This window comes from Eumetopias jubatus, unplaced genomic scaffold (assembly GCF_037043125.1).
Source record: "Eumetopias jubatus isolate StellerSeaLion01/CBP00866 unplaced genomic scaffold, mEumJub1_p1.0 scaffold_10, whole genome shotgun sequence".
NCBI classification, from domain to species: domain Eukaryota; kingdom Metazoa; phylum Chordata; class Mammalia; order Carnivora; family Otariidae; genus Eumetopias; species Eumetopias jubatus.
Window position 1 is genome coordinate 69,071,554 of NW_028274816.1, and position 121,359 is coordinate 69,192,912.

The following is a 121,359-nucleotide window of genomic DNA, read 5'->3' on the forward strand; positions in this document are numbered from 1 at the left end:
TCAAGAATTCAAAGTGCTAAAACAAACAAAATACGTCAACCAAGAATTTTATATTTGACAAACTGTCCTTCAAAAGTGAGGGAGAAATTGAGACTATCCTGGGTAAACAAACACTGACGGAGTTCATTACCACTAAACCTGCTCTGCAAGAAATGCTCAGAGGAGTGCTCCAAGGTGAAATGAAGGAACACTAGATAGTAACTTGAAGCTGTATGAAAAAACTATAAAGATCTCAATAAAGGCAAATACACAAGTAATTATAAAAGTTACTATTTTTTTAGACTTTAAAAAAATATTTTAGTTATTTATTTGACAGAGACACAACGAGAGAGGGAACACAAGCAGGGGGAGGGGGAGAGGGAGAAGCAGGCTTCCTGCCGAGCAGGGAGCCCGATGTGGGGCTCGATCCCAGGACCCTGGGATCATGACCTGAGCCGAAGTCAGACGCTTAACGACTGAGCCACTCAGGCGCCCTAAAAGTTACTATTATTGTAACAATGGCTTCTAACTCTTTTCTACATAATTTAAGAGACAAATATATTTTACAAATTATTAGTCTAAAAGCTAGTATTATTATAACAGTGTGTAACTTTGTTTTTTGTTTTGTACATAACTGAAGAGGCTAATGCATTTAAAAGATTATGTTTTGTGGAACAAAATGAATAAAGATTTAATTTTATGCTAACAGCTGAAAAGGGGTGTAAACAAAGTTGTCAAAGAAGCAGAGTTTTTGTATGTTATTGAAATTAAGCTGGTATAAATTGAAATTAGAGTGTCATAGTCTTAGAATATTAAGTATAATCCCAATGGTAACCATGAAGAAAATAGCCATAGAATATATATCAAAGGAAATTGGAAATGAATTTCAATGTTTTACTACAAAAAAAATAAACTAAGCACAAAAGAAGGACATGAGGGACAGAAGAGCTATAAGGCATACAGAAAATCCATAGCAAAATGACAGAAGTCCTCCCTTTACATTAACTACTTTAAATGTAAATGAATTAAACTAATCAAGTAAAAGAGATTGGCAAACAAAACAAAAAACAAAAACAGAGATTGGCAGAATAGATAAAAATAACACAATCCAACTGTATGCTGTCTACAAAAGACTCACTTTAGATCCAAAGACACAAATAGATTGAAAGTGAAAGGACAGAAAAAGATATTCCATGCAAAGAGTAACCAAAAAAGAAAAATTGTAACTAAAGTAATATCGGACAAAATGGACTGAGACGAAAATTACTACAAAAGACAATGAAGGACATTATATATTAGTAAAAGGTTCAATACAGCAAGAAGACATAATAATAATAAATATTTACATGCCTAATAACAGACTATCAAAATAAATGAAGCAAAAATGTACACAATTAAAGGAAGAAATAGTTTTACAATAATAATTAGGTACTTCCATTCTCCACTTGTGGATATTAACCAACACACTCTTAAACAGCCAATTAATCACAAGGGAAGTGAGAAAATACTTAAAAATGAATAGAAATGAAAACACAACATACCAAAACTTAGGGATACAGTGAAATCAGTGCTAACAGGGAAATTTATAGCTATAAACTCTTACATGGAAAGGAAGGGAGGGAGAGAGGGAGGGAGGGAGGGAGGAAGGAAGGAGGGAACGGAGGGAGGGAGGAAGGGGGAAAGATCTCAAATCAACAACCTCACTTTACAACTTAAGGAACTAGAAAAAGAACAAACTAAACCCAAAGCTAGTGGAAGGATAGAAATAATAAAGATTAGAACAGAGATCAGCAAAATAGAAGATAGAAAAATAATAGAGAAAATCAATAAAACCAAAAGTTGGTTCTTTGAAAAGATCAAAATTGACAAACCTTCACCTAATAGACTAAGAGAAAAAGAGAGAAGCCTCGAATTATTGAAAACAGAAAAGGAAATGGGGACATTATTACTGATTTGAAGTAAATAAAAAGGATTATGAGAGTACTATGAGAAATTGCATACAAACTGGATGATTTCGATGAAACCGACAAATTCCTAGAAACACAACCTACCAAGACTAAATCACAAAGAAAGACAAAATCAGAATAGACCATACTAGTAGGAAAATTGAATCAGTTATTAAAAAAACTCCCAAAAGGGGTGCCTGGGTTGTTCAGTCATTAGGTGTCTGCCTTCTTCTCAGGTCATGATCCCAGGGTCCTGGGATCAAGCCCCGCATCAGGCTCCCTGCTTGACGGGGGGCCTGCTTCTCCTTCTCCCACTCCCCCTGCTTGTGTTCCCTCGCTCGCTGTGTCTCTCTCTGTCAAATAAATAAAACCTTTAAAAAATAAATAAATAAAAATAAAAAAAACTCCCAACAGAGAAAAGCCCAGGATCTGTTGGTTTCACTGGTGAATTCTCCCCAACATTCAAAGAAGTAACCCCAGTCTGAGGCACCTGGCCGGCTCAGCCGGTGGAGCATGCAACTTTTGATCTTGGGGTTGTCAGTTCAAGCCCCACGTTGGGCGTAGAGATTAGTCAAAAAATAAAATAATAAAAAAAGAAATAACACCAGTATTTTTCAAACTTTCCCCCAAAAACATAAGTGGAAAGAATAATTTCTAACTCATTCTATGAGGCAGACTTACCCTGATGACAAAGCCAGACAAAGACACTATAAGAAAACTATAGATCAATATCCCTTATGAATATTGATGCAAAAACATCAACAAAATACTAGAAAACTGGTTTTCAGCAGCATATTAAAAAGATTATAGACTTTAACCAAGTGAGATTTGTTCCTGGAATGCAAGATGGTTAGACATATGAAAACTGGTCCGTGTAAAACACCATATTAAGAGAATGAAGAAAAATAACCACATGATCATCTCATTGCAGAAAATGTGTTTGAAAAAATGGTAACTTTTTATGATAAAATCACTCAGAAAATTAGGACTATTAGAAAGAAATTACCACAACATTTTTTAAAAACCATGGATGAAAAATCCCCAGTGACCATCATACTCAATGGTGAAAGACAAAGCTTTTTTTTTTTTTTTAAAGATTTTATTTATTTGACAGAGAGAGTACAAGCAGAGAGAGAGAGAAGGAGAAGCAGGCTCCCTACTGAGCAAGGAGCCCAATGTGGGACTCGATTCCAGGACCCTGGGATCATGACCCGGGCCGAAGGCAGCCGCTTAACCGACTGAGCCACCCAGGCGACCCGACGAAACTTTTTTTCTAAGATTAATGACAAGGCAAGGATGCTCCTTGCACCGCTTCTATTCAATGTATTGCTGAAAGTTCTAACCAGAGCCAGCAAATGAATGAATGAATGGCATCCAAACTGAAAAGGAAGAAATAAAACTGTCTCTGTTTGCAGCTGATATGATTTTATATTTAGAAAACCCTGAAGATTACGCACGCATGCACACGCGTGCATGCGCGCACACGCAAACACACACACACACCATCTGTTAGAACTAAGAAATGAATTTAGGAAAATAGCAGGATACAAAGTCAACATGCAAAAATCAGTTGCATTTCTCAGCACTAACAATGGACAACCTGAAACGGAAATGATTCCATTTACAATAGCATCAAAAAGAATAAAATACTTAGGAAATAACTTAACCAAGGAGATGAAAGACTTGTACAATAAAATACTACAAGGGGCACCTGGGTGGCTCAGTTGGTTAAGCATTCAACTCTTGATTTCAGCTCAGGTCATAATCTCAGGGTTGTGAGATCGAGCCCCACATCCCGCTCTGCGCTCAGCACAACAAAGTGAAGTATGCCTGTACGTTTATCACTAATCCAAGTCCACTTTTAAATAAAAGTGGACTGTCACAAATAGTTTGATTACCTTATAATAAAATAATCCCACTTCTTCTTTCCCATCCTTATATCATTGCTGTTAATAATTTCATTTATACACAAGGTACACATACCAAATACATTGTTGCTATTATTATTTTGAACAAATTGTTATCTATTAGATCAATTAAAAAAAAGAAAAATAAGTTTTTATTTTACCTTCACTTATTCCTTTTTTATGCTCTTCCGTTTTTTATGGAGATCTGAGACCTATATTTTTTCCCTTCTCTCTAAAGAACGTCTTTAAACATTTCTTGCAAAGACCAATATATTGGCAACAAATCCCCTCAATTTTTGTTTGTCTCAAAAAGTCTTTATTTCTTCTTTTTTATTTTATTTTCTTTTTTCATAGCGTACAGAATTCTAAGTTGGTTGGTTTTTTTCTCTCACCACTTTAAAATGTCACTTCATTCTCTTCTTTATTTTTTTATTTTTATTTTTTTTAAGATTTTATTTATTTATTTGACAGAGCGAGACACCGAGAGAGGGAACACAAGCAGGGGCAGAGGGAGAGAGAGAAGCAGGCTTCCCGCCGAGCAGGGAGCCCGATGCGGGGCTCGATCCCAGGACCCTGGGATCATGACCTGAGCCGAAGGCAGACGCTTAACGACTGAGCCACCCAGGCGCCCCCATTCTCTTCTTTATTGTATGGTTTCCAAAGAGAAGCAGGATGTCATTATATTTGTTCATCTATAAGTATGATGGGTTCCCCCCCCCACCCGGCTTCTTTCAGGATTTTTTTTTCTTTATTTTTTATTTTCTGTAGTTTGAAAATGGTATGCCAAGGTGTAGCTTTTTTGGTATTTAGCATACTTAGTGTTTCTGACCTTTCTGGGTCTGTGATTTAGTGTCTGACATTAATTTGGGAGAAATTATTGTTATCATTTCAAATATTTCTTTTGTTCCCATCTCTAGTTCTCCTTCTGGTATTCCTACTACATGCATGTTATACCTTTTGTGGTTGCCCTTGGATATTCCATTTTTTTTCAATCTTTGTTATCTTTAGCTTTGGAGGTTTCCACTGATATAGCCTCAAATTTGGAGATTCTTTCCTCATTTGTGTTTAGTCTAGTAATCCATCAAAAGCATTTATTTCTGTTACAGTGTTTGTTTTTTTATCTCTAGCCTTTCTTTTTGGTTCTTTCTTAAGATTTCCATCTCTCGGGGGCCTGGGTGGCTCAGTTGGTTAAGCGACTGCCTTCGGCTCAGGTCATGATCCTGGAGTCCCGGGATCGAGTCCTGCATCGGGCTCCCTGCTCAGTAGTGAGTCTGCTTCTCCCTCGGACCCTCCCGCCTCTCATGCTCTATCTCATTCTCTCTCTCAAATAAATAAAATCTTTAAAAAAAAAAAGACTTCCATCTCTCTTCTTACATTGCCCATCAAGTCTTTCATGCTATTCACTTTATTCAACTAGCACCCTTAGCATATTAATTATAATTGCATTAAATTCTTGGTCGGATAATTCCAACATGCCTGCCATGTCTGTTTCTGATGCTGGCTCACTCTCTTCAAATTGCGGGGATTTTTTGTTTTCGTTTTTGCCTTCTAGTATGCCTTGCAATTTTTTCTTGATAGTTGGTCATGGGTAAAAGGAACTGCTATAAATAGGTCTTTAGTAATATGATGAGGCGTGGGAACAGGGGAAGCGTTCAATTGTCCTATAACTAGGACTCAGTCTTAGTGAGTATATGCCTTTAGACTCTGAACTTCACAAATGTGTCTCAGTCTTTTTTCTTTCACCAGGTCATTTAGGCTTTGATAATACCCCAGCAATTTAGGCTCTGGTTAACTAATTTCTCCTGAGGGCAGGCCTGTTAAGAACAGGATACTCTGGCATATTTCAAAATGATTCCTTTTCCCCCTCCCCTGCCAGAAGCACAAGGGGATTTTTCTCCGTTTACTGTGAGAATTTGGTCAAGCTCCTGGAGGTAAAATTCGCAAAAAAGGTGGAGACCACCTCGCCCTCTACCATGACAGGGTCCTCCTGAAATTTTTAACTCTCGGAGTTGTCCATTCGGAGCTCCCTGCAATTCACCAATTATTGTTCTGATTTTCCTACCCCAGCCCCACTTCTCACAGTGATTTCCATTCATGAGTCTGCTCCCACTCTGTGGGAGTCCCCAGAACTCACCTGTCTATCTCTCCAATCCTGAGGGCTGCAGTTTTTTCTCTGTCCTCATCTCTTAGAGATTCAAGAAGAGTTGTTGATTTTTCCGTCAATTCAGCTTTTTACTTGTTAGGACAGAGTGGCTCATTCCGAGCTCCTTACATGCAGTATTGGAAACTAGAAGTCCCCCATGAAGGTATTTTTTAGTTGTGATTAGCCTTTAAGCCAGTAGACCAAGTAAAGTAGATTATTCTCCATTATGTGTGTGGGTCTTAGGCAATCAATCGATGGCCTTAAGAGAAGGGACAAGTTCCTTGAGGACAAAATTCTGCTTCTAGAGGAATGAATTCTGCCTTTGAACTTGATCAGATAGAAAAAAAGAGTAGTTACGAACTAACAATATATTAACTTTTAGTATATGTGCTGTTGAGGGTGAGCACAATATTGACTTTATTTACTTATGTAGTTATCTTTAGCCTTCATGTGGACTTGGGTTATTTTATAGTGTGCTTTCATTTTAGCCTGAAGGACTCCCTTTAACGATCTTATGGGGCATATCTACTAGCAATAAACACCCTCAGCTTTAGTTTATCTGGGAATGTTTTAGTTTCTCCTTCATTTTTTAAGAATTGTTTTGCTGGATAACAGACTTAATGGTAGATGGCAGCTGCGAGGTGGGAGTTTCTTTCAGTATTTTGAATATATCATCCAACTACTTTGTGACCCTCAAGGTTTCTGATGGGAAATCAAATATTACTTACTATTACTGACAAATTGCTTCTCTCTTGCTGCTTCAGGATTCTCTCCTTGTCTTTGGACCGTTTGACTGTCATGTGTCTCATTGTGGATCTCTTAGTGTTTATTGTATTTGGGATTTGTTGAACTTCTTGGATGTGTACATTCATGTCTTTCTTCAAACTGGGTGGAGTTTTTAGCCAGTATTTATTTAAATATCTTTTCTGCCCCTTCCCTCTTTTTTTTCTGGGATTCCCATTAGGCAAACGTTGGTAAACTTGATGGTATTCTACTGGTCTCTTAAGCTATGTTCATATTCTTTTTGTTTCCATTTTTTATTATGGTAAAATACACATAAAATTTAATACCTTAGCCATTTTAAGTATCCAGTACAGTGAAATTAATACATTCATTATGTTGTGCACCATCACCACCATCCATGTCCATATTTCCTTTCATTTTGTGAAACTGAAACTCTATACTCATTAAACAATAACTCCCCCATTTTGCCCTCTCACCAGCCCCCAACACCCACTATTCTATTTTCAGTCTATGGTTTTGAGTAATCTAACTACATCGTTTATGTAGAATCATACAGTAGTTTTCTTTTGGAGAATGGCTTGTTTCACTTAGCATAAAGCCCTCAAGTTCATATATGTTATAGCATATGTCAGAATTACCTTCTTTTTAACGCTGAACAATACTGCATTGTAAGTATATGCAATACACATTTTTAAAAAAATCCATCAATGGACACTTGGAATTCTACCACATTCTAGCTATTGTGAATAATGTTGCTATGAACATAGTTATACAAGTATATGTTTGAGATGTCTTCAGTTCTTTTTGGGTATATACTCAAAAGTGGAACTGCTGGATTACACGGTAGTTCTATTTTTACTTTTTTAAGGAACTGCTATACTGTTTTCCACAACAGCTGTGCCACTTTATATTCCCACCAACAGTGCAAAAGTGTTACAATTTCTCCACATCCTTACCAACAGTTTATTTTCTGATATTTGAGGCTTTTTTACAGTAGCCATCCTAATGGGTGTGAAGTGGTATCTCATTGTAGTTTTGCCTTGCATTTACCTAATGATTAGTGACATTGAGCATCTTTTCATGTGCTTATTGGCCATTTGTAATGTATATTTGGACACATACAATATAATGGATATATACCCCCAAGAAATCATTGCCCAATACAATGGGCTTTTGCCCTGTTTTCTTCTTAAATTTTATAGTTTTAGGTCTCACATTCAGGTTTTTTATTGATTTTGAGTTAATTTTTGTATATGGTGTTAGGTAAGGGTCCACACTCATTCTTTTGTGTTTGGACATCCCGTTTTCCCAGCACCATTTGTTAAAAAGACTATCTTTCCCCCATTGAATGGTCTTGGCACGCTTGTCCAAGCCATTTGACCAGGGGCGCCTGGGTGGCTCAGTTGGTTAAGAATCTGCCTTCAGCTCAGGTCATGATCCCAGGGTCCTGGGATCGAGCCCCTAGTCAGACTCCCTGCTCAGCGGGGAGCCTGCTTCTCCCTCTCCCACTCCCCCTGCTTGTTCTTTCTCTCTCTCTGTCAAATAAATAAATAAAATCTTAAAAAAAAAAAGTCATTTGACCATATATGCAGGGGTCTATTTCTGGGCTCTATTCTATTCCATTGGTCCATGTGGGCCCTTATGCCAATACCACAGTGACTACAGTAGCTTTGTAGTAAGCTTTGAAATCAGGAAATAAGAGTCCGTAAACTGTTCTTTTTCAAGATTGTTTTGGCTATTCAGGGACCTTTGAGATTCCGTATGAATTTTAGAATGGGTTTTCCTGTTTCTGTAAAAAACATCATTGGGATTTTCACAGAGTTTACATTGAATCTGTAGTTTGCATTGGGTAATATTGACGTTTTAACACTAGTAATTTTTCCAATCCATTATTAGGGATGTGTTCCCATTTATTTATGTCTTTTCTAATTTCTCTCAGCAATGTTTTATAGTTTTTAAAAAAGATTTTATTTATTTATTTTAGAAAGAGTGAGAGAGTGGGGGAGGGGGAGAGGGAGAGAGAGAATCTCAAGCAGACTCCATGCTGAGTGTGGAGCTGACTTGGGACTCTATCTCATGACCCTGAGATCACAACCTGAGCCAAGACCAAGAGTCAGACGCCCAACCAACTGTGCCACCCAGGTGCTCCTTAATAAGGGATTCAAAGTATTTATAAAGACTGCCCTCTAAAAATTTCCTCAGGTTTTTGAACAGTAGTCTTGGTCCTGAATATACAGTGTTATCCTGTATGTTTGAAAGGGTGATCCAGACATTAGAAGCAACTAGTTGGTGCATGAGAAGGGCCTACTTGGCTATTTCATAGCTACCTACAATTGACCAATTTTTTTTTAGGCCAGGAATTATTATTTAGTTTCTCTTCTTCTAGTGCAAGAAACTGTAGTCTAGATCAGTAGTTCAACAGCTCAACAGCCATAAAATAGTCATTGTGCATGTTAAATTTTAATTATAAAAAAATTCAATTTGTATTTACTTATTCACTGTGACAGTATTATTAAATAGGTAAGGATGGGAATATTTTGCTGTACCATATATAGCAGATGTATTGTACTCTGTCTGTAAAAACTGTGCTTTAAATGATATTTTCATATGTTTTGTTGGGGCCAGAGCACATTAGGTTTGAAAGCAATGGAAGTTTGTTTTGAAACTGAAGGCAACTTAATGAATCACAATTCCTGCCAAGAAAAGGTGTTTGGGGTGCCTGGGTGGCTCACTTGGTTAAGTGTCCGACTTGATTTCAGTTCAGGTCACGATCTTAGGGTCTTGAGATTGAGCCCTGAGTCAGGCTCCATGCTTGGTGTAGAGCCTGCTTGGGATTCTCTCTTCCTCTCCCTCTGCCCCTCCCCCTCTGCTCTCTCTCTCTCAAAAGAAAAGAAAAGAAAAGCTGCTTATAAATGTAAATGAAATCATATTTAAAACAAACTGTCTCTGACACAAAATAAAAAATAATAAAGAAAGAAAGATCTAAAAATATACTACTGTTAACTTAAAAATGCTCTATAACATAAAGTCTTAAAAAAAAAACCCACAACAACATTTAGACTGGTTTGACCAAAAACTGGGTACCTAGCCAAGTCGACTCATAAAATAACCATGACATTAGGATATTAATTGTAATCCCCAGGGCAACCACTAAGAAAATAGGTAAAAATACATAACAAAAGGAGGAAGGGGATCAAAATGGTAGACTAGAATATATCTATCTGACACAAAAGAAGGGAGTAGTGAAGAAATTGTGGTTCAAAAAAGATATGACATAGAAAAAAAATAGCACATTGGCAGAAGTGCTTCCTTATCAGTAATTATGGATTAAACTCTGCAATCAAAATACAGAGAGATTTGGAGACTGGATTTAAAAAAACATGATCCAATTATATGCTGTCTACAAAAGAATTACTTTATTTCCAAAGACACAAATAGGTTGGAAGCGAAAGGATGGAAAAAGATATTTGATACAAAGAGTAGCCAAAATAATTGGATGGTTTATACAAATATCAGACAAAATAGACTCTAAGATAAAAATTGCTGCAAGACAAAGACGGACATTACATGATTATAAAAGGGTCAATCCATTAAGAAGATATAATAATTGTAAATATATCTGTACCTGACAAAATAGCCTCAATATATTGAAGGAGAAACTGACAGAATTGAAGGGAGAAATAGACAATTCAACAGTAATAGTTGGAGATTTCAGCACCCACTTTAATAATGGATAGAACAACTAGATAAAAGATCAGTAAGGAAATAGAGGATTTGAACAACACTATAAACCAATTAGACTTAATGAATATATACAAGACACACCACCCAACAGCAGTGGAATATACATCCTTTTCAAGTGCACATAGAACATTGTCCAAGACAGACCATATGAGAGACCACAGAACAAGTCTCTAAATTTAAAGTGATTGAAATCATACAAATATCTTCTCTGACCATAATGTAATAAAATAGAAATCAGTAACAGAAGGAAATCCAGAAAATTCATAAATACATGGAAATTTTAAAAACATTTTAAAGAGGACCACTGGGCCAATGAAGAAATGAGAAGGTGAATTAGAAAAAACTTTGAGATGAATAAAAATGAAAACACAATAGCAAAGGTTATATGATATAGTGAAAACACTTCAGAAAGACATTTATAGCTATAAATGGCTATATTAAAAAAGAAGAAAGAGCTCATATAAATAACTTCATTGAACACTTTAAGACACTAGAAAAAGAAGAACAAACTAAATTGAAAGCTAGCAGGATGGAAATAATCAAGCTTAGATTAGAGATAAGCAAAAGAGAAAAGAGAAAAACAATGGAGAAAATAAATGAAACCAAAGTTGGCTCTTTGAAAATGTCAACACAACTGACAAATTTCTAGCTGGATTGATTAAGAAAAAAACAGCAAAGACTAAAATTACTGAAATCAGAAATTAAAGTGGGAACATTACTACTGACTTTACAAAAGCAAGAAGGATTGATTATAAGAGGGCACTCAGAGTACACCAACAAATTGGATAACCTATATGAAATGGACAGTTCCTAGAAACACACAGACTACAAAACTGACTCAAGAAGAAATAGAAAATTTGAATAGACCTATAACAACTAAGGAGATTGAATCAATATCCAAAAAACTCCAACAAAGAGAAGCCCAGTACCAAATGGCTTCCCTGGTGAATTCTATGAAACATTTAAAGGAGAATTAACACCAATTCTTCCCAAACTCTTCCAAAAAATTAAAGAGGAGTGGTATGGATTGAATATTTGAGTCCTCCCGAAATTCATGTATTGAAGCCACAACCCCCACATATGACTGTATTTGGAGATAAGGCCTTGTGGAGGTAATTAAGGTTGAATGAGGTCATATGTTGGGGTCCTGATCCAGTAAATTAGTGTCCTTATAAGAAGAGACAGAATCTCTCTCTCTCTCCCTCTTTTTCTCTCTCTCCCTTCCGTGTGAGGACATAGTAAGAAGGTGGCCATCCGCAAGTCAGAAAGAGAGCTCTTGCCAGGGACAGAAACAGCTGAACATTTTGATCTGGGACTTCTAGCCTCCAGCACTGTGAGAAAATAAATTTCTGTTGTTTAAGCTACCCACTCTATGATATTTTGTCAGGGCAGCCTGAACTAACTAAGACAAGGAGGGGACACTTCTTAACTCATTCTATGAGGCCAGCATTACCCTGATACTACAGCCAGACAAAGATTTCACACAAAAAGGAAACTATAGACTAATATATTTTATTGAATATTAATGGAAAAATTCTCAACAGAAAACTAGCAAACCAAATCCAGTACTATATTGAAAGGATTATACGCATGATCAAATGGGATTTATTCCAGGAATGCAAGGGTAGATCAACATACAAAACTCAATCAATGTCATATACCATGGTGATAGAATAAAGGGGAAAACGCCACACATGATCATCTCAATGGGTGCAGGAAACATTTGAAAAAATCCAACACCCTTTCATGATAAAAATATTCAACAAACTAGGAATAGTAAGGAAGTTTCTCAACCTGAAAAAGGGTATATATGAAAAGCCCACAGCTAAGGTACTTAATGGTGAAAGACTGGAGTTTTACCCTAAAATCAAGACCAAGATAAGATATCCTCTTTCACCACTCCTATTCAACATTGTACTGAAAGTTCTAGGAAGAGAAATTAGGCAAGAAATAAAATAAAAGTCATACAACTAGGAAAGGAAGGCGTAAAACTAACTCCATTTGCAGATGACCTAATATCATATATAGAAAATCCTAAAGAATCCCAATTAAGGCTAATAAACAAGTTCATCAAAGCTGCAGGATGTAAGACCAACAACAAAAAAATCAGTTGTGTTTCTATACACTGGAAGTAGTCCTTGTAATCAAGAGTCTCTTCTGCCTCCCAGCTCCTATATGCCTTCTACACCCCTTAAATAAGGCCCCTGTGGGGCTTACCAAAACCCTACCATTTATTTGTATCTTCTTCAGTTTCTTTCACCAATGTTTTAATTTTCAGAGTAGAGCCCTTTCACCTCCTTGGCTAAGTTTATTCCTAAGTATTTTATTGTATTTGATGTTATTGTGAATGGATCGTTTTTTAAAATTTCTTTTTCAGATAATTTATTGTTAACATATGGAAATTCTACTGATTTTTGTATGTTAATTTTGTATCCTGCAACTTTACTGAATTTGTTGATTAGATCTAACCATTTTTTGATGGAGTCTTTAGGATTTTCTATATATAAAATCATGTCATCTGCAAAAACAGACAATTTTACTTCTTCCTTTCCAATGCTGATGATTTTTATTTCTTTTTCTTGCCTGACTGCTCTGGCAAGGATTTCTAGTACTATGGTGAATAAGATTGGTGAGAGTGGGCACCGTTGTCTTGTTCCTGATCTTAGAGGAAAGGCTTTCAAACTTTCATCATTGTATCTAATGTTAACTGTAGGCTTATCATATATGGCCTTTATTATGTTGAGGAAGTTCATTATGTCTCTAATTTGTTAAGAGTTTTTATCATAAATGGATGTTGAATTTTGTCAAATATTTTTTCTGTATCTACTAAAATGGTCATAGGATTTTTTTCTTTTGTTCTATTAATGTGATGTATCACATTGATTGATTTGCCTATGTTGAACCATCCTTGCATTCCATGTGTAAATCCCACTTGATCATGGTGAATGATCCTTTTAATTGCTCCTAAATTCTGTTTGCTAATATTTTATTGAGAATTTTTCTGACTATATTCATCAGTGATATTGGTCTGTAGTTTTCTTTTCTGGTAGTGTCTTTTTTGGGCTTTGAAATCAGAATGTTGGCCTAATAAAATGAGTTTGGGAGTATTTCCTCCTCCTTTTTTGGAAGGGTTTGAGAAGGATTGGTGCTAATTCTTTAAAAGTTTGGTAAAATTCATCAGTAAAGCCATCTGGTCCTGGGTTTTTCTTCATTTGGAGCTTTTCAATTACTGATTCGATCTCCTCACCAGTGATTGGTTTATTCAGACTTTCTATGTCTTCCTGATTCAGTCATGGTAGTTTGTATATTTCTAAGAATATCTTTTTCATTTTCTTCTAGGTTGTCCAGTTTGTTGGTGTATAATTTTTCATAGTAGCCTCTTATGATCCTTTGTATTTCTGTGGCATCAATTGGTTGTACTGTCTCATTTTTCATTTATTATTTTGTTGGTTTGGGTCTCCTCTATTATTTTCCCTAGTTAGTCTAGTTAAAGTTTCATCAGTTTTGTTTATATTTTCATAACCAACTCTTAGTTTAATCTTTTCTGTTGTTTTTCTGTTTTCTATTTCATTTATTTCTCCTCTAACCTTTATAATTTCATTCCTCCTGCTAAATTTGGGGTCAATTTGTTCTTCCTTTTCTAGTTCCTTGAGACATAGTGTTAGGTTGTTTATTTGGGAATCTTTCTCACCTTTTTTTTTTTTTTAAGATTATTTATTTATTTATTTGAGATAGAGAGAGCACGAGCAGGGGAGAGGGACAGAGGGAGAGGAAGAAGCAGACTCCCCGCTGAGCAGCAAGCCCAATGTGGGGCTCAATCCCAAGACCCTGAGATCATAACCTGAACCGAAGGCAGACACTTAACTGACTGAACCACCCAGGCACCCCCTTACTTCTTTTTTAAAAGTTTATATTTTAATTCCAGTTAGTTAACATACAGTGTTATATTAGTTTCAGGCGTACAATATAGTGACTCAACAATTCCTTATATCATCTGGTGCTCATCATTTTTTTTTTAAGATTTTATTTATTTATTTTGACAGAGGGAGAGAGACAGAGAGAGAGGTAACACAAGCAGGGGGAGTGGAAGAGGGAGAAGCAGACTCCCTGCTGAGCAGGGAACCTGACGTGGGGCTGGATCCCAGGACCCTGGGATCATGACCTGAGCCGAAGGCAGATGCTTAACAACTGAGCCACCCAGGCGCCCCCATTCTTACTTCTTAATGTAGGCATTTGTTGCTATGAAGTTCCCTCTTAAAACTGCTTTTACTGTTTTGGTATGTTGTGTTTCCATTTTCATTTGTTTCAAGATACCTTTTTATTTCCCCTTTAATTTCTTCTTTGATCCATTGTTGTTCAGGAAAGTGTTGTTTAATTTCCATGTATTCATGAATTTTTCGGTATTCATCTCATTACTGATTTCTAGTTTCATACCATTGTGGTCAGAGAATATACTTGGTATGAATTCAATTTTCTTGAATGTGCTAAGACTTGTTTTGTCTAACATATGTTTGGCTTAACATATGATCTATCCTAGAAAATGTTCCATGTGCCCTTGAGAAGAATATGTATTCTATTGTTGTTGAATATAATGTTCTGTGTATGTTAGGTCCATTTGGTCTATAGTATTGTTCAAATCTGCTGTTTCCTTATGGATTCTCTGTCTGGATGATCTATCCATTGTTGGGAGTTGGGCATTAAAGTCCCAACTATTATTGTATTGCTGTTTATTTAAAGAGGAACTTCTAAATGGATACAGGATTTTACCTTGGCTCAGCACATCTATACATACTATCAAGACCTCTAAAGCCTTTTAAATCCCAGAAATCTATTTTTATCAAGGTAAGATGTACATAACATAAAGTTCACCATTTTAAACATTTTAAAGTATACAATTCAGTGGCCCTTAGAGAGCTTCCGGATGGGAACTGGACACCAGAAAGACCAAGGCATGATGAGAGGGTTGGAACTTTTAGCCTTGAGTTAATCATCAGTGGCCAGTGATTTAATCCATCCTTCCTAGGTGATGAAATCTATGTAAAAACCCCTACATGATGAATAGCATTCAGAGAGCTTCCAGGTTGGTGAATATGCCCATGTCCTGGGACCCTTTTGGACCTCACTCTATGTACTTCTCCATCTGGCGGTTCACCTGTATCCTTTATAATAATCTGTATCATCTACTGATAACGACCAGTTTCCCTGAGTTCTGTGAGCCATCTAGCAAATGATGAAATCTGAGAAGGGGATCATGGGAACTTCCAACAATTATAGATGGTCAGTCAGAAGTACAGGAGGCCTGATTTGCACCTGAAGGGGGGCAGTTTGGTCAGACTAAGCGCTTAAACTGTGGGGTCTGTGCTCAGGTCATTAATGACAGAACTGAGTCAAATTTTAGGACACCCAGTTGGCATCCAGAGAGATGGAGAATTCACTGGTGTGGGGGAAAAAGCCCCCACACATCTGGCATCAGCAGTGGTGTTGGAAAACACGACATAGGGGCTTCCCCTTGGGACGGATGCAGCTTGCAGTGTGTGGTATGGCTGGCTTCTTGGCTGGACAGGTCTTGTCATTCCTGTCCTGGGTGTGTTGGGCCAGAAGAGTTTGATCCGAGTGTGGGTCATGTTGGATATGGAATGGGGATAACTATGGATAGGGAATATGGAATGTGATTGGGCTTAAGTGTGGAATTTCTCACGTCCTTCACAGCCACACTCTCCCTATACCACCCATCCGCTCCTCGTGACTTCTTTTCCCCAGAATTTATATCAGAAGGAAGGGTTTTTTTTTTTTTTCCCTGATGGTTTATTTTCTCCTGAGAGGCAGACTGAGGCAAGGGGACCCAATACTGTTTTCCAACCACTTTATCCTTAGGAGACTGGTTTAATAAATCCGGATGGTCTCCAGTTGGGTCGTTCCGACTGGTATAAGACCATCTTTTGATTCACTATATGCTTCTAGCAATGGCTTGGAAAGTGACCACCATCAGCGAGGCTAAGTGGCTGAAGGTGAGGGTAGTTGGGGAGGGGGCAATCTGAGCCTGCCTGAATTGACTAGAAACAGTGACTTAATTGTTCTTCTCCTTCTAGTTTTGCATGTAATCTTTAAACAGCCTACCTCGGGTTACCGAGTAACAAGCACGGTTGCTTTTTGCAGGTCAGTGTGTTCCCAGGGGTGGCAGCTCACTCATTAACACTTCTGTAAAAGCTGCGTGTCCCGGTTAAACTCCAAGTGCTTTGCAAAGCCACAGGCCTTGTTGGAGACATCCACCAGGCTGTGCGTAATGATTTCGTTAGCGAGGACGCATCTAAGACCCTATGGGCTCCAATGGAAACAGAACCATTACTGTCACCAGTGGGGAGCGTCTGGGGTCAGATCTGGAGCGGAATCCCAGCTCTGCCCCTTACAGGGCCAGACAACAGATGGCTCAGCCTCCTGGCCTCCATTCCTTGACTGTGATACAATATCACCTACTCTGAGTGAGCGCAAAATGGGACAGCGTGCAGAAAGGCTAAACATTGTCCTCAGCTCCTGGCGGGCACCTACTAGATGTGTCCCTCCGTGGATGTCCTGAGGAGACCACGGGGACCCGAACAGATGGTCAAACGAGGGGCTTGGGATTGTTTCAACTGGTTTAGAAAAAGAAAGCAGAACATTTGGCAACAGACCTTATGGTCCAATACTGGGATGTTCTGGGGCTGGGACAGTCGTGGCTGGAAGTGAGCCACGTGAGGCAAGAGCCACTGTCCCAAGTCCCTCTCGGTCCACTCATGGCTCGATGGCCACAAGACATGGTTGCTCGCCACAGTGGTGTCCCCAGAAGTGAGGCATCTGTCCCCAACCCTCCATGCTTCTTATACAAATTAAATATAGGTCGAGCCACACATCAGGTAACTGAGCCCTTTCTGGGACTATTCTGGTTGTCTTTGGACGCATGCAACTCCTTTTATTTATGATATTATTGGTTTATTTAAAGTAGGCTCCACACCCAACGTGGGGCTCAAACTCGCAACCCTGAGATCAAGAGTTGCATGTTCTACCGACTGAGCCAGCCAGGCGCCCCCTAAACTCCTTTTATTTTTCCCAAACCTCCTCTGAGTTTAGGGAGGTTGCCCTCCTCCAAGCCCCTTCCAGCTCTGCCCCCATCCTCACGGTCAGGATTTGCTTCCCCCTGGGGGGGTGGGGGACACCCGAGCTGCCCTTGGAAGCCGTTGCCCTGCACGCGGCCACCTTGTGGGCTGGAGATGCCACCATCGCGCTCGGTTTAATGATCAATTTATGGTCTGCCAGGAAGCCCTTTCCGACCTGGTTCGGCCCTCAGTTCCTCTTGCTCAGAGCCGGTGCCTGCTGCAGGATGGTGGCGGACAACTCCACCGGCGACCCCCACGCTCCCGGGCCGCAGCTGAGCGTGACCGACATCATCATCATCACTGTGTATTTCGCCCTGAACGTGGCCGTGGGCATATGGGTGAGAGGCCCGCGGTGGGTGGCCAGCCGGGATGGGCACTGGGGTGTGGGAACCGGGCTGCCCTGTTTCGTCTCCCCTGGAGGGAGGCCCGATGTCCGCTGGGGTCCTCCTCCCAGCCCTGGGGTGGATTTGTCCGAGACCTTGACCAAGCCCCTTTGTCTTTGGGCAGTAGCTGCTCAGGCTACAAAGGAGGAAGAGGAAGACCTCTCTAATGGGCAGGCCTGGGGGGAAGCTCACTGGGCTTTTGCGCGGCCGACAAGCTGGGGGCCCAGCGCGGCTCATCTTCTTCCTGGCCTCTGTCTCCTCCGTGTCAGATGGGCTCGTGGGGTGAACGTCTGCCCAGCTGCCCCCAACACCTGCTGGGTCAGAATCCGGAGAAGAGGGGTGCACACAGAGCCCGGGGATCTTTATTTTGCAAAGCTCCTTGTCCGCCCGCCTCTGCCTAGTTCCTAAGCCAGTTTCTCTCACTTTGGATAAGAAAAAGACGCGATTTAGGCTGTCAACAGACTCCAGCGGCAGTGAGGTCCCTCCTAGGCAGGCCCTGTGCTCATCACCTGGCCCCCATAGCCACAGGGCAGAGGCCAGCCCCGTTTACGGATGAACCCCAGTGCTCTGCGGGCTGGGACTTCTGCAGTGAACCCTGGGTCCCTGCCCACAGGGGAGGCGTTCCTCCCGTCTACTCATAATGCTAACCTCGGAGGCCTTCCTGGTAGGGAGGTGAGCAGAAAAGCCAGCTTTGGGTTTGCAGAGGTCAGGCTCCTCCGCCTTGTCCCCAGAGGTCCCCGGAACAGCATCCCTGAGACGTGATACATAGAGGGCTCCATCTACTGGGGGAGAATGAGTATCCTGATTTAAGCCCCCAGGGCCAGAGGCAGGAGACTGGTCACATTCCCAGCTCTGGCATTCTAGGAAGTCGCTCAGCATTCTAGGCCTTGGGGCTCTCGATCTATAAGGCAGACACACCACCTACTTCATCCCAAGCCCCGAGTGCCTGAGTCAGAGGCGTTCTCCTCCCTGAGGTGCCCACACGGGGCACGGACCCTGCCGCTGCTCTTGGTTCCATAGCAGGAATGGGTCGAGTGGTCCTGGTGTTGGTGGGGGTGCTGGGGGGTTGCTGATGCTGGTGGGAGTGGGGGGTGCTGGGGTTGCTGGGGGTGCGGGTGGCAGCAACAACAGTAATTGGAATTGATTCTTCGGTGATGGAATCGTAAACCACAAGCCGTTCAGAGCTGGTCCCCACTCTGTGGACTTGGAGTAAGTCACTTAACCTCTCTGGGCATGGCTCCTCAAACACACAACGCGGATCTGGGCAGCCCACTGCTCCTGGCGGTTCCAAGGAGCACAGGAGGCCCGTGGGTGTGAAAATCTGTTGCCAACCGTAGCACGTTTCTGGGAGAGTTGCTGGCTGGGAAGTCAGAGGAGGGGACACCCGCAATGGAGGCTTTCTGGGTGAGGTGAGGTGAGAGCCAGAGGCTGGAGGTCAGCAAGATCTGAAGAGGGAAGAGGAGCAGGTGGGGGATTTCGTTGGAAGCGCGCATCTAAGAAACTGTTTTGGCCACCCGAGGCCAGGCCACCCGGTGACTGGGGCCCGTTAGCCTCGCTGCCCGGCACTCACCTCTCCCAGCTTACCCTTTCCTTGCAGGCTGGTGCCGCGGGCAGGGGGTTTGTGGGAGTTCTGGCCTGGCCCTCCAAGCAGGCCATGCTGGCCCAGCACGATGCTGATGGCCGGATGGCTGTGAGTGTAGGCAGCAAAGAACAGAGCCAGACGAGGAGTGTGCTGGAGCTGGATCGCACAGGGATCAGATTCAGCTGTTCATCCCCCAAATGCAGACGGGACAAGCTGGGTTGGACAGGTGCACCTGCAAAGGTGTTCTGACGGTGGGGTTAGGAGAACCCAGGGGAGGGCCTTTAAGGAGGTGTTCCTGGACGAAGGACCTTGAGCTGAGCCTTTGCATCTATTAGGGTATCTGTTAACAAGTGACAGAAAACCTAGATCAGATGAGCTCGAACAATGAAGGAAATGTAATGACGTCCGTCCTGAACGGTCCAACAATAGAGGAGGCTTCAGGTACAGTTGGATCCAGGGGTTCACAGTGTCATCAAGGCTATCGGTGCGAATTTACTTTGGCTTTCTCAGCCTCCACCCCTGTGTGGCATTGTCCTGAGCCCAGTTTCCCACATGAAGGTGAGATGCCCTGATTAGTCTGGGTTCAAATCCTGACTCCATCACTTACTAGCCACTTTCATCTCTGGAAGCCTTGGTTTCCTCATTGGTAATATGAGGATGATCATAGTACCTACTTCATGGGGCTAAACACTTCATACAGGTAAAGCACTTGGAACCAACTCTGCTGCCGAGCGGCCCTCAGTAAATATTAACTAGGTGCACATGGCTGCCAGTGTCCCGAGAACCCTGGCTTCCTCCTCACCTCCTGGGAGGCCAGGAGTGATCCCAGCCTAAGGCCACGACTGCCCTGAACCAGGTGTGACAGCTAAAGAATGTGATAGCCTCCGTGGCTTAGGTGGGTCAGGACTCCTGGAGCGGGAGACCCCATCGGGACCACTCAAGCCACTTGCTAGGAAAGATGAGACCCCTTGAGGAAGGGAAAGGGCAAGAAGGAGGCAATTGGCAATGCCTACCATATCCTCAAAAGATGAGAAGACATGTTAGGAAAAACCACAGGGTAAGAACAGAGCTGCTCTGGAAGTTGCACAGTGCACAGCCTACACAGCTGGATGTGGCCATCCTGGCCAAGACCATGAGAGCTTTCAGACAGTACTGCATTCAATGTTGGCTGGATCACAGCTCACAGAAAGGGTTGGGAACTCAGGCAGGAGAGGCAAGCAGGACTCATATCAAAAGCTTTGGGTGGCAGATCCAGACATTTTCAGGTGAATCATCTTGAATATGATGGTGTGTGTGTGTGTGTGTGTGTGTGTGTGTGTGTGTGTGTGTGTGTGAAATTAAAGTCAGGTAGAAAGAGGCCTATGTATTGATTGAGATCGTGTGATCCAGCCTTATGTTAGGATGTGTATGTTGCGAAAAAAGAATACAAAATATATATCTGAATACACCTGCTGTGTCCTTCTTTTCAAATTTCTCCTGCTCTCAAGGTCACGTCTTTTCATTTTCTCCTGTCCAGACAGCACTAAGTGAGGTCTTGAAAAATCCATATAATCAAAAAAAAATCCATATAATCATTGACCCTTATCAGACACGTACTAGGTACCAGGCACTTTGTCAGAGTGTTATGCGTATTAACTCATTAAACTTCACAGAAGCCTATGAGGGACTTTTCTTAGGCCCACATCATAGATGAGGAAACCAAGGGTACATTGGCGAAGTAACTTGCCCAAGGTCACATGGCTAGGAAACAGAGGAGCCAGGATTTGCCCCCAGGCATTTTGATTTCAGATTTTTAAAATTATATTACAGAGCACAAAATTCCATGCTCCCCCCAAAACAAAACGTATGCAGGAATACTTGAGTGATAGTTCTTGGAAATGTATCAGAGATTAAAATATTCAAAGTAAGAGGGGCACCTGGGTGGCTCAGTTGGCTAAGCCTCTGGCTCTTGATTTTGGCTCAAGTCATGATCTCAGCGTCGTGGGATCGAGCCCCGGGTCGGGCTCTATGCTCAGCGGGGAGTTTGCTTGGGATTCTCTCTCTCACTCTGCCTCTGCCCCTCCCCACCTCAAATAAATAAATAAAATCTTTAAAATATGAGAAGAAATCAAAGGTCAAAGCGTTCTCAGAATCCTTGGCTCAAAGTCCTCACCAAGAGGCAAAAATCTCCGCTTAGGGGCGCCTGGCTGGCTCAGTCAGTAGAACCTGCGACTCTTGATCTCAGGGTCGTGAGTTCAAGCCCCACGTTGGACAGGGAGCCTACTTAAGCCATGTTAAAGTGTATAATTCAGTGGTATTTAGTACATTCACAGTGTCGTGCAACCATTACCTTTATCTGGTTCCAAAACCTTTCATCATCCCAAAAGGAACCCCATACCTATTAATAGTCCTTCCTCCTACCCCCCTCTCCCCAGCCCCTAGAAACCACTACTGTACTTTCTGCCTCTATGGATTCACCTGTTCTGGACATTTCATATCCATGGACTCATACAATATGTGGCCTTTTGTGTCTGACTCCTTTCACTTAGCAGAATGTTCCCCAGAGCCACCCGTGTCATAGCAAGTGTCAGAACCTCATTCCATCCTGTGGTTGGGTAATCCTCCGTTGTGTGGATAGACCCCATTTTGTCCATTTGTCCGGTGCTGGGTATCTGGGCTGTTTCCACCACTGGGCTGCTGGGAACAGTGTTGCTCTTAGCTTCCAGGGACAAGCCTTGTTTTGAACACCTGTTTCCAGTTCTCCGGGAGGTTGGAGTGGAATGCTGGGTCATCGCGTAGGGGACTGAACGTTGAACGTGGAAGTCTTCGAGGGGCCCGAAGACTGTTTTCCACCGTGGGGGAGGGGGGCACCATTTTACGTTCCCTGCAGTGTGTGCGAGGTTCCAATTTCTGCCTCTGCTCTTGCAGTCCTCATGCCGGGCGAGCAGGAACACGGTGAGAGGCTACTTCCTGGCGGGCCGGGACATGACCTGGTGGCCGGTGAGTGCTGACACCCCCGGCTCCTCCTTCTGTGGGTGGTGGGGGGGGAGCTGCGTCTGACCCCCGGCGCAGGTGCCGGCTCGGGGCTCATCCCTGAGGATGAGGGATGCCCCAGGCAGGCAGTGAGGCGGCAGGGTGAAGCTGGAAGGGCGTCCCCAAGTTGGGACTGTCGGGACGGGGTGCTGGGAATTGCGTGAAGGGTGGGGGCTTTGGAGTCTGGCAGGGGGAGCCTGCCGCTGATCCCTTTTCCTCTCTGTCCTCCAGATTGGAGCCTCTCTCTTCGCCAGCAGCGAGGGCTCGGGCCTCTTTATTGGACTGGCGGGCTCGGGTGCAGCCGGGGGCCTGGCCGTAGCGGGCTTCGAGTGGAATGTGAGCTGCCGGCGGGCAGGGGCGGGTGAGGCTGCGGGAGGGTGCAGCAGGCCTTACAGGAGCTGGGTGGGCCTCCACTGGAGTCTGCCCTCGGCCCAAGGGGCAGCTCTCAGCAACTCTGGGCGGCCAGTGTCTAGATGGGTGGTATTCCTGGGAAAGGTTGGTCTCCAGAATGCCAAAGCGCTGGATAGGCCAGCAGGAGGAGAACTGTTAGCCTTGGCCAGGGGCCATCAGTGTACAGACGCGCAGAGAGGGCATGAGGCCACTTCAGCTTCTCCTGGCAAGCTGGGCCTCCAGACCGCTGGTCCCGGCTATGTCTCTAGGGCGGGGTTGGGGGGAGCTGCACCTGCTGTCCTCACTCAGCCTCTGTCCCCCTCAGGCTACGTATGTGCTGCTGGCCCTGGCTTGGGTGTTCGTGCCCATCTACATCTCCTCGGAGGTGAGTCCACTCCCGGGGCCCCAGGGTGGCCTCACCTGGGCCAGGGCCTTGGTCCGGCTTGGTGGTGCTGATGAGCGGGAACCCCGCCTTTGCTCACAAGTTGGTGAGCGAACCCACCACTCTCTGGGCTGGGTTATTCGTCCGACTAGTGTGCCTATAACTCATGAAGACAGGTCCCCAGGGACCTCGGCCTGGGGGCTTTGCTGGTCTCTACTGCCCCTGCCTGCTGCATCTGGGGGATGATGCTCCGTCTACTCAGGCACATGGGCGGCACACCTGGGCGATGCTGTCCCCGACTCTGCCCACTCCCTCGGGCCCAGCTGGGCAGTCACGACCCCCCAGTGACTCCCACTTGCTGGATCTCTCTCCGACCATCTCGGCCACCTTCCCCATTCAGCTGTGTCAATGGCTCATCCAAACTTGTCCCTCTCTCCCTAGTCACAGCCCTAGGTTCTGGGACGGTAATAAGTGGGCGTGGCCTTGTCCTTGAGCAGCTCCGGGTGCCCCCGTGTCTCCCCCAGATTGTCACCATGCCTGAATACATTCAGAAGCGCTACGGAGGCCAGCGGATTCGCACGTACCTGTCTGTCCTGTCCCTGATGCTGTCTGTCTTCACCAAGATATCGGTGAGTTGCGCGCCCCCCCGCCCCACTCCCAGCGTCCAGCCAGCACAGCCTGGAATCATCCCTGCTCTGGGGGCCCCTCACACAGACCTGTTATCCTGTCGTCTGTCTCTTGTTCAACAGCTGGGGAAACTGAGGCCCAGAGAGGGACAATCATTGCTCACACGGTGAACCTGGGGTAGCTGGACCAGGGCTTCCAGAATGTCGGTTTGGCAGCTGGCATCGTTGGGGCCTAGATATGAGGGTGTTAGGGGTTCTCGCTATGAGAGGTCACCGGTGGGGGTGGGGGTCAGCCTGGCTGTCTTTCTGGGCCAGCGCGGAGGTGAGCCACGAATGCCCACTAGGGGGCGCTGAGAACATGCACGGTCACTGGTGGTTCAGAAGCCACTGGGAGCCCATCCTGTGGCTGGTCAGCTCCTTCGCAAAGCTGACCCCTGGCGGCACCCTCCTGTTATTGGGGTGCCGACCTCGTGGGCGCTCCAGGCCTCTTTCCCTTGGGGGCCTGGGCTTGGTCCCCCTGGGAGGGTAAGAGCAGAAAGCACCCCTCGAATGTCAGTCAAGCCTCTCTTAGGGCTCATCTTGTCAGAGCCCCTGATTTCACAGGGAAACTGAGGCCCAGGGCGGGGAAGTAACTTGTCCCAAGCTTCCTGGTGACTTCTTGGCAATACCAGGTCTTCTGGCTCTCACTCCTGAGCCCATGGGCACCCTGCCCTTGACCCCCGAGGCCATCCAGCCCACTTCAGCCCCAGCTTCTGGAGGGACTCGGGAGGTGGGGACCAGGGCCCGAGTCCTACATCGGCCTGCTTCTGGCTGGGTGCACCCCGACAAGACCCGGAGCCTCCGTTTCCTTGTTCGTAAAGAGGGCAGGTCATCTGTGAGGGGGCGGTGAGGCTGTGGAAGCGCTCTTGGGCTGCTAGTTTCCCACTCCTGGCCTCGAGGGCTGCAGTGGGGGATGAGGCTGCCGGGTTCTGATCATAAGGGGCCGAAGGACCCAAGGGACCCTAGGGGCTCGAAGCAGGGGACTGACACAGATAGCTCTGCGTTTGTACCTCTGGCACCTCTCAGTGGGTGGACTGGAGGGGAGAGAAGCAGAGTGGGGAGTGCCCGGTGGGGCCCCACGGGGCCAACCTGTGTGCACGGGGGTGGGGTTCTCCTACCCGCCCCCCCCAGCTTCATGCTGCTATATGTCTGCAGTAGAGTCGCATCTCACTCAGGGGTGGGGTGGGTAGGACTCCAGAAGGACTGAGCCTTAGGAGGCGACGTCCTAACAGAGATCTCATCCTGCAAGCCCAGTTTACAGATGAGACAATCGAGACCTAGAGAGCGACCTTGACTTGCTCAGGTGGAGAGCACGGTTAGAACCCAGGCCTCTGCCTCCCCGCCCGGGGCCGCAACCTCGGCTCTGTTGCACTGAAACAGCCGGGACTTGACATTGCAAACTCCTCACTGTGATAGAGGATGACTCGACTGACCCTCCTATAAAATGGAAACCAGCCCACTGACATCACGGCTGGGGCTCCGGAGCCAAGACCGGGTCGCCGGAGGAAGCCAAGAGGAACGCTAATTGCTTGGCTTGGTTTGGGCAGGACTGGGGCCGCCCTGGCTGATGGCTTTGGGCTGGGACTCTTTGAAGTGCGTGAGCCCAGCTGGCCCCCAGAGGCCCTGACCGCACCGGGCCGAGCACTGGGAATGCCCCGGCTGTCTGCACATTCAGCACCCGTCCCAGTTGCAGTCTGTCCGGACAGAGACCACTGGGCTCACCTGCTCCCATCCCTCAGGCGGGGACACTGGTGTGCCGAGAGAACATTCGATGGCAGGGTGCAGACGCTACCGCCCTGACCCTCAGATGGGGACAGGGGCCACTGAGCCTCATTACTACGTGGCTCTGGGCTAGTCATTTAACCTCTGGAAAATAGGGAAACGTGGCACAATACCCTAGGTCACGTGGAACGAAGGCCAACTGTGGCCTACAAGATCCTCCAAGATGTGGCCCCTACCACCTTGCCAACCTCTCCCGTACCTCTCCTCTTGTCACACACATCATTCCAGCCACACTGGCCCCCTTGCACATCCATGAACATACCAGGCGTGATCCTGCCCCAGGGCCTTTGCACTTGCTCTGTTCTCTTCCTGGAACTTTTTCCCCCAGATATTCACATGGTTCACATCCTCATCTCTGTCAAGTCTTTCAGATTTCACCTTCTCAGTGAGGCCTGCCCCTCCCTGCTTTCCCTCTTTTTCATACTTGCACTATCTTCCGGTATGCTGAATAATTTACTTAGAATGTCTGTTGTCTCTCTCCCCCATTTCTTCTCTCTCCTCATTGATGTGTCTACGGCACTCCTATGTGCCTGGCATACCTCATGGGACTGAAGGAAAAAACATGCCAGGGGCCAGCTAATTCCTTCCGGGAAGGGCCAGAAAGTCAGTATTTGGGGCTTTGCAGGAGACATAGCCGTTACTCGACTTTGCTGCTGGAGTGAGAAACACAATACCAATGCGTGTGACTGGATTTGGTCTGTGGGCTCTGCTGTGCCAAGCCCTGGTATACTTATGTAAACGTAGCTATTTGAGCACCTACTGTGTGCCAGGCCCTGGGCGAGCCCTGGGTGATAAACACATTCCTCACTTGCAGGGAGTGTAATGTTCCAGACAGAGAAGTACACAGGCCAATAAAGTCATAGTAGCAAAGTGTGGTGAAAGAGGCAAAGGCGGGGCTGAATTCTGGAATGATGACAGCAAGAGCAGAGATCAGCCTCCCTTCGGAGAGAGTGGTCTGCGTTGAAAATGCCAGGTTTGCAGCAGCAGAAGGAAGGGGTGAGGCTAGAGTGCAGGGAGCTGCATAGCTCGGAGAGGGGTGAGTGTGGAAGGGGATGGGAGGGGGCTGCCTGCCGGGTGGCACAGGGCCTGTGGACCTGGCTCGCTGGATCTTATTCTGTGTGCTGTGGAAATGCAGAGAACTTGATTTTCCTCTGGACAAGCCGGGTGCAGGAGGGGCCAGTGAGGGGCTTCCAAAGGGATGGGGCAGGGGGTGGGGACAGCGGACGTGGGAGTATTTTGGAGACAGCCCTGGCCAGTGGGTCAGGTGCAGCGAGTGTGGCAAAGGTGAGAAGTTTCTGGAGCCCTGAAGGGACAGTGATGGCCTCGATGGAGATGGGCAAGGTTTGGGGGCAGGACAGGCTCCCTTGGAGGTCCTGCCCGCCCTTCCCCCCAACCTCCCCGAGGGCAGGGGGATGGAGGAGGCTGGGCCTGCAACCGTGCCCTGTCTCTCCGCACCCACTTCCCCATTTTCCAGATGAGGGCCACTGAGGCTCAGGAGGTGAGGTGACCTGCTCAAAGCCACGTGGCCAGGACACAGCCGAACAGGGACACAGACCCGGCCCGTGTGGCTCTGGGTTTAGGGCTCTTAGCTTGTACCAGGCCGCAGCTCTCCTGAGCCCACAGAAGCTAGGGCTCCGGCTGTAGGAGAGGTCAGACTGGGTGCCGTCGCAAGTTCCTCGCTGGGACTCCCCGGGAGCCTGCAGGCAACCTCATCTTCGCTGCAGCGGCAAATCTTTCCTGCACGCTCCGCAAGGTTCCGGAGGGAAGAGTGCAGCCCAAGTTCCACGTCCACACCTTTGCCTGTGCTGCTCCTGACACCGGTCTAAGTCCTCGTCCCTCCTTGGGGCCCACTGCCATGGAAGGAAGTCCCCGAGGAGGAGAGGTTAGGGGAGCAGTATCCGGGAAGACATTTCTGGAAGATGGGGAGTGCAGACAGGGCAGCTCCAGGGCACGGGGACCTGGCCAGCCAAGGCCCGGAGGCAGCGAAGTGCGGGGTGTGCAAAGGAGACCAGGCTGGTGTGACCAGAGTCACCTGGGCGGGGAGAGATGGGTGGCCGGGGCCTGAAGGCCAGCCACGCAGATCAGGGCTGAGCTCTGAGGGCAGCCTCGGTCCAGGGAGGGGTCCTGAGTGCCGGCTGGAGGAGGAGCGGGCCGGGGGAGGGGCTGCTTCCTTCCAGAGACTTCCTGTTCCTCTTCTCCTGGCAGCTCCAATCTCTGATACCCGTGGAGGCCTGGCCTCAGGGAAGTCCCTCGCCTCCCCGGGCCTCAGTTTCTCCTCTGGTCTGATGGGGCAGGGGGCTTGAAGAGTCCTTCCTGCTCTGACGTTCAGAACCCTGGGCTTCTCTCCTTGGGCCGGAGGTAGACACACTCTCCCCAACACACTCACGTGCATACGCGTGCGTGCACACACACACACACAGACACACACACTCTCACACACACTCATACCACCAAAGCCAACAGCTAGAGTGAGGGGCCGCTGTTCTCCTGAAGGCACCTTGTCAGAGTCCACACTGGCTGATCTCTCCAAGAGAGGGTAAAGGGGGAGCCTGGAGGGAGAGGTACAGGGAATGCAGGCTTTGGAATCAGGGGGTTCACAAGCCGACTGAGCAGTGCTGCTCGGCTCTATGGTGGGCCAGGCGCTGTAGCTTGAAGGGGCCTGTGCCCCCTGGGCCTTGTGCTGAGCGGTCCCCCATATACACAGGCTCGGCTGACCCACTGGCCTTGCCCAGCCTTGTCAGGAGCCCATCAGCCCCAAAGGCTGTATTTCATTCAGGTCATCTCCCGTCCACTGAGCAGGCCCAGAAAGGCAGATCGGGAAACTCAGCAGGGTGGAGCCCCTTGCCCGGCCCCTAGGTCCCACAGGACAGAGTCCTGCCCTCCTTCCCTGGGCTCCCACAATACAGGTGGGGGTGGTGTTAGAATTAGGGTTGTTAAGGCTCACCCCAGGACGAGGACTCCAGCCCCATATGCCGCCCCGGGGTCTGGGATGACAGCTGCTGGATCCAGTCCAGCCCCTGGGGACCAGCCTGGGCCTGAGACATGGTCCTGGCTTCGGGTGCAGCCCCACCGGAGGGCAGTAAGCAAGACTGCCTGTCTGTTCCCCAGCCTGCCCCCCCACCCAGAACACATCTGGTCTCTTTTCAGGGCCCCCTGTCTAATGGGGAGCAGAGAATAGGGGGCACACCCAGACGGATACTGGACTGCAGACCTGTTTCCTGAGGCCCATTGGTCTTCTTGAGCCTCCCTCAGGAAGCCCTCCTGGACCCCTCCTTTCCCATCCCTCCCCCCACCCCCCCAGCAGGGGCCAGACTCAATGACAACACTGCTCCTCGGTGGACATGGGCCACTTAGGACTTTATTAACATTAGCAACATCCCCTGCACACCGCTTGTCCACATCCAGGACCTCCTCCCACCCTCACGACAGTGCCGGCGGCGGTGGGGGGGGCGGGGGCGTCTCTCCCGCCTTGTCCACGGGGCACCGAGGCCACACAGCGCGCGAGCGGTGCCCTGGCTCCTGCGGTTCCCCTCGAGCCTCCGCACAAGTTCCTCTCCCATTGCCCAGATCGACCTGTATGCGGGGGCACTCTTCGTGCACATTTGCCTGGGCTGGAACTTCTACCTCTCCACCATCCTCATGCTCGTCATCACAGCCCTGTACACCATCGCAGGTACGGCGCCCCGGGGGACCCCGCACACAGGGGACCTGACCGCCAGCCGGCCCGGCCATCCCTGCGGCGGGGCAGATGCGTGGGGGGCTGGGGGGGGGCGTGAGCGGGAGGCGGGGGCCCCCTCCCCCCACAGCCTGGCCAGTGGAGCCGTGGAGCTGGCGCTGCCGACCCAGCCGATTGGCCCCACAGCTGACGCACCTGAGAGGGCAGGGGGACACGTGTCGTGGAGCTGCTGCCCCTCCCCGCTCGAGCTCCGTGGTTTCTACCCGCAGGGGGTCTGGCTGCTGTGATCTACACGGACGCCCTGCAAACGCTCATCATGGTGGTGGGGGCTGTCATCCTGACCATCAAAGGTGAGCGGGGGGGTGGGGGGGGCTGCACTGCCAGGACCCAGGTGCCAGCACTGGGTGGGGGTGGGCTCACGAGGTCAAGCCACTCGGCAGTCGGCACCCCCCGCGGCGGCAGCCTCCCGTCGGCGGCCCAGCTGAGCGTGTCGCCCACCCCGGGCCGGCTCGGGGCTTGATGGAGAGTGGGCGCACCATCAGCGGACCACAGAGCCGCCCGGGCCTCTGGCCCAATTGTTCAAAATCCCTTGCATAATGGCAGAAGCGCCGCAACAGCCCGCTGGCTGGGGCTGGGGAGGAGGGGAGAGGGTTGAGACGGGTCAGTGATCCTGGCCTGGGAACCTGGACGAGGCTCCGAGGGCGGCCCCATTGGGGGCTATCAGAGCCAGCAGGATCCCACAGGGGTAAACCGAGGCTCAGACTGGAGGATCCCGTGGCCCGGCAATTTCCAGCCTTTGAATAGCGTTCGCACACCTGCTCGGAGTACTCGGCCCGGCCTGGGCTCGGGGCGGCAGCGAGGCTGGGGCCAGAGTCCCGGCGGCAGGCTCCCAGCCTGGCAAAGGCAGAGGAGAGGGGCGAGGAGCAGGCAGATGAGACAGCGTCCCCCGTATTCACACTTCTGTGTGTCTGCCTCCTTTCAGACAGGGGCCCACGTCCCTGGAACCCACTGCAGGGGAGGGAGCCAGGCAGCCAGGCCCAGGCTGGATGGGGGGCAGTGACTGCGGACACAGCAGAAGCCACAGATGGGCCGGGGCTTGGCCACGCAGGGCCCTGACCCTGAGGTAGACGGGAACAGTGAGGGAGCGAAAGGAGGGAAATGACTGCTGGCCCGAGCCCCAGCCGGCTGGCCACATGGCCTCGGTCACTCCCGTGCCCCCTCTGGGACTCGTTCTGTTCTCAGTGCTACATGACTGCCGGGCATCCTCAGCTCTGCTGAAGTCACATCCTTCAGAAGCCCCAGGACAGGGCTTTAACACTTTAGACTCCTCGGGAAGGTTCTCGAATGCCAAGAAAAAGTACTTTTGCTCCCTTGAGTCGACAGTCTGACGCCTGGCAGAGAACCCCTCGCCTGAGGCCAACAGGCATCCAGGAGCGAAGAGGACACTGTGGTGTCCACGTGCAAAATGCTCATTTAATAGTCTTATTTTAAATACAAATAAAACAGTCATTTGAATCTCCCACCCCCTTGCTTTTTAAACCCTCTACCCTCCATACCTTTCCAGACACCGGGAAAGGTGAATGGGAAAAAGTCAAGTTGGATGCATTGGGAAGTGGGGGCCCCGAGTCAGGGCCACCAGCCAGCAACCCGTCCCTGCCCCGCCCTCTCCAGCTTTCGACCAGATCGGTGGGTATGAGCAACTGGCGGCTGCCTATGCCCAGGCCATCCCACGCCGGACCATCGCCAACACGACCTGCCACCTGCCGCGGGCAGACGCTATGCACATGTTTCGAGACCCCTATACAGGGGACCTCCCGTGGACCGGGATGACCTTTGGTCTGACCATCATGGCCACCTGGTACTGGTGCACTGACCAGGTGAGTGTCAGTGTCGCCGGCCACCCCACCTTCCTGCCTTCCGGGCTGGGCTCTGGACGGTCCGGGCGGCCCGTCTGCCAGTCCCTGGCACAGCCCCATGGACACCTGCTTGGTGAGTCTGGGCTGGGGCGGAGACCACGGACCGCACGGCTCCAGGCCCGGGGATGGGGTGCTAGGGGTCCTTGCGGTCCCGGGGGGCCTGAGCCCTCCGTTTAGAATCAGAGGAGGCCCACTGGCCACTGCCCGTCCTGGCCTTCAGGTGCTTCGACTGGGACAGTTTGGAGTACGGGATTCCGAAAGGACTTGGCTGCGCTTCAGGGCGCCTGCCATCGGCCTGGGGGCTGGTGTTTCGGGCCGGCCTTGGGGTCGCGGGATCGGCCAGAGTGCGGGGCCCGGGGCCCTCCTTGACCTGCCAGGGGTATGGGCCTGCCACGGCCGGGCCCGCTTTCCTGGCAGAGCTCTGGGTGCCATCAGCAGCAGGGCGGTACCGTGGGGGTCCCGAGGTCCTCATCGGCCGCAGGAAGGCATCTTTCTCCCTGGTCCCTGAGGCAGGGACCCTATAGTGGGGTTTGGGCTGGCCCTAGAAGAGAAAGAGCAGAGACAGTGAACCCCCCAAGGGCTGGGGGCAGGCCACAGCTAGCACACCTGGGTTTGCCTCCTGGCCTGGCCACTCACCCGCTGGTGGTCCTAGACAAGTCTGTTTCACTACTTTGTGCCTCAGTTTCCCCGAGTCCTATGGGAATAATCCTGCCTTTTGTGGTTATGATAAGGCAAGTTCCTGCTGTGCCCGCCCCAGCCTCCTCCATCCGTAAAGAGGGCTGGATGGGTTTGTTGGAGGGAGCACCTCGATGCGGGCCGGGAAAGTTCTGATGAGGGCAGGGGCTGGGTCTTCTTCTGGAGTCTGACTCTCGCTCTCCCTGGGCTGTGAACACACCAGGGGACTGTGGGCAGCTCCAGGCGGCCGCCTGGTGGCAGAAGGTCTTGTGAAGCAAGAGACGACCATCTTGCCTCTGCACCTGGCTCCTCAAGGGCCCCACCATGGGGCTGAGGCAGCGAGGCCCACGAGCCACCCCAGCCAGCCACTAGCGGATGAGTGAGGAGAGCCTTCCCTGCAAGAGAGGCCTGGCCAACCCCAGTCCCAGGCCACAGCCCCGAGGCCTAGAAGGTAGACCTGGGATCCGCACCCAGAATAGAGTGACCTCCCCTGTGGCCATAGCTCCCGCCCATGAGGGGAGTGTTCAGCGGGCTCAGCCTTGGCTCTCCCTCTCCCAGGCAGCAGGAGCTCAGTGTGTGTTCGCTTAAGGACCATCTCTGGGCTGTGTCAATGGGAAGTAATCCAGGATAGGAGGCTTCAGGAACCTTGGGAGGCTGGGCCTCCGTTTCCCCAGCTGTAACGATTCTGGCCTCACACGCGGGCCTCTGGGGCACACACTGAGCTGACAACGGGTGTCTGCCCAGCATCCCGGGAGAGTGGAGGGCCCACCCATGCCCCTTCACCCCAGGACACCTGTCATTTCCTCCCTGGCACGACACTGGCATTTCTGGGCGGGGTATCAGTCAGATTTTCCCATGAAGGCCAAGTGAGTCAGCCCCCTGCCAGGCCACAAGGTCAGGGCTGGATGCACCTTCCTGCCTGGATACCGAGGCAGTACGCTGCTGACCCCAAGGTGTTCCCGGGCACCACTGACATTGGAGCCTCACGGCCTGGCCTGACTTCCCTGTCATACTTTGGCTCAGGCTGGGTCTGCCCAGGGGTACGGCTAGGCCTTGGCCCAGAACCTCACAATACAGGTGCCTTTGCACTGAACCCCACGTGGCTGGCCCTACTCCGCCATGACTCTCAGCAGCGAGCAGGGGCTTTGCAGGGTGCCAACCGGCCACCGGGCCAGGGCAGCCCTCCGAGACGCCCGGTCTGGTCAGCACCAGGAGGCGGCTCTGTGCGCTGCGACCCTGGGGCTTTTCACTGGCTTTGGACTTTTCACTACCTCCTGGCTTGTCCGTAATGTGTAGCTGACGCTCTCAAACTCAGGAACAAGCAAACCCAGGCCCAGGAGGCAAAAGGCCCCAGGGGCAGCGAGCTCGGCCACGCCCCTCCCTGACCTCGGTGGCCCTGTCTGAGCACCATTTTTTTTTTTTAAAGATTTTATTTATTTATTTGAGAGAGAGAGAATGAGAGATAGAGAGCACGAGAGGGAGGAGGGTCAGAGGGAGAAGCAGACTCCCTGCCGAGCAGGGAGCCCGATGCGGGACTCGATCCCGGGACTCCAGGATCATGACCTGAGCTGAAGGCGACTAGTCGCTCAACCAACTGAGCCACCCAGGAGCCCCTGAGCACCATTTTTTGACAACCAGGCCGGCTCAGGACCTGCCCAGAGAGCGGCAGCAGGGTCCCTACGCTTGCCGGCCAGCCCCGCACCGTGGCTGACCCTGAAGATGCCCCCCAAGGAAGTCTGAACTCAGGGAACCTGTGAGCAGCCAGGCACAGGTTCGGTCCTCTACACAGTGCCTCACTCAGTCCTGCTGGCAACGCTGTGGGTCAGTGGTAGTACCCCATCTTGCAGACGAGGTCCCATAGCCTCGGGGAGCTTCAGTGGCTGGGCCTGGGGAGTGAGTGTCGGCTTGGGGCCGAGCCCGTGCTGAGACGTACTGGGGAGGCGGGTGCCCACTGAGCCCGCAGGGAAGGTCCCGGCCTTGCTGCCCGATGCTCGCTCTGCTGGGGGGGGGCGGTGAGCCTCAGCTTCTCCAGCTGCAGAATGGGGGGACGGCAGCTGCCCCCCCGCCTCCCAGGGCTGGCCACCGTGAGCACAGAATAAAATGATGAGAGTTGATGTGCGGGGTTTTAGGGAAATGCTTTCTCTCTCCCACGAGGAGTGCAGCCCCGGGCTCTGGCAACCACAGGACATCAGAGGGGAAGGATCTACGGAGAACTGCGTCTAACCCCCTCCTTGTCCAGACAGGGAAACTGAGGCCCAAAGTGAGGCAAGGACTTGTCCCCAGTCAGAGGCAGCTGTTGGAGAAGCAGGATGGAAGTCAGCCTGTCCTGCACACTCGGGGTCACCACTCCGGCACCCTATAATGATTGTTCTACCAAGAGCCATGTCTTAGAGGGAAATGCGGGGAGCTCTGCATGCAGCTTGCATGTTTGGAAAATAAGTTAAAACCACAGATTCTTACTTCTGAACTGCAGCTGGTGATTTCAACTGCAGAACACCAAACACAAACTACTTAAAAGTTGCAGATTGTCTAACCCTGTGAATGTACTAAAAACCACTGAATTGTACCATTTGTGTGGCTGAACTACACATGAATTCTATCTCCGTGAAGCTCTTTAAAGTTACACTTAAAAAAAAAAAAGAAACAAACAAACAAAAGGAAATCATGTCAGAGCTGGGAGGAATCTCAGATGCCATTGGTTCCAACAGAAGCTTCCGGTTGGAATGCTGTCAGGAATCAGGCTCAGTTCTCTCAAGCAGCTCAAGGGCTAGAGGGATGGCACCCTATCTCCTGCCGCTCCCTGAGGCACAGCAAGGAGAAAGCCCCCCACAGGCGCCCCTGAGGGGGCCTGGGACTCACCCCCTCCTTGTGCCCCTAGGTCATTGTGCAGCGGTCGCTGTCGGCCCGGGACCTGAACCACGCCAAGGCAGGCTCCATCCTGGCCAGCTACCTCAAGATGCTGCCCATGGGCCTGATGATCATGCCAGGCATGATCAGCCGCGTGCTGTTCCCAGGTAGGACAGGCACAGGGGGCTGGGCCGGGGCTGCGGCGGGCCCGAGCTTCTAGGTCCTGGACCTGCAGCGGTCACCAGGAGGAGAGGCAATGATGAATGTGAGCTAGGGGAGAGGGGAGGAGAGTGGTCCCCGGGGCCCTCATCAAAGGGACTGACATAGAGGTGGCTTGACATGAGGTCCAGACAGGGACCACTTACTACTGGGTGACCTTGGGGGGTATAAAGGACATATCTGTGCTGTCAGCAAATAAGGGAGTGGACCACCCACACGGCAGGGCAGAGTCAACTCCTTGTAACTCCAGTGCCTGAAATCTCTGGGTACTTTGAGCACGTTTCCTTTCAGCTCCCAGTAGCTGGCTTCGGTTGTCTTTATGGGGCATAGGAGCTATGGGTCCCCAGCATCAGTAGGGACCAGCCACATGTGTGGCCCAGCATTGTTGCTACCTGCCCCCTGCCTCCATTCTTCAGTTTCCCCATCTGTAGCAGGCAAAGCCATCTGATCTGGGGAGCCGGTACCCCAGCAGACGACCACTCCGGCTGCTCAGGCCTGGGGGAGGGACCCCTCACGGGCAGGGACCCCGACTCACCTGTGTCTCCTTGTCCGTGGAATTCGGAGCCTGCGTTCTCCTCGGAGTACCCGTCTCTTCTCTCTCCCAACCCGGGGCCCACGGTGAGCCACCCGGGGGTCCACCAAAGGTCCCGTGGGTCACGTGGGGGGCACTCAGCTGTCGGTGGGGGGGCTGGGCCAGCCCGTTGGCTACCTGCTCTGAGTGGCGCCTCTGGAGAGGGGCTGAGCGCCCCCTCACCTCAAAATACTCGTCTGACACAGAAGACGAGGCCGCCGAGGGCCGCCGGGGGCCAGGGCCATGGCCAGAGCTGCCTGAGAGGCTGTCCTGGTCACTGAGGGTCACGTAGTCATCATCATCTTCTTCCTCCTCCGCATCTAGCCCATTGGGGACCACTGCTCCCTGGCCGTCAGGGTCATCCTGGGTCACAGACAGCTGCCGCTGGAGCGGGGCGTGGCCTGCGCCCAGTGTCCTGGGCGGTGCTCCCTCTGTCCCATTCTGGGGCGTCTCCTCTTCTGGGGTCTCCAGGGCCCAGTCAATACCGCCGCTGTCCCGGGCGAGCAGCTCTGCCACAGGGACTGTCCGGGGCTTGGGCACAGGGGGCTGAGGCTCGGGGTCCCCCTGCGGAAGGCCGTTCTCTGCTGGGCCCCCATCCTGGGGGGCACTGGGCCCGGGGCTGGGAATGCAGTCCTGGCTCTGCCTCCACAGTTGGGTGCTAGCTTGGGACGTGTCTCGGATCTTGATGCGGTTCATCTGGCTGGGCTGGGGGTTCCAGATGTTGGGGTCGATGATATTGATGTAGCCCAGGATGTCACTGCCAGGCTCTGGGTCCGGCTCCACCCACGTGGGCAGGTACTCGAACATGTTGGCCCGCTCCAGGTTGAGCAGGCCGGGGTGGACAGGCGGGGGCGCCTCCGGGGCGTCTCCGGGCCGCTCGGCCAGGGTGGCGCCCCGCAGTCCGGGGGGTTTCTTGACCTCCTGCTTCTCCGAGGACGTCTTGGCAATTTCGTCGGCGCTCTTGGCCTTGACCAGCGCGTACTTGGGGTTGACAAGCTTCTTGGCTACGGTGCCTGAGGGCACCAGTGGTACCACGGAGGGCAGCACGATGGGCTCGGGCTCGGGCTCCTTCTCCATGGGGATGCCCTTGAGGCTGACGCCGTGGGACATGAGGTACAGCTCCTGGAACTGCCGGTCGAACATCTCCACCACCTGGCCCGACAGCACGGAGATCATGTTCCGGTCCGTCCTTGCGGCTGACCACGTGAAGCTGCAGCACAGGGAGACAGGGCAGCCCAGTCAGGCACAGGGAGGCCTGCCTCCTCCCTCCAGCCTCGGGTCCCCAGTCTAGAGAGTCCCCAGCCACACCAGCGGGCGTCTGAGCAAGGCCCCGAGCACCCAGAGGCTGGCGCTCATCAGACTGGCTACGGGGGCCTGGATGGACTCGAGAAGTGAGCACAAGCCTCAGGGTCAGGCCTGAGTCTGGGACAGGTCACTTGCACCGGGGCTGCTCCCACCTGTGTAAAATAGCACAGTGTGGTGCTCCTGCAGGCTGTTAGAGGGCCCCGTAGGCCGCTCATGGGATGCACAGTACAGCACTGTCCAGCACACAGGGGCTGGCTTGGCTGCGTGGACGGGCGTGGGGTTTGCAGACCTGGGCCACGGCCGTCCCCGTCCTGGCCCATCCTTGAAGTTGGCTCTCTGAGTGACCGCCCCATGTGCTTGGCCCACCCCCACCCCCAGGCCGGTGACACCTCTAGGTTGGCACAACAGTCTTGAGGACAGGAGCCCTCCCCTGACTGTTTCCGGAGACAGGCGGGCGGCGTGCAGGCGTGCCCCAGCCCCGCTCACACCTCAGCAGTTTTGGGACCCATGAACCGGAATAACCAGGGTGTCATAAGGCAGGATTAAGGGCAGAAGCCAGCTGGGAACAGGAGCCACCTCTGTCCCCGGCCCCCAGAGAGCTGGAGAGTCACCTGTAGGAGCCACAGATGGCCCGGTCTCCATCCACGAACATGAACTTCTGGGCCAGGGCACCCTTGAACTTGGTGGCCGACCGTGTGAAGAACTCCGTTCCCCCGCTGCTCCGCACCCTGAGATTCTGTGTTGGGGGAGAGGACGCAGAGTTACAGGACCACAGCCCTGACCACACTGGCGGGGGTGGGGGTGGGTGGCAACCTCTGCCCAGGCCTCAGGCAGGGCTTCGGGGAGGGGACGCGGGGCAGTCTGGAGGCACGGGGTGGTGTGTGTGAGGACCACGGGGTGCCGGCCAAGGCGGAAAGCGGTGGGAAGACAGAAAGGAGGGTGGGGCTCGTGACAAAGGGCGCGGCGCAGGATGGCCTGGGCGTGGCCTGAAGGCTGTCCACGGAGCCGACGTGGGCAGGACCAGACCCGCGAGGCCAGGCCAGCATGGGACAAGCTGTCGCAGGTGGTGGGAGGCCGTTGCAGGGTCTTGGGCAGGAGGGGCGTGCAGACACGTTTTAGAAAAGTCCCACAGGGGCTGTGCAGCTGGGGAGGAGCGAGGCCGGCCTTCGGGGATCGGGCTATTGCTGCCGGGCAAGCGTGTGGCCTTCCCAGGGCGAGTGGCCGGCCGGGCCTCTCTCCCTGCCTTCCCTGCACACAGCTGCCTCACTGTCCCCGCTGAGCCCTGCTCACTGAGGACCAGGCTCACAGCACACTCTCCTACTTTCTCACGGGCCAGGTCGCTGCCTGCCACCCAGCAGTGGTTCAGTAAATGGTCAAACCCCACTCCTCACTGGGCTGGTCGTGTGGCTCAGGGCAAGCCAGAAAGGGTCCCTGCGCAGGTGTGAAAAGCCAGGGTTAGGGCACGGCAGGCCCTGGGAAGGGGAAAGAGACCCAGGAGTGGAGGGGACCCCAAGGTAGAGCCTCAAGATAGGAAAGACACTTGGGCTCATTGGTGCAAGTATTGCCCCGGCAGTGTGTTAGAAACCCAGGCTCCCGGGCCCCTCCCCGCCTCCCCCGGAGACGTGCCTCTGGAGGACTGGCGGCAGGCTGCGAGTTTCAGGTTTACGGCAAGCCCCAGTGAATCTGACACCTGCCCAGGGCAGAAACTCCCTCGGCAGCATCCTGCCGGTCCGTCTGCAGGTCCGTGATGGGAGTCACTCCCTCCAGAGGGGATCTGTGCCGACTTCACTCACTCCTCGACCCCTGCCCAGGCCCCCAGCTGCAGACCGAAGGGATGGTGACGAAGACCCTGCCCTGGAGGTGGGGGAGGAGGCAGAGTAGTAAGAACCCCAGCTCTGGGGGAGGGGCTGGGGAGGCTCCCAGGTAGGCTGACGTCTGGAAGGCAGGGATGAGTGGGTCGGTGGGAAAAGGGCGCAGCATTCCAAATGTGGGAGCACAAAGGCTTGGCAACAGGAGCAGCATCTAAGACCTGCGAGGACTGCCTTGGCGGGAGGACGGTGGGCGATGGAGCCTGCAGAGCGGGCTCAGCCACATGCCGATGAAAGACCCTACCCCTGCTCAAGGGCTGGCTCTACCCCGGGGGCAGTAGGGAGCCATGGAAGGATTCAGAGTAGGGAGTGATGGAGTTGGAGCTGCCCCTCCAGCATAGCGCCAGTCCTGGCATCCAGCGGGAGGGTGAATGAAGTGAACAGGGGGTGCTGGGGGGGGCAGGAGGTGGACAGGGAGGGGGTTTCTGTGAGTGACGGGGTGCACGGCCTGAGTCAGGGCAGGGGCGATAGGGAGGAGGGAATGGGTCTGAGACAGCCGGAGCCCGCCCTCCACTCGGGCCCCAAGCCCAAGGGTGCTCCTGTGTCTGTTCCTTCTGTGACAGGTCCCAGACCCCTCTCTGCTGGGCAGCCCCAGGGCGGTAACCAGATGTTACCCAGCCGGCATGGAGGCCCACCTGGCCGTGGGGTGAATAATCGTCTGTTGTTGGGCCCAGCCCAGTAGGTAGATAAGCCTCTACTCCCAGGGCCGGCTCCCCTGCCCCCCAGGCTGCCTGTCGGTGCACAGCCAGCTCAGCAGGAAGCTGGCCATAACCCAGGACAATTAGTGCCCGTGCCTTTGTACCCAACACAGAGCACGCTCGGGGACCAGAAGCTGGAACAAAGATCCTGGAGGCGGTTTGAGGCCTTCCCCTGTCACCTGTGCCCGACCACAGCCCAGCTCTGTGGCTTCTGTGGCTCCCGGCCCAGAGCTCTGCCTGCTGGGGCCTCAGGCCTCTCCTTGGCCTTGAAGAGCAGCCACAAGCCTCAGTACCCCTCTCACCAGTGTCTGCCCCCACCCACCCCAAAGCCTGTCCCCGTGAAGGGCTCAGAAGGTCACCACCTACATCTCAAAGACTCAACTCCAAGTGAGAGGCCTTGGCTCCCCAGATTTGTTGTGTGACGCTGAGCAGGTCTCTGGGCCTTCATTTCCCTGTCTGCGCGCTACACAGATGGCCTCGGACTCTAAAGCCCATCTGATCCGGGGGCCAGCAGCAGCAGGTGGGGGCTTGCACCCCCCCGTTCCCATCATGGCAGCTCCCCTGCCTGTTTGTTCCTAGGTGGGCCCCGCCCCATGGGGCCTGGCCCAGATGAGGTCACGTCTCAGGACTCAGGGCTTGGGTGCGCAGAGGTAGGGGATCCCACAAAGCCGCATTGTCTCTGAGCCCTGGGGCACCCCCAGCAGAGCATGTAGCAGGCAGGGTGGAGGACACCCAGGCTGGCTCCCGTGGGGCGCCTGGGGCAAGGCCCTGGACTCTGGCATCTCAGCTTCCTCAGGCACAAAAGAGAGGCAGAGATCAGTCCCTGCGAGGACCTCAGGGGAGGTCAGCTGGGCAGTGCTCTGTCCGCTCCAAGAGTGGCTTTTGCCGCAACCATTGTGTGGCACAATGGGGTGGGCACTAGGCCGGGGCAGACCTGCAGGTGCCCTGGCTGCGCCCCCCACTGGGCCTCCTATGCTCACACAGAGGCCACCTGACCCCGTACCAAGCTGCCCAGCGCCCCACGTGGGCCGGTGGTAGGCGAAGGGGACAAGCCCAGCCCCCCGCTGGAGCAGGGTGGGTCACTCGGGCTCTGGTCAAACATGGCTCCAGTCCCAGCTGGGCCTCCCTGTGCCTCAGCTTTCTCACCTGTGAAGTGGGCCCACCGAGCCTTCTGCTTCAGGGCTGCTGTGAAGCCGGACTAGAGCCACAATGCAGGGGGGTGAGAACCAGCAAGGTGCCCGGCGCTCGACGGGTGCTCCACGAATGGGAGGTGACAAAGGATGTGACAGCTCGTGTTGCGCGACAGGAATGTGACCCCTTCTGCTTGTGGGGGGAAAGAGGGGACCGACATGGAGGAGCAGAAAATACCTAGAATGTCGTGGGTCAGGCCCAGGGAGGCCAGGACCGCCAGCCATATGTGATGGTCGTCGGGGGCTCAGTGAGGGGGAGGGACCGGCCCACAGTCTCCCAGTCGGCGGGCTCCAGCCCCCCAGCTGTCCCGTGGGGGCTCTCTGCAGGGCCCTGCTGGCGTCTCCTGGGCCCAATGAGGAGTCGGGAGGCCCAGAGGCCCTGACCAAGCCTGGCTGGTGACAGCGAGATCAGGCCAGCTGTGCGGGCTGCAGGGGACAGAGAGCCCATGTCCCCGTGTCCTGGGCAGCCAGCCAGCGTCCGCGCGCCTCTAAAGGGCCTGTTTCACTCTCTGTGATGGGGGACTGGGAGCCACACTCTCCCTGGCCTCCCCGTGCCATCATGAAGCTGGGATGAGGAGGGGACGGGGCAGCGCTGAGCCTGCCCAGCTCCAGGGCCTTGACGTCTGAGGGGCTCCTGGCTCCTCCCCCAGGCTGGGTTGCTCAGCCCCAGCACAGCTGATATTCTGGGCCAGGTGATGCCCTGTTGTGGGGGCTGTGCACTGCACATGGCACGTTTAACGGTGTCTCTGGCTTCTACCCACCAGACACCAATAGTCCCCTCCCAGTCGCAAACCATCAAAAATCCTCGGAACGTTGCCAAGTGGCCCAAGCCAGGCAAACCCCGCTTGGTCGAGAAGCACTGGCCCATTACAGAGCCAGGCCAGGATCAGAGACGGCAGGACAGCAGTGGGAGAAGCCCCAGGCACCGGGACGGGGCCAAGGCATGGAACCTGCGCCACAGGCTGAATCCCTGCATCCTCACCAGGGTGGCTGGAGTTCCCTCGTTCATCAGACAGAGGTCCGGCCTTAGCCCAGTGGCTGCTGGTTTTTCCAGTTTGGCAGCACGAAGCCATCTTTTCAGACCAGTCAGGCATCTCACTGCTCCGGTCCTGTCTCAGCTATGAGGCTCGGTCCTGTGTCAGCTATGAGGCTCAAGGCCCGGCCTAGCTTCCCCTAGCTCCCCCTGCCTCTGGGGCATCCGTCAGCCCTCAGTCTCACCCCGAATGTGACCAGGTCACCTGGTGTGGCGCTGGGCCCCATGGGGACCAGAGGGCTGGGTCCTCTTCTCCGGGCCTATTCTCTGTAATACAGGGCGCTCATTCCCACACTCCCTGCCCGAAGGAGTCAGGGGCCAGCTAAGCCAGCAGGCTGGGGTACTTGGGGACGGCTGGGACCCTCACACCCGGGGAAGGTGCTGGTGCATGGCCTGCCACCTCCCCTAGGAAGCAGGAGTGGGCTTGACCCAAGCAATGCAGCAGCTGTTTGCAGAGCTCAGGGCTCAGGAGGCACGAGGCTGGGGTGGGGGTGGCAGGCTGCCTGGAGGTGAGCGCGTGAGGGTGGCCCCCAGACAGAACACAGCTGGAAGGAGGAGGGAAGCTCTTAGACCAGAGCTGGGGTCTCATGAGGAGGGCTCAAGGACAGGTCAGGGAGAGAGTTCATTACTGAGTGCCCTGCCCCCACATGGCTTCCTTTACTCTTCAGAGCAGCCCTGCCTAATAAATGGGGCAAATTCCCATTTCTCAGACAAGGAAACTGAGGCCGACAAAGATTCAGAATCTTTGCCCAGGGTCACGGTGCAGGTGGCAGAGCTAGGGCTCAGGCCTGGCTCCCGGCACTGCCCAGACTGGTGCCTGACACCCCCATGGTCACAAGGATGACCCCACCAGGCACAGGCTACCCCGGGCCCGTAGGAGCTGAGGGCAGGTCACTGCAGAGCCGGGCAGGGGCAGCGGTGGCTGAGGGCGGGCCCGGGGATTACCGGCAAAGGAAGTGCTCCTGAGACAGGCCCGGGCCCAGCCGGCCCGCAGGCAGTCAGGTAGGCGGAACAGGCAGGCCCTCGACAAGGTGACACTTGGCCAGGGCCGGGCTCACAGGAGCTTCTGGCCACCTGCCCAGGCTGTGGAGGGGATGGGCTCAACAGCAAGAATGAGGTCAGGGTCACCCATTCTTTCCCATGAAGGGGACCGACCCTCTGTGGCGTCCGGCTCCTGGGCACATCGCTGCAGGGAGGGGGTGAGCAGGGACCCCTGGTGCGAGCTGCCCTGCCCCTGCTTCGGGCTATGGCCTCATTTCAGCCTAAAGTGTGGGGGGAGGCCGCACACCGCACCCTCCCCTGCCTGGGGCCTGGGGTTTATAATTCCTTAGAGCCAGCAGCTGGGTAACTGCCCTTACTTAGCACGCGGAACGCTTTTATAACCATTGTCTCCTCTAATTTCATCCTCAAACAACCCTATGAGGCATCATTATGGCCACGAGGCGCTGGAGGCTCAGGCAGGTGGAGCCACGTGCCCCAGTCCCAAAGTGGGTCGGCACGGTGAGCCCCCGTGGGCAGCACTGGGGCCGCCCCAATGGCAGGTGCGGCCTCAGCCAGGGGCGTCAGGCACCGAGGATCGTGCCCTCCTGGTCCGTGCCAACCTCTCATTTCTGGCGGTCAGGCTCAGCCGCTGACTTGGCAGCATGCCTTTGGGCAAGCCACAGCCTCCCTGAGGCCTCAGTCTCCCCATCTGCCGCGTGGGAGCCTAGGCCGGGGGGGGGCCCTCAAGCCCAGCTTGGGCATTCCAGGCCCCTAGGAAGCTGCGGGGCTGCAGCAGATTCTGAGCCCCATCCCCCATCACATCAGGGAAGAGAGGGCAGGGTAGGTGGGCGGGCAGTGAGGGCCAGGAGCCAACCTCCCAGGGAGGGAGCCGAGCAGCCCCTGGGGCCACGTTCTCCGCCCTGTCCTGCCTGCCTCCCACTTCCCAGGAGCTCCGAAAGCTCAGAGCAGGCTTAACACTTGAGACTTCCCTACCGAGAAGACACACCGGACAGGGGTGAGGCCAGTCCCAGGTTCAGATCCCGCTCGGCATGGACAAGCCCACTCCCTGCGTCTTCATCCCACACAAGGCACGCGTGCGGGGGCTGAGCCACGTGACGTGTGTAAAGCACCCACTGGGCTCACGGCAGGATGCGGGGGTGGGGGGCATAGGTTCTCTGATCTGCTGCCCATGGGGCAGAGGCTTCTGCAAGTCACCTTTCAAAAGACGCCTTTTCTACACTCCGGACCTCTCCAGCATGAGCTGTCTGTCCCAGGAGTCCATTCTCCGTGCTAATTACACGGCGGGCAGCGTGCGGGGTGAGCGTGGGGCTTGGGGTCAACCCACCAGGGAGACCACATAAAAATGCCCCAACAGCCACAGACTCGCCGCCCGGAGAGCTCATACCCACTTGAAAGGGCTCAGCTGGGATGGGTGGGCATACCTGACGAATACCAACAAATTACAGGCGCAGGAGCCCAGCCCCTTGTTAACCAGCCTGGCGTCGCCCCTTCTCCCGCGATCGTGTTCAGATCACAGGCCGGAAGCCCAGGGAAATCTGACCCGTCACCCACTCCCCTTATGCCTAACTTACTGGCAGTGAGTGATACCTGGACAAATTACCCAGTCAAGTGCCCGGGATGGGGCTGACCCAAGCCAAATTCTGTGAAAGTATTCGCTCTTGTCGTGCATACTGCTTGGTACTCTCTGGGGACCGTGCTGCACACAGCAGGGGCCGAGCGACAGCTGGGTGGAAGGAGGGCTCTTCCTGCCCCCAAACACGGGATCAGATGCAGGCTGAGTGCACAGCCACAGTGGCCCATCCGCCCCTCTTCGGGACCAGAGAGATCCTGGAGCCCAGAGACAGGCGGTGATGAGCTCAAGGACACACAGCAAAGCGGTGCTAAGAACCCAGGTTCATCCTGATCCCTCCACCCGTGCTCCATGGTGTCCTTCCCTAGAAAGCCCTTTCTACCCTGATCTGCCTCCTCAAATTTATTTCAAGTCCATAGCCGTCAAGGCAGCCTTCCCTGACCTCAGCCCGAGGAAGCTGCCTCTGCCAGAGCCAGATCCTAAAATCGGCGGGTAGAACATCATACAGAGAAAGATTCTGGCTTAAGCCCAAGAGGTAACTTCCTGGGAGTCAGAGCTCTCCAGATAGGATGTGAGCCGCGGGAGCCTGCGTGGTGAGCACCCTGTCACTGGAGGTGTGGAAGCAAAGACAGGGAATCAACGTGGCCTGGGCTGCTCGGAAATCACTGGTGATACAGCACCTTGCATCGGCTCCAGCACAGGATTAGCCCTTAACCAGCGTTTATCTTATCTCTGACGGTCAGAGGTGGTGTCCTGGCCCTCTGGGCAGTCAGGCAGAGGTCAGGCGACCGCTTGGCAGGAGGCTCTAGGATGACTGAACTCTCTGTGCCCGGCATAGGGCTCCATCCCTAGGAGGCAGGTGCTGCAATTGTTTGTGGACCCACCGAATGACCGCTCAGTCATTCCGGACCAGCCAGCTCACCTTGAGGTGCCCCAGGTGCATGCGGGCCCGCTCACACATGTGCAGGAAGTACTTGACGTTACTCTCGTCCACGATGATGTACACGGCCACCTTCCTCTTAAAGCCGGCATCCAGCAGGTCCTTGAAGATGTCCACGTCGGTGAACATGTCCATGACCACGGCTATCACCTGCGAGTGGGAAGAGACCAGGGCTGTTGAGCGGCGTGGCAGCGGGGACTGGTGCTCGGCAGGACGCACAGCCTTCCCACACCCACTGCCCTCTCTGGGCGCCCCTGCTAGCCCTGTCCCACCCCCAGCCTCAGCACCGGGACTGGACAGCGATGGGCTGGGGGCCTCTCTGGTCCCGAAGTTCTAGGGCTCAACGCTTAGGGTACAAGATTCTCCATCGGTGGCCCAGACTGGACTTCCCGGAGCTGCGAGCCTGGAGAAGCACATTCGGCAGGCCCTCTATCTCTGTAGTACAAGACGGCAGAAAACAAAGCCTCGTATCCTGGCCAGTGAAGCCCGTGGAGGGAGGAGAGAATGCCTGGGAGCCAGGCAGGGTCTGCATCCTGAGGTTGGGAGCGTGCCGGGGCCAGCCCCCAGGGCAGCCTGCCTTCCTCGTGGGTATCAGAGCTCAGCACAGGGGCGCCCTGTTTTGGTCCCTTCCCGGCTTGCATTCCTGAGCCAGAGCAGCCCACACCTTCCCCTGCCACCGGCCACCCTGGGATGCCGAGGTGGACCAGATGTGTCAATAGCCAGGAGGGCAGCAGCTGGTACAGGTGTTCTTGAGGTCACGTGCGCGTCCCCGGGCTGGCGTGGACTTGGCCAGGCTTCCCGCTACCACCTCTCCTGTCTGTCTGAACGGAGCCCAAACCAGCAGGTGTGCTCTATTATGTGACAACAGCTGACCTCCAGCCTCCTGGACCTGGCGCAGGGTGGGGCCCCAGAGGTCAGAGTGCGTCCAGCCCAAGCCCTAGCCCCACGTGGGCAGTGACAGGCAGAGGAGAAGAACAGGGTGGTTGGGATGAGCTCACCTGCCTTGGAGGTAGTCAGCAGATGCCTGGGATGGCTGGGGCTCAGTGACCATCTCTGGCCCTCTCTCTCGTCCCCCGCTCCCCGTCCAACTGGGCAGCCAAGGGGAGCATCTGGGGGGGGCCTGGGCCCGAGGCTGACAACCAACACAGACATCCAGCCCCTCCAGCCCTTCAAGACCGGCGCCCCTGCCCTACCCAGGGCCTGAGAACCTTCTGGAGAAGACTTAAGAGGCCAGGGACTTGGCCTTACAATGAGCTGGGAGTGGTCAGGCTAGAACATACCCAGGCCCACTAGGGAGCCAAGTTCACCCCCCACCCCCACCGTGAGGGTGGCCCGACGGGCTCCCCTCACTGGGATCTGTAGGCACAGGGTGAAGGACAGGCAGCCTGGGGCCTGCTGGGGATGAGTCTGCACCGTCCGGTGAGCTCACCCAGCTGGCCTCTGCAGGCCCATGTGGGCTCCGCCCTGCCCTGCCCTGCCCTGGACACGATCTGTGTGACCCTGAGCAAGACACCTAGCTTCTCCGGGCCTAGCTCTCTCTGTGGTCCAGCGGGGGCAGGGGAGCTGCAGGACCAGCCGGGCTCCATCATGGCGGAGGCCCCGGATTCACTCCATTCTCGCTGGCTTTGGGTCCCTGAAGGGCTGTTTCAGGTGGGCAGAGGGCTCGGGTACAGGCTAGGCAGGGGCTTGGACAAGCAAGGGGAAGCCAACAGAGGCAGACGTTGGTGCCAGTTGAGGAGGCACTTTCTGACCCAAAGTGAGGCAGGGGTCTTGATAGGGAGTGAGCTCCCCATCCCAGGAGGTGTTTAAGGAAAGGCCAGAGATCGCTTAGCAAGGAGGTGGCTGAGGTGACAGATGAGAAACAAGGATGGCTGGGTGGGCTCACGATGGCCTTAGATTTCACCAGTTGAACGTGAGACCTTGAGGTGGCTGGGGTGGTAGCGGGGACTTCCTCACCTGGGGCCCCCCAGCCCCAGAGCCAGCCCTGGGAACCTGTTGGATAAGGCACTCCTGGAGGCAAACAGCTTCGCGAGCCACCCCGGGAAGGGCGCAGCCGACACGTCTCTCCTCGGAGGCAGACATCACCTCACCCCTTGCTCCTTTGTCACCGCCGTCCCCCACCAGATTGGTCGGGTCCGCTTCCAGGCCCCACCTGCCGCGGCAGATGGGGACTTGCCCTGGGCCTGGGCTGGGGGACGTGCCCCAGCAGGACCCACTCCTCCTGTGTCCTTCCCCATGTCTCCCTCCAGCAGGTAGCGGCCCAGATCCAGGGACCGTCTGCTGTTGGGCTGGATCTGTTGGGGCCTGCCCCCCATGGCGGGTCCCTTCCATGGGGTCCCGGGGCTGAGCGCCGGCTCTCCCGGGGCACTGGGTTCGGTGCCAGGGGGCGGTCAGAGGAGGGCTTGTAACAGGGGCCAACAGATGCTGGGAGCGGGGAGGGGTGCTTGGCGCTCCCTAGGCACTGGGATGACGCTGGGGGAGGGGGCCTGGTGCACCCCATGGAGGCCCCCGCAGCTTGTCCAGTCTGAGCCACAGAGGTTTCTTGGAAGCCCCCCATCATGCATGCTGTTCCCCGTTCTGTACAGGGGAGAGCTGGGGCTGGACGCACGAGGCTGGAACCCGGGTCCCGCGCTGCGGGATGGTGTAACGTTCAGTCCTCAAACACGTGGTGAGGCAGCGGTCGCTGTTCCCATTTCACAGATGAGGAAACTGAGGCGCGGAGGGATTCACTCCCTTGCCTAATTATCTTGGGTGGCCCAGCTGGCCCGTGACACTGTGACTTCATCCAGAGCAGAGCCCCCATTCACAGCCAGCATGGGGCCTGGTCTACAGGGGACCTTGGGGGGCTGCTGTCAGCTGAGAATGTGACCAAATGGTCTGAGTCACGGGAATGAGGGAGGCCTGGGACAAGCCACGGCCCCTCTCGGGCCCTCGGTTTCGGCATCTGCCCAATGGGGCTGTCAGCCTGGCTCACTGCTACGGTCTCTCCCGCCCACACATCGTGGCCGGAGCACAAAGCTGCCGGCCAGGGGGGTGCTACAGCAGCTGCCCCCTGCAGCCCCATCTCGCACAGACCCCGCAGGGGTCCCGGGAGAGGCCAGGGCCAAAGCCGTGCAGACGATGAAGGGGAGGCTGGAATCTGGAGACTACCTTTGCCCCGCCGTGTGTTAAGAGACTGCATTGGGCAAGAGGCAGGTGGCCTGGGTCCCCGCTTTGAAGCTCACACCTCATGACCACAGGAACCGGTGTGTCCGTGTGAGCAGCCGGACAAACTGCCCAGTTGCCAGGGGGTGGGGTCGGCAGGCACGTGCACATCCTGTATCCCCAGCCGGGTGCACTGGGGAACCGATGGGGCAGCGCCAGCCCAATACAGAACCGGCACAGAATGCACAGGCCAGCTCCCAAGGGAAGGTCGGTCTCCAGGGGTCCCCGTGTGTCTTACCGATGGGAAAGTCCTTGCTTGAAGAAAGGCACAGAACCAGGAGGGGCCAGACACCCATGACAACCATCCTGTTTCTCAGCCCCAAAGGGCAGCGCAGTGGGGTCTGGATGATACCTAGGGGGAGCCGGAGGATGGCTGTGCCCCAGAGGGGGGCCAGCTACACAGTATTGAAGTGGGTGAAGCTGCAGCAGAGGGGAACATGGCAGGATCAATATAGGCACTGGGCTTGAGCGCACTTTAGACCCAAATGACCCCTTGGTTCTCTGGGGGCGGGGGGCGGCGGCAGTATATGCAAGCTCCCAGAATACGTCCCTCCAGTGGTTCCCCACACCCCCTTTTCCCACACCCTCCCCATCCAATCTCTGGCACGGCCTCCCATGCCCCCAGCACGAGCACTTCCATTGTTCAGGTGGGTACTTGGGGGGACTTGTAAAAGGGGGGGGGCAGCGTCTGAGCCACACTCCCAGCTGCTCCCTGCCATTCAGGCATGCACCATGTCTGCATTTCTGGAAATGCCGCGGCAAACCGACCGAGTGGCACGTGTCTCCTGAAGGCCTGGACTCTCAGAGCCAGGTCAGGGTCCAGCAGGTTCCCACCTGGAGCTCCCTCTCTAACACCTTCCCCACCCTCCCTGGCCTCAGAGCTGCGTGGAGGAGGCTCAGAGGGAGGCAGCCCCGGTCTCTCCCTTCAAAGTGCTCCAGAGCAGACAGGGGAGACAGACAAGCCCCATCCACCCTGCAGCCCAGAAGCAGCCACGGAAACAGGGCACTGCAAGCACACAAGTCCCTGACCCTCCATGGGCCTCGTGTCACCACCTGCAAAGTGACGGAGGTGAAGAGAACCTCAGAGCTCTGGGTCTGTGCCACTAAGGCCCTGATGGACACCCCAGTGGTGGTGGCATGGGCTGCAGAGTGTCCTGGGAAGATGTGTGACCTCGGGCAAGACCCTTAGTCTCCTCAGGGGGCAGTAAAATGCCCACCTGCACAGATGAGATCAGCCCCAGGATTGCCTCAGCTACCTCCGAGTCCAGCAGTCTCCCTGAGTCGAGGAGACAGGGTGTGCTCAGAGCACAGCTGCCAGAATTTTCAGGACAGAATACTGGAGGAGAGGGGGCTGCAGGGAGTGAACACCAGACACCTACACAGGGTGTCCCCCTGAGCCTTCAGCTGGTGACTGAGCATCACATGCATGGAGGAGACCATGCAGGCTGGGACAAAACTGCTGGAAAAAGGCAGCTGGAACAGTCATCGGTGCTCACGCAGGATTTAGGAGTCATTTACAATCCCCCCACCCCCACCCCCGGCTAGAGTGCAGACCCCTCTAAAACTCAGGGCCTGCGGGAGAGTCCTCAGAAGGGTATTACCTGAGTAGTGGGCAAATAAGCCCTAGACCAGAGGCCAACAAACTTTCTGTAAAGGCCACGTGGTAAATACTTCAGGCTTTGCAGGCCACATGGCTCTGACACACTCAACTCTGCCGTGACAGCATGTGGTCCATGGTCCAACTCTGACCCTGGGCTAAACCTGCTCTGGTCCCACCTAATAAAGCTTCAAAAACACCAAACTGAACCTCAAGATGTGAAACTAGTCAACAATTAAGATGAAAAATACACCGGATGGGATGAGTACCAGATTAGACACCGTAGAAGAAAAGATGAGTGAACTGGAAGACACATCAGTAGAAATGATCCAACATGACCCATGGAAAGGGACTGACAAACCAGGACCGGCTCAGAGCATCAGTGAATGGGGGCGGGGGGGAGTCCACCTAGAGGATCTAGGATACACATAATTGGAGTCTCAAAAGGTGCCGAGGTGGAGAAGGGGTGGGGAAGACAGAAAAATGAAAAGAATAATGTCCATCATTTTTCCACATTTGAAGAAAACTATCCATCCACGGTCGGGGAAGTTCAGTGAGTTCCAGGCAGAAGAGACAGGAAGAAAACCTCACCGAGGGACATCAAAATCACATCTGAAAAGCAGCCAGAGAGAAAAAGACCTTCACGTAACGAGGAACAGAGATAAGTAGACTTCTCCGCAGAATCACTGCAAGCCGGGGAACACGGGAGCAACATCTTTAAGGCCCTAAATGCAAAAACAGTTACCCTAGAATTCTCTGCCCCAGGAAAATAGCTTTCCAAACCAAAAATGAAATAAGGACTTTTTCAGACCTACAGATGCTGAGAGAATGCATCCCTGGGCATTCCCCGTGCACAGAAGTGATTACCAGCCCCGCACAGACATGGAGGGACTGAGACTCCAGAGGACTACAGTTGTCTCCCTGGTGGAGGCACAGGCCCCCGTCCCTCACTGGAAGGGCAGAGTTACTCCCCTACCCGCCCCCACCACATACCCCCACACCCCTGCCTCCTGGCTGCAGTGTCCCTGTCTCCCATGTCCTTGACATGGCCCTGCACCCCTCCGTCCCCTGGTGCCAGCAGGGTTAAGGAGACGGCAAGGCCTAGAAGGTTCTCCAGGCACTGGGGAAGACACCTGGGAGCCCCTGGCCCCACCGTGGGGGGCACTGCTCCTGACTTCTGACACTCTCCAAACCAGTTTGCCCATCCTCTGGGTTCCAAAGGCCTGTCCCTGAGGGAACAGCCTGGTCCTGCCTCCCAGGGAGGGAGTCTGCGTAGGTCATTACACCTGCTGACCCAAGCCAGGGTCAGGATAACCAGGCCAGCTTTCTGACACTCATGCAGGTGTCCCTTTTCCAGGGACTAAGGATGGGCAGCAGTGACCACTCCCATTTTCCAGAGAGGGAGTCCCTGTCCCAGAGCCGCACGGTCAGCCAGTGGCAGAGGCCTCCTGCTTAGGGCTCTTCCCTTGGTAGGGGAATCCTGTGTACATCCTGGCTGACTCCACCCGCTGACCCCCAGAGCCCACCCCGGGTCCTGAAACAGACTCTTGATCATCAGCTCTGCCTGGAAGGTAAATGCCTCAGGGCCTCCTGGCTCTTCCACTCCTTCCCAGGGTGGCCCAGGGCACAGCCTCAGCTTCCCTTCTCGGTAACATGAGGGGGTGCAATGGATAACCCGAGTCTCTCCCCTCTGACATTCATCAACCCTGGCGCCTTCCCCACCCTCTGGACTATTAAAACAGAAGCCTCATTAAGGCCAATTAAAGGAGGCTCGGGCCTCCTGAGTGCCAAATGGCTGCAACAGGATGGGGTCAAGAGGCGCATACTGGTCACGCCCAGAGCCCTCTGTCCAGGGGCCCAGCCCAGGCCAGCCCAGCAGCGTGGGCCGGGCCCTGAGTCTCCAGCCTTCCCCAGATAGACATTGGCCCCCTCACCAAGGCTCAGCAAAGCTGCAAGGGAAAGGGGCCCTGCAGAGTGTAGGGGAGGGCTGTCAGGTGACCGGGGCTGTGCCCATGATGAGCCGGGAGGACAGGCCTAGCCCCCTTCCCCTGCGAACTTCCAGACCTGCAGGCATAAGGTCCAGCCAACCAGACCCCCCCAGAGTCATCAGTGAATGGCACCAGCTGAGGATTTTCACATCGGAAAATTCGAAAACCTGTAAAACCTCAGTTTCCCTAAGGTCCAGGAGGGACAGACACTGTGGTGTCATTGAGTAGCCTAATCCCCCAGGAGGACTGGCCTGGAAAGGGCTTGCCCAAGGTCACACAGCAAGCCAGAGAAGGCCTGATGCCCCTGGGCCACCTGATGCCCACTCGTCTCTACTGCATTCCAGCAAGCCCCTGCTTGAACTCCTCCAGGACAGGGAGCTCACCACTTTGCAACCCAGACTGTTCTCAAAGCGAGGCTGTCAGGAGAGAGGGGAGGGTGAAGGAAGAGAGGGGGGAACTCGCATTTACGAAACGCCGGCTCGGTGCCAGACACCACACTGCACTCTCTCCACAACTCTGAGGCGGGTATTGGCAACACCGTGGCAATGAGGAGGCAGGAACAGAGCGTGAGAGGGGCGAAGTGACTATCCTGGGGCAGCACGGCAAGGTAACAGCAGAGCTGAGGCTTGGCCACGGGTCTGCATGGTCTGGAAGTCCCTCTTCCCACTGCCCTGCACTGCCTTTAGCCTGGGAACACACCTAAGCCTGGAGAGCACCCAGAAGCCAAAAGGAGCCAGGCCAGAGCCTGCCAGGATGTAGGGCAGGGTCCTGGAGTGGAGGGGCGGCCCTGCCCCGCGCTCAGCATCCTCGGATCACTCGGGAGCTCGTGGGTGCTCACCACTGTTACTGTTGCAAGACAAGTGTCCAATCCCCATTTTGCAGACAAAGAAACTGGGGCCCAAGGCCATGCAGCAAGGGGGTGGCTGAGCCGGACAGGAGAACCAGGGGACTGTGAGAGGACCGGCCCCTTTCTGCTGGCCCAGCCGGGAGGACTCTCGGCCTCAGGATGAGCCTGCTGAACCCGGGAGACCAGGAGTGCCATGCAGGCCCGCCAGACCAGAGACCCTCAGGTGAAGCCTAGCAGGTCCTGCAGGTCTTAGTGCCCTAACCTCAGTATCCTCATCTGGGACATGAATACGACAGGGTCCCGGGAGGGAGGGTGGCTGCAGGAGGCTGGCAGCGTGCGCCAGGCCCCGAGGTGCCCGCCCTCCTTCCTGGCAGCTGCTCCTGGCTCTCCTCAAACTCTCAATTAGATGCAAACACCATTGGGTAGAAAGCCTTTGGAGAGGATGGAGCTGACACCTGGGATTATGTTATCAGATCGTTCCCCACCTGGCGGGTGAGGGCCCCGGGCCTGGGCTGGGAATTCCTGGAGCAGGCAGGATGCACCTCCGTCGCTTCGCGGCCTGAGCCTGGGCCCGGCCCCTGCTCCTTCCGGGCTCCAGCACGCGCCACATGCGCTTTGGGAACAGCTCAATGGGCCATCCCTGGGGCCTCTAGAGGACAGCCTTGGTGCCACCGAGCTCAGGGGAAATGAGAGCCCTCCCTCCTGCTCCAGAGGGACCTGCAGGGGTCTCAGCCTCCAGTCGCCCTGTTCTCCCTAGTCCCGGTGTGGTCATACCTCTACCGGCCACCCCACTGCCCTCCCCGCCCCGGTCGGGAGAGCCCAGTGTTTGGGAGCCTGATGGGGACAAGGAGCCTCATGAAAGGGCTTTTACTGTCCTGAGTCAAGCTGGGGGCAGCAACCAGGCGCCAATGCTCCCATTAGCGGCAGGGCCCCAGAGAGTAGAGCCAGGATGCTGCTTCCCCTGGGGACAGGAGGCTCAGAGCCTGCAGACCTCGGTTCTGGGCCCAGTTCCTCCAAGACGTCTGCCGGCTCTGAGCTCCACCAAGCCTCGGGCTCCTCATCTGCACTGAGGAGGCAACACCTCCTTTATGCAGTTGCTGGGAGGGTTCCAGTGTAGGTAAAGTGCCCGCTCAGCACCTGGCATATACCTGGCATTTAATGAGCACCTCATTAAGCTGCTTTTATTCTCCGGGAGCCAAGCCGTGAGCCAGGACGTCAGCGTGTGAAGGCAGGGGGCTGACAGGAAAGACTGTGAGGTTAATCAGGCATCAGGAAACCTGGTTCCAGTCTCTTCCTGCTGTGTAGCCCGAGGCAAGAAACTGAACCTCTCTGGGTCTCCGTTCCCAAGCCCGGACCCGGTAGGCACAAGAAGTGGGTTCTAGTCCAGCCTTGCACACTCACGCTCCCTCAGTGTCCTCACCTGTACACGATTCACCCCTGCCCCTGGGAGCTTCCCCGGACTGTCTGGGGTTGGCAAAGCGATACCACTAGGGTCCTGCTGGGGGCACTCCGCCCCCCCCAGCCCCCTCCAGGACCCAGCTCAGCCTCACCCCTCTCTCTCAGAGGCTGCAGTCAAGCAAGGCTGGGGCTCATCCCTCCTAGGCATGATGCTACAGGCCCGATCTCTGGTATGCAGTTGGAACCCCGAAGCAGGTTTTTCCCCAGGTAAATCACTGGTTCCGGGGAGGAGGGCGGGGGGGGGGGGGGGCTCTGTCTCAAACACTTAGAGCCCACTGGGGCTGGAAGACAGCTCACAGAACACAGGCTGCCTGCTCAGCGCCATACAGCCAGTACAGTTAGACCCAGGACCCAATCTTCGATGCCCGTACCCATTTTACAGATGAGATGACTGGGGCTCCAAGAAGAGCTGGGGCTCGTCCCGGGTCCCCCAGCAGTGGAGGAAGAGCAGGGACTCTGGGCTCCTCGTACTGTGGCCCACTAGTTTCGTTCTAGTGTTTTGGGAAAGGGGGGAGTTCAGCAGCCTCGCCGGGAACACAGCCGCTCCCTGGTGGCCACGCTGGGACGGGCTGTGTGCTGTGTCATTTCCCTGCCCCAGGGTCTGCCTGCCGTGCTGACGGGCCAGGCAGAGGAGGAGGAGGTGGTGGGCCGGGCCACCCTGAGTCAGCACCAGCAGCCCCAGCCCAGGTGCCCCGGTGGGAGAGGGGGTCAGTGTTCGGGCCAAGCAACCGGACAGCGGGCCCCCCATGCCAGGCCTGGGGAGGGGGGCGTGTTCTCACATTGCTGCTGGGGTGGCAGGGAGGAGAAGACACGGGGGCGAAGGGAAAGAAGTGATTCACGGGGAGACATAAGGCAGGGAGAGCTCCCGGGGGCGGCGGGCGGGCAGGCCAGGCAAAGCACCTCGTCAGCATCCGCCGTCAGCATCCGTCAGCGGCTCGGCCCAGCGCTGGAGCCTGGGAAGCCGCAGGAGCAGGGCAGATGGGAGGGTTGCAGGCTGTGTGGCTGAGCTGCCCCTCCCTGCCCTGCCTGTCACTGTGTTCTGTCAAGGCCAGGATGGGCAGGGGACCCGTCCTGGAGTCTAAGGACAACACAGGCCTGGTCCCCACCCCTCCACCCAAGAACTAGCTAGGTGACATCGGCAGGGACGAACCAGTCGGGCCTCAGTTTCTACATCTGGAAAACAGGCAGATCCCACTAGCTGAAATTATAAAGCGCCTCGCACTCAAAAACCAGTAGCTAGTGTCATTACACCCGCCCCCCCCCACACACACACACCACGCTGGCCTCTGGTCCCTAGATGATGTGACAGGGAAGCACAAAGGATGGAAAGCAGAGGTGTGGCTCACCATGGCGCTTGGGGTGTGAACAAGCTCCTGTTCTCCGTGCTCTCATCTGAAAGACCCCAGATCCTCCTGCTGGGCCCGAGGGTAGCGGGCAGTCTCAGCAGTGGGCCCCCATTCTCAGAGGGGTCAGACGGCAATGCCAGCTGGTCAGGGGGCCCCGCCGACGGTGGTACCACACAGACCGGGGTTCTAACCCGAGATGGACCTCACCCTGGCCATGTCACCTTAGACAGGCGACGCCAACAGCCTGGTGGGGCTTTTGTGGGGAGCAAATGATGTTACAAGAGGCCCATGGGACTGCATGGGGTGGCTGGGTCTCAGCCCTGGCCATAGACACGTGGGGAGGATGCCCTGCTGCCCAGCCTGGCCCCGGGTGCCCCTATCTGGCCCCATCACTGGGCCAGGCCATCAGTCTTCCTGTCTGGGGCAGATTAGACTTGCTGGCCGTTCCCATGCCGAGCAGGGATCTGGTGCCGGTCTCCTTCCTACTCCTGGTGGGGAGGAGAGGGGTGGAGGAGGCAGAACCCTGGCACAGCAGGTCAAGACCCACCCTGGGCCTCAGTTTCCCCATGTTTAAAAAAGGGGTCATGGGATCCCAACAGGCCCTCCCAGAGGACTGGGTTCCACGACCTCAAGTCAGACATGACGTCAGCCGTGCCTGCCTACCCCCTAGCAGGTGTGGGGCGGATTATTCAGCCCAAGAGCTATGAAGGCCCCTTCTTCCTCCCGCTTTCCCTCCTCTTCCTGCAACTCTTCCTCACTCTGGTCACCCGATTCCATCTTCACAACGGCCAAAGACACAGCTCCGTCCTCACCGCCGCTTTACACACCGGAAACCCAAGCCCCAAAGCTGCCTGGGATCAGGCCGAGAGGCAGGCTCCGAGACACAGGCTCTCCGACTCTGCCAGCCCTCTCAGAGGACAGGCACTCCATCTTTCTAGAAACCTAACCCATGGCCACCTTGTCAGCTCCTGACCCACTTCTGGTTTCTCAGCCTAAGAGTTTCCCCAGGCTCTGTCAGCCAGGATGGTCCCCAAAGCCAGCGTTCTGGGCTCGTGCGCTCTGCTGCCCCACTCTGGGCCTGGCAAAGGGTTAGACTCTGCTAGAAATACCTCCGCCAGCACAGACGTTGCTAATCACTCACCACCCTCTACTGAGCTCAGACCTGGCCTCGGAATCTTTCTCAACACAGCTCACTTGGGCAGGCTTTATCAATCAGGTCGGGATGTGCTCTGAAACCACGGGAAGGCACTTCCCCTCGGCAGGAAGATACACCAGCTCATGGCCTGGCTCAGCGAGGCAAGTGGTGAGCACCCCTTCTCAGGATGTGTGTCAGTGTGTCGCCTGAGAATGACTACCCACACCAGGGATGCCGCCCGTCGCGGCCGGGGTAGAGGAGAAGCAACCCTTGAGGTCCTTTCACCGGCAGAATTCAACCCAGGTGGGCAACCCTCAGCTGACTTCACTGCGCTTCCACCCAAGGACCATCCCCGCCCCCTACATCCCAGCCTGGAAAGATTCTGCATTACAAAGCTCACAAAGAGGCTCAGAGAGGGTGAGCAAGTCACTCTCCGTTGCCCAGCGCAGCCAGGAAATAGACATATTTGAACTTGGACCTCCAGGCCAGCCTCAGAGGGACCGAGGCTACTTTTTAGTCTCCGTGCCTCCTCCACCACTCCCGACTCTCTCCACCACCCAAGAAAAGCAACAACAGTGTTTCACGGTGTGCGTGAGAGCTTCCTGCCTCGCAGGAATGAATCAGAGTCGTGTGGAGGGGCAGTGAGAGAAAACCCCGAGATTCCTCCCTGCCCCACCCCATCACAGCACTTTCTTCTGGAGAAGCTGCTTGCCTGCCGGGTCTGGGGAAGTCAGAATGCATGCCCCTCCCCCCAACAACGCACAAGGGCCCTTTGAGATGGGGCAGCCCATGGTCACCCGCCAGAGGACCCAGGTACCCTATCCCTGTGCAAAGACACTGAGGAATCCCAAGAGGGCAGGGGAGGAGGCTGTGAGGCAGCACAGAGAAGCGCGGGGGGATGGTGTTGCGGTCTCCGTACTGGTGCTGTGAGTGAACGCGCACTGAATTGGCAGGGATGCTGGGGGCCGGCTTCCCCTCGGGGGACACCCCCCCCCCCCCCCCCCGGCAGCTGGCTCACCTTCTGGGCCTGGCTGATCATCTTTCGCACCACCTCTTTGATGTGGGCCTGCCCATCGATGGGGGGCTGCATGTAGACACTGGCCCGGGTCACACCTCGGTAGGCAATGGTGTCGGGCCAGCCCAGGTCCAGCTGGGGGATGGATCGGTCGGACTTCTGGGGCCAGTACTCCAGAGAGGGCAGTGGCTCGGCCTCAGTGGGGTCCCCACCGGCCCTGCTGGCCTCCTCGCTGTCGCCAACGCCATCGTCCTCAGGACCCCGGGGTCGGCCGGCACCCCTCGGATCCTCGGAGCCTGGGTCATACACCTCAATGGTCTCCAGGATGCGCTGGAGCTCCAGCTCCGACAGGAAGTCCCGAATGTTCTCCCGCTTCAGCACGTCGTAGAAAGCCTCCCTGCCGCGCGCCACCAGGGCCTCCAGGGCCAGCCGCTGCTCCTCGCTGTAGAAGAACTCGGGCTTGGACTCACTGGAGCGCCAGTTGACGTGGCTGTCGTCCAGACACTGCACCTGGGAGAAGGCCATGTTGCCACTGCCCCGACGCCTGTGCCGGGGTGGGCGGGCGACAGAGCACTCGGCAAGGTCAGGCTCCGAATTCCGGCCCGACGTCGGCAGGGCGCACTCTGGGGCTCCACCAGTGCCTCAGCAGCTCTGCCCATAAGGAGCCTGCGGGAGAGCCCAAGTGAACGCAGAGGTCAGGTCAGGGTGCGGGCGGGACCGGGGAGGGGCGACGGGGCGACAGGGCGGGGGTGGGGCGGCAGTGGGCGAGACGGCGGGGCGGGACCCACGCCTGGGCGCGGTGTGCCTCTATCAGTAGGGGCCGGGGTCGGGGGGGTACCCACATCCCAGAGGAACTGTGGGGCTGCCTAAAGTCCTAGGCAACTTCTGGGAGGAACCAGGGCAGGCAGGGAACTTCCCAGAAGTTTCCAAGAGTGGGGGAGGCAGGGCACAACTCGGATGGCCGCTGGCCCAGCTCGGCGGCGCCCCGCATTCCGACGGCTTCCGGGAAGGGCGCGGGGGTCTTAAAATCTGCGGGCGCCACGACCCCGCAACCCGAGAGGCCTGCCCGGAGGAGGCTCGGGGAAGCGCAGCTGGCGGGCCCGGGATCCGGGGGCCGCCACCCGGGACTCGCTTACCGGGCGGGCGCGGGTGCGGGGCACAGCCGGCAAGAAGAGCCGCGCGGGCGGAGCGGAGCGCACCCGCGGCGGCTACCGGCTGGTGACTAATGCCGCCCCGCCCACCCCGCCGCCGCCACCTGCGGTCACGTGCCGCCCGGGGGGCGGGACCGGAAGCTGATTCACCACCCCTCCCCCCAAACCCCCGAGGGACATCGGCGCGGGGTGCCTGTGCACCGCGTTTCCTCCGCTGCTTCCCGCGCCGGGTGGCGGAATTCTGGAAAGCCCAGGGACCAAAATCCAACAGCTGCTGGAACATTGCAGCCCAGAGAGGGACAGTGTTCTTACTGAGAACACACAGCAAGTCAACAACATTTGCACCGCCCCTCCCCCTGACCGCGGGGCCTGTTGGTAAACTTGGTCCAACCCTACCAGTATCCAGTTTCCGAGGTGGGACGGGGAGTCTGTGCAGGTACCCAGCTGTCGGGTTGTGGAAGTAGAGTTGGGGTACTGGACTCGGAGAGGCCCCACGGCAAGGATAGGGCACCGTCTGACCCATACTCAGGATGGAGCCTTTACAGAGCCTGGTGTGCAGAGAGCAGATAGATACCCAGTTCTTAGTCACTAGCCCTGCTCCCTGCTGGGAGGGGTAACCCCCCAGGACTGGTCCCACATGATGAGCAGCGCCCTCCTGAACCCTGGGATGGGGAGAGCCAGAGAGGGCTGCTGTGGGCTGGAGTAGGCCCAACTCTTGCGCACACACCTCCATCTTCCCCACCCCACTCAGCCACAGAGAAGAGGCAGGCGGTCCCAGGCGGCCAGCGCTGCTTTTGGGGTCCTGAAGCCTGATTTATATAGCCTCACTGCCAAGGATCCAGAACGAGAGTTTCCGGGCCTCAGCTTCTCCTTTTGCTCTTCTGACTGCACGTAGGCCCTGGGGCTCATGAAGGGAATCCTGGCTCTCAGGGCTGAAAGGCATGAAGCCCTCCAACCTTGCAGTTACGTGACCGAATTTACAGATGCACAGGAAGTTGTTAACACCACCACCACCACCACCACCACCACCACACCAACAGAGAGGTCGCAGGGATCCTTCTCCCAGTTTCTCCCTGTGGTATCATCTTGTAGAACTCTAGTACAATAATACAATAGCCAGAAAATTGACATCGGTGCAATCCAGAACTTGTTCAGATTTCACCAGTTTACAAGTGTTCGTGTGTGTGTGTGTGTGTGTGTAACTTTACCACATGTGTAGATTTGTGTGGCTGAAACCTCCCTCACTACCCACACCTCCATCCCTGACCCCTGTCAACGACAACATCTGTTCTCCATCTCTGCAATGTTGTTATTTCAAGATGTTATATAAATGGGAAGTACAGCATATAACCTTCAGGGATTAGCTTTTTCTCCCACTCGGCATAATTCTCTGGCAAGTCATCCAGGTCATTTGTGCATATCCGCAGCTTGTTTGTTTCTGTTGCTGGCTAGTATTCATGGCATGGGGGGACCAGAGTCTGTTCAACCATCTCTCCTGTTGAAGGACAATGGGTTGTTTCCAGTTTGGGGCTATTATGAATTTAGCTGCTATGAACGTTCATATGCATATTATACATATTCATTTGTATATATGTTGTGTTATGTATATTTTACATTCCTACCAATAACATACAAGCAATCCAGTTTCTCCACATCCTTGCCAACATTTTATGTTGTCACAATTTTTTTATTTTAGCCACACTGATAGGTGTGTAATAACCTCTTCCTATGGTGTTAATTTGCACTTTCCTAATGACTAATGATATAGAACATGTTTTCATGTGCTTATTTGCCAGCTGTCTGGCCTCTTCAGTGAAATGCGTGTTCATGTGTTTTGCCCATTTTCTAAGTGGATTGTTTGGTGTTTCCTGTTGAGTTTCGAGAGCTCTTTATACTTTTCAAAAAAATTTTTTTTATTGTTATGTTGATCACCATACATTACCTCATTAGTTTTGGATGTAGTGTTCCATGATTCATTGTTTGTGCATAACACCCAGTGCTCCACGCAGAACGTGCCCTCTTTAATACCCATCACCAGGTTAACCCATCCCCCCACCCCCCCTCCCCTCTAGAACCCTCAGTTTGTTTTTCAGAGTCCATCGTCTCTCATGGTTGGTCTCCCCCTCCGATTTCCCCCCCTTCATTCTTCCCCTCCTGCTATCTTCTTCTTTTTTTTTCTTAATATATATTGCATTATTTGTTTCAGAGGTAGAGATCTGCGATTCAACAGTCTTGCACAATTCACAGCACTCGCCATAGCACATACCCTCCCCAATGTCTATCACCCAGCCACCCCAACCCTCCCACCCCCCCACCACTCCAGCAACCCTCAGTTTGTTTCCTGAGATTAAGAATTCCTCATATCAGTGAGGTCATATGATACATGTCTCTCTCTGGTTGACTTATTTCACTCAGCATAACACCCTCCAGTTCCATCCACGTCGTTGCAAATGGCAAGATCTCATTCCTTTTGATGGCTGCATAATATTCCATTGTGTATATATACCACATCTTCTTTATCCATTCATCTGTCGATGGACATCTTAGCTCTTTCCACAGTTTGGCTATTGTGGACATTGCTGCTAGAAACATTGGGGTGCACGTACCCCTTCGGATCCCTACATTTGTATCTTTGGGGTAAACACCCAGTAGTGCAATTGCTGGATCGTAGGGTAGCTCTATTTTCAACTGTTTGAGGAACCTCCATACTGTTTTCCAGAGTGGCTGCACCAACTTGCATTCCCACCAACAGTGTAGGAGGGTTCCCCTTTCTCCGCATCCCCGCCAACATCTGTCGTTTCCTGACTTGTTAATTTTAGCCATTCTGACGGGTGTGAGGTGGTATCTCATTGAGGTTTTGATTTGGATTTCCCTGATGCCGTATACTTTTTTTTTTTTTTTAAGAGAGAAAGAGAGCGAGTGAGAGTGTGAGCGGGAGTGGGGAGGGGTGGGGGGGAGAAGCAGAGGAAGAGAGACAGAAAAATCTCAAGCAGGCTCCACACCCAGCACGGAGCCCAACATGGGGCTCTATCCCACGACCCCAAGATCATGACCCGAGCTAAAACCAAGAGTTGGAAGCCTAACCAACTGAGCCAGCAGGGTGTCCCTGCTCTTTATATATCCTAAATACAAGGTCTTTGTCAGGTCTATGGTCTGCACATATTTTCTGCTGATCTGTAACTTTTTTTTAAATATAAAATACAATATTATTAACTATAATCACTGTGCTGTACGTTAGATCTCCAGAATTTATTCATCTTATAATTGGAAGTTTGACCCTTTGACTAATATCACCCCTTTTCTTCCACCCCACAGCCCTATCATTCTACTCTCTTTTTCTGAGTTCAGCTTTTTTGGATTCCACTTATAAGTGAGATCATATAGTATTTGTCTTTCTCTCTCTGACTTACTTCACTTAGCATAATGCCCTCAAGGTCCACCAGTGGTGTCACAAATGCTAGGATTTTCTTCTTTCTCAGGGCTGAATAATATTTCTGTGTGTGTGTATGCCACATCTTTATCCATTCATCTGCTGATGGACCCTTGAGGTTATTTCCATGTCTTGGCTGCTGTGACTAATGCTTCAATGAACATGGACTACAGATATCTCTTCAAGGTAATGATTTCATTTCCTTAAGGTAGATACTCAGATGTGGCATTGCTGGATCAAATGGTAGTTCTATTTTTAGTTCTTTGAGAAATCTCCATACTGTTTTTCATAGTACCTGCACTGATATATGTTCCTATCAGTAGCACACCCACACACACAAAAGGATTCCCTTTTCTCTACATCTTTGCCAACACACGTGATCTCTTTTTGATGATAGCCATTCTAACAGGTGTGAGGTGATACTTCATTGTGGTTTTGGTTTGCATAGCCCCAATAACTAGTGATGTTGAGCACTTTTTCGTGTACCCGTTGGCCATTTGTATGTCTCCTTTGGAAAAATGTCTATTTAGATCTTCCGCCCACTTTTTAAATGGATTTTGGGGGTTTTTTTGGGGGAGGGGTTGCTATTGAGTTGTACGAGTTCTTTATATATTTTGGCTATTAACCCCTTATCAGATCTATGGCTTACAAATACTCTTCCCAATCCATAGGTTGCCTTCTCATTTTGTTGATGGTTTCCGTTGCTGTGCAGAAGCTTTTTAATCTGTTGTGGTCCCATTTGGGTTTTTTTCTTTCTTTTGGTGTCAAATAAAAAAAAAATCATTGCCAAGATCAATGTCAAGGAGCTTACCCCCTATGTTTTCTTCTAGAAGTTTTACATTCAAATCCTTAGTCCATTTTGAGTTGGTTTTTATGTATGGTTTGAGATAGTAGTCCAGTTTCATTCTTTTGCATGTAGCTGTCTCATTTTCCCCACACCATTTATTGAAGAGACTGTCCTTTCCCCATTGTGTATTCTTGACTCCTTTGTCATAAATTAATCGACTGGATATGTGTGGGTTTATTTCTGTGGTCTCTGTTGTGTTGTATTGATCTATATGTCTGTTTTTGTGCCAATACTGTATTGTTTTTGTTACCATAGCTTTGTAATACAGTTTGAAATCAGGGAGAGTGATGTCTCCAGTTTTTCTCTTCTTTCTTAAGATTGCTTTGGCTATTTGGGGTCTTTTGTTGTTCTATACAAATTTTTAGGATTTTTTTTTTATTTGTGTGAAAAATGCTATTGGAATTTTGATAGGGACTGCACTGAATCTGCAGATGGCCTTTGGTGGTATGGACATTTTAACATGAATTCTTCTAATCCATGAACATGGTATATCTTTCCATTTATTTGTGTCATCTTCAACTTTTTTCATCAGTGTCTTATAATTTTCATTGTACAGGTCTTTCACCTCCTTGGTTAAATTTATTCCTAGATATTTAGTTATTTTTGATGCCATCATGAATGGGATTGTTTTCTTAATTACTCTTTCTGATGGTTCATTGTTAGTGTATAGAAACACGACCGATCTTTGTATATTGATTGTGTATCCTGCAACTTTACTGATTTTGTTCTGTAACTTTTCTTTTCATCCTTTTTTACAGGTGTCTCACACTGAACTTTTCATTTTGATGAGGTCTGTTTTATCCATTTTCTCTTTTATGGGTAGTGCTTTTGTTGTCAAGTCTAAGAACTCTTTGCCTAGCCCTAGGTCCTGATCTACTATTTTCTCCCCAAAAGTTTGATAGTTTTTACATATTACATTTAAATCTGTGATCTATTTTGAATTAATTTTTGTGTCAAGTGTGACTTTTAGGTTGAGGTTGAGTTTTGGCCTCTGGATGTCCCCCAGAAGGACTTTACAGGGGGAAGAAACAGCCTCAGAGACCTTAAATAATCACCCAGGATCATACAGTAGGGCGTTGGGATAGTTGGACTTAAACTCAGGTCTGTGTGCTTTTTCTCCTGCTCCTTATTGCAACATCCACATCTGGACTGTCTCCCCAGGATGGGCCAGGCCTGGTTAGGGAGTGGGGAGCAACTTGATTAGCCATCATGGTCTTATGTCCAGTGGCCTCCTTGGGAAGGGGGTCACTCAGTCCATCAACAGACACTGGCAAAGGCTGTCACGGGTCACAGAGTTATTGGTGCCGTGAGGATATTGCCCAAAGCCTGCACAGACATCCATAGGTTGAGAGTATGAATCCATATGAATTCCCTGAGTTTCTGAAGGAGGGAAGGGTATTCTAGAGAGAGGGGACAGCAAACACAGAGGCCCAGAGGTGTGGCTAAGAGGGTAAGGGGCCATGAATGGCACATTTAGAGGCTTGTGATCCCTCCTGCAGGGGCTGGAGAGCCACAGAAGTGTGTGAGCAGGAAGGATGGTAGACAGAAATGGTGTTTTTTAGAAGTTCCTTCTGCTGCATGCAGGGAGGGTGGGTTAGAGGGGGCAAGGCGGTGCAGTAAGGAGATGGTGCAGTTCACCTGGTCACCAAGCCCAGTGGCTGGACTTGGTATCGGCCACAGGGAGGGAGGACGTGGGGGACGAGGAGAGGGGCAGCTCCCAGGCTTCTGGTGTGGGCCCTGGCTGGATGGAGGTGCCGATGCAAAAGTAGATCCCAGCTGGGGAGCTCCCAGGCCCACAGAAGCTGGTTCCCTGTCGAACTCAGAAGCCCCCCCCCCCCCCCCCGCTGCTCACCCCTGAGTGTGGCACATTCAAGGGACTTTAATGGCGCGCCTCTGCTGCTGTCATAAAGGAGAGGTTGTTCTTTCTTGCTGTTCAGCAGAAACTCAGGCAAGCGAGCCAGTGGTGCCCAGAGGCGGAGGCCCATGCCCAGAGCCTGGAATGGGCTGAATAAACTTGGCCAGAATCTCCTGACTCGGGCTTTCTGAGCCATTATGTGGCTGTGACTCCTCACCTGTCTCTCCCACGAGGGCTGGGTCCGGGCAACAGAGCCAGCCAGTCCAGGCCCAGAACCTGTCAGCAGGGGCCCAATCACCTGCCTTCTGTATGCTGGACCCCAGTGCCCTGCCACCCCGAAGTCCTGCCATGGGGCCTGGGGCTTTGTCCTGGGTCCAACTGTGTGTCCCGGGCCAGTCATGCCGTTTGTGGTCCCAAGTTCTCATCCGCGCACCGCTGGGCTGCAGCTGGATCAAACAGTGCCCGAATTTCATCATGACTGTTTTCTGGCATCCTTTCTCCTCCTCCTGTCCTCCTGTGCCTTGCCTCCTTCTTGACAACCATACACTCCATTACTCACTCATTCATTCACAAATGTTCCGCAGGATCTCTTTTCTGGGCCCAGCCCTGCACTGAGTGATACCGGGGACCTGGAGATGATTCAAACCCAGTGTCCGCCCTGGGGAAGCTCCCAGTCTGGTAGGGGAGGTAAAATGCGCATACAAACTATCATGATTCAATCCTCGGCCATAGGAGCCTTTGAGAGGAAGCTGCTTTGCCGGCTTGGGGTGTGTGTGGTGGGGGGGAGGGCAGAGGGAGTCAGAGAAAGCCTCAGAGGACCAGCCCTTTGCAATGGGCCAGGGAGCAGGATGTAAACAAGGGTAGGATGGAGTCCTGGGAGGAGGGGACCTCGTCTGTGAAGGCCCGGAGGCGGCAAACTGCTGGGTGTGTATGAGAAAACACCAGCAGGTCCAGGCGGTTGATGCATGCACACTGGATGGGAAGATCTGGGACCAGTTGACGAGGACCTGAAAGGTCACGGAAAGGATTCCACCCACCCCACCCCACCCCTGGAAGCTAGGGGCTCCAGCAGTGTGTATGTGTGTGTGTGTGTGTGGGGGGGGGGGTGTTCCTGAGAAGTAAGTAGTGTGAGCAGAGGTGTAATTTGGCAAGGATGGGGAGGATGGAAGGGAGGCGGGGAGGGGCTGGTGCCCAGGAGCAGGGCAGGGAGCCAAGTGAAGCAGGCAGGGGTGTGGCAGGAGAAGCCATGGGGCTGGGGGCTCTGGAGCTCCAGAGAGGGGCTGGGCTAGAGACCAGGGATGCCAGGTCATTGAGGTTGGGGGCATGCTGCCCCAGCTCTGCTAGCCTGGAGGAAGGGTTCTGACACCCAACTGCCATGGGTTGGGCATCCGTGGAGGGACTTTTCAGAAGGGGCATTTGGAGGGGACAGTGGTTAACTCAGGAGTGCCTGGTCTGCAAGGGGAGCACTGTGGCCGGGGAACGCCGATGCCTGCTGCCGGATCGAAACGTAAGCGCCCACACTGGCCTCCCTGCCCCCTGGAGCTCTGGTCCGCGGCATCCGTTTCTGAACTTCCTCCACCATCAGCTATGCACTCTGTGGGCCCCCTGCTGAAATTCCCAAGGGACACGGGCAGCCCATGGGGCATGGAGAGAGTATTTCATGGGAGGAGCCCGAGAACATGGGGTTCACCACTGTTCCCCACACTGTGTTGGGGAGCCCGGCTGCCGTGGGCAAGCTCTGGGAGTGAGGCACCGTGCTTCCTGCCCCCCCCAACAGGGTTCTGCTGGGGCAGCTTGCTAGGGAGGCCCAGATGTAGGGCTCAGTCCGTTCACTCCACAGATGAGCAGTGTGCACCCCTCCTGCTGTGGGGAGCCGCTTCTGAGCCAGTCCTCCTGGGAGGGCCTGGGCAGAGGGGCTGGTGGGGAAGGCCTCAGGTGACAGGGAGGCCCCTGTGGCTGGAGCAAGGTGGCGGGTCGGCAAGGAAAGGGACACGACTGGAGGAGCCCGGCGTCTCGATGACTGGAGGGTCTTGTGGACAGCAGAACTACTGGAGAGTTCTGACCAGGGTGTGATCTGGCTCCCCTGTATTTTAAGGGTCCTCCAGGAGCTGCTGGAGATGGCTCCAGGTGGGGGGTCGGGGAGACAGGACCCGGCCTAAAGCTCTGAGCCCAGGGGTGGGGGAAGGTGCCCCTCTAGCCTGCATTTGCCCCTCTGGGGAGAAGGGATGGGGGCAGGAGGGGGGTGAGGGAGACCAGCGCCCCAGATGGCTTCTAACAGCGGACTGCTCACGTGGGCAATGCCACACCGCAGGTGAGCCCCCTGGCCTGGTCTGGGAGAGGGAGAAGACATTATGACGGAGGACACCAGGCAGGAAAAAAGTCAAGGCTTTAGGGACCAGAATAGTTCTGAGGCCAGCGCCCTCCTTGTGACCCAGGACCACATAGCTCCTGGTCAGAGGAGGTGACAGAGCAGGGCTGGGCCGGGGTCCTGCCCACCCTCAGGTGCTCGCGGCTGTCCGAAGGGCGGGGTGGGGCAGCTGGGATATACTGGGCATCCCTCTGACGCAGATGACGTGGGCTGTGTGGTGCCGTCCGAGTGCCTTCGGGCCTGCGGGGCTGAGATCGGCTGCTCCAACATCGCCTACCCTAAGCTGGTCATGGAACTGATGCCCATCGGTGAGACTCTGGGTGGGGTCCCGGCAGGGTGAGGGGTGGAACCTCGGGTGGGACTGGTGAGGGCGAGGGGCACCGGGGGCTGTGGAGGCCACTTTGGGTCCAGTGTGACATCCGAGTGGGATGTTCACTCATCGGGAAAGAGAGGAAGGTAATAATACTGGAAAATACATGCCCCCCCCCCACCATGGGCCACGCAGGATTCCAAGGACTTTGCATGGGACTACCTTCCATCGTTCCAAGAACCCTAAGTGCTGCTATTATCATCCCCGTTTTAAAGATGGGGAAACTGAGGCCCAGAGAGGTTGAAGAGACCTGCCCAAGGTCACGTGGCCGATGAGCCCCAGAGCTGGGTTCTCAACCCGGATAATCGGCCTCCAGAGCTTCTCCTCTTCCCCTGTGCTGTGCCATCCCTTGAGAGAGGTCAAACTGCTTCCCGCTTCCGGCTATGAGGTAGTTGTTAGCTCCGTTTTACAGATAGGGAAACTGAGGCACAGAGCGGGGAAAGTGACTTCTCCATGGTGACAAGGGTGGCTGAGCCACAGACCCCGGTCTGTCTGGCTCCAAGCCCACTGCCGACTCCGCTGGGATCAGGAGCTCGGGCCCCCATGAGCCCCACACCTCCTGCCTCCCCCAACAGGTAGAACATGGGGGCAGGTTTTGGCCTTTCCCACATTTCTGGTCTCAGCTGAGCAAAAAGAGGAGCTAGCCTTCTGAGACCCTCTGCAGCCTGGATTCACCTCCAGATTCTCAGACCCTGAGTGTCTCCCTCCCTCCCCGTGGCTTCCCCTCTAGAAGCTTCCAGGCCCTGCCCTGCTTTCCCTCCCTCCTGGGGTGTGGAGGCCCAGGGGATGGATGTGAGGTCACAGACCTGGGATCAAATCTCAGCTCTGCCACTCGCTGGCTGAGATATTTGGGGCGTGTCATTTCCCTGCTTGGAGCCTCAGTGTCCTCATTTGTAGATTCGAGATAATGACGCCTACCCACCCCTCGGCGTGTTGTTGCTGGGATTAAACATAATAATGCTGGGACCCTGCCTGGCGCAAGACTTGGCCTCGCTGTGGGTTCCCACCTCTGGGCCTCACCTTCCCCTTCCGTTCTGGGGGGCGGGGGTAGCTCGCTAAGCCCCCGAGTGTTGACACCCAGCCATTGTTGGGCCATAACCACTCTCTGGGCCTTGAGCTCCCTGTCTGAAAAATGGGTGGAGAATAAGCCCCAAGTTAATCCACCTCCCTGAGCAAGAGAAACAGGATGGAGAAATGTTTGAGGGAAAACCGTGATCTAACTCACTTTTCTTTGGGCCCCAGCCCTGTCATCGTGATAACTGAACAGAGAGGGCCATGGGATGTCTGGAAGTCACACAGCGGGTCAGACACAGAACCAAGGGCCAGGCAAAAATAGCACCAGGGAGGCTGAGCCCTCAGGGGAGTGGGGGCGGGGGGGAGGGCGTCAGTCAGGTTTAAACTAGGGCAGGGAGTGGAGGACAGACAGACAATCGGCAGACATGGAGAGGAGGTGCTTAGACACTTGAAGAAAAAGTGTAAGAGGCCTTGGAGATAGAATCAGACCGAGGCCCAGAGAGGGGAGCCGACCAGCCTGACGCCACACAGCACTGAGTTGGAAATTGAGCATCCTTCCATCTCTCCGGGCTCCCCACCCTCAGCCCCTCTCAAGCCCACGACTCCCAGAAGACTCTGCAAAGCAGAGCCTCGTCCACTTCGATGGGGACCCCTCCCTTGTTCACAGCCAATGCCTGGGTAGATTTTTCTCTCTCCCCCCTTGGGAACCGCATCTCCTTTTCCACAGAGCCAACAAGAAAGGCCCCCCTCCCCCTCCCCCCCATGCCTCCTGGGGCCGGCCACACACAGGCCACCACGCCCTGCCCAGGTTGTGACCTCTAAGCAGAGGGTCCCGTCCCAGGCCTTCCTGTCCCCACCCCACCCCAGAGTTTTGCCGCTGGCCACCGTGAGTCCCTGGGCACCTCTCCTCCCGCTAGGAGCTCCTACTTCCTCCTCTGTCAAACGGGTTAATAATGCTTCCGTCAAATGAAGGCCTCGGTGTGAAAGTGCTTTGTCACCTGCACGGTTCTGTAGAAACAGGGTGCTCCTAACTGCACCCAGAACAACAGAAGCCGTCACGGTTGTGACGGTGGGGCCAGCAAGCCGCAAATCCAGAAGTACCCCCCTCCGCCCCGCCCCCTGCACTTGCCCTTGGCCTCCAGCCTCTCCCGTCTGGGCCTTTCTCCTGCAAACACCTCCAGCCTCCTTCCTCCTTCCTCCTGGGGCTCTGCGCTCGAGGGCTTGTGAGTGGCCGATGCTGACAGTGGGGCCTCAGACAGGGGGACGCAGGCAGGAGGGGCTCCCGGGCAAGGTCACAGCGGCCCTGTCCCCGCCCCCAGGTCTGCGGGGGCTGATGATCGCAGTGATGATGGCCGCGCTCATGTCGTCGCTGACGTCCATCTTCAATAGCAGTAGCACGCTTTTCACCATGGACATCTGGAGGCGGCTGAGGCCCCGCGCTGGCGAGCGGGAGCTGCTGCTGGTGGGCCGGTATGGCGGCTGGCGGGGGGGGGGGGGGGGGCTTGCCGGGGACAGGCTGGGACATGGGCTTCCCCAGCCGCACGATGGATGGCCCGGGAGGCCCCACCAGAGGGGGCCTTTGAGGGGTAAGTCTGAGTTTGCGGGTTGGAGAAAGGTCCATCTCACCTCCCATGTGGCTCTGCCCCCCGCCCCCCACGGTCACAACAGCCCTCAGCTTCGCTGTATCTCTTCTTCTGAGCTGCATCTCTGAGCGAATCTCTGCCAGGGACAGTCCCCCTTCCCCAACCGTCCCAGAGATCTCTCTGTTTTCCCCCAATTTGAGCCCTTAGCCCCCCTGATAGAGGGGGCCCAGAGCCAGTTCTCCGGGGGGCCACACTCAGGCCACAGCTGTCCCTGGCCCCCCTGAGCTTCTGCCGTTTCCTCCTAGCGCTGCCTGTGCCCCCCTTATCACCTCAGCGACTCACCCCACGATCTTTCTAGACTCTGCCCAAGTGTTCCCTCCTCCATGGAGCCCTCCCCGATACCCCCGACTAAGGAATGAGCCCCTCTCCCCTCTAAGCCTCCCACAGGGGATCATGGTCAGACTCCTCCCACAGCACATGTGTCTCCCTGATGCCCCCCTCTCCCCCCACTCCCACGAGGACGGGCAGGGGCTGTGTCTGGCCCAGCCCTCCATCCTGGGACTCGGCAGAGCACCTGGGAGTCCTTTGGGGTGAACTCTGCAATGGGTGACAAGAGGTTGGCGTGTGCCTGCCTGCTTGGGTCCTCTCCCGGGTCCTACCGGCCTGTGTCCCTCCAAGCCAGGCAGCCCCCCACTCCGCTGGTCTAGGGGCCCAACGGCCGGTGCCTAGCTTGACCAACAGCGCCGCCTCAGGTTCTGGGCCCATGGCACCCAACCTCAGGGCGGGGTCTCCCCTGGAGCTCCGAGCAGTTGTCCAAGTGATGCAAAACAGCCGAGCTTCTGTCAGAAGGTCCCTGTTGGGACACGCCACTCAGCAGGCGAGCGTGAGCTCATCTGCAGGCTCACCGCCTCCTCCAAAACAAGGAGCCTCTCCCTCCGGCCGTACGGGATGCTTCTGTGTCAGCGGGGCCTGGCCGGCCCCTTGACCTCCGCTGCCCGCCATGTGGTTCCCCGGCCTCTCCTCCGTGGCTGTGTGGCCCTGGAAGCCCATCCTCGTCTGACAGACTCCTCCAAAGCCCTTCCAGGCTCAGCATCTGGGGACCTGACGCCCCAGTGCCCCTGACTTCCCGCCCTCCTCAGAAGCAGGCTTCCCTCCTGCCTCCCACCTGAGACCAAAGTCCTAAACTGGCCTCCCCTCTCTCCCAACTCACCCCCAGCCAGGGGGCTCTTGACCCTCCTTCCCACCTCTCCTACCAAGTCAAGCCCCAGCCAACCCAGGCCCTGCCAGCCTGCCTGTGGGCACGCGGCTGTGTGTTGTGGGGCAGGTTGCTCACCCTCTCTGGGTCCCAATTCTCTCGGCTGCCAGTTTGATCAGGTTGGAAAGGATCCAAGGCTAGGTGTTGGGCCAGGGTTCAGCTCTAACGCGTCTCCCTCTTGAAACACCCGGACCCCTGCCAACACCTCCAACCTCCTACTGCCCTAAAACAACACTATTTAAGCTGTGTTTCCTGGATTGTGTGGGGTCTTGGGTCTCTGGAGCCTCCTTCCAAGGGGATATGGGACGTACAGAGAGAGGGGCAGCAGAGCATGTGGGAGGAGGAGGCCTGGGGAGGAGGCCGCTGTGGGGCAGGGACAGGCAGGGGCATGCCGATGACCCTGACAGTCTTATTAGGTGCGGGTGGGGCCAGAGAAGCCATCGCAGGCCTGGGGCAAGTGACAGTCCCACATCTGGGGCCCTGATCTTTGCTGGGCCCCACCGCCTGGTACTTTTCTGCTCCTTCATTTCCCTCCCCTGCTACCCCCGTCTGTCTACCATTCTACCTTCTGTCTGTTATTCGGTCCACAAATAGTGCCCGATGCCTCCCTGCATAGAGCTGAACAAGATGGGGGACCCAGAAAGATCTCAAAGCCCCCACCTCGAGCCCTTGAGGGGCTCCCCTGCAGCCACGATGACAGTCAGTCATCCTGATGGCAGTGTGTGTGTGCACGCGGGAAGGGATGGGGTTGGAAGGCTTCCTGGAGGAGGAGGGCCTTGAGCTGAGCCTTGGAGGAGGAAGGGGTCAGCCAGGGGAGGAGTTGGGGAAGGGTATTCTAGGCAGAAGGAACAGCCTCTGGGCTTTCGGTCCCTCTGGACGGGGAAACCTTAGAGGGCAGAGGGAAGGCAAGGGCCCCAGTCCAGGCCGCTCTGGAGACACCGGGCCCTGCACAGAGATGCTGAGTCCGGTGTTGGACACAGGAGCCTATGTGGGGAGGGCGGGGTGGGCCGGGTGTTAATGGAGCCCGCCTATGCCTTTGAAGAGGGCAGTACCCGCCCGCCCGCCTGCCAGGCTAAGGGTTAATTAGCCTTAATCAAGGTGGCACCTCCTCCCTCCACCCTCCCCCTCAGGCTTGGAAGGGACGAAAGGGAGGCAGGCGGGTAGGCAGACAGGAAGGACCCACCCCAGTGGCACACATGGCCTCGCTCGCCCTTGCTGTCCTGTGCAGGGTCTGGGAGGCCTCGCCCACCACCCACCTTGGGGGTGAGCGGTGTCCAAGTGAGCCGGGACACAGGGGCGAGGGGTACTCAGCCAAGGAGGAGCAGATGGGACGCCTCACCCCAGCTCTGTCTCCTTAGCTGGCCCCCACAGCTCTTCAAGACTGGAGGAGGTCCTCCTCTGCCTAGAAGCCTTCCTGGGTTACTGCTTCCTCTGGGCCCCCTCAGCCCAGACCCCTAGCACAGGGTAACAGGCTCATCTGCTTTCTTTGCTCTGCTCTCAGTGCTGGGAAGGGACCGGGGCCCACTCGTTACTGAGTCTGGGCTTCTGGCCCAGTGTGCTGCACTCGGGTGGGCTCCCGACGGGCGGCTGCTGACTGCAGGAAGCGTGTCCCTGCGGTGGAGGGCTCCCACCTAGAGGGGAGGCAGGCAGGAGCCCAAAGGAGGAGTCCACACGGGGTAGGGAGGCAAAGGGGCTCCTCTGGCCAGAAGTCTTGGGCTTCAGAGCTGAGGAGTCCACGTCCCAACCGAAACCCAGACCCAGACCGCCTGGCCCCAGCCCTTGCCCTCTTAGGACAGAGGTCACCTGCGATGGGTGCAGGTCAGCAGCCCCGGGCTATGGGCGTGAGGAGTGTGCCAGCCACAGGCCACCGCTCCTGCCAGGTCCCACCAGTGTTAGAGAAACCGCCAGGGGGGAGGTCTGGCTGGAATGCGAAGGCTGCAGGTCATTCTCGAAGCCACCAAATGTTTACGGGGCACCTACTGTGTGCCAGGGGCTGGTGCGTCCAGCCCAGACGGGGAGCCAGACAGTAAGCAAGTGGGACGGGTGCTTGAGGACAAAGGGGAGAGCCTGGGGGGACTTTGTGGGGGGGCAAGAAGGAGGAGAGAGGCTGAGTCGGGGGCTGTACCTGCAGGCGGCAGGAAGCCACAGAAGGGTTCGGTGTGGGGCGGGGCTGGCCACATTCCCGGAGGAGGGGACCAGAGGCCGGGGAAGAGGCTGGAGCTGGGGTGGCAGGGGACAGCTGGAGAGCAAGTCTCAGTGACCGTGGGAGATGGGGGAGAATGAGAAAGGGTCTTGAGGGACGAGCACGCCCCACCACCTGCCCACAGGCTGGTCATCGTGGTGCTCATTGGCGTGAGCGTGGCCTGGATTCCCGTCCTGCAGGACTCCAACAGTGGGCAGCTGTTCATCTACATGCAGTCAGTGACCAGCTCCCTGGCCCCCCCGGTGACTGCCATCTTTGTTCTGGGCATCTTCTGGCGGCGAGCCAATGAGCAGGTGGGTGGGGGATGGGGGGGCAGCAGACTGGACGTGGGGGGCAGGCTCTGTGCTCTTCCTACAGATGAGCTGTCTGGCTCCCATCTCCCACCCCCCCCACCCCCCCACCCCCCCACCCCCCGCTGGCTGTGTGTGTGCTGGGGGAACCCTGGCCTCGCCCTCACGGTGCACCTGCCCTGCCTCCTCTTCCCCAGGGGGCCTTCTGGGGCCTCATGGTGGGGCTGGCCGTGGGCGCCACAAGGCTGGTCCTGGAATTCCTGCACCCTGCCCCGCCCTGCGGTGACCCGGACACCCGGCCGTCCATCCTTGGCAGTATCCACTACCTGCACTTTGCCGTCGCCCTCTTTGTGCTCAGTGGAATCGTGGTGGTGGCCGGGAGCCTGCTGACGCCACCCCCCCAGGGGGTTCAGGTGAGCCTGCCCTGGCCCCTGACCCCGACCCCTGATCTTGAACAAACGTTTGACGCTGGTCCCATTCCGACCCCTGACCCTCTGCGACTCCGGCATTTTCTAGCTCTTGATCCCTGTCCCTTTTTGAACTTAGCTGCTCATTTTCCATCCCTGACCCCTGACCCCTGACCCCGTCCGGGCCCAGCCCTGTCCTGCCACACCCCCATCCCGATCATTCTCTGCAGATTGAGAACCTTACCTGGTGGACCCTGGCTCAGGATGTGCTCGTGGGAGCCAAAGCAGGTGGGTGTGTGACCCTCGGCCCTGACCCTAACTGCCACCCAAGGAGTCCGGGAGGTGGGGGCGCTAGGTGTGGCCCTGTGGCCCTCATCTGTCTCTCTGCCGCCCCCCCCCCCCCAGGTGATGGCCAAATACCCCAGAAGCACGCTTTCTGGGCCCGTGTGTGTGGCTTCAATGCCATCCTGCTCATGTGTGTCAACATCTTCTTCTATGCCTACTTCGCCTGATGCCGGCCCCGGCAGGAAGGCCAAGCCCTTGGAGTTCTCAGGTCCCCCTCGCTTTCGCTAACGAGGACACCGAGGCCTAGAGAGGTGTGGACTCCCCTCACCTCACGACTCCATGGCCAGTCAGCATCCAGGGACGGACTGGTTGAGCCAGCAAAGCAGAGGCCCTGGAAAAGTCGGGGGGCAATGAACAGAAAGAACGTGGTATTTCAAAAATCACACAAAGTAGGCTTGACGGCAACGAAAATTAGATTTCTGATGAACATCCTGATACTCAGTTTACTGTTTTTATTTTGAAAACACAGGCCCAGGTCAGGAGCAGCTCAGGACTTGAAGGGCCACTGGCCAGCCCTGGGCAGAGGGAGAGCCTAGGGCCCCCTCCCTGGGCTCTTGCCCCCATCCCATGTGCTCCCAGCTGCCATGAGATCTTCCTCTCCCTGCCTTCCCGCTCACTGCCCCCTCCTCCACCAGCCTGGCATCCAAAGCGCTTTCTGAGTCCCCCTCACTCTTCCTGCTCCCAAAGGTGCCAAGGCCCTGGGCAGGTGCCCCTTGCTACCTCCTGCTGGTTGCACATTCTGTGTGGACACCCCACCTTTCCTCAAGCCAGGGTCCCATTCCAGATGCCGTTAGACCTTCCAGTCCAGCCGTGGCCCTGACTTCCCACCTGGCCTGTAGTTTCGCTGAGCTTGGGGGCCTGGGTCTGGGCAGAACTTGGACCCCAGCAAACGAGAGCCAGGGTGGGCAGGTCCTCCAAGGGTCCGCGCCCTGGGCCTGCCCCACGGAGCTTGTCCATTGTGTTGCACCTGCTTGAGAGGAGAGCCTCCTTCTGTGTCCTTCATCACTGCCCACCTCCTGTGGGTCTCCACAAAGTGTCCGTGGTGGGGCGGGGGTGTGGGACACCCAAGTGGAGCCCAAAGTTTCATGGGGCTGCCGAGAAGTCGGTCTCCAGCTGGAGTCAGTCCATTGGTTCAGGCCACCAGGTGTGCAGCCCCCATCCTCTCCCTCATCACTAAGCCACCTTCCCAGTAGCCAGCACCCCTCAAGGGGCCATCTGAGGGTGGAGCAGGTGGGCCCAGCAGATGGTCAGCCCAAAGTGAACCCATGAACCACACGCATGGTTCCTTGGGCAGAGCCGCCAAAGCCTGCAACCTAGGAGTCCTCAACTCTCCCTGAGGTTGGGGCCAGTGATGGCCGGAGGTGGGGGGGGCTTCTTCCCTCAAGGGCACCCTGCAGCTGGTAGCCAAGAGGAAGAGACCAGCGGGAAGCCCCGGGAGCTCCCCTTTCCTGCTGGGCACTGAACATCACAGTGGTTCTTGGGCCCCGGGGCCCATTCCAGTTTCTGCAAAGCAGTGGGCGCCTAGCCCGGCAGTGAGAAGACCCACGTTCGGGTCGAAGACCGTCGGCTGAGTCCCGTGGGCCCCGGGGACGGGGTGTCCACGTCTTCTCTCTGGACCTCAGTGTCTGGTGGATGGATGATCTGCCGGCTCTGCCCCTACCCCCGGGCCCCACTGCGGTCACAGCTGCACTGGCTGGACGTAGCTCCGCGGGAAGAAGCCAATGCGTCCGCACAACCGGCCCCGCCACCAGTGGGGGTCAAGGCGCTCCAGGACCTCGATGATGTCACCGCGGTGGAAGCTGAGCTGTGAGGAGTCCTGGGCCGAGAAGTCAAACTGGGCCTGGACAAAGCAGGCCTGGGAGGGCTGCAAGGGGAAGGGGTGGTTAGTGGGGACTTTTCAGGAGGCCCCAACAGGAGAAGTGAGTGGCTGCGGGTGGGAGAGCAGAATTGAGCTTGAACTTGCTTCTCACTCCAAATCCAGACAGATGGCCACCCCACCCCAAGAGTCCCCAGCTGCCTGCCCCCTGAATGTCTGCCGCACAGAGACTGTGTCTACACAGACCAACAGGACTGTCTGGTCTGCAGGAACAGGCCCTATAAACTGTAAAGTGCTGTGTAGCTGAGAACAGAGTTGACGGCTGTTGCCCTTGACCAGGCTTTGAGGGAGAGGGTGTCACCAAAAAGAGCTGCTCCCAGCTCTCAGGCCTGGGTTCTGGTCCTATCTCTACCCCAAGGTGACCTTGGGTAAGACCCTGCCCTTGTGGGACTTAGTTTCCCCAACTGCAAATGGCAGCAGGACAAAGCTTTCTGCAGGCACGTCAGCCCGGCGCCGAGACGATTATACCCGGTGTCCCGGCCCTGCCTGCCCCACCAGGATCTCTGTTCTGAGCCTGTGGAATCTTATCCAGGATGGGTGATAGGATCAGCAGACAGGTCCTAATTAGCGGTTCTCTGCCCAGGAAGGAGGCGGCGGTAGCATGGATCCCACAGGGTGGGTGACCCCAGAGCCCAGGCCGGAGTGAAGCAGTGGGTGTGGGGAGCCCTCAGGCAGCCCCCACCCTCCCCCGCTCCATCTTGGCTCCCTCACATTCTCCAAAGGCAGATCTGGCCGACAGTGGAGGGGAGCGAATGGAGGTCGGGGACAGAGGCCTAGCGGGGGCAAAGTTCGCTAAGACTGAGCGCTCACAGCTAAGCCAAGCCCCCACGGTCAGGCTGAGGAGGCCGAGCATCCTGGGGGCAACAGAGAGGACACTAATGGGGGTCTCCCAAGGCACTCTTTGACTCTCCTGGCACATGAGACCCCGGGGCTCATTCTCTTGGACAGCAGGGAAACTGAGGCCCAGTTGAGGACTGAACTGACCGTGAGGTCACACATGGTGGGGGGTCTAGAAACAGGCAGGAGTAGAGAGCTTCTCTGTGGCAGCCCGGCAGCCCCTCCCCAGGATACGCACCCTGTATCCTTTGCAGAGCCCTGGCTCACCTGGGCGGTCCTAGGGTCCTGACTTCTAGCCCCAGGCCTTGCCGACAGCCCCTTCCCAAAGAAAACAGTACCTGTCCGGAGCTAATAACCCTGTTGGCTGGTGTCATCATTCTAATCACACCCCGAGCCCGGCCAGCAGGTCGCCCACGAATGCACCTCACACTGCCCCCACCCCACCGAAGGCCAGCTCCTGGGGGCACAAACCAGGACGGAGCCGACCCCGCAGGTAGTCTTGGGGGAGCCTCAGTTTCTTCACCTGTACAATGGCGACTATGAGGCCCCCAGCGGACTAAGCCCAGCTCAGTGCATGGCACCCGGGAGGCTCCGCAGGGTAACAGGACCCTCGTGCATTCAAAACGCATACCTACTGTGACCACGCACGGCGCCGCCGCGAGCCGAGAACAAGCCAGACACGGGGTGGTCCCTGCAATGTCCACTCCGTTCCTTCCCTTTCTTTCCCTCTGCGTTCCCACCCTTGCTTATCCTACTGCGGTGCCACCAGAATGGGACTTCAGTGCCTGGCCTGGCCCCCTCCTCCTGGGACACCGGGCTGCGAGGGGCGGGGCGGGGCGGGAGGCCACGCCCACCCCCGGCCCCAGCAGGTGTCGAGGCCCCTGTGGAAGGCAGAAGGCGCGGAGAGGCTCCCGCGGGTCCGCCCGCCTACCTTGAGCAGGGGCTCCTCGTCCCGCAGGAAGACCTGCCGCTGCTTCGCGATGGTCGTGGTGCGGTAGAAATCCACCAGCTCGTTCAGGGAGTTGAACTTCTCTTCCCACAGGAAGTACTTCCCCGAGGCCTCGCGCAGCACCTTGAAATGCTGCACCTGGTCACCGTAGCTGGGGGGAGAGGAGCCCCCTGAGCCGGGACCCAGGGTCCCCCCCGGGGGGCCCTGTCCCTGCCCGCACAGCCCCGGGGGCCTCCCTCCTCATCCCCACCGGGAAGCTGGTCGCTCTGGCTCCCGGAGGGTGGGGGGGACACCTGCGGGCAGGAGAAGGGGCAGGTCCGGGAGGGCAGGGGCCGGGCCCACTGACCCGGCGGGACGTGAGACCTGGTGAATCCCCCTCGGCGGTGGGCTATGGAATTAAGGGTGTGGGCTCTGGAAGAGGCCACTGGGCTGCTGTGTGACCTTAGGCAAATCCCTAGACTTCTCTCCCAGCTGGGAGAGGCTGAACTCGGGGAATGGAGCTCAGGGCCCGAGGCTTAAGTGCTCATCAGGGTGGTTTGTTTCTGAAAACCCTCTCCTGTTCGCTCTGAGCTGTGATTCCAGCCCTCCAGGTGTCCTGGCCCCGAAATAGACCCAACCGCCTCTCTAGGACGTATCCAGATCTCGGGGCAGCTTAGCTCCAAAGGGAGCCAGTACCCGCCCCATCCCCGCCCCCAAGAGGCTCTGGGAGGCGGTGGAGCAAAGATCCCCAAACCTGAGACAAAGCCACTTGTGTGCTGTCAGCAAGCATTGTTCCCAGGTGACTAAGCGGGCCGGTGCTGTCAGCTGGGGGACATGCAGGTCTATGTTCCTGGGACGGAACTAGGGCGGGCAGGCGGAGGGTGCTTCCTGCCCTGTCTGGCCTGCCACAGCCTCCCAGAGGCCACGCACTTTCCTTGAGGCACCTCTGAGCCCGGTAACTCCCGAGTGCCCTGTCCCAGCCAGATCGGGGTGGCCCCAGCCCCTACCTAGACTTTGGCAGGGGTGCATGGGGAGGAGTGTCTCTCAACCAGACGCTGGGCAAGTGAGCATCTGCCAGGAAAACAGGGACCCCAAGGGCTCCGTGTCCGGGCCCCCCAGTGCAGCAGAGGCAGAGGGCTCTGACTCGGGGCTGTCCCCAGAGAGGAGCCTGGGGTATGGGCAGCCCGGCCCCTCTGGGTAAGGGGGCGGAGAAGCTGTGGTCAGGTTTGTGAACGAGATCTCCCCCAAGTGACCACCTGGAAAGTTAGCCAGAACGAAGTATTCCCTGATCACACAGGAGGATCAGCGAGTAGAGAACGGAAGATGAGACGGGAAAGGGGCAAGTGCCCCAGAGGAGGTTCGTGCGTGTGTCTTGGCCTGTATGCCCATCTCCATCGTATCGGAGTGTGTGTGTTTGGGGGGGTCCTCCCTCTCTCTGGGGGGGGTCCTCTCCCTCTCCGCTCTGCCACAGTGACTTCACGTGTGGGTCCCTTTCTCCGCAGCCATGGGTGTGTCTATCTCTGTGTGTGACCCCCACAGCCACCTCCCCAGGGGGCCGAGGGGCAGGGCCTGGCCTCTGGGCTGTCACAAAAGCCTCAAGGACCAAGTGAGGCCTGATGCTAGCAGCAGCCTGTCCTGCCCAGCAGGTTTTTCTGGCCTGGTGGTGCCGGCAACTGAGGGGACAATGGCAGCGCAGGGAGGATGAGGAAGGCTGGGGTAAGGTCAGGAGCCCCAGGACTGTCCCAACTAGGGCCTGTGGTGGGTCCTCCTGGGCAGAGGCCTGCATGCTAACTGCCGGCGAGGTGATGGCCATGAGGCATGGTCCTTCTAGCCTCCGTTTTCTCATCTGTGAAAAGGGCAAGGGTAGAATACATGGACTGCAGCAGGCGTGAAACAGGATCAAAGTGACCTTGGCAGGGACCCGTGGGTCTCTGGAACTCAGAAAAGGTGGATGGAAGGTTGAACGGGTCTGCCCGGGCACAGAAGGTCAATGGCACTTGCTCTGCGCTTCCTTGCTGTGTGACCTTGGGTAAGTTACTGCACCTCTCTGAGCTTCAGTCTCCTGCAAACCAGGCTTCTGGGGATGGCTTCCTCTCCCTTTCGGTCTTTGCCTGCATTAGGTAGCGCCCTCCACCTTCTGCCACCTCTTCTGTCCTGCTTCATTTTCCCAAGAGCCTTTATCATCTCCCAAGATTTTATATAATCTGCTAATTGTTTCTTGTCTGTCACCCCAGTGGAAATGAGTGCCTAAAGGACAGGGAGCTTTGTCCGATTTTGTTCATGGCTGCATCCCAAGCACCTGGGACAAGGCCTGGTGCACAGTAAGTACCCAGGGGCCAGAGCAAACACACATGCATTGACTCCAGGGCACCTCTGGCCTGAAAGGAAGCAAAATACCTCACTTGGGAATCAACTGCCATTCACAGCAGAGGAACCTGGATGGGAGCGTGGGGCAAAAGTTACACAGCCCAGGCACTGCGCCCCAGCCGTGCTCACTGGTCTTGCTGGCTGCCCGCTCAGACGTGCCCCTGCAGGTGGAGAGGAAGTAGCCCTCTGTAAGCTCGTAAAGGGCACCCAGCGTGGCCACTATCGTTCCACGAGGCAGCCCGAGGCCCATAAACCCCACCTCTGACAGCTTTATGGAGCTTGGCATGAGCATGTGGGAGATGCCACGTGTCATGGGGTCAGAGTCCCCAAGAGCCAAGTCAGCGAGGGCGGAAATGCTTTCACACATGGATTTGCACAGCTGTCACTTTTCTGGAGGGCCGCTGGGTCCCCGGACTACGTGACACCTGGGGTTATTGCCTCCATGCTGTAGATGAAAACATTACAGCCAAGAAGAAAGCCAGGACCTGCCTCACAGCAGGTTCTGAGCAAAGTCAGGACGAGAACTGGGTTCCCTGGCACTCCGTGTCACTGCCCCTTCTCGAATAGCCCCAGATTCGTGGGCAGGGGGCTAGGAAGCACTGTGTGGCTCTTAAAGGGTAATATAATGATAACTACTATCGCCGGCATTTTTGGAGCACTTACCCTGTGCTAGGCAGCATACTAAGCACTTGACTCGGATGTTCATCTTACAGATGAGGAAACAGGCTCAGAAGGTAACTCGCCCAGGGTTATACAGGTAGGAGGTATCAGAGCTGAGATTCCTGCTCAAAAGTCCACATTCATAGCCATATATGCCCTCTGAGTCTGTTTCCTACTCTGTCCCTGCCCAGTGATCCTCCAAGGGCCACTGAAACGCCCCCATGAGAGACAATGGACCAAGAATGGGAGCAGGACCTAGGAGTCCTGGCTGCACCGGGAGGAAACCAAGGGTGGAGGACGCCACCTGGTGGCGCTGTGCGCAAACCACAGCTAGCTGAGCCCCGGAAGCTCCTGCTGGTTCTGACCTGGCTTGGCCAGAACGCCTTGCGGGAGGCGCCGAGGGGCCACTGTCTGAAGGACACTCCCAGACCTCTTCCCAGGACATTGGTGCTGGCTCCCCTGCTCACCAACTGCATCCTATTACTGCCTGTTGTCCCTCCTGGTCAAACTTGTTGCTATCCAAATTCACCCCTCACTGTCCCAACTCCGGATCTTTGCACTTGCTGGTCCCTGTGCCTGCATACCGTCTCCTCTCTTTGTGCACCAAACTCCTACTCAGGCTGCAGGGTCCAGCTCAGATGTCACCTCCTTCATGATGAAGACCCCTGGGTCGGGCGGTGTCTACTTTCCCACCGCACTCCTTGGTTTGACTCCGCCCTGTACACACACTCACACACACACTCACACACTCTCTCTCGCTCTCGCTCTCGCTCTCTCTCTCTCTTTGGGTCTGAAGCTGCGCATGTGCAGAGGCGGGGCTGCATTTACAGAGAAACGCCAGAAGGGGGCAGTGCACAAGGACTTAATGCTGGAAGTTCAGGCAGTGTGATCAGTCAGCAGAGGAGGGAGGGGGGATTAGGGGAGCCGTTGGGGGCTGGTTGGGAAGGCCACCACCTCCCCTCAGCTTCGGCTGCAGAAGTGAGTCCCCTGTGTCCCTGCTTTGCTGGATAATCTTGGACTTTGGAACTGATTCCAGGAGGTACCTGAAGCTGGCCCAGCCCGCCTGATGGGCGCCATTCCCAGACGACCAAGTCCTTGGACAGCCAGCACATGGAAAACTGACATTTCCTGCTTTTGCAGGGACCCCAGAGGGAAGTGGGGGCTGGGCTGTGGAAGTGGGAAGGTGACCCGGGGGAAGGGCACTCCATGTGTCCACGACCATGGGCAACGGTGGGGGTGGGGTCAGGACTAAGAACTCACAGCATCTCCCTGACCGTGCTCCCATTTTTAAGATGGGGAAATAGAGGCTCAAGTCCGGCCAGAGCCACTCCCATTCCCCCAGGGTAACCAGCCTGTTCCCCATTGGGGAGGGATTGTGGGGGAAGGAAGCAAAAAGAGCCCATGGCTGCTTGCAGAGCTTGGAGGGGATCAGGTAAGTGCCGTGACCTCTCATGATGTTGGATCATTTTTATACGCCCCCCCAGCCCCCCCCCCCCCCCCCCCCCCGCCCAGCAGCCTTCCTGACCAAAGCAGTCTGTCCTACACGGGTGCCGCCAGGCCCAGACGAGGAGATCACCACCACGCAGCACTCTGGTGTGCACATCGCACACCACCATCCGGAACAGAAATGGACCAGCCAACAGTGCACCAGTCACAGAGCTCACCCCAGAGTCTGGAAGAGCCTGGAAGGCACTGACTTACCTCCTCACCCCCAGCCCCTGCATTAACCATCAAAGGGGTCCCGGGTTCATTCATCCTTTGGACAATCAAGCCATTGGCTGCAAACCAACCCAGTCCTAGGAAAACGGCCTCTTAGGGGCCACACCGCCAAGCTCCAGAGTCCAGCACCTGTGCCTCCTTCCAGCTGCAAGCTTGCCACCCCAAGACTGCTCTCAGTGACAGTGAGCACCTCCTCCATGCAGGCTCTGTGCCCACTGCCCACGGAGACCCTAACCGCTGGTATGGCTGCTGGCCCTGACTTCACAGATCTGTGGCATTCCCTGATCCAGCCACTTTTCATGCCTTCAGTCCCCACCACAGTCCCTGATACCGTCACCTCCCGCCTGGCTCCTCCCTGGCCAACCATCCTTCCTCCTCGTAGCAGTCAGAGGGATCTGCTGAAAAATGGAAGCCCCTCACACCTCCCCCTGCTCCAGACGCTCGGTGGTTCCCTGTTGCTTGGAGAGAAAACTCCACCTCCTTGCCAGGATCTGTCAGCCCCGTCTCTGATTGTATCCCCCACGTCTCTCCATCTGGATTCTCTGCTCCTGTGGATGCCAACATGCCCCAAGTGCATCCTACCTCAGGGCCTTTGCATTTGCTGTTCTGTCTGCCCAGAAGTCTCCCCTCCCAGGTCCTCATTCCCGGACACCTGGGTAGCCTCCTCTTCCAGGTTCAGCTCTTTGTTCAAATGCCACCTCCTCAGAGCAGCCGTCTCTGACCACTTGACTCCTGCTGGATGCTTTTGCTTCCTTGTTCACTGTCTGTCTCTCCCACTCGGACATAAATCCATAAGGGCAGTTTGTACTGTCATTTCCCCAGCTTCTAGAATAGCCTGGCCCATGACATGTAGCTTAATGAATAGTCCTTGAATTTCTGCATCTATATCTTACTGTTTCAGGCACCGAGAATAGGAAAGACAGACCATACCCCTTCACCCCCGACTCCTATTCCTGTTTTCTACCTTCCAGCCTGGGTTCCTGTATTTCCCCAGTTGTGGCCTTTGGTACTGGGTTCCGCACTACCCAGAGGCTGCCGCATGTCACAAAGTCAGACCCTCCCAGCATGGCCACCCCGCTTCAATATCGGGCACTATTCTAATCGCGCTACATCTGTTGACTCAAAAAATATACACACTGACTCATGTATTCCTTGTATTGACTCATTTCACATCAGAGAAAACAGGCACAGAGAGGTTAAGTGACTTGCCCAACGTCACACAGCCAGGAAGTGGCAGAACTAGAATAGGAACACAAGCAGCCTGGCTTCGTAGTCCATCATCTTGTTTATGGCACCCGTATAGCAGGACCCTGTCCGCAGCACATCCTGGACACCTGCCCTGGGTGCCTGGTGCTCTCCCACCTCCTGCCCCCAGCTGTTCCCATCACCTCAAACCCCGGCATCCTTCTTCCTCCCTTCACGATGAGTCCTTGATGGCTCCTTACTGCTCACACAATACCAGCCAGACCCTTCACACTGGCACTTGAGACCTTGCAGTGGACCCAAGCCTGCTTTTCAAGCACGGTCCCATGGCTCTGGGCCCCACCCTGGGGTGCGTGTCATTCCCCGATCCCCAGACAGTCACCTGCTTCCAGGCTTGGGCTACTCCTCCCTCAAGGATGCCACTCCCTGCACCTCGGTCCGTGAGCCTGTGTCCTGTGCTTCCAGGCTCAGCTCCAATGCTGCCCCCCTGCCCACCCTTCTCTGCACTCCGCCCACGGGTCAGAACTCACTTCACGGAGACGGAGAACTCCCCAGGGGAACTCTCACTCTCCCTGATCAGGAAGGCTCCCAGGTGGTTCCGCTTCATCAGAATCTCTTCGGCCAGCTGCCGGGAAATCCTGCCCGAGTACCACCTGCAGAGAGAGGGGGCCGGTGAGGGCAGTGGGAAGCCCAGGCTGCCCCTTTACCCATGTGCCAGACAACCAACGTCGCTTGACCCTCACAGCAGTCCCCAGACACAGGAGGTATGATTTGCACCCATTTCACAGATGAGGAAGCCGAGCCACAGAGAGGCAAAGTGACGAGCCCAAGGTTACATGCTGCGCAGGCAGGATCTGGGACCCAGTCCTAGTATTTTGGCTCCCGAGCCCAAGCCTTTCCCACCGCGCCAGGCCAACATCCCCTTAGGAAAAGAGAAAAATCAAACCTTAGTGAACCTCCACCCAGCCAACCCCAGCTGAGCTCTTCCGTTTTAGATGATAGATTCTTATGAGTGAAAAAACATAAACATGGATGACAAAAGCAATTGCAGCTTTGGTCTGATGAGGAAGGATCGCTCCCTGCACCCATTTCACAGATGCACAGACTGAGGCCACCTGGATTTTTTTCATCCCAGGTACAAGTCCCTTTTCTGGCTGACCACATAAACTGGGAGCGCAGAAGCTCCTGGCAAATGCTTAGAGTCTTGCAAGACCCCATTGCCCCCCCGACCCCCGCTGCCTTGGGGTGGGGGCGAAAGGCCAGGACCCAGCTTCTCTGCCAGTCCTGCTCATCTTGCTGCGTGGCTCAGGCAAGCTCCCCGGCCTCTGTGGGCCTTGCCGGCCCTCGCAGCGTCCAGGTGGTCTCTGACTGGGCCCTTTATTGTGCAGATGGGGAAACTGAGGCCCAGTGCAGCCCAGGGGTGGGGTCTGGAGGCTCCTTTCCTTGTAAAGCTTCTCTTCCCTCTTTCAGCAAATGCTTCCTGAGTCTGAGCTTGGCACCCGGGGCGGCTGTGAGGTAGGACTTTTCCTGTTGTCTCAGGATGTTGCTGAGCCCTTGAAGCCGGGGGCAGAGGCAACAGGTGCAGCGCCCCGCGGTGTCCTGCCCTGTCCCCGCTCCCTACGGTGTCGCCTGCCAAATGCGAACACTGGGATCCTGCCCTGGGGCTTTTTTTCTAGCGACTGTGCACAGGGTGGGCTGAGCCCCCAGAACACTGTGATGTGTTGTGTTTATCCCCTCGGAAGCAGGTGGATAAACATTCAGCTCCCCTGCCTCCGATGGAACATTCTGGGGACACTGTGCTGTCTCCCCACCCTCCCCGGGTGCCTGTCGCCCGCCCGCAGCTGCGCCGGTAACACACTCCTAATGACCGGCTCCTTCCCTGCCCACTTCCCGCTCCGAAATAAAGTTCTTATCCTCACACTGTGTCTCAGGCCCTGGTTCTGGGAAGCCCACACCCAGAAGTGCAGCTTAGCCCGTTGCTGTCCCCAAACTGGTGGGGACCCCCGGAGCCCGTCTCACGATGGATTTCCTGGGAGGGAAGGCGGTGAAAGATGGTTGCTGAGTGTGGGGGCTTGAGGCAACCATCTGGAAAGCTCAGCACAGGTCCCTGGAGTTTGGGAGGCCTGCATGGAGGCTTCCAGGCCAGAGGCTGAGCTGGGGGGCCGGGGAAGGGAGCTCCTCCACCAGGAAGCCCCCAGCAGGACTCAGGTGCAGGCACCGTGAGGGAGCAGGGGCCCAGTGGGGCCCCGAGTGGGCGTTTCCTGAGGGCCTGGGTGTCTCCAAAGAACCCACAAAACCCCACAAGAGGCGTCAGTGTGTGGGCGCCCGTCACCCTCAAAGGCTTTTGCAACCACACCCTCTGAGGGGGCCAGCTCCGCCCCCATCGGAGCAAGGCAGGGCTGGTCCTCAGGGGGCTTGAAGGACAGAGTGCAGACATTTCCCAAAGCCCCCAGAACCCGCCTCTCTCCGCCATGCCAGTGCCACGCTTCTTGGGGCCACCTCGTACCCTCTCCCATTTCACTGATGTGGAAACTGAGGCTCGGAGGAGGGCAGGGATCCCCAAAAGGTTGCCCAGCAAGTCCCTGGCCTCAGGCCCTCCCCCAGCGCCATGGTGGGCACAACCCCGGGGGAAGGGGGGACGCACACAGCACAGGGCTGCAAGTCCCATGCTTCCTCTTGCCGGCTGTGCATGCCTGGACAAGCCAGCCAACCTCTCTGTACCTCTCTCTCCTTGCCCATGCGACCGTGATGATGGCAGCTGGCTTGCAGGGCCCCTGGGAAATTGGGGGCCCTGATGAACTAGCTCACGCCCCTCCCCCCGTAGCACTCCCTTAGGCCTGTCTGCTGCCCTCCCTGGCAAACTTCTAACTCCCAGGCCCAGTGAGCCATGCCCTTCTGGAAAGCCTCCCTGCCGCCCACTGGCACACCGCCGGGTGGGTGCCTCTGGGGGCCCCTAGTCTGCATCACGCCCTCCCCCCCCCAGGGGCTCCCTGGTCAGGCAGGGGAGACGGTGGGTCCTCAGGGAAGGAGCGGGGCCGGTGTCGGCCGAGTGAGGCCCTCTGGGACCCTAGTCCTCCCCCCGCTGTGCCACACCCCGGGGCCTGACAGGCTGAGTCAGATGCTGAGCTGGAGTTCCCCCCTTGCTATTTTGGGGCCAGGGCAGGTGCTGAGGTTAGCCGAGACTAAACCCGGGCATGGCCTCCGACAGGTTGGTTGGGGGCCTGAGCCCTGTCCCTGCTCTGTCCCAGACACCAGTGACCAGAATTGACCCCAGGGACCCCCAGGGCTTCGGACACCGGGACCCTCCACAGCTTCCAATGGGTAGAGAGTCTTGTCTCAACCACCAGCAGTGCCCAGAGACGCCTGGCCTTGCCCTGAAATCTGCTCAAGGCTTCCCAGCACCTTTGGGCCTTCTGGGCTTCCGGCCTTGGCTGGGACATTCCCTGCCCCTGGAGGCCTCTCCCTGACCCACTGGCCCGCGGGGGTCACTCCGACCTGTGGTCGCTCCCCGAGGCGCCTGGCACCTCCCCCTCATGCCCTCCCTTGATTGGCAGAAAGACTATAAAAGGCCAGAGGGGCAGACACCTGCCCCCTGTCACATGGCCCCGGGGGTTGGGGGGGCCGCTACGGGGCCTGGATCGGGGAGCTGTGGCCCAGCATGGGGGCGGGAGGCCGCGGCCTCTGTGTGGGAGGCCGGGGATGCCTGGAGCCCAGGCAGAGGACCAGCCGGGGACCCGGGTGGGATGGGGCTTGCCCAGCACAGGAAGCTGGAGGCGGGGGCAGCTTTGGAAATAACTCGAAGACAGATAAAGAGGAAACATCCCCCCCCACCAGACACCGCCCTGGCGGTGCACCTCCCTCCCCTTCCACCCCACAGTCACACACACCTCATGGCCTCCAGTCTGCCCCCTCCAGCCTGCGAGGCCCTGCCCCCGCCCTCCACATCTGACGGGAGGCCCTCCCCCGGCTCCGCCATCTCCGTGCTCCCCACCCCCCCGGGCCCACCATGTGAGGCCCTCCTGCCGGCCCCACTGCCATGGGTTTGTGCTCGTCTTCCTTGTCCCCTCTCCGGGGAGTGCCTTTCTCCTCTTCTACCTGGCTAACTCCTACGCGCCCTTCAAAACCTCATTCATTGCTACCTCTTCTGAGAAGCCTTCCCCGGTTACCTCAGGGCTGACTGCCTTCCCATCTTGTGTTTTTTTACATCCCGTCTCTCCCCCAGGATGGGGCTGTTCCGACTCCCCGGCGCTCCTCATGTGTCTCCAGCATCACCCAGGCCGGCCCCCCAGGGGTGTGGCTAGTGTTTGATGAATGACTGAGTGAGAGGCTACCTCCACCACCATCCCGAGGAGATCCAGTTGTTTTTTTCATAGGTTCTTGGCCGCCGGGGCCTGTTCTGGGGCTGGGCTCTGCCCCAGCCATTCCCAGGGTGGCAGGCTGGGGTGCCACCTGCTATGAGCCCGATGGGGGCTTCCCTAGGCCCCACATGTGACTCCTAATCTGCCCCAGTCACAGGGCATTGGTCTGCTCAGCCAACGTCCAGCTCCCCAAAAACCCCCAAAGGCAGGGCCCACAGGATCTGCTTCCCACCCTCCCGTCACCCCCCCCATTGTCCCCTTCACTCCTCCTCCTCACACAAGGCTGAGCCAGCCTCTTAGAGAGAGCTCTAGAAATCTCTGCAGATTGAAGCGCCAGCCCTCCTTGTGTTACGGATAGGGAAACTGAGGAATAGAGAGACCATACGGCAGCCAGTGGCCCAGCCAGCGAGAGCCCGGGGCCCTGTCCCTCCAGCACCCTCCTGGATGTTCCCCGGTGTTCCAGATCCTCAGTGTTGTGGCCTGGGCTGGCCCTGACTCTGCCACCACTTTGGTCTTCACATCTCTGTCCCCTGCCCCTGCTCAGGGTAGAGACAGGGGCCCCAGGCAGATGAACGGAAGCCGGAGCAAGGAGTCCCCTTGCCTAAGGCGCGCGCCAGGCGCCGAGCTCGTCAGGCAGCTCGGCTCAGGCTGGGCCAGGCCAGGTGGGGACACTGGGCTGTAGGGGCTGGGGTGGGGGTGCCTTGAGCACAGGGCTGGGGTGGCAGCCACTCACGGATGGGGCTTGATGCGGATGTAGTTCTTGGGAATAAAGCCCTCAGCGCCTCGGAGCTCAGCCTTGTACCAGTTCTGGTCATCTTCCATGTTCAGGATCTGTGGGCAGGAGAGACACGGTCACCCGGTCACCAAAGAGGGACAACTGCCACCTGCCGAAGTCCTGCTGCTCAAGGACCCCAGGTCGGGGATCCCAGGACCCATTTCACAGAGGATGGTTGGGGACCTGCCCAAGCTCACAAGGACCATGTCTGATGTCTCAGTCCTGCTTGCTTTCAGGCCCCAGGACAGCCTGTCCCCAAGAGGGTCACAGACTCCGCAAGGCTGGACAGCTGGGGACCCAGAGGAGGTCAGCGGGTTGAACTTTGTGGGGGCTGGAGCTGGACTCTCAGGATCTGTCCCCCAGGCCCCCAGCAGACCACACGGTCTTGCGGGGCAGATCCGGGGTGCCTCAGTTTCCAAGCTGTGCCCCTGAGCGTGGGGACTCCACGGCATTCGTATGCCACGCACTGAGCCATGGGGTGGAGGTCTGAAGTCCCCCAGAAGGTCGGGGAGCCCCAGCCCAAGCTTGGTGCCTCCTGGTGGTTCACCTGGGGTCACTTGCCTTTAAACAGCCCTTATAATCTGAGCTGGGGGGGTGTCATATCAGGGCGGTGGGGATTCAGGCACCAGGGAGCAAATAAGGGAGGCCTTTGGGCTACGATGGGGCTGCAGCCCGGCCTGCTCAGGTCACATGGGCCCCTTGTCAGCAGCCGCACAGGTGGGCCAAGAGGAACTGAAACAGCCCGAACGGGGGTGGGCCTTGCAGGGGCTGAGCAACCAAGCGGCCGCAGGGAGGAACCGGCCGGGTCTGGGGACTGGGTACAGCATGAATCTTGGGGCTCCTTCCTCCTTCCCCTGGGCCAGCCTCCCACATGGGACAGCTCATCACCCCAAAGGCTACTTCACAGATGAGGACCCTGAGGCCCAGAGATGGGAGGTGAGCAAGACCACACAGCAGCGGGGAGGCAGAGCCCATAGAGCAAGCCAGGACTCTGGGGTCTGGGGTTCTTGGCCCAGCTGCTCTAGGGGAGACCGTGGCCCACGAGTTTTTAACCTCGCTCCCCCTCCCACTTGTGTCTGGACCCAAGGCCTGGAGAGCATCTCTCCTGTCAGTCCTGGAGCAAATGCCAACATTGGCTCAATCCTAGTGGGTATTTGTTGAGGGGGGGGCGGAAATCAGACATACAACAGCATCCCAAGTAGAGGGCATTGGAAGAGCAAAGGCCCCGGGGGCAGGCCAATGCAAAGCCATCAATTTAGTTTGATTTTGCTGGGAAGAGCTGAGATTTGCTCCCTTGGGCCCAGGCCTTGCAGGCAGGCACCCCCTTATCTGTCTGCCAGGCCCCATTGAGCTCCTTCCTTCCTGACTCTGTAGCCTGGGCAAGGTCAGCAGCCCCAGGGTCGGACGGAAGCAGGTGGCTGACTCAGGACACCTTCTGCTGAAAACAAAACAATTCCCCAACTTAATAGGACACTTAAAGCCTGTCAGCTGCCTTCCATGGCATGGGTTCAAGGAAGATGCCCGGGAGCCTGGGGCTACCCTACTCTGTCTGCTTCTGACTCTCTCCATAGTCCCGGCCTCAGTTTCTTCATCTGTGAAATGGGCACATTTGTGGCCTATGCTGAATGTGGCAGTGTCTTGTAACTACAAAGTCCTGTGTGGCCATGTGACTGTCCTATCTCAAATAGAATCTTTATTTTGTTTTGTTTTCCTGTCATCTGCGCTCTGAGGACCCAGAAATGTTCTCAATGGTTCCATGAGCTGAATTCTTAATGTTCACATTGTTCAAAATCTACAGGCCCCCCTGAGAAATGAGAATTCGCACGAAGGAAAGAGACCAACTCCTCCCTGGTGAAATCCACACCTTGGTCTGCCCGCAAGGCTTTGCTCCCACCGCACCCTCCACCCGGGATGCCGTGTGGGGACTGGGAAGGCTGGGAGCAGGGGGAGGCCGGGTGGCAAGGAGCTTCTGCACTGGCCACAGGTGAGCGAGGGAGGCCCCGACCGGGCAGGCAGTGCAGGTGGGGTGTGGAGAAGTGGTCAGGGTCGGGATAGGGGTCGGCAGAGTCGCTGACGGGACTCAACAACAGGCCGGGCACGAGACAGGTAGGGAGCGGCCAGGACAAGTCCAGGGGTTGGCACCTGCTCTCGTGGCCATCAGCTGGTATCCCACAGCCGTCGGGGAGCAGATTGGGGGGCTCAGGGTCGACTCCCCTGGGTCAGAGGTGCCATCGACCATCCCTCTGGAGACGCTGAGGAGGCTGTGGGCTCCCTGAGTCTGGGTCTCGGGGGCCAGGTCATCCACGGAGAGATGGGGGTGAAGCCGCCACCACCTCCCTCCTCCAGCTGGGAGTGATGGAATGGTGTGCCCCGAGAAGTGCCTAGCCCGACAGGCAGGACGCTTTGTTCTAGAGAAGTGATGTTTGGGGTCATTTGTCCAGAGTGGGTGCACCTGCCACCTAGGCTTCGTCCAAGACCTGAGCTCAGATTGCTTTATCCACGGGGGCTCCCAGGGGTTGGGAATCCGCCTGCAGGCACTGCTGTGACAGGGTCCCGCCTCCAGGGAGCTCGTGGGAAACACTCGCTGGAAGAGTGAATGGAATGGCTCTAGGAGCGACCCCCCACACCGACCCCCGACCCCCCAGCCCTGCCAGGTGAAGGAGGGCCAGCAGACCCACACACCGCCACCCTGGCCCAGGAGAAGAGGGGATACAGCGTGACATGGCAGTCACGTTTTCACGGTTCTACAGAAAGAGGGCTTCGCAGGAGTGAGATGGCTGAGGCACCTCGGGGACTAAATTTAAGGGGGCGTCAAGAAATTCAGGAATCAAGGGTGCCTGGGTGGCTCAGTTGGTTGAGCGACTGCCTTCGGCTCAGGTCATGATCCTGGAGTCCCCGGATCGAGCCCCGCATCGGGCTCCCTGCTCAACGGGGAGTCTGCTTCTCCCTCTGACCTTCCCCCCCCTCCTGCTCTCTCTCTCTCAAATAAATAAATAAAATCTTAAAAAAAGAGAGAGAGAGAAACTCAGGAATCAAGATAAAGAATATTTTAAGACAAGATGTTAAAAAAATCAGATCAATGCAAAAACTCTGATTACGTTCATGAGTTAACAATAAGGTATCAATACCAGTCCATTAACGGAAAAGCGGTAGGGTGCTAATCATGTAAGATGCTACCCACTGGTGCGAATGGGTCCAGGTCCCCCCGTGCTATCTCCTCGATTTTTCTGTAAATCTAAGACTGTTCTGAAAATTAAAAAGCTAATGCAAGGGGCGCCTGGGCGGCTCAGTCGGTTAAGTATATGCCTTCGGCTCAGGCTCTCTCTCTGTCTCTCTCTTTCAAATAAATAAAATCTTTAGGAAGAAAGAAGGAAAGGAGGAATAGCTCATGGCCCACCTCCCAAAACCAACCACTTCTAGCTTTTCAGATCATTTCTTTCTAGAAAGGTCTTTTTTTTTTCAGAGCACAAATCCAGTGCATGATGGGTAGTTTTCCTTCCACAAAATTAATACCTATTGATTATCTATGTAGAGTTGACCCTCCATGTGGGTACATCTGCATTCTGCCCTTTGCCACTTAACGCTGCATCATGAGCGTTTTTATGCTGTTAAACACCCTCCCCAAATAGCATTTTCAGGGCTGTATGATATTTGGTACCATCTCTAGGTGGGCAGTCTAGGTTGATTTCACACTCCGCAAACTTGCACCCATATTCCCCACCCCTCGCCTGCTTCATTCTTTCCCATGCACTGTCTCCAACTGACAAACTCTATGTGTTACTTATTACTCTGGTTTGTGGCCCTTGTCTGCCACCAGAATGTCAGCTGCATGAGCAGTGCCTGTGCCCATTTTTTTCCTTGCTGAGCCGTCACTGCCTAGCCGAGGCCCACGGACATACAGAGTGCTCCCTGAATCCCCATGAGAGAACACACATACATCTCTGATCATGTTCTCAGTTTCCCAGAGGCAGAATTTCTGGGTCACAGGACATGGAGATTTTTATGGCTCTTTATATGTTCTCCAAGTTCTCTGCAAAATGATTGTGTCACTTTACCTGTCTACCACCCCCACGTAAAAGTGCACATTTTCCCACACCCTCAATAACCTTGAAAATTCTTTTTAAAATATAATTTTGCTGATCTGGCAAATGGAAAACAGTTACTTGCTTTAAGTTGGATGGTTTTGTTACTGGTGAAATTGGGCACTAACTTGCCTACATTGCTTCTTTGGCAATTTCCCCATTCATAGCCTATGCCCATTTTTCTATTATGCTGTTTGTGATTTTCTTATTGATTTATAAGAGCTCTTTACATATTAAGGATATTAATATTTTGTCATGATTTTTTTGTCTGTTTAAACCACCTTCATTTCTTACCTAGGAGACTGCAAGGGCCCCTCTCTGCTTCCGTTCCTGTCCCCTCTGTTATCTTTTGAAAATGTAAATCTGGTCAAGTTTTTTTCCCCGCTGAAAACTCTTCATAAATTTAGAATGAAATACAAATCTCTCACAGGCCCTGATGCCTGCCTACCTCCAACATCATCCTTACCCTCTCCTTCTCACCCACTGCCCTTCAGCCACAGACCTTTCAACTCTTCAAATACACTAATATGGTCCTGCCTCGGGGCCTTTGCACCAGCTGTTCTCCCCGCACCTGGTGCTCTCTTCCCCCGGCTCTTTGCATGGCTGATTCCTGCTCATCCTTCAGGGCTCAGCTAAAGGTGTCATCTCTCTCTCTCTCTCTTTTTTAAGTAAGCTCTTCGCCCAACGTGGGCCTCGAATTCATGACCCCGAGATCAAAAGTCACATGCTCCATTGACTGAGCCAGCCAGGCGCCCCTACGTCTTAACTCTTTTGAGAGACTGTCCTGACCACCCCATCTAAAGCTGTCTCCCTGCCCCCTCCCACGCACCGTCACCCTCATTCCATCTTGCTGTGTTCATTTCTTCAATCCATTCATCACCTCCTGATGTCACTCACTCTCCGGAATGTCAGCTCCCACAGGGCAGGGACTTTGCTTCGTTCCTTGCTATATCCCCCGCACTTAGGACAATGCCTGGCACAGGGTATGGGCTCAATCACTTGACAAATGTTTGTGGAAGGAAGGAGTAAAAAGGCAGATCTTCCCACTGCCTGACATTCCTCCATCAGTCTTTGAGCCTGAAAGGTCCCCTCCTCAGTCTCTGCGGACATGAGGTGCAAATCTCCCTGGGCGGGATGCCCCCGTTTCAGCTAACACGTTAATCCTTCCGTCCTTCCTTCTTTCCTGCAACATTCCCCAGGCTTTATTAGGAGCCTACTGTGGGCCAGACACTGCTTTATGTCCTGATGCTCCAGTGTGGTCCTGGCCTCGTGAGCTCACCCCTTCCTTAGCCAGAACCTCTGTTAGAAGCAAACGTGCCAGGAGTTGCCTAATGCTTTAGCAAAAGTTAGTGGAAAACGTGACTCATCTTGGGGTGGGGGTCATGGGCACAGGAATCCGGGAGGGAAGTGGAGATGTCATAGTCTTTACTATAATTGCCTTGGGGGACCCCCAAAGATCCATCCTGTCCACCGCTGGCTGATCACTCTGAGCCTCAGCTGGAGCCCAGCACCTACCCCATTCCTATGTCCTCACTTTCCCACTCCCCACGAAGCCCCAAATCTGGGTCGAGAGACCCCAAATCGCTCTCAAAGCAGTCAATGAAGCCTCTGACCTAGACCCAGGTCTCCTAGGATGTCTCATGCCCTGGCTAGGTGGTGCTGGGGCTAAGCCTGCCCCTGTCGCCCACGGGCCACATGTCCCCAGGGCCCCCAGCCAGCAGCTCAGGTGGAGAGAGGAAGGGGATTCCTTAAGGGGACATGGTTCCTCTTGGGGAGCATATCACGCTCCTGCACCCCAACCCAGGCTGTTCAGTCTCTCGGAGACAGAATGAAGGTTCGAGAATCAAGCCGTGGTATGACTTTCTTTTCCCTTTCCCCCACACTGCTGGGAAGCTCCTTCTCCACACTGAAATCACAGTTCTTCATCCTGAAAGCTTTTCTATCCCTCTATCCCTCTTTTCAACTGTCTCTTCAAACTCTTCCCGGGAAAACCGGGCGTTGAACCGACTCCTGCCAGGCACTAAGCTAACGTCTCCTTGAATCCTCACAACGCGCCCCCTGAAGGCCGGGTCACAGTTATCTCCCCATTTCCAAGATGGGGACACTGAGGCTCAGCGGGAGGAGGCGGCTTGCCCAGAATCACACAGCCAATACCTGGAGAAGCGGGGCCTGTCCTCCTCTGGAAGCTGGACCCTGTTTGGGGGGCTGTCCTGGGCCCCTGATTTTTAACGCCCTCCCAACTCAGCCCATCCCCGTCACCCTACCTTGAGTGTGTCCCCCTTGTTGAAGGCCAGCTCATCACTCTCCGTGGCCTGGAAGCTGTACAGGGCCACGGACTCCATCCCGCTGGTCCCAGGCCCGAGCAGCTGGGCTCCGAGCAGGGTCGGCTCTTCCTGCTTCCTCTGCAGTCGAGGACTGTCTTCCTTTGTTTTGAGAGCAAGCTGTGCTTTTGAAGCAGCCCCTGAGGGAGGAGAAACAGGAAGCTGACAAGTCACAGAGCACAGCGAGCCTGTGAGCAGCCCAGGCCCTACCTTAGACCCCGAAGGCCGGGTTTGGCTCTTGGGGAGTCCCCGGGCAGCCCTGGGAAGGGGTCCCCTCTTCTACCCATGTCACAGATGAGGTACAGAGGTTTCCAGAGAAAAAGTGCCTTCTTGGCAGCTTGGGCCATGTGTCTCATGGTCGCAACCACCCCCACCGGCTTGCCAATCTGCCCCTTCACATTTTCTGAACTCTGAGGCCTCTCAGAACTCCCCAGGGCCTGCCTCATCCACCCCGATCTCCTTGCCTGACATTCAAGGCACTCCCAAGCCATTACCCCTGCCCACCACTGCTCCTCTCCAGACCCATCCTTTGTTATCCTCTTGCCCTGTGAACAAACACTGGCCTCCAGCCATGGTGTGGGGGGTGGGGGACACACCGCTCTTTGATGCCCCTGCCTTTTGCACATGCAGGTCCCTCCCCCTGTCTCTTCCCGGGAGACTCCTATGCATCCCTCAAAGCCCATTTCAGAAGGTGCCTCTTCCAGTTTTAAACACTGGGCATCCTCCGGGCAATTGAGATCCTTAGGTCAAAAAGAACTGCAAATAAATCTTGACCTCTCCTTAGTAGGTTTATTACGGGTCGTGGTATCAGGATAGCGATTCTGCAACAACGGCATGAGTATTACAGGAAAGAGCATCACTGGATAAATGCGGTGGCGTTGCTTCAAACCCTGGTTCTTTCCAGGAAAGAAAGGAGACACAAACCTGGAAGGGCAAAGCGAGGGAGAGCCCCGTGGCGTTGGATGGGAACTGGATGGCTCAGTGTGAAGGCATGCTGTTTTTTTTCTATAAAGGAGTTTTTCCTCCTTTGTTTATATCAGTATGGTTACATCCTGCTTTCCTGTTTTCGTCAATGGGTTAGAATCCATTACTGCAACGATTGATGTAGGATGCTCAAACTGTCCCGGATTTGGCCAGTGGCACCCCTTTCAAGCTGCCTGCTTGTCCTTCTGCCAAGTGCCTGTCATTCTCTGAACAATTCCCTTCTGCCGGTATGTTCCAGGCTCGTTGAAGCCTTCTCCTGCGTCACCCTGGAATCAGCGTCCTCAGAGAGGTGCAGGATAATGTTTATCCAGGATTGAGCCGGTGTTAGTTGGGTTTATTACCCTGGAGCTGTTAGAGTTTCTAGACCCACGACACAGGCAGAGAAAGGGGGAAAATACACACACACACACACACACACACACACACACACACACACTCATTATGTGTAAATAAACTCATATATAAACTCATTATATATGTAGATATAAAAGAGAGACTCATTCATATGAGTCTCGAGAAATAGATTTCCTGGTGGACAGAGTATGTCCATATTTCTAAGTTTACTTCTCTGCGTGTCTATATAGGTCTGGGTAATAGATTAAAAACTAGGACCTCAAGCAGATACAAATGGGTGAGTGCAGGTGAGGGGTCCATGCGTGTCCTGTGCCCTCTTCTCACAGCTTTTCTGAAGGCTTGAAATTTTTCTATGTAAAACACTGAGAAGCTGTATGTACTCTATAGTCGTCTCAAAATAAAAGGTTTAGTTTAAAAAAAAACAAAAAACAAAAGCCGTGGGGCAAGAAGAGGAACATGGCAGAAGCCATGGCCCGTTCGGAGCCCCTAGGCCTTGGCCAGCACCCCACAACCCCTTCCTGGTGTCTCCTCCAGGCCCCTCCCTGTCTTCCGCCCAGACCCCAACGTGACAGGATGTTTTAAGGCTCTTCTTTCCGGCTCAGTTTCAGCTAAGGTTTCAAAGCCTCAGAATGGTGCAGCCAGGGGGTTGGGATCCACCCCACCCCAAATCTGAGGTGCCTAGAGGCAGGTGTGGGGACGGTTCTCCTTAGGAAGCCGAGCATGCGTCCCCTGGGGCTTGGGGGCCAGCTGGCTGGTTTAGTCAATGTTTTTCAAAGTCCTTATTCTGTGCCAAGTCACACACGAAAAGGTGAGTAGCTCTCCAAAGGGCCCATGGCTAGTATGTGGCCAGGCTGGGGGGGCGGGGTCAAGCCCAGGCGGACCTGAGCCAGGCTGGGCGGTGACCCCGGTGCCACGCGCGACCTCAGCCTAGAGCCCGGGGAGCACACTGTGAGTCAAGAGAGCCATGCTGGGAGTGAGCCACAGATTGGAGGAGTACAAAGGCACCCAATTCCCAGAGACCATGCAGGACCCCCCCAAAAGGGACTTGACTGAGAGGACCCTCGGGGACTTTGGGCACCCCAGCTGAGGGTAGACGGTGGGGCTTACAATGAGGGGGCATCAGATCCGGCAGCTGGGAGCATCAAGCCCCTCAGGGGAATTGCAGCTGGGGTCCCTGGGGAGGTCCCTCAAAAGGTCCCCCTCCCAGGCAGCCCCCACAGGAGGAAAAAAAAAATCAGCATTGGTCACTAGCCACGCCAGGCCACAGCAGAGCCAGCCACGTAAGACTCTCTGTCCTTAGGCCCTAATTCCCTGTGGCAGGCTGATCCATGGCCCCAAGACATCCAGGGCCTCATCCCTGGACCCTGTGAATGTTCCCCCGTCTGACAAAAGGACCTCGCAGATGCGGCTGAGGTCAGCACCTTGAGGTGGGGAGAGGATCCTGGATGGTCCAGGGGCGCCCCCGATGTGACCTCAGGTATCCTCGGAGAGGGAGATGGAGGGCGCTCTGACACAGAAGCAGCAGGTATGTGACCGAAGCACGATACTAGGCTCCCCGCTTTGAAGATGGAGGAAGGGGCCACGGGCCCAAGGATGCGACGGGCTCAGCTCTGGAAGCTGAGACAGGCCCCGCATGGATTCTCCCCTGGAGGCTCCAGAAGGAGGCAGCTTGCCCACGCCTTGACGTTAGCCCAGTGACACTGATTTGGGACTTCTGGTCTCCATAAATGCAGAGAATAGTCTTGCGTTGTTAAATCAGCCACTATAGCTTGTTACAGAAGCCACGGGACACAAATACACCCCATCTCCCTTGGGGGCTGATCCTACGGGGAGGACATTCGGAAAAGGCAGCTTGAGACCTGGAGGCTGGGGGGGTGGGCAGACAAATGGATCACTCCAGGTCCAGAGCCAGGGTCGGGGGTCAGGAAACCGCAATTTTCAATGCAAGTTGGAGTTCTGTCATTATGAGACTGGATTATACCCTTGACACTGCAAGAAGGCAGGACGGAGGACTTTTTATCATCAGATGTTAACTGAGAGACAGCTGAGGGACCTCCCTGAGTTTTCGTTCTGGGCAGGGAGGGAAGCATTTGTCAAGGAAAATTTAGCAACAGAGGGGAGAGGAAGGATCAAATTGTTTTCTGAGGCCCGTTCACTCAAGAACTCTTTCTTAATCGGGTGCCTGGGTGCCTCAGTCGGCTCTTGGTTTCGGCTCAGGTCCTGATCTCAGGATCGTGAGATCGAGGCCCGCATGGGGCCCCAGGTTCAGTGTGGAATCTGCTTAAGAAATCTCTCTTACTCTCATTCTGTCTCCCCTCCCCATGCTCTCTCTCAAATAAATCTTAAAAAAAAAAAACAAAAAAAAACTTGGGCACCTGGGTGGCTCAGTCGGTTAAGCGTCTGCCTTCGGCTCAGGTCATGATCCCGGGGTCCTGGGATTGAGCCCCACATCAGGCTCCCGGGAGCCTGCTTCTCCCTCGGCCTGCCACTCCCCCTGGTTGTGCTCGCTCTCTCTGTGTCAAATAAGTAAATAAAATCTTAAAAAAACAACAACAACAACAAAACTCTTTCTTGAGCCTCTATTCTGTGCCCAGCTCTACATAAGATTTTGTATGTGTAACAGAGAGATGGAGAAAACAAAACAGAACAGAACAAATCTCTGCCTTCAGAGATAGACAGCCAGCAGACCCCCGTGAAACCGGTGAAAACTAGTGAACAACGCCTAAAAAATATTTAAAGCTTCTGAAAAGGGTCCAAAGGATGAACAGAAAATGAAAAATCATTTAAGAACACTTACAAAAGGGTGCCTGGGTGGCTCAGTTGGTTAAGCGACTGCCTTCGGCTCAGGTCATGATCCTGGAGTCCCGGGATCGAGTCCCACATCGGGCTCCCTGCTCAGCGGGGAGTCTGCTTCTCCCTCTGACCCTCCCCCCTCTCATGCTCTCTATCTCTTATTCTCTCTCTCAAATAAAAAAAAAAGAACACTTACAAAAATTTGGTAATAAAAAGGTGAGAGTCTGTGGTATTTGAACCAAGACCGCTCCCTCCCTTTACTCTCCTTCCGGTTCAATGAGGTGAAGACTCCACTCCAGACCACTGCGACCAACAACACAGGGCCCTGCCCCCCCAGACCAAAGACACAGGGCCCTGCCCGCCCCAGACCAATGACACAGGGCTCTGCCCTGCAGACCAACGACACAGGGCCCTGCCCTCCCCAGACCAATGACATAGGGCCCCTGCCCCCACCAGACCAACCAACAACACAGGGCCCTGCCCCCGCAGACCAACAACACAGGGCCCCTCTCCCCCCAGATCAACGACACAGGGCCCCTGCCCCCCTCAAGACCAACGACACAGGGCCCCTGCCCCCCCAGACCAATGACACAGGGCACCTCTCCCCCCAGACCAACGACACAGGGCCCCCCTCCCCCCAGGCCAACAGCACAGGGCGCCCCTCCCCCCAGACCAACAACACAGGGCCCCTCTCCCCCCAGACCAACAACACAGGGCCCCTCTTTGGGCTGACCCAGTAGGGTGGAGGCCAGGGGCGTGGGAGGTGGGAGAATTCACTCAGGGCAGAAGAGAGGAGATAGAAGTTCACTGAATACACTGCGAAGGAGCTGTGGGCAGGACAGCAAGGGAGAGACCATGCAAGGAGGCAGTGGGGGCCGGGGGGGGCGGTGCCTGGAGTTAAGGGGGAAGTGAGGAGGTATGGGAATGTATGGAATTTTCCTTTTTGGTGTCTGTGTCCGGGTGTAAGTAGCCCATTGGTCAGTCAGCCAGGTCTTAGGATATTTTGAGGTGGGTCCCCTAGTGAGCCTGTTTGTACCCAGCCCTGTGGTCACTGTGGGCCCTTCCTCCTCACTCAGGTTCCTAGTGCTCAAGCCTGGGGCCTAAAAGCAGTCTCTACATTCCCCCCCAGACAGATGGACAATGAAAGGTCTTTGACATTCGGGAGGAGGTCTTCAGTAGCTGTTTCAGGCTGAATGGTGGGGGGCGGGGGCATGCTGTCTCTACCTAAACCCCATCAGGGGTCCTGTGCAATTGTAGACAGTAGGGTGGAGGCCAGGGGCATGGGACTGTCGTTGGTCTGGGGGGAGGGGGTCCCTATGTTGTTAGTCTGGGGGGAGAGGGGCCCTGTGTTGTTGGTCTGCGGGGGCAGGGCCCTGTGTCGTTGGTCTGGGGGGGCAGGGGTCCTGTGCAATTGTAGACCAGGGCATGGTAGTAGATTAACGTACTGATAGGCGATTTTGAGTGACATTCCTTGGTGGACAGGTCCGTGAGATTTAGGGGGAGGGGACCCTCTGATGGGATGAACTGGAATCCTTGTCAAACCATCATCTGTATATGGAATTGTTGGATTCTAGAAGAGACAAATTTAACCAAGAGATTAAAAGAGAGGGGGACCAGTAATTAGGAGTATGTGTATGGAGGCCAGGGGTCCTAAGAAGGGAAGAAGCCAGGAGAGCCAGGGCAGCGATTCTTTCCAGGAAAACCATCCTTGTGCTGAACGGTCCCAGACGGAGCCTTGTTGAATCAAATTATGGACATTCTCTTGTGTTTGCCCTGATTGATTGACGTAAAACAACGTTGTCCCTTTTGATGAAGGATAATTGGAAGGCAGGCAGGGACAAGGGGACCCTGCCCAAGAAGAAACTACCCTTAGAAGGATTTTACACCACCCTGGAAGGAGCCCTCCATCCTTTTCCATATGATAGATAGGTGACAAAAATCTGATTGGATGACAGGCACAGGGAGGTTAATCAGATTAAAACAGCCCGCCAACAAGCCCATAAAAACCCCTAGACTTAGAAACTCTGGTGGCAACCCCTTCGGGTCCCCTCCCTCCTTGGGAGCTTTGTATTATCACTTTGCTATCACTCTATAAACCTTGCTTTGCTGCCCACCACTCTGTCTGGTCTACCTCTTCATTCTTCAAAGTGGTGTGACCAAGAACCATGGGCACTGATGGAGAAAATCCTGAAACACTTTAGCATGGCACAGATACCCCCTGGGGCTGCAGCTAGAAAGATCTAAGCTGTGTCAGTTGGGCTCGGGTGTGGCTACAAGACCCCAACTGGGTTTGTATAGTGAGGATGGATTTAGCTATTGTCTAGGCCTTTTGCAACCTCTAGAGATAGATGACGATAGACCACGGATGATGGTCTAATATTATAATACCTCCCACCCCAGTGTGATTCTTGCAGTTATCTCACCACTGAGAAAGGTGATTATGTGAATAGCACGCTTCATTTGGGGTGAGGTGTCCGATTAAGGGAAGGGCCATTGGAATGGCCCTTGGGACTATAAGAATATCTGGGAGAAGCAGCTGGGAGGGTCAGTCAGTTAAGCATTCTGACTCTTGATTTCAGCTCGGGTCATGATCTCAGGGTCATGAGGTTGGGCCCCTGCCGTTGTGTTCTGCTCTGGGCGTGGAACCTGCTTAGGATTCTCTTTCTCCTCTCCCCGTGCCACCCCCACCCTCACTCATGCTTTCTCTAACTCTAAAAAAAAAAAATCTGGAGAGAGCATTGCATCTGGAGAGTGCAAGTTCCAGTCCAGTTGGCAGGGAGACAGATGTGGACAGCATTTCCACAGAGGAAGAAGTATCCTGAAGGGGTGGATAAGCCGGCCTACCTGCCAGGAAGGGAAAAAGAAAGACCAATACCATCGTAGTGCCCCAGCTGGGGTGGCTGCGGCAAGGGGCTCCTGCAGAATGATTTTCCAGAAAAGCATATGTCCAGTGACATCTGTGAGTTTTCTGAATTCGAGAGAAATTGGGGAAAGGATTGGCAGGGTCCCCATTTTGTGGGCTGTAACCAAAGTGAAGGAGTTGGGGCAGTTTTGAGGTCTGCCTTAGCAGAACTGTGATGTTTCCTGCATCCAAAGGGATTGAGGGGGAGCGATTAGACTGAGGGTACTAGAGAATCTAATTTGTCCCTGCGACCCTGGAGTAGAGGTAGTGTGTTGAGAATCTATGATAGTGAGGGTGAGGCGGCATTTTTTGGGTGGTCATGTTACCACTAGTATTCCCTGTGGTCTTGTGGTCACAATGCAAATGGGTGCCTATAAGGGTAGCTGAATAAAAAGAAGGGTCCCAAGATGGATGGGGTTGGTGCCTATAAGGCTTGAAATCTGTTTGAGACTGCTGTAGATAATCTAAGGCTGCCTGGGGCATATTAGTTTTGGGAAATGTGGTTACAGTGCACGGTAAGGAGGCCTTTATTGCCGTCCATTCTTTAGGGGTGGCCGGGTAAGGGGATCCAAGTCCCCCATTGGAGGTATCTATGCATAGCCAACAATTAGAGGAATAGGTTGAATCGGCTGTTTGGAAGAGGCATTGTGCCTCCTTGAGGACCAGGAAATAGGGAGTGGGGAAAGCGACAGACAACAATATAAGAAGAGTAGAACAGGGGCCATATTTAACAGTGGGAAGGTCTTTTTGCTATTTAGCTTTAGAGCCAATTATGTGAGCATGGAAATCCACGTTTAGGACCAGATATGCACCATGTTACGATAACAAAGACAGATTATTTTTTAAGATTTTATTTATTTATTTATTTGAGGGAGAGAGAGAGCACACAAGCCAGGGAAGACACAGAGGGAGGAGGGAGCAGACTCCCTACTGAGCAGGGAGCCTGATGTGGGGCTCGATCCCAGGACCCCGGGATCATGACCCGAGCCAAAGGCAGCCCCTTAACTGATTGAGCCACCCAGGTGCCCCAACAAAGACAAAGATTAATCCAAACAGGGGTGTTGATTGTATTGTGAGAACAGGACATCAAGGGGGGACAGCTCCAGGTAAGTTATGATTTCTGACCAAGTAAATTTGGAGAGGTCACACCAAAGGAAGAGGTCAAGAATGAAGTCTTGGATTTGGGGAGGGGAAATCGTGAGAGTTTGAGGAGGAAAAGTATTCAGGGAGTTTTTCTAAGATAAAATCATAGAATGATTGAATTTGAGTGAATGGGCATTGGTAATGGGCCAGATTTCATGGGTCTCTGGGCCTCTAGGTGTATATCACCTGAGTCTCGTTTGAACAAAAATCTTCAACGGGTTTGCAGCCGTACTTGGCAAAGGGCTCCTCACCTGGGGCTGGTGCAGTCTTGATTCTGGAAAGATGGATCCACAGGGAGAAGGCGTGAAGTTTTACCACTGTTGGGGTGGTCAAGAGAACTTGATAGGGCCCAGTCCAGACAGGTTCAAGTGGCTTTTTGTTCTGTGAAGGAGACTTAAGATGCACCCAACCCCTGGATGTAAGTTCTGGATGTATGTTCCCTGAGAAAGATGGGTCAGTTTGGGACTGTACTGGTTTCGGTGGATATTAATGGCAGAGACAGTTTGCCTGAGGGACATAACATAGTGTGTGAGATAGTGGCTTTTGGGGTCTAATAGATCTGTCTAGAGGAAGGGTTTCCCATAAAGAACCTCAAAGGGATGGAGATGGGTTGTAGATTTTGGGGTGGTATGATGACTTTCATCTTGGCAAAGGAACCAAGTTTTGTTTCTGAGACAGATCAGATATCAGAAAGGGAACGTGGACCCTAATGGTCCCTGCATCCCCATTCACTGCCTCACCAAGGGCATGACATCTCGTGGAGAAACAGAAGTCAGGTCCTTAGGCTCATAGTTAGTGCCAGACCAAGTATGGGATCAGGGAGAGGGGGCCTTTGTAGGGTGGTACAGTGGTGGCAATGGCAGAGGCCCCTAGGCCTTTAGTAGGAACCAGGGGAGCCCCTGGGTCTTCAGGGGGAGGGGAAAGACAACAGGGTGGAAAAAGAGGGGTCATCTAGAATGTCCATGGGTCAGATGGGCCATGAAACTGAGCAAGACACATTCTAGTTCTTGCAGAGGTCAGAGTTTTGGGACAATGCCATGAAGGCTTGTACATAGGAGACCTCCGACCATTTGGAGGAGTTCCATCAAAAGAGCTCAAGCTGGAAAATAGTATAAGAAAGAGTTCCACCGAGGGGCCATACCTCTCGATCTGGGAGTTTGTACTGAGGCCAGGAAACGTTATATGAAAAGATGAGACTTTTTTTTCCAGTTGGGGTCAAATTTGTTCCAGTTTTTAAGAATACAGCCCAAGGGAGAGTCTGAAGGAATAGAGGGGGTTTGTCCCATAGTGGGAAAGACCAGCTGCCAAGTCCCAAAGAGGCGTCCTGCCAAAGGGAATGGAGCTCCAATTCATGGTCATGATTTCAGTCAGGGTGTCCCACTGACCTGAAAAAGGACCAGGCCTTATGTGGGGCGAGTGACTACTGGAATGTCCCACCAAGGGGAGGGTCATGGCAAATGGCAATAGCAATTCCTGCTAGTTACTGTGGGCCCTTCTAGCTCAGGTTTCCAGTGCTCAAGCCGCTTGCTTAAAGTGGCCTCTGCACCCTCCCCACTCAAACCAACAACACATGGCCCCTCTTCCCTCAAGACCAAGAACACAGGGCCCCTCCCCACAGACCAACAACACAGGGTCCCTTCCCCCAGACCAATAAAACAGGGCCCCCTCCCCCCCCAAAACCAACAACACAGGGACCCTCTCCCCCTAGCTCCCAGTAGGAGGACTTTCTTCCTGGGAGGAGCAGAATGTCAGCATTTCTTAAGCTGTTCCAGCTACCTATTGCTGAGGCTAAGTGGATAACCGTGTCTTTGAGGTAGCAGCTCCCTTCTGCTCAGCCTCCATTCATGGAACAGAGGCAGTACCTTGAGTGCAGTGTGTGGAGAATACTGGAGCCCTCTTACCCCTGCCTTGGCTCACAAGGTGGTGGTTCCACACCAAGAAAGACAAGCTGAGAGGACCTCAGGCTGCTCCCTCCCCCATCTCGCCACCTAAAGCAGGGGTATTATTCAGAGAGAAGCTTGCCATTGTCCTCATCCCTGGTTCCAGAACCCTGGCTCAGAGGTTTGCCTGGGGTATAGAAACTGGCCATAAAACAGCTCCTACTCTCTTCCTCGGGAACTGACGTCATCTACACCAGAGAGTGAAGACGTTTAAGCCTAAAGGTGCTCTCAAGAATAGTGGAGGTTCTGGGGGAAGACAATTGGGAGGAGATTCAAGACACAAGCTGAACTGTAGTCTGGCTGGTTTGCAGGAGAGAACAGGGAATAATACAGGTAGGAGGAGCCCTTCTGGATCAGAACAAATAATCACTTATGGACCCTACACTATTCCTTCAAAGGAGCCAGAGTTGATTGGATTCTTTGTAGAACAATGTATGCCCCAGGGTACTGTTGAAACAATAGAAATATCAGTTGGAAATTAGTGGAGCTTAACAGCTGGGCGTGGTCAGGGAAAGAAAGAATGAGAGACCTGCCAAAACCACTGTCATCCCAGGGTGCCTGTGAGCATTCCAAAGCTATGCCTCCCTGAAAAAAATATCAGAGGTTGAATACTGTGGGATGGAGAGACTTCCCCAAAATTATCCAGGTGTCATGAAGCAAATAAGAAAATAACAGTAACAAGCCCCAGAGTAGGGAAACCCATACCCAGAGTTGCTACAACATATTATCCAAAATGTCTCTCTCTCTATATATGGCAAAACAAAACAAGGAAGCGTGACCATACACAGGGAAAAAATCAGGCAACATAAACTTCCTGTGAGAGACACCAGCTGTCAGATTTACCAGAAAAACTCTTTAAAGTAGTCATTTTAAACATGTCTACAGAACAAAGGAAACCATGATTAAAGAAGTAAAGGAAGGCATGATGACACATCTCATCAACTAGAGAATATCAATAAAGAGACAGAGATTATGAAAAGAACCAAAGGGAAGTTATAGAGTTGGAAAGTACAGTAACTAAAATGGGAAATTCACCAAAGCTCTTGACAGTAGATTTGAACTGGCAGAAGAAAAAATAAGTAAACCTGAATATGGATTGATAGAGATTATACAGACTGAAGAATAGAGAGAAAAAAAGAAGGAACAAAAATTAAGAGAGCCTCAGAGAAATTTGGGACACCATTGAGCACATCACCATTCACATAATGGGATTACCAAAAGGAGATGAAAGAGGGAAGGGTGCAGAAAAAATATTCAAAGAGAGAATGGCAGAAATCTTCCCATATTTATTGAAAAAACAGTAGCCTATATATCCATGAAGCTCAAGAAACTCCAAGTAAGTTAATACAGAGAGAACCAACAGACATTACATCGCAAAATGCTAAAAGTCAAAGACAAGGAGACAATCCTTGAAGTGGCAAGAAAAACCCCAAGTTCTTACTTACAAGAGAACCTAAGAAAGACTAACAGCTGACTTCTCAGCAAAAACCACGGAGTATAGAAGATAGTGGGATAACATCCTCAAAACACACAAAGGAAAAGCTGTCAACCAAGAATCTTATAACCAGCAAAGCTATCTTTCAAAAATGAAGGTGAAATATAGATTTTCCTAGATAAACAAAAAATGAGAGAATTTGGGCGCCTGGGTGGCTCAGTCGGTTAAGCATCTGCCTTCGGCTCAGATCATGATCCCAGGGTCCTGGGATCGAGTCCTGCATCAGGCTCCCTGCTCAGCAGGGAGTCTGCTTTTCCCTCTCTGCCCCTCCCCCGTGCTCGTGCACACACACTCTCTCTCTCTCTCTTTTAAAGATTTTATTTATTTATTTGAACGAGAGAGAATGAGAGATAGAGAGCACGAGAGGGAAGAGGGTCAGAGGGAGAAGCAGACTCCCTGCTGAGCAGGGAGCCCGATGTGGGACTTGATCCTGGGACTCCAGGATCATGACCCGAGCCAAAGGCAGTCGCTTAACCAACTGAGCCACCCAGGCACCCACACACACTCTCTCTTAATAAATAAATAAAAATGAGAGAATTTGTTGCTGGCAGACCCACCCTACAAGAAATACTAAAGGAAGCTCTTCAGACTGAAAGCAAGTGACTCCAAATGACAATTTGAATCCATAAAACAAAAAAGCACTGGAAAAGGCAACTATGTAATTACAAAAAATAGTATAAGTGCATACTTTCTCGTTTCTATTCCTAACTGATTTATGAAGTGATTGTATAAAGTAATATGTATACAATGTATTGTTGGGGCTATAACAGGTAAAAATGTAATATGTGCAAAAAAATGTAAAATATGTAATATATTTGTCAATGACAGCACAAGGAAAGTAGGTAGGAGCAAAACTGTATTGGGCTAAGGAAATAACTATAGATAATAAAATAATAATTATAACAATGTATTGTTGGGTTTATAACATTAATAGATGTAATATAACAATATACACAATAATACCACAAGAAGTGGAGGGGGGAGACTAGAGCTATATAGGAGTATCATTTCTATATATCGCTGGAATTAAACTGATATAAATCAGAAGGTGATGCAGATAAGATCTATGTGGTAAATCCTAGAGCAAATGTTAAAATAAAAAAAGTGAAAAAAATTTAAAGGAATTAAAATTCCACATTAGAAAATAATTCTCTTAATGCAAGAGAAAGCCATAAAGGAGGAATACAGGAACAAAAAAAGAAATGAAATATAGAAAACAAGTTAAAAAGCAGACATAAATCCAACTATGTCAGCAATAACATTAAATGTAAATGGATTACGTTAAGTAATGCATTCAAAAGGCAGAGATTGTCATATTGGATTAACAAACAAGATCAAACTATATGGTGTCTATGAGAGACACACTTTCCAATGCAAAGATACAAATACAATAAAAATAAAAAAGTTTTAAAGATATATCATGCAAACAATAACTACTAGAAAGCTAGAGTGGCTATAGTGCTATCAGACAAAATAGACTTTAAAACAAAAAATGGGGATGCCTGGGTGGCTCAGTTGTTAGGCATCTGCCTTCAGCTCAGGTCATGATCCCAGAGTCCTGGGATTGAGCCCAGTGTCGGGCTTCCTGCTCAGCAGGGAAACTGCTTCTCCCTCTCCCACTCCCCCTGCTTGTGTTCCCTCCCTCATTGTCTCTCTTTGTCAAATAAATAAATAAAAATCTTTTAAAAAATTTAAAAAAATAAAACAAAAAATATTACTAAACAAAGAGGGACCTTAAATTTTTTTTAAAGGCTTATTTATTCATTTTAGAGAGAGAGCAGGGGGAGGGGCAGAAGGAAAGAGAGCCTTAAGCAGACTCCACGCTGGGTGTGGAGCCTGACACAGGGGCTTGATCCCACAACCCAGAGACCATGACATGAGCTGAAACCAAGAATCAGACACTCAACTGACTGTGCCACCCAGGCACACTCAAAGAGGGACTTTTTTTTTAAAAAGTAAGCTTTACACTCAATGTGGGACCTCTACTCATGATCCCAAAATTGAGTCACATGCTCCACCCACTGAGCCAGCCGGGCACTCCAAAGAGGGACATTTTCATAATGATAAAAGGGTATATCCATTAGGAATGTATAACAATTATAAACAAATATCTACTAAATAGCACATCAAAAGAAAATTGACCAAAATGAAGGGGAAAATAGAAAATGAAAAAAATATTTGGAGACTATAAAAACTACTAAAAATAATCCACTTTCAGAATGAATAGAACAATTAGATCCTAGATCAACTAGGAAATAGAAGACTTGAATAACACTATAAACCACCTAAATTTAACAGGCATCTATGGAACACTCCATCTAATATCAGCAGAATATACATTCTTCTTAAGTGCACATGGAACTTTCTCCAGAATAAACCATATGCTAGGCCACTAAACAAATTTTAACAAGCTTAAAGAAATAGAAATAATACAAAGTAAATAAGAAATCAATGGCAGAAGAAATTGGGAAACTCACAAATATGAAGAAATTTAACAACGCACCCTAAAGAACCAACGGATCATAGAAAAAATCAAAAGGGAAATCACAAAATACTTTGAGGTGAATGAAAATGAAGATCTATGACACCAAAATTTACAATAAAAACAGTGCTTAAAGGACCACTTATAGCTATTAAATGCTTATATTAAGAAAGATCTCAAAACAATAACTTAGCTTCCACCTAAGACACTGGAAGAAGAAGAGCAAACTAAACCTAAAACAAGCAGAAGCAAGGAAATAATATAATTGGAAAAGAAATTAAAGAAGTAGGGAATAGAAAAATAGAGAAAATAATTGAAACAAAAAGCTAGTTCTTTGAAAATATCAACAAAATTGACAAACCTTTAGCTAGACTAACCAAGAAAAAAAAAAAGAGAAGACTCAAATTACTAGAATCAGAAATGAAAGAGGGGGCATTACTACTTACCCTACAGGGGAAAAAAAAGGAATATGAAGGAATACTATGAACAATTGTCTACCAACAAATTAGATAACAGTTCAAATGGAAAAATTCCTGGAAAGGCATCAACTACCAAACTGAATCAATGAGAGATAGACATCTGAGAAACCTATAATAAATGAAGTGTTTTAAGTAGGAATAATTAAACAAACAAACAAACTAGGGGCACCTGAGTGGCTCAGTCAGTTAAGTGTCTGCTTTTGGCTCACGCCATGATCCCAGGGTCCTGAGATCTAACCCTGCATCAGGCTCCCTGCTCAGCGGAGCGCCTGTTTCTCCCTCTCCCTCTGCTGCTCCCCCTGCTTGTGTGCTCTCTCTTTCTGTCAAATAAAATCTTTAATTACAAAAAAAAAAAGCTATCCCAAAGAAATGTCCAGGCCTAGATAGCTTCATCACTGAACTCTACCAAATATTTAAAGAAGAATTCATACCAGATCTTCAGAAACTCTCCCAAAATAATAGAAGAGGAAGCAACACAACACTTCCTATGAGGTCAGCATTAACCTGATTAGCCAAAACCAAAGAAAACTACAGACCAATATCTATTATGAATATGGAATCCTGAACAACATATTAAGACACCAAATCTAGCAATGTATAAAAACAATTATATGCCATGATCAAGTGGGATTTAATACAGGAATGCAAGGTGGTTCAACATCTAAAATCAATTAATGTAATATATCATATAAATAGAAAAAAAAAACCAAAAATCACAAGTCATTTCAATAGACTCAGGGAAAAAACATTTGACGAAATCCAACACTTCTTATGATAAAAACATTCAACAAACTAGGAATAGAAGAAAACTTCCTCGACATGATAAAAGTTATCTATAAAAAACCCACAGCTAGCATCATATTTAATGGTGAAAGATTGAATGCTTTAGCCCTAAGATCAGGAACAAGTGTTCACACTCACCACTTCTGCTCCACATTATACTGGAGGGTCTAGCCATTGCAATTGGGTAAGAAAAAGAAATAAAAGAAATCAACATTGGAAAGGAAAAAATAAAATTACTTATAGATAGCATGAGCTTGTATAAAGAAAATCCAAAGGAATCCACTAAAAAAAAAAAAAATTAAAACTAACAAATGAGTTCATCAAAGTTGCAGGATAAAAGATAAATATATAAAAAGCAACTTTAGGGGCACCTGGGTGGCTCAGTCAGTTAAGCATCTGCCTTTGGCTCAGGTCATGATCCCAGGGTCCTGGAATCGAGCTCCACACCTGGCTCCCTGCTCAGCGAGAGCTTGTGCTCTCTCTGTCAAATAAAGAAAATCTTTTCTTTTTTTTAAAGCCATTTTATTTCTATACACTTGCAACAAACAATTTGAAAGTGAAATTAAGAAAACAATTCAATTTACAATAGCATGAATTAAATACTTAAGAATAAATTTACCAAATAAAGTGCAAAACTTCTACTCTAAAAACCATAAAACATTGCTAAAAAAATTAAAGCAGATCAAAATAATTAGAAAAACATCCTATGGAATCACAGACTGGAAGACTTAACACTGTTGAAGATGACAATAATGGCAGCTGACTTCTTGTTGAGACTGTCGAGCTTATTCTAAAATTCATATGGAAAATAAAATGAAAATCATATGGAATTGCAAGTGGCCTGGAAGAGTCAAAACAATCTAGAAAAATAAGAATAGAAGAGGGGCGCCTGGGTGGCTCAGTGGGTTAAGCGACCGCCTTCGGCTCAGGTCATGATCCTGGAGTCCCAGGATCGAGTCCCACATCGGGCTCCCTGCTCAGCTGGGAGTCTGCTTCTCCCTCTAACCCTCCCCCCTCTCATGTGCTCTCTCTCTCTCTCTCTCTCCCCCTCTCATTCTCACTCTCTCAAATAAATAAATAAAATCTTAGAAAAAAAAGAATAGTTTAGAAAAAATATAGGGGAAGATGGTGGAGGAGAACCCTAAGTTCACATCATCCTATGGATGCAACTAGATAACACTCACATCAGTGTAGCTAAACTAGAAAATGACCCAAAGACTAGCATAACAAACTTCACAACTAAAGGCAGAGAAGAGGCCACATCAAAGAGAGTAGGAAGGATGGAAACATGGTGGGGAGCTAAATGGACCGGTGGGACCATCTGCAGGAGGGAGGGAACTGTGGGGTAGGGTGGAGAGGAAAGAAACAGACTATCACACTGAGCAGCCCACACAGGGAAGATAAATCCACATAACACTTGACCTTGAAAAACAGAGGGGCTAAATTTCTTGAGTTCTTCTAACAAGCAGGATTAAAACCAGAATTTTATTTTTTATTTGTTTAGTTTTTAATTTTTGAGAGAGCACACACAGAGTGGGGGAAGGGCAGAAGGAGAGGGAGAATCTTAAGCAGGTTCCATGCCCAGTGTGGAGCCCAGTATGGGGCTTGATCTCACAACCCTGAGATGATGACCTGAGCCAAAATCAAGAGTTGGATGCTTAATTGACTGAGCCACCCAGCCCTGGCTTATTTATTTATTTATTTATTTATTTATTTATTTATTTATTTAGAAAGACGGGGGAAAAAACCCTGAAATTTTAAAATTCAGTGTGCTGGGGCACTTGAGTGGCTCAATCAGTTAAGCATCTACCTTCAGCACAGGTCATGATCCCAGGGTCCTGGGATGAAGCCCCACATTGGGATCCCTGCTCAGTAGAGAGTCTGCTTCTCCTTCTTCTCCCCCACCCCAAGTGCTTTCTCTCTCTCTCAAATAAAAAAATAAATAAAATCCTTGAAACAAAACAAAACAAAATTTCAGTGGGCTGAGCTGTGGGAGAGCCCAGAGCATGGAGAGTAAGAGAAAGCTGAGTCCCAGCCCTTAAAGAGACAGCACAACAAATAGGCCATGCAGATACAGCATGGAAGCAACAGTTTGAAAAACACCTGGGTGTACAGGAGGGAGAGTTGCTAATCTCAGCTGTTTGAAGGGACAGAGATCCTTGGGAGACTTCCAGGAATAAAAGAGCTGGCAGGAGTCATTTCCCTCCCCTGCACTCCAGCATAAACACACAGACACCTGTGGGAACCAGTGTGGTGCCAACATTACTACCTAACTTGCTAATGTCATGCCCTGCCTCCCTCTCAATGATTTTCCCCCCTCCAGCCAGGCCTGCCTCAGCTCCAGTGTTGCAGGTCCCCTCCAACGCAGGACTGGCACAAATCTTGCTGGCACTGCGTGTCCTGACCCAGACATTTCGTGGGTCCACGCCCCCTGGCCTGGCTGCCTTTGGTTCCAACAGTGGTGGGTCCCCTCTCTTGGAAAACCAGCATGCAAACCTTGCAAACACCACATCTTTGACCCAAGCACTTTGCAGATCTGCCCCCTCCAATACACTCTTGGCCAGAGCCCATCCAAAATGGTTTCAAAGATTTGCAGTGTGCAAGCAGCCCGGAAAGGGGCCAACACTGCAACAAAGTGACCCTTGCCCAGGAAAGAGGGAAGATAAACACACACACCAGTCACACTGTGGCCCCAGCAGTGGGCTGAGGGCAGATAGCTGGTCTATTTGCAGGCCTCACGCATCAATGAAAGCTTCTCAGGGGACAATGCAGGGAAAGCACCCTGCAAGTTTAGTGATACCACACCTCTGTAAAATGCTTGGTCTGACTCAACTCAAGCCTAAGGTGGCCCCAGACTGGAACACTAACACCACAGGGACCAAACAGTGCCCACAAGAGGCATAGAGCCATGGCAGATAAGTAGACAGGAGGAAAGAGAGGCTCAGTCACAACAGCAGTGTGTGCACAACACACATAGGAGACAACCCTGAAATGCTAGGTGGTGGTGAACACTGAATGCATGGGGACACTGAACAGCAGTGTGTCATAAGACCACTACTTTCAAGGGCAGGCGATATAGCTGACTTTCCTAACACAGAGAAACAGTCAGAGAGTTGGACAAAATGAGGGGACAAAACAATATGTCCCCAGTGAAAGATAAGGAAAAAACCACAGCAACAGACCTAAGTGAAATGGAGATGAGTAATATGCCTGATAGAGAATTTAAAGTAATGATCATAAAGATACTCCCTGGGCTTGAGAAAAGAGTGGAGGACATCAGTGAGACCCTTAACAAAGAGATAAAAAAAAAGAACCAATAAGAGATGAAGAACAGATTCGGAGCAAGATGGCGGAGGAGTAGGAGACGTAGATTTCGTCTGGTCTCAGGAATTCAGCTGGATGGGGATCAAACCATTCTGAACACCTACGAACTCAACAGGAGACCGAAGAAGAGAGTAGCAACAACTCTCTGAACAGAGAAGCGACCACTTTCTGGAAGGTAGGACGTGCGGAGAAGTGACTCCAAGGCCATAGTCGGGAGGATAGACGGCGGGGGAGGGGGCCTCCGTCGGCCGCTTCTGGCAAGTGCTAGAGCCGCGGAGCACAAAATCGGACCTTTTAGAAGTCGGCTCCGCGGAGGGACGTCGCTCCAGTGGCTAAGCAGGGGGTGGAACCCTCGCGGGACAGTGTGGTCTCAGGACCCTCGGGGTCACAGGAAGACCCGGGGTGCCTGAGTGCAGCAGAGCTCCCAGGTATCGGAGCGGGGAAGCAGTCTGCAGAGACGGAGCCGAGGTGCGGGCTCTCAGCTCGGGGTTGCCATAAACTGTGATCCGCAGCCCAGTCGGGCCACTGCTCCTCCAGCAGGGACCTAACAAGCGGCAGAGCCGGGGAGACTCCCCTTCCTCCCCCGGGAGGAGCGGCGCGGGAACGCACCGCGGGCATCTGCTGGGTTTGGAGACTCCACACGGGGTCGGGTGCCAGAGATAGCAACGCCCGGTCACAGGCCGGGTGAGCACGGAGTGCGGCCGGAGACCGGAGACACGGGAGTGACTGCTTTTCTCTGGGGGCGCACTGAGGAGCGGGGCCCGAGTTCTCAGCTCCTCCGGGGCGGAGATTGGGAGGCCACCATTTTCACCCTGGTCCTCCAAAGCCGTACCGAGAGCTTGCAGGGAACAAAAGCTCCTGAGAGCAAACCCAAGCAGCTTGCTTAGCCTGGACCGACAAGGGCGGAGCAATTCCGCCTCCAGCAAAGACATTTGGGAACCACGACAACAGGCCCCTCCCCCAGAAGATCAGCACGAACAGCCAGCAAGCCAAGACCAAGTTGACTGATGAAGGAGAACGGGAGAACTCCAGCGCTAGGGGAATACTGCACATAGAATTCATGGCTTTTTTACCATGATTCATTAGTTTTTCAAAGTTAATTTTTTTAACTGTTTTTTTTTTTGAATTTTTCTTTTTCCCTTTTTCAACCATCTTATCAATCCCTTAAAAAAATAAACTTTTTATTTTTCATTTTTAGAATCATATTTTATCCCTTCATAGTAGTTACCCTTATTTTTGGCAGATATATATATAAGTTGTTCTCTTTTTAAAATTTTGAGATACAGTCTCTTCTAACAGATCAAAATATACCCTAAATCACTAGTGTATGGCTTTGTTCTATTCTCCTGCCTGATCACATTCTCTCCCTTTTTTTTCTCTCTTTTTTTAATCTTCTTTCTTTTTTCAAACAACTTCTTATCTTATCAATTCCTTTTATAAAATCTTTTATAATTTTCATCTCTACAGTCATCTGCCATCCCTTCACTTTATCAACCCTTATTTTGTACATATATAAGTCTTTCTTCCTATAAAATTTTAGCAGGCACTTTCTTCTAACAGACCAAAATATGCCCAAAAGCTAGTGTGTGGCACTGATCTATGCACTAGCCTGATCATATCTGATCATATTCTGTTTTTTTTTGTTCTGTTTTTGTTTGTTTTTATCTTTTTCTATTTCCTTTTTTTTCCCCTCTTCTTTCTTTCCCTTTCTTGTCCCCTGGTTTCAGGTCTTTTCTGATTTGTATAGAGTATATTTGCTGGAGACATTGTTAACCTGTTAGCATTCTGTTCTCTCATTCATCTGTTCTCCTCTGGACAAAATGACAAGACAAAAAATATCACCTCAGCAAAAAGAATAAGAGGTAGTACCGTCTGCCAGGGACCTACTCAATACTGACATTAGTACGATGTCGGACCTAGAGTTCAGAATCATGACTTTAAAGATACTAGCTGGGCTTGAAAAAAGTGTGGAAGTTATTAGAGAAACCCTTTCTGGAGAAATAAAAGAACTAAAATCTAACCAAGTCGAAATCAAAAAGGCTATTCATGAGGTGCAATCAAAAATGGGGGCAGTAACTGGTAGGATAAATGAGGCAGAAGAAAGAATCAGGGATATAGAAGACCAAATGATGGAAAATAAAGAGGCTGAGAAAAAGAGAGATAAACAACTACAGGATCACGAGGGCAGAATTCGAGAGATAAGCGATACGATAAGACGAAACAACATTAGAATAATTGGGATCCCAGAAGAAGAAGAAAGAGAGAGAGGGGCAGAAGGTATATTGGAGCAAATAATAGCAGAGAACTTCCCTAATGTGGGGAAGGAAACAGGCATCAAAATCCAGGAGGCACAGAGAACCCCTCTCAAAATCAATAAAAATAGGTCAACACCCCGACATCTAATAGTAAAACTTACGAGTCTCAGAGACAAAGAGAAAATCCTGAAAGCAGCTCGGGAGAAGAGATATGTAACCTATAAGGGTAGAAACATTAGATTGGCAACAGACCTATCCACAGAGACCTGGTAGGCCAGAAAGGACTGGCATGATATCTTCAGAGCACTAAATGAGAAAAATATGCAGCCAAGAATACTATATCCAGCTAAGCTATCATTGAAAATAGAAGGAGAGATAAAAAGCTTCCAGGACAAACAAAAACTAAAGGAATTTGCAAACACAAAATCAGCCCTCTGAGAAACACTGAAAGAGGTCCTCTAAGCAAAAAGAGAGCCTAAAAGCAGCATAGATCAGAAAGGAACACAGACAATATAGAGTAACAGTCACCTTACAGGCAATACAATGGCACTAAATTCATACCTTTCAATAGTTACCCTGAATGTAAATGGGCTAAATGCCCCAATCAAAAGACACAGGCTATCAGATTGGATTAAAAAACAAGATCCATCAATATGCTGTCTGCAGGAGACTCAGTTTAGACCCAAAGACACCCCCAGATTGAAAGTGAGGGGGTGGAGAACCATTTACCATGCTAATGGACACCAAAAGAAAGCTGGGGTGGCAATCCTTATATCAGACAAATTAGATTTTAAAACAAAGACTGTAATAAGAGATGAAGAAGGACACTATATCCTACTTAAAGGGTCTATCCAACAAGAAGATCTAACAATTGTAAATATCTATGACCCTAACGTGGGAGCAGCCAATTATATAAGGCAATTAATAACAAAAGCAAAGAAACACATTGACAACAATACAATAATAGTGGGGGACTTTAACACCCCCCTGACTGAAATGGACAGATCATCTAAGCAAAAGATCAACAAGGAAATAAAGACTTTAAATGAAACACTGGACCAAATGGACTTTATAGACATATTCAGAACATTCCATCCCAAAGCAACGGAATACACATTCTTCTCTAGTGCCCACGGAACATTCTCCAGAATCGATCACATCCTAGGTCACAAATCAGGTCTCAACCGGTACCAAAAGATTGGGATCATTCCCTGCATATTTTCAGACCACAATGCTTTGAAACTAGAACTCAATCACAAGAGGAAAGTCGGAAAGAACTCAAATACATGGAGGCTAAAGAGCATCCTACTAAAGAATGAATGGGTCAACCAGGAAATTAAAGAAGAATTAAAAAAGTTCATGGAAACCAATGAAAATGAAAACACAACTGTTCAAAATCTTTGGGATACAGCAAAGGCAGTCCTAAGAGGAAAGTATATAGCAATACAAGCCTTTCTCAAGAAACAAGAAGGGTCTCAAATACACAACCTAACCCTACACCTAAAGGAGCTGGAGAAAAAACAGCAAATAAAGCCTAAACCCAGCAGGAGAAGAGAAATAATAAAGATCAGAGCAGAAATCAATGAACTAGAAACCAAAAGAACAGTAGAACAGATCAACGAAACTAGGAGCTGGTTCTTTGAAAGAATTAACAAGATTGATAAACCCCTGGCCAGACTAATCAAAAAGAAAAGAGAAATGACCCAAATCCACAAAATCATGAATGAAAGAGGAGAGATCACAACCAACACCAAAGAAATACAATTATAAGAACATATTATGAGCAACTCTATGCCAGCAAATTAGATAACCTGGAAGAAATGGGTGCATTCCTAGAGATGTATCAACTACCAAAATTGAACCAGGAAGAAATAGAAAACCTGAACAGACCTATAACCACTAAGGAAATTGAAGCAGTCATCAAAAATCTCCCAAGAAACAAAAGCCCAGGGCCAGATGGCTTCCCAGGGGAATTCTATCAGACATTTAAAGAAGAATTAATTCCTATTCTCCTGAAACTGTTCCAAAAAATAGAAATGGAAGGAAAACTTCCAAACTTGTTTTATGAGGCCACCATTACCTTGATCCCAAAACCAGACAAAGACCCCATCAAAAAGGAGAATTATAGACCAATATCCTTGATGAACATGGATGCCAAAATTCTCACCAAAATACTAGCCAACAGGATCCAACAGTACATTAAAAGGATTATTCACCACGACCAAGTGGGATTTATCCCTGGGCTGCAAGGCTGGTTCAACATCCGCAAATCAATCAACGCGATACAATACATTAGCAAAAGAAAGAACAAGAATCATATGATCCTCTCAATAGATGCAGAAAAAGCATTTGACAAAGTACAGCATCCTTTCTTGATCAAAACTCTTCAGAGTATAGGGATAGAGGGTACATACCTCAATATCATAAAAGCCATCTACGAAAAACCTACAGCGAATATCATTCTCAATGGGGAAAAGCTGAGAGCTTTTCCCCTAAGGTCAGGAACGCGGCAGGGATGTCCACTCTCACCACTGCTATTCAACGTCATAGTATTAGAAGTCCTAGCCACAGCAATCAGACAACCAAAAGAAATCAAAGGCATCCAAATCGGCAAAGAGGAAGTCAAACTCTCACTCTTTGCAGATGATAGGATACTGTATGTGGAAAACCCAAAAGACTCCACCCCAAAACTGCTAGAACTCATACAGGAATTCAGTCAAGTAGCAGGATATAAAATCAATGCACAGAAATCAGTGGCATTCCTATACACCAACAAAAAGACAGAAGAGAGACAAATCAAGGAGTCGATCCCATTTACAATTGCACCCAACCATAAGATACCTAGGAATAAATTTAACCAAAGAGGCAAAGGTTCTCTACTCAGAAAACTATAAAATACTCATGAAAGAAACTGAAGAAGACACAAAGAAATGGAAAAACGTTCCATGCTCATGGATTGGAAGAATGTCAGTGCTACCTAGAGAAATCTACACATTCAGTGCAATCCCCATCAAAATACCATCCACCTTTTTCAAAGAAATGGAACAAATAATCCTAAAATTTGTATGGAACCAGAAGAGACCCCGAATAGCCAGAGGAATATTGAAAAAGAAAAGCAAAGCTGGCAGCATCACAATTCCGGACTTCCAGCTCTATTACAAAGCTGTCATCATCAAGACAGTATGGTACTGGCACAAAAACAGACACATAGATCAATGGAACAGAATAGAGAGCCCAGAAATGGACCCTCAACTCTATGGTCACCTCATCTTTGACAAAGCAGGAAAGAATGTCCAATGGAAAAAAGACAGTCTCTTCAACAAATGGTGTTGGGAAAAGTGGACAGCCACATGCAGAAGAATGAAACTGGACCATTTCCTTACACCACACACAAAAATAGACTCCAAATGGTTGAAAGACCTAAACGTGAGACAGGAGTCCATCAAAATCCTAAAGGATAACACAGGCAACAACCTCTTAGACCTCAGCCGCAGCAACTTCTTCCTAGAAACATCACCAAAGGTGAGGGAAGCCAGGGCAAAAATGAACTATTGGGATTTCATCAAGATAAAAAGCTTTTGCACAGCAAAAGAAACAGTCGACAAAACCAAAAGACAACCGAAAGAATGGGAGAAAATATTTGCAAATGACATATCAGATAAAGGGCTAGTATCCAAAATCTATAAAGAACTTATCAAACTCAACACCAAACACCAAACACTCAAACTCAACTTATCAAACTCAAGAACAAATAATCCAATCAAGAAATGGGCAGAAGACATGAACAGACATTTTTCCAAAGAAGACATCCAAATGGCCAACAGACACATGAAAAAGTGCTCCACATCGCTCAGCATCAGGGAAATCCAAATCAAAACCTCAATGAGATACCACCTCACACCCGTCAGAATGACTAAAATTAACAAGTCAGGAAACGACAGATGTTGGCGGGGATGTGGAGAAAGGGGAACCCTCCTACACTGTTGGTGGGAATGCAAGCTGGTGCAACCACTCTGGAAAACAGTATGGAGGTTCCTCAAACAGTTAAAATAGAGCTACCATCCGATCCAGCAATTGCACTACTGGGTATTTACCACAAAGATATAAATGTAGGGATCCGAAGGGGTACGTGCACCCCAATGTTTCTAGCAGCAATGTCCACAATAGCCAAACTGTGGAAAGAGCCAAGATGTCCATCGACAGATGAATGGATAAAGAAGCAGTGGTATATATACACAATGGAATATTATGCAGCCATCAAAAGGAATGAGATCTTGCCATTTGCAATGACG

The 121,359-nt window shown here is 53.2% G+C and overlaps 3 protein-coding genes across 6 annotated transcripts; 1 reads left to right on the forward strand and 2 right to left on the reverse strand.

Annotated features, from left to right (window-relative positions):
* The first annotated feature begins 17,802 nt into the window (after window positions 1-17,802).
* SLC5A10 (solute carrier family 5 member 10) lies at window positions 17,803-75,430 on the forward strand. 4 transcript variants are annotated; one of them, XM_028089502.2, is made up of 16 exons: window positions 22,508-22,537; window positions 22,802-22,906; window positions 23,286-23,345; window positions 23,867-23,971; window positions 29,357-29,462; window positions 29,735-29,815; window positions 31,137-31,342; window positions 34,935-35,070; window positions 38,097-38,135; window positions 40,271-40,285; window positions 67,741-67,848; window positions 70,244-70,394; window positions 74,090-74,258; window positions 74,453-74,668; window positions 74,893-74,950; window positions 75,068-75,430. In XM_028089502.2, exons 1-16 carry the CDS (start codon window positions 22,523-22,525, stop codon window positions 75,172-75,174), a joined length of 1,677 nt encoding a protein of 558 aa, XP_027945303.1. In that variant the 5' UTR covers window positions 22,508-22,522; the 3' UTR covers window positions 75,175-75,430. The 4 variants fall into 4 exon arrangements, with proteins under 4 accessions (XP_087884064.1, XP_027945303.1, XP_027945305.1 ...); XM_088027938.1 differs by lacking the exons at window positions 38,097-38,135; window positions 40,271-40,285 and adding an exon at window positions 17,803-17,931 and having other exon boundaries at window positions 22,466-22,537; XM_028089504.2 differs by lacking the exons at window positions 38,097-38,135; window positions 40,271-40,285; window positions 67,741-67,848.
* Window positions 29,927-58,525, reverse strand: SACK1G (scaffolding CK1 anchoring protein G). Its single transcript, XM_028089500.2, has 5 exons — window positions 57,893-58,525; window positions 45,282-45,449; window positions 37,610-37,734; window positions 35,658-36,903; window positions 29,927-31,922 (listed from the first exon to the last, which is right to left on the reverse strand). The coding sequence occupies exons 1-5, from the start codon at window positions 58,412-58,414 to the stop codon at window positions 31,515-31,517; spliced, it is 2,469 nt and encodes an 822-aa protein (XP_027945301.1). The 5' UTR covers window positions 58,415-58,525; the 3' UTR covers window positions 29,927-31,514.
* Window positions 75,431-75,444: 14 nt separating the features above from the next.
* On the reverse strand, window positions 75,445-96,249 carry GRAP (GRB2 related adaptor protein). Its single transcript, XM_028089505.2, has 5 exons — window positions 96,077-96,249; window positions 89,689-89,786; window positions 85,128-85,250; window positions 78,652-78,820; window positions 75,445-76,871 (listed from the first exon to the last, which is right to left on the reverse strand). Exons 1-5 carry the CDS (start codon window positions 96,152-96,154, stop codon window positions 76,686-76,688), a joined length of 654 nt encoding a protein of 217 aa, XP_027945306.1. The 5' UTR covers window positions 96,155-96,249; the 3' UTR covers window positions 75,445-76,685.
* Between the last annotated feature and the right edge of the window lie 25,110 nt (window positions 96,250-121,359).

Bases quoted from the DNA above. Each gene is read 5' to 3' on its own strand.
- SACK1G (XM_028089500.2), bottom strand. From the start codon at position 58,414: ATGGCCTTCTCCCAGGTGCAGTGTCTGGACGACAGCCACGTCAACTGG. The intron at 36,904-37,609 runs GTGACTCTCCAG...CCTGTGCTGCAG, and splicing joins GCCATCTGTGGCTCCTACAG to CTTCACGTGGTCAGCCGCAA. The intron at 31,923-35,657 runs GTGAGTCGGGGT...TTTCTCTTCTAG, and splicing joins CCACGGACAAGGAGACACAG to GGCCAGCCCAAACCCCACTA.
- SLC5A10 (XM_088027938.1), top strand. From the start codon at position 17,818: ATGGTGGCGGACAACTCCACCGGCGACCCCCACGCTCCCGGGCCGCAG. The intron at 31,343-34,934 runs GTGAGTGTCAGT...TTGTGCCCCTAG, and splicing joins GGTACTGGTGCACTGACCAG to GTCATTGTGCAGCGGTCGCT. The intron at 35,071-67,740 runs GTAGGACAGGCA...CCTCTGACGCAG, and splicing joins CAGCCGCGTGCTGTTCCCAG to ATGACGTGGGCTGTGTGGTG.
- GRAP (XM_028089505.2), bottom strand. From the start codon at position 96,154: ATGGAGTCCGTGGCCCTGTACAGCTTCCAGGCCACGGAGAGTGATGAG. The intron at 89,787-96,076 runs GTAGGGTGACGG...TCCTGCCCACAG, and splicing joins ACAAGGGGGACACACTCAAG to ATCCTGAACATGGAAGATGA. The intron at 76,872-78,651 runs GTAGGCGGGCGG...TTCCCCTTGCAG, and splicing joins ACGAGGAGCCCCTGCTCAAG to CCCTCCCAGGCCTGCTTTGT.